Genomic DNA, 144,179 nt, shown 5'->3' with positions numbered 1-144,179 from the left:
TATTTGTAACTTACTCTTAATGATAAACAAAATAAGAAAGTAAAACATAAAACATAATAAGTAGGTATTTAAGAAGGCGTTTTTGTTGTTCAATCTTTGTATTGGCAATCCTTATTCGAAAATGATTTTAAAGCAATACTAAACTAATTAACTACCTAGGTCATTCTACTTTTTTATGACCTTTAATCTATTGCCAGAAAAAAGTAAGCAAGTAAGTAAACACTATACTGTACAAGAAAAATAAATATTGATTATATCAGATAGAAAATAATTGGGTAGTACAAAGGCGAGCTTATCCCTAAGAGGGATCTCTTCTAGTAACCTATACCTAAAAGAGTAATTAAAAACTTTATCTAAAGTAATTATATACTATAAAAGTATGATAAATATTAAGTTCGTGTAAGTATAAATATTGTATTCCCAAATTTATATTAATTATTCACTCATGTAAAAAGATGGTAACGCAGTGGTAAATGAATTATTTTGAAACATAACCGGAAGACAATTAAGGGCTAATGTGATTAAGAATATTTACAGTAGTTATTTATTGAACAAAGCTATCGGGATTATTAGCCGAATTAAGCTTCTTTCTCCATCACAAAATAGAAAGAAAGTAATGGTCAAGTATTCTAAAATATGCATCTTACGAAAAAGTGTTAAAAACTTATGTGCAATGACAAGTAGAATGGCCCACCTAACACTATCAAAAACTCATATCAGCATTTTTTGTGTTCCATTTAAAGGAAAACTAGTGGCGAATATTAAATCCACCCGCGAGCACGGAGCTTTGACACTGTTCATAATGAATTTCGTGCTAACGGACAAGTTTTTAATTTAAATGTATGACGTAGCGCGGTCATAGGAACACTAGAAGGCTCACACTATGGGTTAAAGCATGACACGTTAAACCGTGCCGGGTCCGGTACGGTGCTTCCGGCGCTTCGTTTTCTATGGAATATCACGTGATCACCGATCATCTGTTATAGAAAAGTAAGGGCTGGAAGCACCGGATCGGATCCGGTGAGGTCTAAAGACTCACGCTAGACCGGGTCGGAGCTTCCGGCGCTTCGTTTCCTATGGAAAGCACCACGTGATCACCGATCAGCCGTCATAGAAAATGACGTGTAGGACACCTCGGCCCGGGCACGGCCCGGTATAGCGTGAGTCATCCTTAACGCGAGTTATCCTTAAGTCATCACCAGCGTATATTCGTAATACTGCTAGGCATAGTTCCCCTCTCTCAAATGTGTTTGTGGTATAGCCAAAGGTTGCCAAATATAGGTATACAGATTTCCTTGTATTTACGATGTATTTTTCACCGGAGAGAGAAATGCATCATCATAAAAAAATGCTTTCAGTTACATGTACGGCGCCCCTTTATTTGTTCTATTAAATTACAAAACTGAAGTAGCTCACGGAAAACCCTACACTCGTAATTTCATATAAGGGTTTCGAGCCATACTGAACGAAGGTCACTATTACCATAATATCATGGTGAGTTGGTGAGCTCAGTAACTAAGCCTGCGCTCAGGCAGCGCAAAGATCGATCGGCGTTTGTCTAAGTACCTTAGAAAATCCTATCTTTAAAAAACTTCTAACGCCATTCTTATTAATGGGATTGGCAACTGTATAAGGTTTGTATAGATAGCGCCAGCATACATTTTATCTGTCTGGAGTTCTGTTCTATGAGATGTGGCTTAAAAGGCTAGCATCCAAGCCATAAAATTCACAAAAATAACAAATATTTGCCACTATTCTTAGGACTGACAGGTAAAACCTATGCTGGCGTCGTCTGTTATATACTTCGACCGGTCAACTTCTTTGCCGAGATAACAGATGACGAAAAGGGCCTAAAGGGACGAAAAGGGCTGGATCCGGGTACGTCCTTAAACTACTTCCAAAACAGAGGTATGGGCATTGTAAATGTCATCTCGCTTAGTGTGGTAGGGCACAGCTCAGAGGATGTCATTCCAGATCTAGAGCAGAGCCCAACTGGGGAAGTACTTCCACCTTACAGAGAACCGCAGCTAAATAACACTAGACCCTACTCGTAGTGTTGTGTTCCTGCCGGTGAGTAAGGTTGCCAGAGCTCAACGAGGGTGCGGAGTGTTAGTCGGCAACGCGCATGCAACTCCTCTGGCTGACTGCTTACCATCAAGCGGGCCGTATGCTTGTTTGCCACTGACGTAGTATAAAAAATATATACATGTATTCACTTCATAGAGAAGTCAGAAGTCCTACAAAAACTATGCCTATGTATGTCGCTTCCACTGTTCGTTATCTATGCGTCCGCTTGTACGTGAGATTCGGTTTGAATTTTAGATATATCACAACGACGAGCAAAAACGAAGTCGTTCACTCGAATTTCCAGGCACAACGCTCTTCGCGCCAATGAAATGGAAGATCAAAGAAATTCACATCAAAACAGAATAATATACATGCGTAGTCTTAATATTTTGTGTAATATTGGTGTTAATAATTGAATTTCATTCTCGTGTAGTAACTTAGGTGAAGCACCGCAGAAAATATACTCATTGATGTTTTAATTTTTTATCGGCATATTGAATTTATTTAGGTCAATTGGAAAGTATGTTCAATATATAACTATCACTCAAATCACTTACTTTATAAATTTGTCAGCTACGTTTATTTCGATTTCATATAAGTAATATTTGCCAGGTCACAAAAACAGATTCATCAGATCATATATACGATAGCCATATCAGCTTCTGCCACTTTTACGAGTGAATCACGCCTGATGATTGATATATGTATCTCGCCCCTCGCCTCGCCCAGGCTGTGAGCTGCGTACCTCCCGTATTCTTAAACGTTCAGTTCCTGCTCACCATACTGATTTCATAACTCCTTTGCTGTACAGGCAAGTCGTCTCTGGAATTCGCTCCCTCTCAACATAAGACAAGCCCCGAGCAAATCAGCTTTCAAGAGATTGCTATATAAGCATCTGTTGAAACAAGAGTTTGAGTAGTATCCATCCATATATATTAACATGTATGTGAGAAATATGTAGTAGGTTATTAATTACATATATTATAGTATTTTTATTTCTGTATTGTATATGTAATTGATTATATTTTTCAGTTATCTGTAATAGATTTAAAATTAAATCCTCTGAGTTTTCTTCTTGCAATATTTTAACATTTCTGTTTAGCCCGTTAGTTGACTGGTAGAGAATGCCTTTAGGCATTAAGTCCGCCATTTGTATTTTTGATTAATATTTTGTGCAATAAAGTTTAAATAAATAACTATGTGATACCCCAAAGATGATCTGGTCTTTGGGGTATTGCACACATATCAGTCGTGCTAGCCGCTCCATAAGTTGGGATAAGGTAGTCGGTGTTAAATAAGTTTAAAAAAGTAATTACCCTATGTGCCTAATCCGAAACCAAGCCGAATCCTAAATTTTCTCTGAATCCATTGCACTGTATCTCCTTGATCAATCGTTACAGCAGTGGACTTACGTCCCAAGAAAACGCTGTAACACTTCACTATTTCACCTCCCAACATTACCGTAATCAACTCGTCTATACAACAACTAACTTAACCAACCCTTCCCAAACAGAAAACCACTGAAAAATCGACTCTAAACTGACATGTATACGGTTTAAAGAATTTCAAAATCGGTGATAAAGTAAGTTGGCACGATCGACCAACGCGAAGGCTTGCCATTCGTGGGTGTGTAAAAACTCCCATAAAAGTCAACGAGCGCCTAAACTCACAGGAAAGTTGCCGGCAGGAGCAGTAAACCTAAATTGCGAAAACTGTTCGGGTGTAATCATAATATGAAACGGTTTCCATCGATTGGACGTGGATTTAGATATGCAAAGGCGTGATTAATAGCCAGAATCTAATGTAATACAAATGACGGTACCTAAACAATAATTTTATAAGTAGGGGAGAGTGGGTCACAGTGGGTCAAGGGTGGATCTTGTACAATAACTTTACTAATATTACTTGTACAGGTAAGCGCTCACGGCGTTATCCCTTTTACGCCCCGTTTGCCTAACATCTCACCTTCAGAACTAAAATTATCAGTGATGAGCATCGGCTACCAAGTAGCTGTAAAACTATTTTTTACATGATTTTCAAATGAATGGTTTTCTTTATGGCTTGTGATTACAAATTCTTTCATTATTGTAAATATGGTTTCAATGTATGAAAAATCGATTTATTGCCTTATTTTAACCATAAACCATACAATAACATTTTTGACTGATTTTTTTTACAACTATCATCAACGGAGAAAAGTGGATCACAATTTCATGTGATCCACTCTTCTAACAATGGATCAACGAAAAATAGGGCATGAAAATGAAAAGTTACACCAATCTTTTGTGGTAAATTGTAATAATAGGTATGTTTAAACGAGTCTTTGGTTAATTAATTTGTTTATCTTTAATTTCGCCTTTTTGAGCCATTTTCACGGTCATGACCACAGACAACTGAAGTCCCGTCAAAATATAGATACAAAGATAGAGGTCAACTTATTTAAACTACCCAAGCAACGTAAAAATGTCCTGAGCTCTCACTAGTTCATGTGAGACGTAGAAGGATATTATTAGCTTGTGTTTACCCAAATGAACGAGTCCAAGTCCATGAAGTTATTCAAGCGATTAAAATTAATAATGACGCATCCTTTCTGCCACTTCCGTAGTCAGTGCTGGCTGCTGGGACACAACTGTTTCACCTAATCATAATACTACTGACTTAATAATAAGAGTCCAGTCACCGTCTGCTAAAAACCAAATTGAATAATTGGCGTTCGGTTTTTGCAGAGTGAAATCAATGGACTAATTTATCATTACCATCATCATCCTACCAGCCCTTTATCGTCCACTGCTGAGCATAGGCCTCTCTTCTAGTACGCCACTTATGTATGTATGTATGTATGTCACTTTATTGCACATAAACAGGTTAACACCCACTTGTCCCGGTCCTGAGCTACTCTTATCCAGAAGTGACCCGCAATCTTCCGAATGTCGTGCACCCAACGAGCCAACGGAAGGCGGGCGTCGTTCATCCGAAAGCGGCCACCATTCCGTTAATACTAGAAACAATTACCTTTGCAGTACATATATGGTGCTAGTTTACCGCACTAGTGCGAAAATTTGCATATTACGTTACTGTGTCGAACATTTAAAGGGCCGTATGTACTGTAAAACGTTGTACGATACATGTGCGAATAGGTAATTCGCAACTCGTGTCGATTTAAAACACTCCCTTCGGTCGTGTTTTAATTTATCGCCACTCGTTTCGGATTTCCTATTTTTCGCACTTGTATCGTAATGTACTATTAATACAACTTCCATTATTTTTAATTAGAATAGAGTTGCATTTGTTTTGTTTCGTTCGATATTAGAACGAAATAAAATTATAATTCTTTTGAGAATAAACTTCAAAGCTACGAATATAATGTTACTTAAATTTAACGCCATCTGTTACCTAAGTCTTGAACGAACTGCCGCAAACGTGGGTACAACAATGCGCGATTGTAGACACCTACACGCCTGCTGGATTTAAGGGAAGTAGTCAGCATAAAGTTAAGCCCCCATTTAATAGATGGCGTTGACTAGAAACTTAGGTACAACCTCTGAATTAGTTAAAACTGTATAGAAATTATTAAATTTGGTGCATTTTTCCAGAAACTTCCTTGCACAGCTAAATGGTGCAATAAATTGTCACCTGCGGTATTTCCAAACTAATGCAACCTTCAGGAAAAGAGCGTACTCCCATCTTGAAAGCCGGCAACGTACTTACAACTCCTCTGGTGTGGATCCCTCCTATATCATAAAAAACAATAATAGTTATTTTTTCACTTTATGGATTTGATCGTGATAATTTGTGTTTTTAATATGGACTTTATCCAGTTTTTGTTAAAGTAGAAAATCATATGCAAAAATCATCTGTCGATCACAAAGTAAAAAATATAAGTAATTGAATCTTTTTTTTACTATGCAAAATTTATTTCATTAGCACAGTTTTGACAGATTTTATAATTCGGTAATACCAATACCTTCGTCTATTTACCGTCCGTCCACGACTATGTATATATTTTCAATACTGCATTATACGTGAACATAGTTCAGATAAAAGGATCCACCCTGAATGTGTGAATGATTTTGTTTTTGATAGAAAAGTAGAATTTTATTGACAGTTTTTGGTGGGTTGGATCCTTTTCCCTAAATTAAGTCCATTTACCCCATCTAGAAATATGATATTCTGATATGTGTTTATTACTTCTCTCCTTAGCCCTATGGTAGAATGCCTTTAGGCAGTATGTACGCCATTTGTATTTTTTTTGTATTTTGTGCAATCATCATCATCATCATCTCCTAGCCGCCTTCGGCCACAGCGACTGCGTTCTACCTCTGAGAACGTCGCTGGTGTGCTCTCAACGACTGACATAGCCAATTTTTGCAGCAAATGTGCGGCCACACTCACTGCAAGTCAGCACCCCTCCAATACAATTGTAAGTTATGGCCACAAGTGGTCTGGCCTTTAGCTCGTCGCGCTTAGCGTCCAGTTCTGTAAATAATATGTAAATATAAATAAATAAATAATATGTGGGAAACAAGGCTATTTAATCGCATTCAAAATACACCATTGAATAACTCATGCATTTCATTAAATTTATTATTTAACATCATATTTTGTACATTAGAACTTATTGTTTAAAGAATAAATATTTATTAACTAAAACATTTTATCCTCCGAATATTCTCTACTTTGTAGTTATACTCTTAAGGGGGATGTACCATTAAAAGTAATAAAGTTCACTTACCTTATCAAAAATATACATACCGACAGAGAGACAATTCTCTTGCCTGGATATTTAAGTCGTTTTCAAGCAAAAGGTAACCACGTGGTCGTTTGTCATGTAGACGCTCTGACAGGTTAATCGTATAGAGTAAGATACAAGCAAATTTCGTCCTTACTGTAAGCGACAAAGTGGCACCTTTTTCTTGAAAATGTCACATTTATCTTCAAATTTTTATTGGACTTATTTCTTAATAGTTTCTTAATCTATTCTTCCCATGCTATTTGTTGCTTCACGTCAATTTCTTTGCAACAAGAGAGCAAACATAAACCTAAAAAACAATAAAAGGCCATCACCTTCCAAGTAAACGCAGCTGGGGGCCTAGCCTCTGACACTCGTTAACAGAAAACGAAACGAAACGCTATTGTATCTCTGTCACTCTTCCTTATTAGTGCAATAAAGACAGATAGGGTTTCGTTTCGTTTTTCTGCGAACGATTGTCATCTTTGCTAAGCCCCTTGATCATTCGCAAACCTTATAGCAACGAAATAAGGTCTACCTACGGTCAGCTAATGGTGTTGCTGTTAATACCGTCAAATGCTGTTCTTAGCATTATTGGTATACGAGTAACAAGCGACCACTTGAAAAGGTCAGATTAAGCCCGAGAGAGATTATACAAACATTTTGGACAGAGGGCCGCACTAGACCTGGAAAAAAACCGTTCGGATTTTGTGGTAATTACTACAGGTTACCCAGGCTATGGACTCACCCACTTACTTCCTACGGGACAATTTGGAGAATTAACGGTCACACGTACGTACATAGCCACCTTCCGATCAAAAGGGTCTAGCCGCAATCCTATAGTGAAACTGCCCCTGGCTGAAATGTATACCTTTCTTAGAAGCGTTAATTGGTCTTATTATAAGATATCATTTTACAATATTTCAAGCCTGGAATCCCCTTGGTTTGGATAAAAAAACAAAAATATATAAAATCTTTTTTAATTTTTCTAAGCTAAACTAATGGTTAGATTTCTTTGAAATTCGGATTATACATGGCACTAATAGCAATACATTTTCAAAAAAAAAATCAAGGTTCTAACTTATTTACAAAGGCCTAAAAAACGCTTCTAAGAAAGGTATACATTTCAGCCAGGGGCAGTTTCACTATAGGATTGCGGCTAGACCCTTTTATTACCACTTATAGACTAATAACACTAGACCGTCAATCCCGTTGACAAGCGCGTAACCAAAAACGCTGCTTATTTTTGTAGCCGCCATCTAGAATCATAGCGAATTTATCAGTACTTTTTTAATAATATAATATTATAATTTCCAGCCAATATTAAACCGGAACTCTATTTCCAACTGCTTCCGCTTTTAATATTAATTCTAAATTGTTGAGCAATACACTTCGTCTAATGCAACACTCGTGACATTTAGTGTCAAGTAGCGGTACTGCCCGCGTATCCAACGTGCATATCGTTCACGCTCCGTGGCGAACGAAACGCAACTGTCACAGTCGCACTAATATGAAAGAGTGATAGAGAGAGACGACTACGCTACGCTACGGAGCGTTAACGATTGTAACGTTGGCTACGCGGCCTGATCTTCCACTTGACGCTGATCTAGTGTTATTAGTCGATGATGCTACACATGGAACTTGGCATAAAGTTTTTGGTACTATTTTTCGTTGCTAGATATAGATCGTGTCATTCATGAAGACGCGAGCCTTGAGTCGTAATGTCATGTTATTAAAGGTTAGATTTGACAAATCTATATTGTACAAACTATATTGTAGTACTTACAAATAGTAAGTAAGTAAGTACTAAACAAAATTTCTACTCGCTCTAATTTATTTGTGTTATAATATCTAGCAACGAATATGTTACGTAAATCTTCATACCACGTTTCATGACATTAAAGCATGTCGCTTAAAAATCAGAGCATAACTTAAATTGTATGGGAGCGGGTTTTTGGCGACGTGTTAGTGTGACTTTTAAACAAAAATAAACTTAATAAAATCTTCTAAATAGTGCAAGTGTGGCAGCCGACGTAATAACTATGGAGGGATGCATGTCGCTGCCTCCGCTGCAAGTATCTTCTGTGGCGTTGAAATTGACGAACTGGGTGTCTTGCAGGTTGTAATTTATTATTGCCTTGCTGATCTTATCGGCGTCCTGGTCTTTGAGGTGCGGGCTTCTGCTGAGCTTCCAGAGTTCATCTGCAATTGGAATGCTAGATTAAGCCTAAATGTAAAAATAAGAGTGCCAAAAATTTCATTTTTAGTAAGTATGTTAACGGCACCAATCATGGAACATTTAAGAGTAAATTTGGAGTGTTTTTGATATTTCACCGACACCTGTAAAATTTCCACCGCTTTACGCTTTAAAAGTTGAATGTCCAATTCACCCTTTATGTTTTCTATGTATTTAATGAAAGCTACTGCAATTGGTTTTAATATTATTAACCAATTAAAATTGTGGTTTTTTGCTCCAGTCATGGAATGTATGGCGCCATTCATTTTCAAAATAACACATATCAATGAAAAATTTAACTTAAGCAGCTTTTTGGCTCTTGTTTATGATAAAATGTTGCCAGCGATTAAAAACTGATGGTAAATACTTGTTTTACAGGATTTGTCTATACCATTCCATTACTGGTGCCTGTTCCATTATAGGGGTGTTTACTATACAAGCTTTTATCACTGGTCGTACGTAATTTTCTTTCCAGAGACAATTAATAATCATAGAGACAATTCTAAAAACCCCAATCACGACTATGTTGCGTTGTTTAATCACAGAGTTCCTATGGCCACATCCTGTCTCCATCAACAAATCAGCTCAATGGTACCATAATCGGGAACCGGAAAGTGGGTCAAATTTAACATGCAAGATTTGGTTACAAACGCAAAAACAATAGGACAGGTGAAACTCAATAAAAGCTTGTAAAAATAGGAAGAATAAATATGATTCACAAAATCTTACAATATATGTATAGCCCAAAAATATATAAATATATTTTTTGGAAAATTAAACTAAAACAAATCATCTATCCCCTAAATATTATTTTTTAGCTTTGATAAACAAACACAAACGTTTGTTAAAATTATAGACAAAATGCTGCAGCAAAGAAAAATTGAAAAATTATAGGATAGGTACTTACTCTAACTACAAATTGTCCAAACATTAATGCCACAGTTTAAAGGGTAAAACGTCGATGGCATTAGACTAAAGAATCATGATCATGACCGTTCATTGACCTCTAAGCTGCAAGAAACTAATGAAATATACTAATTAAAAAATAATTGAGTAGCAGCATCACGCGGCTTTCCGTCCGAGAGCACGGCCCCCATCCATGCGGAAAATTGGTTTTTACTGCCGCATTATACCCGTCCAAACAGATAAACGTGAACATTTCATTACGACGATCTAGAATAACTCTAATTGTAGATTTACTTGATGTGTAGCGGTAATTCCAGATTCTTTGCGCTGTAATGCTCTGTACCTACCTTATAGGGTTGCAATACATACCACCCTAAGTAGGTACTTCTTTTTGACATTAGTGGTATACAGGTACAGATAATGTGCAGTGCAGTCTCCTCTGACTCCTGGCAGAACCAGCATGTCGCATCTTGTTTATTACAATTTGAAATATGTTTGTTTAACTTCTATTCACCGCGTCTAGTCAATATTCTAGTCACCGCTCCTTAGCAGTTTTACCGTTGAAACCTTTGATTAGAGCTTTCGGGTGTTCTTGTCCCTTGACGAACTTCCACCAATCGATTGCCCTCGTTCTTTCTAAGTTGCTGAGCAGAGAATGTGCATCCCGTTTTATGGTTCAACAGAACGGTTCTGGGCTGACCAGGGGTGTGTCTGCGCCCTTTCTAGCAAGTTTCTCCGCTTCTTCGTTTCCGTTAATGTCGCAGTGCCCTGGTACCCATATAAGTATGACTTTGTTGGAGCTAGCCAGTGCGTTTAGGTTTGTTTTACAGTTTTGTACTATCTGTGCTACCTATGTCCTAGGTATTATTAGATAGGTATAATAGTCACGTAAATATAAATTACTTCGATTTTTTTTCCTGCTACAAATATCAAGTATCAATCAATCTATCGAGGTCTTATCTCTGGGAAAACGTGCATTTTTGAGTTTTTCTATGTTTTCTGACCAAAGCCCATCAGTCTCCCGATATTTTAGGATAAAAAACACTAAACCATACGTTCCATCGACTAGCCCATGTGTCCAGCTTCCTTATTGGACCATAAAAGTAATGGATAAATTGTAAAAGTATTACAAAATATGTATAGACAAGGACACTTACATGTGCTGCTGTTGCTGCCATCATTACTGTCCAAACACGAAAACACCACCGCATAGTGATCATAGTTTACATCGAGGAAGTAGTACAGCTGGCTTTGCTTATCTGCAACAAGCATTAACTAGGTAAGTGACGTACTCGATGCTATTACCAACTATTACTACTTGATTATATTATTAATAGGCTATTAAGTGAGTCATGTTCATTTGTTTAAACACTGAGATTTCAGAACCAATAATGGTTCCCGCAGAGAGAAATATTGTGACATCATCAGAACAAGACATTGAAAATCACTCAAAATATTGGAATTGATAACTTTACATATTGATAATTAAGTATTATCTAGATTCTTAAAGACCTTTTTCTCGACTCTTGAGTATGACAATAGAAGTTAGGAGACTGGTTCTGTAGTTCCTTAAAACATGCATGGTTCTGATTAGGCAACGCATACCTAAAGTAAATCAAATCATTCATATTGTGAGCAATAAAGAATATTTGTATTGTATTGTAAATATAACTCAACATCTTTGTCATTATCATCACTTTGGATTGAAGATTTAGGTCAATCACTGGCCTTATTAGTAATATAAACGATTACGAGAAATTAATTGAAACATTTTAAAGATAAAAATCAATAAATAAGACATTACCAGAGTGTTCTGTTCCTGCCGGTGAGTAAGGTTGCCAGAGCTCAACGAGGGGGGGGTGGGGGGGTTTAAGGGTCGGCAACGCGCATGTAACTCCTCTGGAGTTGCAGGCGTACATAGGCTACGGAAACTGCTTACCATCAGGCGGGCCGTATGCTTGTTTGCCACCGACGTAGTATTAAAAAAAAAATTACCTGTATAAGTTATCTGCAGCACATCACCAGTACTGCTATTGGGGTCCATCATCAAAGCTACCGAGCCATTGTAGAAGCTGATAGTGTCGTTGTTGATCCAGCTGATGGAGACATCTGTGGTGTTGTCAGTTTTGTGGTTAAACACTACCATCGCGCAGTCTCCTTCCAGAGGTAAGTCGGTTGCCGCGCCTGCTAGGTACCATTTTCCGTCTAGCTAAAAGACAAAGTCACATTTAAGGTGCAGTAAGTAAGTGTTCTTCTCTCACTCTCAGTGAGTTAAGAGTGAGCGAGATGGAAGTGCGTCCTCGGGAACGCTGAAATAAACTGTGTTTTTTACGTTGAAATAAATAAAAAAGTAATTGATACGTAGAAACAATTATATTGCCGGTTTTTAGAAGCAATTTTCATATTTTTTAGCTTTTGTACATAATTTGTTGCCTACAAATTTCTAAAGTGCATTTTAGACCTAAGCATGTTATGTCTGTGATTTTTTGTCTATCGCGCGAAAGTTAAACGGTTCGATTCTAAGAATGAGATACGATAACGATAAGTTCTGGTTTAGATAAGTTCTCATTTAGATATCGTCGTTTATATGTCGTATAATTGACAGAAGTAGCTCGATTCGGGGACGTAAAAAATATCGGAGATAGATCTTATTGGGATCACAGCGGAATCGAAATCGGGCCGAAAAATCAGGATGATGATGATGATGACGATACAGGCCCTCGCGAAAAGCCTTAAGATTGCGAATTAAATTTATTCAAAAATATGATTAAGCAATTTATTGTATTTTAACCATTGTATGCTATGAAAAATTGGAAAGAAATCAAACGAAGGGCAATAGTCGTGGTTCATATACGTCAAATTTAATCAAAATATTTTTAATAATTTAAATGGCTCCGTTTCATTGGTCGCTAACTCGGTCGATACAAATACGGGGACTCCCCGTATGCGGTATGACGACTAGCGGTATGAGTCGCTCGATATACAGCCCGGGATATAGTGCCTGCATTCGGGAAGTCGGCGGGGAGTCACCCGCATGCTGTATATTGACCGAGTTATTGGCCAATGAAACTGGGCCATAATATCCAGAAAGGAATTAGAGAAAGACGATTTCGGGGCGGTTGTGGGTTTTTCTAAAGAAATCTCATTCCCTGGTCATACCTATTCCCAAATTCTCAGGGGATGCCGCTTTATTAGCATCTCATTTTTAGTGACTGTGTAATCCATGTCAAGTTCCATCTACAACTATAACTGCTCAGCGGGATCTCCTGGGAATTTGCAAATAGGTATAGCCAGTGGAATGAGATTGCTGTAGAATGACCCTCGTCCACTTACGTCTTTAGCTTATTATATTTTAAGGCGGAAACTGCAGCAATACGCACGAATTAAGGGCAATAATACCAGATGCCGCAACGTAGCAGTATGACAATCAAACCCCACAGCAGTTCAATTGCAGTTCATTGAAAAAAAAAGGTTGGCAAAAATACGTACCCTAAATTCGCCTTTAGTACATAACTTCGCCTTAACTCGCATTCAATCATAACTCCACTATAAATTGCATTATGGCATTCGTGGGCGTATTCAATTTAGGATTTGGAGTAAGTTTTAATATAATTTTAAATGATTAGGCGAAGTTGGAGGCGGGTGGCGAACAAAGATAAATTATTTTAGTTTTTCTTTACCTTTAAATTATTTTACGCAGCGTGTTTTATTGTGAATTGAATTGATATCTATTTCTTGGTAAAATTATTATATTGATGGTTTTCTAACCCTGATTTTCAGTTAATTGCAACATTGATAACAGGAATTTGATGACATCTCACATGTATGTACAGGCCAATTCGAACGTACACTGACGTCCAAATGATGTCATTTAAATATCGTGCATTTCGCTCGTACTTAGCCGTACATATTCAGACATTATTCAGATATCATTCTTATGCTAGTGTATACGTTCGAATTGGCCTCCTAATTTCTTGCATTACAACCGGCGGAGAAGAGTGCCGGAATATTGTTGCATTATGCATACTTGCATAGCGCCTTTTCCACGGGCTATCCCGTACGGACGCATTTCATTTCCTGTGTTGAGACTTTTTTTCGGCCTTTAAAGCAGGCGATTATTTTCCTGTTCATATTTCTGACCATTAGTCACACTCACAGAAAAGGAAACTCTTGGACCTGCAAATCTTCAGAAAATTCGCGTTTGTATGAGACAACAGTAGACAATTTCATGGAATACTCCTTTAAAAGCTAGTCCAGACGGGAATAATTTTCTGCCAATCCGATTAAATTGTCTGATCAAACCAGGTAGTGCGGACGCAAACGCCAATTTAGCTTCCCGCTTTTGACCGCCACTTATGACCGATATTACCCAGGTTAATAAATATAAGTAATAAATAGAGGTTCGGACGCAACAATAACCATTTGGGACGCTAGTATTCGCGTTTGGGGGCATTTGTTTTACTTAGAGCGCTCAAATTTTCTTTTTTGCGAGCATGACTTAGAATTCCCAAAAGAAGGGGAATTCTAAGTCATGCTCGCAAGAGAAACAAAATAACATTCTGAATGACAAATGACCATGTAGCTTGGTCGTATATTTTTATAGTTCGTTTAAATAAATGGTGTTTGAGTTTGGGCATGTCTTGTCACAGCAACATTGCCGAAAACAATGATGCTGATGTATAATCGGGGACATTTGCGGTAAACCAGTTCAGAATTTTTTTGCCTCGATCCTTACGAGCGAGCCAAACTTCGCCTCCCACACAGATAACCAATTACGATGCATTTAGAATTCTTTATCTTAATCATGAAACGGGGAAAAGCAGGTAATGAGACAAACAATATGTAGTAAGGACAGTTTATTAGTTGTTGTTGTTTAGGCTAAACTTCGCCTCCCCATAAATATAACCAATTAGGAAGCGTTTAGGATACCTTATCTTAGTTTCCAAATGCCGGCCGTCCCAAAGACAATGGACGACAATAAACTTTGACTGAGCTCAGCTATTTTTTGACACCCACTTTTTTCAAGTGCCATACTATTGGTCACCACTTTTGTGTTATCGCCTCACCGCCTGCAAGATGTTTAATAGATTTTCGACTTTTCACTCTTAAGGTGGTTCACCGCGAATGTCCCCGATTGTACTTAATAAAAAAAGTTTTAATATAATAAAATATGTAATTTCTGTATCTGTATATTTAGGAAAAGATTAAATAATTCGATGTTAACTTTGTACTTAAAATTAGTAATCTATAGATTATTATTCATATCAAACTTCTGTTAATAATGAACCTTTCATAAGATAATTGTTAATTAAATTATTATCTAAAGATATCGGGAAAGTCCTGTCTATATTATGACGGCGTTACAACCTAACTATGAACCATTTACAACTTGTACATGTACAATAAAATAAATAAGTTAAAAATTGTTTTATTTTTTACATAGTTCGGAAATTCATGATTTCACAATTGGGGCATTGTAAAATCTTCTACTATTGTAGGAATATATGTACCTAAAGTAAACTGCAGAGATAACTGACCCTCCCTGCAAATAAATTTCTATGTAGAGGAGTCAGTTATCTCTGCAGCTTACTGTACATAGGTAGGTCTACACGAACTTTAACCTTTTAACCGCTTAGATTTATTCATCGAGAGTGCTCGTCGTGTCAACGCTGCGCCGCTGGTGCGAAGTTGCACGAAGTATTGTCTTATTTATCAGGCAGCGGTGAAATGAGTTGTATGTTGTATATCTTATATATCAGACTAAGGCGGTTAAAAGGTTAAAAATCCAACTTGATAAATTAATTTCAAATTTATTTATTTGAGTGTTGTTCGTACTCATTGGTGTATCCGTGATACACTGCGTGTGCGTATCTGCGTATGCATATAAAGTTAAGATTTTAAAACTTGATTACGAGAAGGAGCCTTCATTTATAAAATCTGCACAAGTTAAAACAATTTAATTTCTTATAACCAGTACCCCTAGTGTAAATAGATTCGATTTCGAAACGTGACGTACGCGTTTGCGTTTAGTCTCATTGTGTATTGGATTTAGAAAAAGCGCGCCAAGCGGAACGTTTTGGAAACTCAAAATCCTATACAAAATGAGACTTAACGCAAACGCGTTCGTCACGTTATGATGTCGATCAAATTTACACTAGGGGTACTGATCGCTTTAAATGGCGATCTAAAACACTTACTTCTTTCAAATCCAACTCTCTAGTGCTCACAGCGGGACAGGTCACATTCTGCACAGCAGCGTTTACGTTAAACACACAAAGTACTAAAAGTAAACTGATAGTGAGCATCTTGGAACCCTGTCACAGTACGACGCCCACGAATGTTGGATGCTGGTCGGGTACTGAACGCGGGTATAAAAAGCAACGTCCTTTATACTGATTGATTTTTTGTGGGTGATCGTAAGGTTAATTGATGAACGGATAGTAAATGGTTTAATTGAGTATATATTAGAGCTTTCGGAATGCTTGATGACGCAGAGTATTGTAATCAGACATCGGATTTTGCGGGGCAAATTTTAATGACAGGTAGCGAGTTCTTATATTAATAAACTTAAGAGAAAAGGGGACAGCCGTTACGTACGTACGTTACGTTAGTAGGGAGCTACTAACGTAGTCCCCATTTTTCTCTCTGGATAATGGAAAATATTTAAACATAATGTATTGACGACCGGTCTGGCCTAGTGGGTAGTGACCCTGCCTATGAAGCCGATGGTCCCGGGTTCAAATCCTGGTAAGGGCATTTATTCGTGTGATGAGCATGGATATTTGTTCCTGAGTCATGGGTGTTTTCTATGTATTTAAGTATTTATAAATATTTATATATTATATATATCGTTGTCTAAGTACCCTCAACACAAGCCTTATTGAGCTTACTGTGGGACTTAGTCAATTTGTGTAATAATGTCCTATAATAAAAAATGTGATGAATACTAGCTATGCCCCTACGTTTGACTTTTTTCGATTTTTTGATTATTGTAAAAACTAGGACCGAAAAATAGATTTAATACAAATTTTAAATGGTCCTAACACTTGTTATTGTTTTGTGTTAAAATATTATCAATAATGTTAATATCCAGAGAGGAAAATGAGGACTACGTTTGTATGAAAATGCGATTTCGCGCGGGTCCTCCACTTTCGTCTTAATTATAGATGCTTTTACAATTATAGATGTTTTGTTTGTAAAAATAGATTTTTGAAATGAATAAAAATGCAAAAAAATCATAACTACATTCTTTTTCTTTATTTGAAAAGGATTTTTTAGCCTTAGTATTCAAAATGCAGCAGTTATATCGTATCATATGTTTTGTTTACACAATCTCATACTATATCGTCGTCTCCAAAATAATACTCACAAAAATATATGCACCTACAAACAAAACTTGTAGCGATCACTACTCTATGGGAAAAGAATCCATAATTGAATTTAACGATAAAGAAACTCCCTACTTGTCAAAAAAATTTAACCCCCGTAATCCGAAGTCTGATTATAATTCAGTACACGGCGGGAATAAGTTGATTACTAGAGATATAAAATTGATTAAATATGAACTAAAAAAAATAGAATTACATAAGGTAAAGTAAGGTAAGGAAAAGTAAGATTCAAATTTCTTAAATTTTTTTCTCTCGAGTTATCAATTTCTTCCCGCCGTATACGAAATGATTACTGAAAAGATTATCTTCTTCTAAAGTAGAAAATGTAGGCGTCTACGATCCTTATGCTTAGAAAGTAAGTTCTAGATGTATACATTTATTTCCACGTCCTAAAATATGTAGGTATCTCCAAGTACTGAAAAGGATGCTAATTTTTACAATACTACTTTCAGTAGTTACAATTATTTTGTATTTAAATCTTCTTCTTCTTCTTCTTCTTCACTGGCTCAGTGACCCAAACAGGATCTTGGCCTCTGACACAAGAGAGCGCCACTCTGCCCTATCCTGCGCCACTTCACGCCAGTTGGGTATTCCGAGGGCGAACAGGTCTTTTAGGACTTCGTCGCTCCAGCGGTATCTGGGTTTTCCACGTTTTTGTATTTAAATAATTAAAATATTTAATTTACTATCGTAACATCGTACTATCGTAATGTAACATCGATATATTTATTCGTTGTATAAACTTAAACTTGAATAATAAACCATTTTTATCTCTTTAAACACAGTTGAATGTATTTTTACTACACCATAATTAGCGTATACTATTCTTCAAATGCCCAAATACTGTACTTTACTTTTGCTGCCCAATGTACTTTAGGATATAGGTACAGTCACGTGTGAAAATATCGATTCGAAAAATGTGCCAAAAAAATGTATACACTACCTTAGTATATGGGCAAATGGTCGTGTATACATATTTTTGGCACTTTTCGTATCGGTATTTTCAGACATGACCGTACACTCCGTTTCGATAGAATTTCAACCTTCGTTAAAAACAAACAAAGTAGCATTTCATTTGTCTCGTAATATTAAATATTATCGAATAAATTAAATTCAACCCAATTAAAAATATATCTAAAAACAAAGTTTTTAGGGTTCCGTACCCAAAGGGTCAAACGGGACCCTATTACTAAGACTTCGCTGTCCATCCGTCCGTCTGTCTGTCACCAGGCTGTATCTCATGAACCGTGATACTAGCTATGTAGCGTGATACAGTTGAAATTTTCACAGATGATGTATTTCTGTTGCCGCTATAACAGCAAATACTAAAAACAGAATAAAATAAATATTTAAGAGGGCTCCCATACAACAAACATATTTTTTTGCCGTTTTTATAAATAATGGTACGGAACCCTTCGTGCGCGAGTCCGACTCGCACTTGCCTGGTTTTTATAGCTATAATTTTGTATGGTGGGCGGCAAGAGGAATCTAAGTTTTAAGAAAAAGCAAGGGGCTTATAGATAATCTAATCAGGAACCGGTATTATATTGGCAGTGGTAATAACGAAAGCGCTTAATTTTGACTTTTTAAGAATAGGTCTCAATTTTAGGCATATTAAACATTATTATACTTTTAAACATACCGTCAGGTGACAATCAAACTCACTAATTAAATAACCAACTAAGCCCAACCGTAAAAAAGTTTAGTAAGCAAACATATAAGAAAATACTGAAATATTTATATTTGTATGATATTAGTAGTGAGTAGTACTAGTATATTGATGGTATGGCATAACTGTAGTAACCTACCGATGTAGTTAAGTAATATATAAGTTATTACTTATAAGTATGTAGGTTATAAGTGGGTAGAATACAACATTTCAAAAACTGTCTTTAGTTTATAATTATAGTATATAGTAGTATAATTATGTATACACTATTTACGTTTTTTTTTTATATTATGATAAATATTTATAAAAAAAATGCATAAAAATAATAAAACGAAAATCAACCTTGTTTTGTTACTAGTACGGTTCACCTTAGCTATGAATTTGTGGTAGTAATTACTGAGTTTTGGTTGTCTGTCACCTGACGATAGGTACTATATTTTTTGTTAGTTTGTCAAGTATTTGACTATATTTACCATCTTAACGGAAGAACTTAAAAAAAACGGAACAACTTTTTCTCTCATCACGCGCCGGATATTCTATTGTTAATGCCAACAATGAACGAAGTTAAAGGCCATCCTTTCTTGTTTATTTACAAACAAGAAAAAAAACATCAAGTGTCCATTGGATGTTTTTTTTTTGTTGGGAAACAATCTTATTTACGTAAAACTCTATAGTTAACTTAATGTCACAAATATAGTAAGAAGAACCATGCTGTAGGGCTACTTTTAGACCTAAGCAAAGCTTATGATAAAGTATCCCAAGAAATATTGTTAAATAAGTTCTATGGGTCGGGAATAAGAGGTGTAGTAAATGATTGGTTTCGGTCGTATCTAAACAATAGAGCTCAGTATGTCCAAGTTGAATACAAGAATCCAACCACAAAAATAATAGAACGAATACGGTCGTGAAAGATCGAATTGAAGGGGTCAATACCACAAGGAAGTATTTTAGGGTGCATTTTATTCTTGGTGTACATAAATATTTCGTACATTATTTCCGAAAAACTCATTGGTACGAGCCAGGATTTGAACCCGCGACATAATAATTAATAATACAAAAATCGAAGACACTGATACTTTTACACTATTAGGAATAGAATTAGATTCGCACTTGAACTGGAAGAAACATATTCAAAATGTAAAAACCAAAATGTCGCGATTTCTAACATACCGTCAGGTGACAATCAAACTCATAAGTATACGGACTTCATAACATACGTAAAGCAACTAATTTCAAAACTGCACTTTCAGCCTATTTTGCTTATGCACACGCCTGGCTTCGATATGGAATAATCATGTGGGGAGATAGTACTGACGATCATGCAGCCTTCGTGATGCAAAAAAAAAACCAGTTAGCTTCAGGTCGGAGCCAAACGACAAAACCTTTGAAATTAAATTAAAATCACTACCTACCACCAATTTTTATACTCAGTAGAAGAATTTACGTCAGATAATATTATATAATTATTCTAATTTACCTACTAATCTTTAATTAACTATCTCAACTTCACTTTTAGTATTGATCAATTTAAATTATTCTTATTTTTAATGATACTTTATGTAATTTGTAATTAGTACCTAAGCCATATATTGTAACACCTCTACAGAGAGGTAGCATGCACGACACAAACCTAAGCTATTCCATCTGCAGTTATACCTATGGACATTAGTTGTACACAATAAATAAATATGAATATGAATATAAAACTTGGCCATATTTAGAGCCGTTTCTTAGGTAGGGAGTTAACACGTTCGCGTCTTTCCTGTAGACATTTCAAGCAGTTAAGATAATCAAAAGCTAATATTTATAGGTACTGTTATACATACTCTGCAATAGCATGCTAATAAGCGTGCTTTTTGAGCATTCTTAATATGAGCATGCTTATGAACTCTTTACATTTGCTATTTGGTCATAAGTAACACGTCCTAAAGCATTTGCTCAATAGTAGCATGCTTTCATGCAAGTAACTAGCATGTGTAACAGTACCTTATCTTGCACCCGTACACGCATGATAATTTTTTTCAGTACTTAAGACCCAAAAAGGAAAAACCTGCTTATGCACACTCGGGTACTTAACGGGGTCGTTAACTTTTATTGTTTTGTCTACAGAAGTGACTTTTCTCTGAAATGTTTGACCCACTGTGATGTTAGTAGAACGTACACTGATATCAGAGTGACGTCTAACTTATGTCATTCAAATATCGTGCATTTCACTCGTAGAAGCACGATAGGGAGCGTGCATGAACTGTAGGAGGCAGCACAGGAGCTGTCATATTTTTGGCGCGAAGCGTAAATGTGATGTTTATTGTTCCGATGTAGCCCACAAGATGGCAGAACCTACTATGCACAAGAAAATACTTGACGTGTAAATGTGCCTGTTAATGGTTCCGATTCAGACCACAAGATGGCAGACCCTCCAACGCGCACGGTCCCTAATAACTAAATAATATGATTCAAATATCATTCTAATGCCGAGTACGAATGAATTTTGATAATCTACATATTAACCCCCTTATTCATAAACGTCTACTAAAGTTGACAAGCCGCTAATAATCGTTTGTCCCTTTCCGACGTATTGGTATGGTGGAAAGGGACAAACGATTATTAGCGGCTTGTCAACTTTAGTAGACGTTTATGAATAAGGGGGTTAATGTCTAAATATTCTTGGACCGAATAGAAAGAATTCTGCACTAGCGATTGCTGTAGTTTTCCTTAGTTACCTGACCGTTAATGATTTTATTGCTAGGTAATGTAACAATTAGTATAAGTCTTGCATGTTAAAGCTGGATATATACCTACTCGTATGAGTAAATGACCTGCAGTTTCTGTAATCGAACATCAACGTGACATTTTAATCTTAACCTTATCAAAGTACAGATAAACATAGATAATCTGACTTCCACTCTCGATACCAGAGATGAAATACAGCAGCACCCGTTCCTAGTTTTAGTAGTGTAATAATAAAATGGATAAAATTACTTGTAGTGTATTAGCTTTCATTTATTTAATGCAGTGTTTGTGTGTGGCGCAAATACTGAAGTTTGGAACATGTCCTGATGTGAAGACCATGAAGTATTTTGAATTAGAAAAGGTATGTTGTAGCGTTTTATTGATTTCTCTATTAAGGATAGTGCAATACAATGAATATTATAGGGCATTCTTATACACAAATTGACTAAGCCCTGCAGTAAGCTCAAGAAGGCTGGTGTAGTGGGTACTCAAACAATGATACTGATATAATATAAAAAGCTTATTTTTTTATACTACGCAAGCAAGCATACAGCTCGCCTGATGGTATGCAGTCTCCGTAGCCTATGTACGCCTGCGACTCCAGAGGAGTTACATGCGCGTTGCCGACCAACTCTGGCAAACTTACTCCCCGGCAGGAACACAACATTTTGAGAGGGTCTAGTGTTATTTGGCTGCGGTTTTTCTGTAACATGGAGGTACTTCCCCAGTTGGGGCAAAGCGAGATGGCATTCATAATGCCCATATGGTGACGGTAAGAGGACCGAGACGCAACTGCGGCGGGGTTAAAAAAATATATAGATCACGCCCTTGACTCGGTAGCAAATATCACAAATAAATGCCCTTACCGGGAATCGAACCCACGACCATCAGCTTCATATACAAGGTCACTACCGACTAGGTCAGACCGACCGGTCCATTCACTCACAATGAAGCAAAATCCTATATATATACTTCTTCGTGAGAGACGTGTTAAACCCAAAGCAAATTCGATTGAAGCGTTAGACCTGAACAGGGGTTCAGGTACATTTTACGTACATATATATTGGTAACACTCCGATATAATATGAAAATACTCATCTCCATACGTAAAGCCTCAACAGGGCTATTCTGGCCATTCTAAAGTATGTTAGTTAGCAGTAACAGGACTCTACCGATGTAAAGTACCAGGTACAAGCTTTTATCGCTGACTGTACTTTTCATTCCACAGTTAACTAATTCTCATCGAGACAGTTCTAAAAACCCAAAATACAATTAGGTTGCCTTGTTTTATCACAGAGTTCCTATGGCTACCTCCTGTCTCCATCATGCTCAGCTCCATCAGCTCTATGTCATAATAATATTGCATTGTCATCCGATTTATACATGCATGCAAATATCAGCTCAACGGGGAAGTGGATCAAATTTAACTTGCAAGATTTGATTACAGACCGACAGACAGACAACGGGACAGGTGAAACCAAATAAAAGCTTGTACTTAATAATCTCATAATAACATACATTATTATTTTTTGTTATATTAAAAAAATATTTAGTAGCAACAATAAAATGAACTGAAAGACAGGAAAAATATACTACATAGATCTGATTACTGATTTTGAAGGGTTTATAATCGGTATTACGAGGTAAAAATGAAAACCTATGCTCAATTCGTTTAGTATGGAGTCAAGAGGCCTTTAAAAAAATTATAATACTTTTTCTCTTCGTTATCAATGTATGAAGGTCGTGCATTGTTGAAGAAAGTCCATAACTCTTTCCAGTTCCTTGGTGTTTGGTACGAAATAGAGCGGTTCCCGACCTGGTATGAGGACCACGGCGCATGCGCGTATAAGCGTATAAACGCGTGCGGGCGGCACATTGAAATCGAGCACGTGTATGTAAAGGACGGCATCGAGTACGTACTTCATGTGAACACGACATATTCTGCTGGGGACGAGGCGGTGTTCATCATACAGGAGAGTAACATTGGTACGTTTCGTTTTATAAAGCGTATTAACGCCTGCGGGCGGCACATATAGATCGAGCAATTGTACGTGAAGGACAGCATACAGGTAACAACAGGCGATCTTATCGCTTAAGAACGATTTCTTACAGACAACCTTTGGACAGCGGAGACAATAAAATTAGAATAGGTACTCACAGAAGTACGCCACAGGTGACCAGAAGGCTGGCCAGTATTTTGCTCAACGCATTAGCATTGCCATTCAACGTGGCAATGCGGCCAGCCTTCTGGGCACTCTGCCCATCGGCAGTGACTTGGAGGGCATGTTTTATATATAGGACCTTTATTTTAAGTTTATTTATAGTTTTTATTATTATTTTTAAGTTTATGTATAAGTTATTGTTATCAAAGAATTAGTTTACAACCTATTAATAAAACTGACTCGCAGAAGTAAAGACTTCAACAATTTATTATTACCAAATTGCGACCGAATCACACTAGAGCATATGCTGCAACCCGCTGATTGCGATGGGCCATGTCACACGTTTCACTACAATACAAATACCGGCGTGCGCACGCGCGTGTCTACGCAGTAAGAGCCGAGTATCTGTTATTCCTACAATACTGGTCACCGATCACCTCATCTATGCATACATGGTACCTACCCGTAATTGTTTTAAAATTAACATACCAACTAAGTACTTATACGTAGTTACGTAGGTACTAACCCGATTTTTAAAAATTGCTAATTCAAAAGTTATTTAGAAATACACTATAAACAGCAATAACAGTTATGTTTAAAAATCCTGTAACTAATAGTAATAACTATTAAATAAAAATGAAAAAACCCTATGCTATACCTTTATGCCAACAAAATCTATTTTATGCCAAAAATGCCTTACATCATTATGATAAAGAGCTGATAATCTTTAAACTGATGAATCAATTTCCTTGAAGGGCTACAATGCAATACAACACCTTTCTTTTTTCGCCGTGGGGTCAAAAAGTTTTACAAATCGATTTCAGATCCAATGGGCATACCAATATCAGTACTAACGACGGACTACACCAACTACGCCGTTATTTACGGTTGTAGGAACAGTGAAGAAATGGACCTGATGTATAGTAAGTATATTGTGTAATGAGACTAATAAGTTTGTGGCAAAAAAAAACAGTTTTGGTACAAGCTTTTATCGTTGAGTGTACTTTTTTTCCACGGCAACTAATACTAATCGAGACAATTCTATAAAACCCCAAACACAATTATGTTACGTTGTTTTATCACAGAATTCCTATTGCCACCTCCTGTCTCCATCATTAGATCAGCTCGTTAGTAACATAATATTGCATTGTCACCCGACTTACATATGTCTGCAAACTTTCACCGTCATCGAAGACCGGGAAGTGGGTCAAATTTAACTTGCAAAATTTGATCCGTAAGTACAGTTGCAAGTTAAATAGAAGCTTGTAATATTGACTTTGATAACCGCGATAGTTACTCATGAAATAAAACTATTATAAGGGATTATATCGCGTCATAGTAATTTTTAGTACAGTAGTGCTACTTAGTTGTAATGTATAACTTTATGGGCCTATTGTGGCACTATGAGTATCAGCATGTATAACCAGACATTAATTTAAACAAAATTGACCATTTTTTTATGTTATGGTTTTGCACATAGCAATTTTGACAGAGGTGATTTTTTGTTCTACTTGTTGACTGTATTGTTGAATGAAGATTTCGTATACATACCAAACTATAATTGCATACTTTTCATGTGTGGGCTCCCAACTTAACTATAATATTCATTTCGATACGCTGTAGTCAATTAAACAAAAAATACCAACTGACGGGCGAGCGGGGGACTTCACGCGTTTATGTTTTTTGTACTACATTTTTGTTTTCTGAGGTACTTACCAATTTTCATTAATTATTTAGGTTTTATAGTAAAAAAGTATCAATTTAGATGACTCATAGAAAAAGTATAATATACAATCGTGATAAAATAGAGAGCTTTTCGTCGACTACCGTGTTTAGGCAACGAAACTTGCTGAGCTTGCTTGCTTGATACTTACTATTCCTAAGGACTCATTTGACCACGAACGCTGTAAAGGGTTCTTAACGTCGAGATGTATTTAAGTCAAGTATTTAAAATTCATTATTCGCGCAATTTTTTTTTCTTAAATGTAATTCCTAATATATACAGCTAATATTCATCTAAGTCTGCACGCCAAGTCTTACGTCAAGTATGGCGCGGATCTTAATAAGTTTTACTTACTATATTTATCAGTCTGAACAGCTAATTCAAATCTTATTCCTATCAGTTTCAGCATGGATCGCCTCCCGCTCGTCCACTCTCGACCCGAAGACGCTGGACAAAGCGCGTCGCGAGCTGAGCTCCATTCCCTTTGCCAGTGCAGCGTACTTGGAAAAAGTGGAGCAGGAGAAATGCAGCTTCCACTGGACTGCACATATCGAAGCAGTTATTGCACATGTCGATGAAGAATCTTAGGCAGCTATTTATGAATGCGTTTGATTTTCATATATTTTTATTTGGTCTACAAAAATATATATGCCGCTCAAGTGTCGCTATGGATTTCGGCGGTCAATCGTAAAATTAGGCAGATTGTGGAGTTCCTAGGAATATCGTGAAACGTGAAAATCTTTGTCTCGTTCCCTGTGTCGACGCTACCCCGCTTCTCCTATTTCTGGACAGTTTACTTATTATTGGTTTAATGTCATCATCAAAACAAATATCATTAAAACATTACACAGGAACATTACGATCTGCCTGATCTTACGATACTATAACCTGTCGACATGGATACTATAAATGCCCTTAAGTATAGGTACCAGCAGCAATGTTGCTCACGCACACATGTCATGTAGAAGAGTTTATTCCAGGTTTTATCTTTAATTTCGTGCAGTTAAATCACTTTCATTCATTAATTCGCTATATACATTGACAATTAGTACCTATATGTATATGTAGCTGTGTGTGTAATCAATAAATATTCACCTTACCTCTCCCTGCTGATACCATAATAAAGGTAGATAGGTATTACTAATTCAGTAAGTAGATTATTTTTAATGATGTGTATGAAATTCATACTAATCTAAGAATCATAGAGTCGGGGAATCCTTATAGCAATGCTTTCTTAAAAGTCAGCACAATTTTACATAGAGTTCAACGTATAGCTTGTAGTGTCTCAGCGAACCTATACGTAGGTATGATGCATGTGCTTCTTGTTCTTCCTCGCGTTGTCATGGCATTTTTGCCACAGCCCATGGGAGCCTGGGGTATGCTTGACAACTAATCCCCAGAATTGGCGTAGGCACTAGTTTTAGTTAGACTTTCCAACCCAGAGAGTAAACTAGGCCTCATTGGGATCAGTCTGGTGTCCTCACGATGTTTTCCTTCACCGAAAAGCGACTGGTAAATATCAATGATATTTCGTACATAAGTTCCTAAAAACTCATTGGTACGAGCTGGGGTTTGAACCCGCGACCTCTGGATTTAAAGTCGCACGCTCTTACCGCTAGGCTACCAGCGCTTACCGCACGATGCATGTGCTTATCGCACTGTAATGGGACCTCAACTAAACGTGTGATGGATGTGTTTATCGCAATAATGACAAGATAAAACATACGTGATGTACTAACACTTGGTATGATAGTAACAGGTGAACGCTTTATCTTGTAGTAATAATGTGATTACTTTAGTAGAGTATCCGGAAAACAGCAGGCGTATTATGATGGCTTTATCCACGGGTTATAACAACCTTTTTAACACCGCGGGATCGAAAGTGACGGACACCGTTTTATCAAGCTGTTACGTAGGCAAGAACGAGCATCATAGCCGTAGTTACAGCAGTGGCAGCATGGTTCCATTTTTATCACTTGTCACTATGCCCGTCACTTTCACGCTTACATACTTGTTAGAACGTGACAGTCATGGTGACAAATGATAAAGAGCCGACCGTCTTAGCCCTACAGGAACTAATATTTAACCATAAAATATTATGATTTTGTATTTATTGAGATTAGTTAGATAATTGCGATTAGAATATAAGTATTTATTCGGTAAGTTTGTTTTTTAAAACAACGGGAAGTTAACAATGCATAGGTGTTTTACTTCACAGTGATATTACAAACCAAATAAAGAAAAATGTATTACATGTATTTCCTTAAAGCTGCAATCGTTGTTTATGTTTTGTTGTAATATTTTAGTTGTAGAATATACATCATAACTCAAATCATGTATTTTGTAAATAATAATTCTCTTTAACTGTACATATACAATAATATAACATATACAATTAACATATATACTCAGAAATTTTTAATTAAACCAAACCTATATCATATAATTTTTATAAATGTATAATTTATCACAATATTTCGATAAAAAATGATGTACCTACTTCATCGCTTTATTTTTCCCCCACGTATACACACGCACAACTACTATGAGTAATATTTACCAAAATTGGAATATAGCATTTATTTTTATTTCTTACTTGATTAAACTTATGGGGTACGTTATGTAGGCTTACGTACACATATGGACATTTTAATAAGGTATTATTTAAATCGGCACTGGATATCTAAAGGTCATTGGTTCAGTAGCCGTATCCTCAAAATATTTAGGTTGGCATTTAGACCAATCTTCCTTCACCAGCTTGGCAGGGTCTACTCCGATCTGCTGCAGTGGCTTGGTAGCGAGGGCCAGTGACACCTCGTTGAGTAGGTGGGATCTAGATAGAACCCACACGTAAACTGAAACACAATAACAATAATAATTAGCAATCGAATACAATAAAGGAAGAACATTATGCGACGTAAATATTAAAACGATAGCCCTTCATAAGAAAAAATAAAATTGTTTGACATTTTTTCCGCCATTTACTTACTTGATAAAAATCATTAGATTTCATGCCCCACACGCCACGAATTTATTTCAAGTCATGGTTTTGGTCAGGTTTGTATACGTGCAATTTTTGAGGTATTTTCATTATTTATTTTTCTTTACTTCATTGACGTGGCGGCGAAAAGGTTAAGAATATGGATGGTAGAGGTAAGGAATAGAATCTCCATGTACCAAAAAATGTCCTTCAAAAATCCGTAAATGATAATTTAATTTAAAAAAAACAAATAGTTGGCGGTAGTACTTACCTATTATTTGTAACTATTATTTATAGCTGACAACTGGACACTTTTGCAACAGGTCTGCCTATATAGATTGTATTCCTTACCTCCACCTTCCATAGTTAAAAGACATATAACAACATGTATACATTGCTACCCTGACCTTAAGGTAACTCGAGTTGAAGAAAGCTAGGTATATGCACTTTCTGATACCAAAATATAGTGAGTACTTTTTGCGATTGGTAATAATTGTATTTCAATAATTGATGAAATAAACGTCAAAAGTATGTAGATTAGGCTTAACCCTTCGTATGTGTAAGCACTGATCAGTGCGAACGAATTTAAATTTATATTGTTTTAAGCAATAAATTTACATTCATGCACACTGTGTTAGAATGTGTCTTCGTAAACTAAAAGAATCTTGTTTTATAGGTAACTGCATAAACGTGCGTGGAATAAGCTAAATATTTGAATAATAAAAACAGATTTTGTTCACGTGCGTGATGCCGTAACATTCTTTTCGACTTTGCAGCTGAATAGTCTGAATTGTATCAGTGCTTATTCTCTATAAATATATGTCTTTATAATTATAATCTCCTCATAGCTTCCCTTTACGCCCAGATATATCACACTGATCAATACAAGTACAGTACCTAAGTACTATAGTAGTAGTATTAGTAGTAGTAGTATTTCTAAAAATACGAAGGGTTAACACTACCCACTAGGCCAAACCGGCCGTCATATAAAAAAATAATATATATATATATTTATTTATTTCCATTTTACGTTGCAGCCACAGGATATTCCTTTTACAGTAAAGGTCTAAAATCTTAATGTTAAAGCCTAAGATTAACGATGGTCTCCACACTAGGCAAAGCCTGTATCGTGGTTACCAGTTTAAAGATACTTTAATATACCAATTTTGACACCAAACATTTTTTTTAATGCATGTTTTTTTTAGATATATTTAATAATACTCACTGAAATGTTTGTCGATTAAAGGGCTATACTCGCAAGTGTATACGGTAGCGTAGTAATTGTAGTTAGTCGCCAGAACTCTGAATGGATATCTTCTTTTTTTTACTGAAACGAAATCAAAATGTTGAAATGAAGAAGGTCGAAAGATAGACTAAAAAGAGTTACGTACATCATTCCCAATGTTTATTAAGGGTACTCAGCAAGCTCTTCTCCATGCAAACGTAGTTACACTCTCATTTTAAAACAACTAGCTAGATTGCTGTGAAACATTGTACTTACAGCAGGATAATAAGATCTAGTTCTTTAATTAGTTTATGTAGCTTCCGATACCATAGTTTAAAGAATACAGCGAATTTAAGTTATTAATACAAAACTTGTTTTGCTCTATTTTCTTTTACCAATTACTAGATATACCTCATGTATGTGCAAAGTTTCATTACAATCCAACTCGCAGTTTCAAAATGAGAACGAAAATCCGTTTGTATGGGAAGGTGAAATTCGGCCGAGCGCGCCGGGGACTCTTAAAACCGATGTCTAACAGCGAAACGCCACGACTCCAATTCCAACTTAGATTATAACAAACAGGATGATCCTAATGTAGGAGCCAGAGCAACCTGAATTGTAAATTTCTTAGCAAAGGTAAATATTGTCAGCTATATTTTGTTAGGGTTGTTTTCTCTGCTTAACATCCCTGTAAACCTATATGTATACCTACATCTATAACATATTATTGAATTAGTGTTCTTGGTAACGATAAAATTTTCGTGTATGCAGTTTAATTAATTAACTTAATTGCAGATTATTGTACTAAGCCTTATCGGCTATCGGCTAACTAATTCACAATGATATATTTTCAATTTATTTGGTTACTTATTTGATTGTAAAGATAAGGAACGTCACGTCTCAGACTAACTTATCTGACACGAAAAAAAAATTTGACACCCTATATCATCACTTTCTATTTTCATAAGCTGTATAGCGTCTACTATTACATAATTAAGGTACTTGCGCCTAAGATTTCCGTTTTTAAGCTTACCTTCTTTCAAAATTTCATGTTTTGTAAGTGTGAATGGATTCAAATTTTGCGTCCATGTTCGGTACTATATATAATAGACAAGAAACTGCGAGCTCATATTTAAAATAAGAAAGAAAAATATATAAATAAAGATTGTCCATACCTAGTGAAGGTACATGCAGCTAAAAAAGTGCACACCTACTTTTGCAGCACGCTGCACTTTAGACTAAAGCAACATTCAGGATTTTCCTAACAGCTTACTACGTTTTGTCCAGATTTCGTTCATGGTCTTTCCACACACACTCACCACCGCCACGAATATAAAAAGACTGGAGAGAGCCTAAAGAGGTGAACCAACGATCTGGTGGAAAGACTTCACTCCTATAATATGATGGATTCTACAAGTACTATTTTATAATATGTATTTGGTGAAGGTGTTTGGCCATCTAATCATTGTTGGTACAGAACTTATCAGGGATCGCGATTAGGCCGGATGAAATCAGCTTACTTCTTGAGGTTTCATGCCTCAAAAGGAAAAAACTGAACCCTTATAGGATCACTCGTGCGTCTGTCTGTCCGTCGGTCACAGCCTATTTGTTAAAATTTGGTACACATATGTAAGTCTGTAATGCAAATAAATTAATACATACTCTCGGACATATAACGTAAATAAATTAATTTTAAACATAGGGGCCACTTTTGTGTAAGCATTTACACATTTACGGGCCACGTAAATGAGAAATTAAATATAAATATTTTCAAACGATGTTTGTGAGTAGGACTTAAGAATTTTTAAATATTTTTTTCGGTTTACACTCACGTATTTTTGGTCACTGGTCTGGTCACTCGCGCGACAAGTTCTACAACTACAGTGATAGCGCAAGATCTCCACCAACCGGTTCTAACAGCGCGTGCGCAGCGTGCGACGCAGCGCGCAGCAGTACGCGAAACATGGCCGTTGTGAACGCTGCTCGCACTGTTAGTGCTTGAGAAAGGAGACCTAGGCTCTCTGATACATGCCACGCGAGTGACTAAAAATAAGTGAGTGTAAACCATATAATTAGTTTATTACTTTATGTTAGTATGTCCCAAAACAGTTTTAATTCTATTAATGTTAAAAATTGGATGATGCTCGCAAGCCTTGGAACAGTCTGACTCGCACTCAGCTGGTTTTTAAACATGATAAAACTATGAGGTTATTAATATAAATGCAATTAAATATGCACATAATTTTGATTACGAGTACTTACGTCTTCTAGGTGCATTTTCAAACTGAAACTCAATATCCAAGTACGCAGGTTTCTCAATTTCGGACGGTATGACCATCCTTCCGATGCTGTATCGATGGAACAGGCCTCGGTCTACCCTGGACTGGTTCAGGTATATTCCAGTGGGCTTGGTGATGAGATTGAGTACTGAGCAGTTGTTGTGGCGGTGACCATCGCTGGAGTAAGAGTAGGTTTGGTACCAGTCGTTGTAAAACTGAAAACATCTTTTTTTGATCAATACTTGAAAAAATACATGAAATAATTAAAAGGGCGAGCCACTGATACGGTACTAATGTCTGTTTCACAGACATTGGTATTTTTTACGAAATTGCCCTACATGATTATTACTGCCAGCAGGTAGACCTTTCGCTTTCACACGCCAGCTTATTAGCTATGCGAGGACGCGTAGCGAACTAGCGACGGTTTGTCGCGGGCCCTTTTCAAATAAGTCAGCGAAATGCGGTGAGGTGGTAGCGAAATTTTACTGTTATTCGCTCGCTTCTTGACAAACACATCTCTAGAATTACAATTTATATTAATTAGCAATAGCAATGTTGACATAAATTACATAAAATATAAATACATGAATAAAATATCATCACTCACTTCAGCCAGTCGGAAATCTTCTTTCAAATTCACTATTTCAGGACATTTTCCAGATAATGTGAAATACCCAAACACATTACAAAGTAATGAGACAAATATTACAATTCTCAACATATTAAAGTGTTAACCGGACAATTTCTTGTATAAAAGTAAACAAGACTGGATGAGCGTCTCTATAACACCGTACCCGAAGTCATAGGTTATCTGTGGTGTGGTATAATAATTAAGCGGCGTAAATATTTATATTAGACGGTTACTGGAAATGAGATTGCATTTATATCTTATTATTCGTAAAATTTTCCTTAAGGATTTTTTAACGTTCTAAGGAGTAACAGAAAATTTACCTACTGTCATTCAATGACAATAATTTAAGTGATTATTGTGTGCCGGAAGTGTGGATATCAATACGTTTCTAATTTAATTAAAATGTTTCAAATCTTCATACTCGTAATATGTAATTAGTCGTCTAGTGTCACTTTCTCTCTTTTATATGAGAAGTCCAATTTTATAATCATAGAAAACAGTTTCTCTTAATTTGCGTATCGGTATCAATTTTACTATAGTAATTCATAATACAAAGCTCCCTTACGGCATTAAGTTCGCCTATTGTACAGCGTGTTTTCTTATGTGTAATAAAGATTAAATAAAAATATATATATATGTATGTTGTATGTATGTCAGTGTGGGTCAAATATTGGAAGCAAAATTTGACCCACTTCCCGATTTCCGATTGACCTGAAAATTTGCATATATATAAGTAAGTCAGGTGACAATGCAATATTATGGCACTATCAAGCTGATCTGATGATGAAGACAGGAGGTGACCATAGGAACTCTGTGATGAAACAATGCAATCTAATTGTGTTTGGAGTGTTCAGAATTGTTCGATTAGTTGCCTGTGCTAAGAAAAGCACAGTCAGCGATAAAAGCTTGTACCAAAGATGGTTTTTTTCCTAACACTTATAAAAAAACGCCTCTACAATATACAACACCAAATCAATATAAAACTATCATGTTGTTGTTTACGACACAGCGAAGTTCTAGAAAACTATTATATTATCTATTGACAAATTTGACTCATCCATTTGACCTTTACCTAAAGCCATGTTCATAATGCAGTTAAAATGTTAATAAGTGCCCAATAACTTGGGTTTACGAACTTGCAAAATTAAATGACTCAGGTAGTAACTACATAAAAAGTATGTTTGACCATACGCTGAGGGATGAATATTTTGTGTCATATTGAACGACTTTAATTTATTGTCCAGTATGACCTACATATCCACCCAATTTCACCCTGCAAATGGTCGTTTTGAGAGCCTTTACACCTCCAAATCTTGTTAGTATTAGTACTTTACTTTGACATTGGGGACCTTTTACATCTCTAAATTTAATGTTTATATGTTTATGTCCATGGTTAATATGGAGACTATACGAGTACATCTCTGTTATATTTTAGTAATTATTTATTTTAAGATTACTTTTATGTAATTTGCACTAAATAATAACCAACACGTGCAAAAGACCTTGAAAACTGACCCATGTGGCCCACTATAAATACCCAGAGGAAACATTATAGGAAACTCCATACGGTTGTTCAATTTAACAAGCAATTTCAATATAAAACAACTTTACTCAGGGGTCATTTCATTGGATAATTATCGCGTGGGATGCGACGCGCAAGCATTCGATATCATACCTTCGCTCCGAGTACTTGTTTAAAAACACACAAAAATAATGATGTTGTTTTTACTGTATTGCTTACTTGGAGTTTTCGGGGCTTGGGCGGATAACATACTGGGAGAATGTCCAACGATCAAAATTCAAGAAAATTTGGATTACACTAAGGTAAATTAGATCATGATTATATCTACCCTCAAAACTTTGTCTAATTTTAATCTTTAAATCATAATAAGCTCGTCAATAATTGAAATTTAGGTTTCAGTACAACAAAAGTGTACAATTAAACGTGTTGTACCTATGCAGAGATTTAGTTAGGAATGATCCTGCTTGAAGATCATGATTAATGGTTCCCATATTTATTTCATCCTCTGGTGTAAAAAGGCGAATATAGGTAAATATTTGGAAATTTTTAAATAGTACTTTAGAGTTGTTCATTATATTAGATTGTCTTATAAAATTGACTATACCGGGATATCCATCTGTAGCATCGTGGCATCTAGAGAGATTAGCCGATTTTCATCTCTAGATAATTCTTATTACACTTATAATTTAGTTTTTCATATCTTTATGTATCGTTGCCTTTTTACTGGGTATGCACTGTTAAAATGTACTTAATAATAATTTTAACCCTTTTTTAAATGCTTCAAGTGTTATTTGCAGGACTGATAGTCAGATAAAAAAGTATTTAACGATGTGACATTAAAAACAATAGGAGATTTTTAACCAAGGGATGAAATGGTGCCTTTCAACCGAGTTCAACACTCTACTTTTATTTTGAATACGAGGAAAGTAAAAAGTGTACATGTGCATTTAAAAAAACACGGCAAAGTATAAACTTCAGTAGTATTTATTGACGGTACATTCAATTAACAATTTTGGTAAAAATATCGTTATTTATGGAATGAATCCATTTAAAAGCAAATTCTTAATTGCTTATTGTAACAAAAAAGAAAAAAACATACTTAGAAAGTACATTGTTCTATAGCAGAAAAGTATCATTTTCTGCACACTTTTTAGAACAACAACGACCCACTTTCAGAGAAATGATAATTTATAGTTCACTAAATAATTTATAAAATTGTAAAATATTTTCACCTCGCTCAAAAGATTCTTCGTCATCAGGATATATCTAATGAATAATCATGTCCTCAGAATTCTGATAAAATCTATACAGATAACGCAAATTAAAACAGGATTTTATGCAATTATTCAGAGATTATTAATTGAGGTAGGTAGGTAGGCATACTTTCTGATTAATTGATGATAAACTGTTTAATTAAGTATTCATATTTTTGGCTAATTTATATCTTTTTTAATCATCCGTTCTGATCAGTTGATGATTAACTTTTATTGTTTGTGACTAATTGTAATTAGTATGTTTTATTATCATTTATTTGTGATAGCAATCAAATTTTCTACATACAATACCGGATGTTTCTTGTAACACGAGCAAATAATTAAACCATATAGGGGTAATTCCACGAGACTGTAACGTCAGTTACCAATTCTTTCGTGTGTTCTTATGTTAATTAAGAAAATTCAAGTATCCAGATATCTACCTGTAGGGCTACGCCAGACATACAGAGACTTAAATTTGCTTAATCAATGTAAGAACATACGAAAGAATTGGTAACTGACGTTACAGTCTCGTAGAATTACCCTATATTGTACTCTTAAAACGATATAACTTTGGATTACTTAAAATGTTTTAAAAATTAAAAAATCTTTAGATTTTATTTCTTCATACAAATATAATATTATTTTCAATGTACGCTGACATCAGTGTGTTTGACGTTGCTTGTCACGCTTTAAACATAACAAAATTCGCAATACATTGCGTCTTAGTTATTTTTAAAAGTTGCTGAACAAATGTTGGTGAGTTTGAGGAGTACAGCCTACAGTTTAATTTATTGCTCCTGTTACAGGAAACACCCGGTATACCAAATAAATTATGATGAAAATTATTTATTGACAGCCCTAGACAGATTTCAGAAAATATATTTAATTAATTTATTAACAATGTTTTTGGCAAAAGATAAAAGTAATAGCCTGTCGCCAAGAATCTTTGAGACTTGGATCCTTCGATGCATTTTGCGACTTTATCTAATTGGTGAGCTATGACGGAGGCACACATTTGCTTTATATGGACGCACTTTTGAAAAACTTTCCTCTCGCTCATAATAAAAACCTTACTTTGTTTTGTTTTCAATAATAATTAATTAGTCTATCAGACCAATTCGAACGTACGCTGACATCAGAATGACGTTTGAATCATGTCATGTTACATATTTAGTTATCGTTTATCGTGCGTCTCGCCCGCTCCAATACATGTACAGACAAGTACGAACGAAATGCACGATAACTAAATAATATGATTCAAATATCATTCTGATGTCATTGTACGTTCGAATTGGCCAACAATTTTATTATTTAAAACGCAAACTATTGATAAGTGTCCACCATCAGTTTTCAGGCAGCTGGTACAACGTGGCCAGCTACGCCAGTGATGGTCGATCGATCTACGACTGCGCCACGCTGGACTTCCAGGAGGACAACCTGGGTTACACCCTGAAGGAGACCTACGTGGTTGCTGAACTTGGGAACAGGACTCAGAAGTCTTATCTGGCTAGAGTTGATCCCACCTTCGATGCTGGAAACAGGGCCCAGTTCATTGTCAGTTACGAGAATGCTGGTAAATACCCGAAGTAATACATTTTTAGAGTTCCGTACCAAAAAGGTACAAAAGGAACCGTTATGGTGCGACTCTATCCGTTCGTCGATAACCGTCGAAATATGTCAAGAACCACTTAAGCTATCGATTTGAAATTTGGAATAGTTATGGACAACGTTAAGCCAGACACATTGAAAGTTTTTTTTTATTATTATTATGGAAAATGCCCAATATGAAGAGGGGACAACATTTGAAAGTCTAGTGACTAGGCCAACTGGGGTATCATTTGAAAGAGCTCAAATTGTACATTCCAAAACATTTTTTTTTTCATAGAGAAAAAAAAATATTTATGAAGGAAAATGTGAGAAAAAACTGTCGTCAGTTTGACAACGCTTTTGTTTATAGTCATAAGTATTTTTTTATAATAATATAAAAAATATCATGAAATAAAAATAACCCTGTCGCTAAAGAGGTATTTGTCTGTGCTTATACCTATATCGTAGCTACCAAACGGATGAACCTATTTCAATACGGTTTTCTTGACAAAAGTATGTTTAAATGGTTGTTGGCAAAATGATTCGTGGAAATTAGTCGGTTTATTTTTAGGGTTCCGTATCCAAAGGGTAAACTAAGACTCCGCTGTCCATCCGTCTGTCCGTCTGTCACCAGACTGTATCTCATGAACCGTGATAATCAGACAGTTGACATTTTCACAGATGATGTATTTTCCTGTTATCGCTATAACAACAAATACTAAACAGTACGGAACCCTCGGTGGGCGTGGCCGACTCGCACTTGTGTGTTTTTTTTATTTTTAGTGAGTTAGTTCTAACCACAACCGACTGTAATTATCTTTAAGTTAATTACAACAAATTATAACATAATATACTTATTTCAGACAAAGTGCTACAGTTCCCGTTCTTCATACTATCCACTGACTACGACAACTATGCTATCGCATACACCTGCAAGACCTTCAAGAGGAAGCCGAGAACCCATTACGGTACCTATAGCCCTTCTTCGCTTAGGTACAGTCACGGACTTTAAATGCTGAGCCATCTAGGGTTTAGCCTCTGGAGTTGCAGGCGTCCATAGGCTACGATGACTTCGTAACATCAGGTGGGCCGTATGCTTGTTTGCCACCGACGTGGTATAAAAAAAACATTTACATTGGAAATTTCATACCATTAGTATAGATAACTAAATTTGTTTGAACCCTAAATAGCTCAAGAATCCCGTCTGTGACTGTACCTATTGTAATAACATGATTAATCGAATTGGATTTAAAACATAAAACCAGATCGTAAACTAAACGACACAGCAGTCAGGCTATCGTACGAGTATGTCCTTTTTTTAGGGTTCCGTACCCAACAAGTAAAACGGGACCTTATTACTAAGACTCCGCTGTCCGTCCGTCTGTCTGTATGTCTGCCCGTCTGTCACCATCTCATCTCATGAACCGTAATAGAACCGTATAACTCTGACGCAAAAAGAGGGGTATTTGTCTGTGCTTATATATCGTAGGTTCCAAACCCATAAACCTATTTGAATAAGGTTTTCTTATCGAAAGTATATTTAAATGGTTGTTGGAAAAATTATTCGTGGAAATTAGTCGGTTTATATTTAGCATTCCGTACCCAAAGGGTAAAACCCTATTACTAAGACTCCGCTGTCCATTCGTCTGCCCGTCATTAGGCTGTATCTCATAAACAGTGATAGTTAGACAGTTGAAATTTTCACTTGCCAGTCGCACTCGCACTTGGTCAGTTTTTTTTAATACTTTTGCTATATACAAAAAACACACAAACATATATCTAAAACGCACTTTATAAATTTGTAACTATTTATGCACAAAACCTAATATATGAAAGTTGAACGTTGTACGATAAATACACGTGCGAATAGGTAATTAGTCGTGTTTTAATTTATCACCACTCGTTGCGTATTTCCTATTTTCTGCACTTGTATCTTAAATAGCTATTATAACATTTGATGTATATTGGCAATAGCTATGTCCCTACGTTTGAATTTTTTATATTTTTTTATTGTTGTAAAAATTAGGAGCGAAAAACAGTTTTCATACTTTTTAAATACTCCTAACTTTTATAATAATTAAAAAATCGAATAAAATCAAAGGTAAGGCAGGGCCGTGATCGATATACAACAAATTGTGTCAAAATATTTCCATAATGTTAATATCCAGAGAGGAAAATGAGGACTACATTTGTATGAAAAGGCGATTTCGCAACGGGTCCTCCACTTTCGTCCTGAGATATTGTCTGCCTATAATTGCTTTAGAAATACCAATAATGTAAATTACAAGAAATTCATTATTTTATTTAATCCAAAAATGTTTGTGTAAATAATTATATTATGTTTCTCTTTACAGTTTTCTCCTGGGTTCTATCAAGAAACAAGCAAAAGTTAGAAGGAGAATCACTGAAAAAAGTAGAAGATGCCTTGTCAAAATACACGGAGTTGGCCGAGCATAGACAGTCATTTGTTTTTAAAGAATTCTCAGAGGCAGAATGTCAGTTCTCGCAAAAATTCGAGACTGATTTCTTTACTAGTAATTTTTGGTAATCTTATAAATCTTATAATAAAAAAGTGGTTTGCTTTAAATATCGATGTTTTAAATTATATTTCAAACTATAAAATATCAACTTTCATAATCGGACTAATGTGACTAGTCGAAGGAAGACTTGTGAATTGAAGTGACTTTTCTGATACTTTAGTTTTTATACACTTATTACAAAAACCTGTGATTATATATTTTTTTATAAACTAACCGGTACTTTTTATTATTTTATTCTAAGACAACACGTTTTATTTTGTTTAACACGTGTCATAATATAGTTCGTGTCATTCACGACGACGCGTGCCTTTACTCGTATTTTCATGTTGTTAAAGGTTAGATTTGACAAATCTGCGCGTCATCGTGGATGACACGAACTACAACACCGCTACATAATTTCAATGATCTATCGATAAATGATAAAAATATCCATCGATCGACTAATAAATAAATTAATTCGTCTCTTTTAGCCCTATGATTTATTTATTAATTTAATCTTTATTGCACTAAAGAAAAAAAAATCTTACAATCCAAAAGGCGGACTTCATGCCACGAAGCATTCTCTACCAGTCAACCTTAAGACTATCAAAGAGATTGTGAGCGGTGCTACAATTACAACAGCAAAAGCAAATCAAACAAAAATACATATAATAACATATACATACAAATATAATATACACATATACTATAAGTATATAAAATAAAAAAGACGAAAAGACAAGAGAAGACTAGTAGAGAAAGCTAATAGGCATTAAGTCCGACATTTGTATTTATTTTGTATTTTGTGCCATAAAGTTTAAATAAATAAATACAATCAGGTATTATAGGATGGAAAAAACAAATAAAACATGAGAAAGAAAGCATCTCTTTATTACACAATTATTCAACTAACTTCTGAACTTTGACAGACTTACATAAATTATCACATATTAAATGTAAAGTAGTTAAAGTAGCAGTAACAGACAGCATCAAATTACTTCAAACTTTGAACTTGTTAGTTATTTTCAAAAGCTCCTCTTAGATAAAGATGCATATAAATTACCAGAAACAAGAGAAAAATGCATCATTTTACGAGACTTTTCCAATTACTTCCATTAAAAAATCCTTAACCTAAATACTACAAAAAGAAAGAGACAATAATATTTAACGATGTGTCTCACGAATAAAAGACAATAGGCTGTGTCATTTATATCGTAATAAAGAATAACATTAAGACCTTACACAAAATAATACTGGCCGTTGGTAGATTTTATCACCGTGCCATAAGGTTTAGATCTGGCAGCGAAAAGTTGTAGCAAATAAAAAGACGAAGGAGACTAAATGTAATGCATACGATTAATTCCTATGTATTGTGATGTATCAAAAGTAGCGACATTCGGTCAGTTAACTGGTGCATTCAGGGTTCTCAATGGTGCTTCACAGGTTCAGTGATTAGGCTAGTGCTGGTGAACTTGCAGGCAGCCTCAGAGAAGTCGGTCTGCACGAACTTGGTGGCGTCCAGTTCCTTAGCGTTGGCCTTTAGGTAGTTGTCCACGGCGGTCTTGGCATCACCCTCTAGTTTTTTGCTTCGAGAAAGGACCCAGGCGAAATCTGAGAAAATGAAACGTAAAGTTTAGATAGGAACAGAAACTGTTTCTGTGTTGTCTCCGAAATATAAAATAAAATAAACAATAATATCATTATCAACTACCAACCATTACGAGAATTATTCGATTTAATAAAAGGTAAGGTTTAGGTAGTCAAAACATTGAATTCCAAGCTATATAAGTGCTCGTTGACAAACAATAAGACAATATTAGTTTTCTAAGGTAATATGTTTTTTTTAGTGCAAACAAACAAAACATTTTACAAACGACATTTACATGATAGAGTAAAATGTGGGGAGGTTATTATCATCATAAAATCCGGGCTATAACCGCGAAAATCGAAGTTCGTCAATTGCGGGCATTTTCTCTATCAGTCTAATTACGTCTTAGTAAGAGTAAAAGAGAAAGATCCCCGCATTATGCGATTTTCGGTTTTCGCGGTACGCCCCCGGTGTTGATATGATAACTACAGTGAAATAGCGAAACTAATCTATGATTGGGGGATTTCCCGAAAAATCTAGAAAGCTTACGTTAAAGACTAACCCCCTTATTCATAAACGTCTACTAAAGTTGACAAGCCGCTAATAATCGTTTGTCCCTTTCCAACGTATTGGTATGATGGAAAGGGACAAACGATTATAAGCAGCTTATCAACTTAAGTTGACGTTTATGAATAAGGGGGTTAATCGTCTCTACCCATATTTTTTATCAATCTTAAGTAATCTGAGCAGTTTTTGTTATCACTTGAGTCACGTCGTGACTCATGTGACATATAAACGTTTTAGACATTTCCAAAAATGCACAGAACCAACCTGAATAATTTTTTGGCAAAATTTCGTTTTTGGTACAAGCTTTTATGGCTGACTGTACTTTTCTTTCCACAGGCAACTAATACTCATCGAGCCAATTCTAAAAACCCCAAACACAATTAGGTTGCGTTGTTTTATCACAGATTTCCTATGTCCACCTCTTGTCTCCATCATCAGATCAGCTCAATGGTACCATAATATTGCATTGTCACCCGACTTACACATTTATGCAAATTTTCAGCTTCATCAGTGGGTCAGATTTAACTTGCAAGATTTATCCCATACATACTAACAGGGCAAGTTAAATAAAAGCTTTGAAAAAAGGACCGTCTCATTCCAGCACAAAATGAAAATGAAATGCAGCGCATGCAAGAAACAGAAAGAGCTTGAAGCATTTTACATTCCAAGTACGTTTTTTTTTATTTTTGTACGATAAGCAATTAAAATTGGTTGTAAATGGATTTCATGGATAATTTAAATTTAATTCCATTCTATAAATAACGATACCTTCACCTAAATTGTTGATGAAATACACATAAATAAAATAAAAGTACCCTTAACTACTATGTAAGTTTATACTTCATGCGTTTTTTAAATATACATGCAGTGTTTAACTCCAGTGAAAGATTTACAAACTACCTCGACAGAAATGAGTGAATTTCATCCCTTGCTTAACAATCTATTATTATTTAGACATTTATTATTGATGAGATAAATAAATACATTTTGAAATATTTTTATTCTCACGCAGTAACTGAGCTCGAAATTTCAGTTAAATAATATTGACAAGTGCGATTTAAAAGTATGTATTTAGCATTACTTGATGCCTCGATTGTACTGTGTGGTTCTTTAAAAAAACAGTTTACCAAATCCAATCAAATTTTACGATATCTTTATTGATTTTATCAAACATAGCTTATTTAGTTAATTAAATTTCGAGGAAGCAATATTAATTTCGATAACGACTTACATACTTAAGACAGATATCCGGATATATCTTCCACGCGTTGTCATGAGTAGATAAGTTAATAGTTAAAAGTTTTTATACGATATATTATTATGTCCATTTCGCGCAATATTATATTATTATTTTACAATACTTCACTTAAGGATTTTTTTAGACGTTTGCATATTTATTATTGTAGACCATCAATATATAGTTTATTTAACATTTAAGTCCTTTAAAGGAAACAAAATGTTATTTTTAGATAGTTTTCGTATATTATTTATAATATACCGTTATTATGGCGAACTAAATTTTGTGATGTACCTTTGTTAGACAACATCTCTATATTCTCCATCACAAAACAGAAAATGAAAATAATGTCAAAAATATATGTACAAAAAAAGTCGAACGGGTAATCTACTATGGAACCCAATACATTCCACGACAGCGACACGACTACAGCTTTTAGTACGCGTAGACTTTACTATAAATTTGAATTCGTTCTCTCATTATTACAGGCAAAGTACGTCAACCTCCTTGCTCACCTTGGTGGTTCTTGGTTTTCTCATCGTATTTGCAGCTGTGGGCTATGGCGTAGTGTGTGTAGTCCGTCGCCAGGATATTCAATTGGGAGTCCTTAGTCACATCTGAAACCAAACAGATTCTTGATGAAGCAAACATATTTTTAGAAGGTATTTGGAAATTGAGTTTTTTTGAGCACTAATTGTAGGGAACCTGTCACCCCGGGCTACGTGCGCGTCACGCATACGGCTACGGCGCACATGCTACACACGCAACGCAGGCACACGCTGCAGCTCCGTAGCGTAGCCACCATTTTCGTGCTATCCACTCGATAACTATTAACTTCCGAAAAGTTCATCGTTGGTGCACTAATTAGTTCCTATAATATTTTTATGCCACATTTTGGTAATCTATCTGTTTGTGTGTCTGAATTCATCATGCAAGCTGGGAGAGTTGTAAAAAACTCAAGAAAGCTACGCGTAACACTTACAGCGCCTACGCAGTGCGCGTGTGACGCGTGTCCGTACCTACTCGGTTCACCGTCTTATGGCGAACGCCTTTCAATACAACTGCACGCATCGAAGTGACGTTGCTGCTCTACTCTGTGCACGCGTGCACGTAGCACGCAGCCGCTTTGTCTCGTCAGAGCTGCAGTGCGTGCGAAATACGTAACGAACACATCACACGCACGCAGCCACGCACACGCGCACGTCACTAAAGCGGTGTGACATTTATTATGGAAATTCGTAGTTTACAAAGCAGCGGAACGCACACGCAACCGGGTGTGGCCTGGCCTTTATTGGACTTTAGTTTTCAGGAAAAATACTAGCTTGGAAAGAGATCTTTCTTTACATTTCTAATTTACATCCTTCATAGCTTAGATTTCCCTTTATGAATTACTTAGACTTTTCAAGAAGAGTAAGTTCTTTGACAATAGATTGTATGAAGTTATACTAATGTGCCTTTTACGTATCAGTTTAACCACGTACACTACCTCCCACACAAACTGTTCTTGTTTAATCAGGATAACATGATAATCTTCGCGATAAACGAACAAATCTGTTGAAATTATGTAGCTACTAGTTTCAACTTTATAGTGATAGCAATAAAGACTAGTGTAGCCGTGTAGGATTATAGATAGGTTATCTAACGCCAGCTCATGCGGTCGCACCCTCGTAGTGCAAAGTGCCTATGTTGTAGACTTGCAAACTTCAATTATCGTTATAAACCTAGCTAATAATTGACTCACATATATAGATGCCGGATTTGTTCTGCTAAAGACTAACAAGACTAACAATACTAACATTCAAGTTTTAATTATTGGATCTCATTCCGTTATGATATTGATCCCTTAATCTCAAAAGTGACATTTTTTCAACCAAAAACGTCACTTGTGACAATGAGAGATTAGTATTATATCGGAATGAGATACAATAACTAAAACTCGAATTGACCTGTTAAAAATGAATTCAGTGGATAGAAAATAGACTATTTACGCGCGCCATATAAATAGTCCACAAACGTACTAATTACGGAGAAAAAATTGTTATTAGTACCATAGTGCACAAACATATAGTCGTTATTACAACCATATTTTCCGCGTATCGATAAACCAACTAAGCGTGTCGATTTTTAAAACCCACGTCTCTAGAGCAATTACACCGCATGAAACTGTGGCGAGACTAAGCGGAGTGAGCGGAGTTTGGTGTATGGCAAATATTTATACCTATAACCTAACCTAACATTTTAAACCCCAGACAAATCGCCGATAAACGTTGTTTGGCGAAATATTATGTAAATGTATATTGTACCAACTTTTTTTGGATAAATAAACTTAAAAAAAAAAATTGAAACTGGAATCACCAACCAACATTTTGACAGACAACACTTTCCATTGAAAAAAAACACCTAAATCCCACCGACGGCGCTACCCAGGAGCCACGATGAACTACAGACATACACACATAAAATAAGTACCAATTACGTTATACTTGTATCACCCTTTTTTGAATCAATGTACATGCGTTTTCTGGACCAATAAAACAGCGCATACTCACAGACTCTGTGACACAGTCACTACAAGTAGTCATAGACTTAGTTCAACAGTTCTAAAATGCACCTAAAAACTTTTCATATCTGCACTATTATTCGTCATCATTTGTCACGTTAGTATGTACAATCAAGTAATCAACAAAAATAAAAAAAAACCGTTACGATTCATTACAGGATATTGATAAAGAAAAGATAATTTATTATTAAGGAGATTATATTTATGTACATCGGCAGTCATTGATAGATATATTGGTTTATTCCGTATCCAGGTAAGATATAGGAAAACAATCAATCAATGTAATGAGGGCTACCGTTTTTGTACTCACCTGTTGGCGCCACTGATGAGTAAGGTCGGTACAGCTGTCAAAGTCATTGTTATTATGGGCGCGACAGTTTCTAATTAAAAAATTATTACATACCATAACACTATGCCGTAAAAAACTAGAGTCAGGCCAAGCTAAGTTGGCAGCGATTTTGATCCTGTGCAATTAACATTTCATAGAAATTTGACGTTTAAAATAACACCTGCACTGTCTAGGCTGTCAACAATGCTGCCAACTTATCTTGGTCCGACTCTAACCTCTTAGTAAGTTTCTCATTCGGCCCGCTTAGTTTTCACCTCTTTTTCTTAACTCCGCTTTTGAAGTAGGTACTGATCTGGCACTTATTTCCGTAACTCATATTTTTAATAAATAATCCGAGATAGTACAAAAAGTTTACACAATAATTATAATTGTAATAAACGCGCTTAACCCACCCAGAAATATTGACAATAGGGTTGTTTCAAATTGTATGAAGCGCTTGTAATACGTTCTATATTAACCAAACGGTGCCCTAAAATTCAACATTTACCCTAAAAACCGCTTTAAATATGTTAAATTAACAAAATATATTTCGACACATGCTTTCACGTCCAAAGCGCTCTTTGAAAACTGTGTGACGTCACAGTTTACAGTTTGACACATAACTATGTATGTACAGTGAGCTGCGAAATTGCATGGAGAAATTATGAATGAATTTAATGATAAAGTCGCCATGCACTTTTGCGACTGATGGTACATGCACACGTAACACCAAGGCCCCCCGTTGTCTGTTCTCGGTACAAAATTTGATACTCAAGCCGTAGCCATTTAGGTGGTGGGCAAGCGTGCGTGTGGGTTTTTAACCAATTAATAAAATATGTTTTCTGCAATAATTGAGTTATTTTATTATATCATAAGTATTCATTATATGTATCCATTAGCATCTCTATGATGTTGATTTTTAGTGAAGATATCGAAGCTTCAATTTATTGCCCACCACCAAAATGGCTACGGCTTGAGTATTAATTTTTGTATTGAGAACAGACAACGGGGAGACTACCGAGAAAACCGAAAATCGCATATTGCGGGGATCTTTCTCTTTTACTCTTACTAAGACGTGATTAGATTAACAGAGAAAAATGGCCGCAATTGACGAACTTCGATTTTTGCGGTTATACCCCAGTATCAAACCGAGAGTTGTGACGCCATTAGAATCTTCAATGTCGTTTCGACTTGGGTCACGTGACGTGTGTTAAAAGATATTTTAAATTCAATATTTACAAAAATATGCTCATTAGAGGTCCACACTAAAGGTAGTTTAACATGTTCTTATAATCCATAAGAATTTATTGGGATACAATTCTGCCCTAAGATTTGTAGATGGAAACAACCCTACCCTTGTTATGGGACATTTAGTTTTTGTGACCCATAAAACAACTACTACTCTTGCTAATACGCGATAGTAACAGCCTTTTACTTCTACGTGTTTAAATTACTGAAACGTTTGAGATGAAATTTGTATAGAGATATTTTGAGGACATAGGATAGCTTTCATCCCGAAAATCATTACTTAAAGGGGTGAAAAGATAAGAGCAATTTACTAAGTAAGTACACTAAGTAGGCATGCTACGCACACGAAGTTGCAGGCACTTCTTTAGTATATAAACTCGTGTCACTTACCTCCAAACTTAAGCGAGACGACCAGCTTGCCAGCCTTATTAGCATCAGCAGCTAGCTTGGCCGCGCCTTCAATATACGTCTGAACTCCGTCCACAACATGGATGTTCTTCACCTTCATCACTTCTCCGTCGAGCTTGTACTCAGCTGAGGCGCATTTGCCATTTTTTTCCGCTGAATTCGGGTACTTGGAGATCTCGTACCATGTGCCTTGATACTGAAAGGAAATCGCAGATTCCTTATTGGGTGCTTAAAAGACAAAAAAATAAATTCAAAAGGCGGGATTCCACCAGTGTGCGGCACAATTATATTTGTACACTCACCATCAGGTATATCGGAGCGGCCGAGGTTTTCGAAAATATCTTAAATACTCTAACGCCTTGACAATAGAGGCGTGTTCAGATATTTGTGAGCACCTTACCCGCTCCGATATATCTGATGGCGGCTGTACTTAATATGCTTGTGCCGCATACTGGTGGAATCCCGCCGTAAGAAAGATTTGGGTATATTTAGTCAAAATTAAATTTATTTTAATTACAGAAAATAATAATAGGTAGGTACGTGTTTTATCAAAAAAAAAATTGAAATTTAGATCTCGTTGAACGCAGCCAAACTTTTTTATAATTGAGATCCGGCTGATTGCATATTCTATCTACTCTGTGCAATTTTTAAAAGTTTTGCACAAAAGTCAACATTCGGTTTTGTATTGTGTATAAATTCGAGAATGCTTAGTAAAATAAATAAAAATATCGGGCCTGTTTATACAAAACTTGATTCGTCTCGTTTTGTAACTTCGGCCCTTGAATTGTGTACCTATTTGATGGTTTTATCAATCTTATTAAGTTATTAATAAACATAGAACTAACCTACACTAATTAAGTATGCATTAGCCGATAGATAAAATGTCGTTGATATGAAAATACCTGTTACAGTATTATATAAATAATAAGATCAGTTGTCTACATTTATGTACAATAAAATAGTAGGTAAGTTCATGAATGGATTTTTTATCCGCAGTTCCTTCACGCTCGGTCAGTTTGGTTGATGACTCATTCGATTTATCTCATTCATTCAATTGATAAATTCTACTCCTCGGTAAAGTGATTGAGGCCGGAACCGCGATTGTTAAGGTTTGTTAGGAAAATTAGCGCTTTAAATGCACGGAAAATTACTGCAATTTGATTTAATTGGATTGGGATAACTTTAGATTTTTTTGTTGTGGCTACTTGTTGAATGGGTTGATTAATTAATAGGTATTAGTACAATCAGCGTCAAATATATATCACTATATAAAGTGGCTTAATATAACACCACATCCTTAAGTCTACAACGTATTTTTAATGAATTTCGTTAACTCCGGGGAACCGGGGGCTCATGGGTAAACTAGTAGGTTTAAGAATAGTAAATGGCATGGTTAATTTTTTTTAATAGTGATTTTGATTATATTTTTTATAAAAAGTAGTTAAATGTTGCATATAGTGTTGTTGTAATACGAGCATTACATTTAATTTAACCAAACAATTGGAAATTGTGATATACAGGGTGTTTATTTAGTCACCTGCAATAACTTACGGGGTGAATTAATTGTATACAAAAAAAAATTCGCGATTTCGGGGTTGGTCCCATAGTAAAAGTTGTTGCTGCCATAGTAAAATTATTGCAGGTGACTAAATAAACAATATCATGTCGTACATCGATCGTCCGAGATAGTAATTAACGTTTAGTAGCAAATGTATAAACTCGTACTAAATACGAATCAATATGTAAACAGGCCCTAGAGCAAGTATACGAGTACACGCCGGTTAGGGCCTTATCAGATAAAAATAATTTATTATCTCCGAAATGGACTCAATTTAGTGCTAGCGGTACGCTCAAAAACACTGCAAATTGTGTTAAAAGCATGAAAATCGGCACAATTGAGCTTCAACCTATTTGAGTCAATTTGACCCGTAGAACAATAAAAAAAGAGAGTTAATCTTTATTGTAGGTACCTATGAAAAAAATAATTCAGAAACATATCGTGTGTGGTATTTAATGAAAGGGCTTTTTAAGCGGATTCTAAAAATATATCACATCAATATAGTTACTTTTTTTAATTTTAATAAAAGTAATTTTCAATACATACCAAGTTTGGGCTTTTCCATATACGATACCTCTCAATATATATATATTTAAATATAGGTACCTCAAATTATATATAATATTCTCATTTCTAATCCTTAGAAAGCAATTTTGAATATATTTACAGTAGGTTTTATTTTTCACTGTAACAAAGTGAACAACAAATAAAATATGTTTGATCAGAACTAGCTTGACATTTCTATTTCTTGCTTATCCATTAAATCTACATTTTCCACGAAAAATAATATTGCTGACTATCTCCGTACGAGATTGTATATATTATCATATCACATCACAAGATATATTTACTTCATCTTGTTGTCATAAAAATATTATGTAGGTAAGTTTAAAAAATATTTCTATTTGAAAAATATATAAATGGTCTCTCTCTGGTTCTCTACGCAAATTCTTTATTATTATTTTTTGGTACGGAGGAGTGGCAGTATGATTTCGAACTCAGTAGGGCTAAGATGGTCGGCTATTTATCATCTGTCACGTTCTAACAAGTATGTGAGCGCGAAACTGACGCACACAGTGACAAGTGATAAAAATGGAACCATGCTACCACCGCAGGAAAGGATATATATACACCGGGTTTTTTATTTCGGTTAATTTCAAAAGTGCATTTCTGAGCTTAAATTAAGTAACTTTGTCAAAGACCGGTATTTTAATTAACTCCATTTCGGAGATAATCAATAATTTCTTTATATCTGATAAGGCCCTTACGAGCGTGTACACTTGTCTTAGGGCCTGTTTACATGTTGAGCAGTGTTTAGTACGAGTTTATTTATACACATGCTACTAAACGTAAGTACTATCTTGGACGTTCGATGTTTGAAATGATATTGATATGTCACAGTTTTAAATTGTTCGCTTGAGTTAAATTTATTAAAAAAATCGATAAAAAATATATATTATGGTAATTAACTATATGCTATTTAGTTTCCTTAAACATACTTACCCATACCCCGAAGTTAACGGAATCCAATAAAAACAAGGTGTACAGTTTATTTTGGCTCGATAGTTCAATAGAAGACCTTTTCTAGCCTGAACAGGCAGAACAAGTTAATCACCGCTATTAGACGTCCAATGGGTTTTGTATGAATATGATATCTAAAGACGTTATATTTAAGTAAAATACAAAGATCAAGAAAAAAATACTTACAGCTGTTAAATTGAAGTTTTCTACCGGCTTCAACACAGGGCAATTGTTTTCGTGGATGACATTAGCTGAAGCAGCAACTGCCGCTACGAGCAACACGACTAATCTCAGCATTTTTAAGTTAGGTTAATACAAGCTCAAAATTAAGTCGCTGCCAACTGTACCAGTCGAGATCAAGCAATGTACTAGCCAGTTTGGGATGCTGCTGCATCCTTATATACGCTCGGCTAGCGTAAGGTCATGGGCATGATTCAATTTTTCGATCGCAAGATTATTTAATTGACAAAACGGTGCAGAGGTCGAAACGGACGCGAGGCTCGAGAAGCGTCTGTAAGTTTCTATGGTAACTGACACGCGAGAACTCTAGAAGTACAATCAGCACTTAGCCGTCACAAGAAAAGCTCAGAACGTAAGGTTTTCTTTAGGGTAAGTAATAGGATGAAACTAGAGTTGGATTTTAGAATATTAATAATTAATTTAAGAATTATGTTACCCTAGAGTTGACTACCGAACCCATATAAAATTATTGTATTGAACCCGTATAAAATATTTTGAATACGTCGTTACCACAATGAAATAAAAATATAAGTACCTAAATCTTTGCGTTACTTACCGAGAAGTCCATAATAAAACATATATTCATAAATAATTGTATTAGGTTGTTACGTATCCATGCATAAGACAACCTGTTTTCTGCTGCATAAAACTGTAATCAATTTTTATTTCTAAATCTATATCTGTTATTGAGTATTTGTACTATGTGTACCACATTTTACTCCAGCACAGATCTTATCTCGCTTAATCAAGCGCGTCACTCCTGAGAGTCTACCGCGAACACCGAAATCTACAAATTGCGGGCATCTATCTCTTTTACTCCAATTAAAGCATAATTAGATTGACAGAGAAACATGCCCACAATTTACGAACTTCGGTATTCGCGATAGGCCTACTGAGCATACTCAAGACGCTCACTGTTTGGCGTTAGAAGACGCTTTTCTTAACATGAATTTGATGTTATGTTGAAAATGATATCAATGGTAAGATATCTAATGTTTTTTTCTTAGAATGAAGCCTTTTATCAAACATAATTAATTATCAACTATTTATAAAGATAAAATATATTCAAAAAATTATATAAAACTACCGGTCTGGCCTAGTGGGTAGTGACAGTGACCTTGCCTATGAAGCCGATGGTCCTGGGTTCGAATCCCGGTGAGGGCATTTAATCGTGTGATGAGCACGGATAGTTGTTCCTGAGTCATGGGTGTTTTCTATGTATTTAAGTATTTATAATATATTTATCGTTGTCTGAGTACCCACAACACAAGCCTTCTTGAGCTTACTGTGTGGCTTAGTCAATTTGTGTAAGAATGTCCAATATTTATTTATTTATTTATTTACTTAAAATCTACACGAAAATGATAAAATATATCGCCGCTCAGTGATACTCGTATTAGTAATAGGGCTGTTATTATATTTTCAAGACACAAAAAACGGTGGGATTAAAGTAATAAAAAGGTAATAGAGCACTATGGCCTCGAAAGGGCGGATGATGTGGAACAAATCAGTCGACAATAAATGGAGCATGAACAATTACGAGGGTAGAACTAATCGAGATGAATGAATTATAGTTTTGGCATATCATAACTCTAAAAATCCAAACACTGTATGCCTATCGCTTGTCTCAGGCAGTTCGTAAAGAATGATGATTTTCTGTAGCAGGTAGTTGAATTTAGAGACCAAAACTAGCTACATATTACTTGTAAATTTTTACTTAATACAAATTATCACATAATGATTTAAAAAGATGACACAATTTGTACCTAAAACGAACACCTTACAATCAAACCAAATGAAAGTAACTTACACTAAGCCTAAAATAACCCACCTTTGCATCGTACCTGGCTCAAAGGTCCCGATAATGCCTGCAACATTCCCTATATATATTCCTAATGCTACCGGCACTAAGTCGTACGCCGATGCCATGCCAGTGTAGAGTATTTAATGTACTTCTACTTGGCAGCAGTCTCCACTGCCGAACCAGCACAAGTCTGCCCCAAATGAGATGCAGCTACAAGGCGCAGCGCCCTTGTAGCTGCACCAATGTAAGAGCGTCTGGCTCTATGCGGCTGAGACCAGGCCGCCCCAAAACACAGGGCACGTTTGCAGAAACCATGCTTCACCGCACAAACCCATTTATAGAGTGGTACCTTGAAAAACGACCAGCGCATCTACGGCAACTAAGGTCATGATGCCCGTTCTCCACAACCGATGTCCCGCAGCCTCTGCGGTGAGGCTCACACACTTTGTCTCCCAATTTGAATGCCATTGCTGTTCCCAATGAGTCTTTATCCAGCATGGTATCCAGCTGAGTTGAGGCCAATGCCACGCTCCTTATTTTGGCTCAGATCTACTCCCAAGGCACCGGAGACCAAGCTAAGCTGCTACGCTGAGACAGAGCTGTATACTTCTACCTATAAATTAGCTTTAGGCAAGCATCTAACAATTCTTCGCAGACCCTAACTTCTTACCACCCGCCTAGTTAAACGGTAGTTAGACCGATAGTGTGTTAAAAAAGAAGAAAGTGATGGAAAGATTCACCGGCGTCGAGCAGGCTTCAACACTCCAATTGATTAGAAGTAAGAACGATTGGACACGATCCTCCACACTACAGCCTGACTAAACTAGACCATTAGACCCTTACAGGCAAATTATAGTTTTAGTTATTAGATCTGTTTCCAATAGGTATGATACTGACAGATCAATAATTAGTATCAAATTGGAAATAGATCTATTAACTAAAACTAAAATTGCCCTGTTATAATATCTCATAATTTTGGAGGCCCTTGCGGAGATAATTCGACCTAACGGGATCTTTTGTGCAATCACTCCCTAGAGTACCAGCCAGAAGTTTCCACATCTACCCGCCAGTCATTTCCACATCTACCCCCGAGATCGCAAATCTTGCAACTCACGCTTTTTGGCTGTAGCTAGTCAAAAGCCCTGTTCCCTGAGAGACAGGGTGCCATTTGAAGCACTCAGGTAGAGTCGCTACACTCTGATAAATCACTGAATCGGAAGTTCGAAAGCTAAACCATTTATTATTATTATTGGGGTGTTGTGGGTCTTTGATTGTCACGTCGACCAAGCAGTGGTATATTATAAAGGCCCTTTAAAGTTCATAATTAATGCACGAGGAAGCCAGGAAGTTCCAGATTCTTTGGGCCGTAATGTTCATAAGGTTGCAATATATGCCGCCCTAAGTAGGTACTTCTTTTTGACATTCACTAATGTGGTAAGTGGCGTACTAGAAGAGAGGCCTATGCTCAGCAGTGGGCGATAAAAGGCTGATATGATGATGATGATGATGACTAATGTTCCACAGGAACAGAGAATGTGCATTGCAGTTTCCTCTGACTCCTTGCAAAACCTGCATGTCGCATCTTGTTTCTTTCCAATTTGAAACATGTATTTGTTCAACTTAGTGTCCAGTCAATATTCTAGTCACCGCGCAAGTTTTGTGTTTATGAGCCCTAAAAGCTCCTTAGCAGTTTTGCTGTTGAACCATTGGATTAGAGCTTTCGAGTGTTTTTGTTCTTTGACAAATATCCACCCATCGATTGCTCTCGTTTTTTCTAAGTTGCTCAGCAGAGAATATGCATTCCATTTTGTGATTCCACACAACGGTTCAGGGCCGACCAGGGGTGTGGCTGTGCCCTTTCTAGCAAGTCCATTTCGTCCATTTCTTCGTTTCCGTTAATATCAGAGTGCCCTAGTAGCCATCGACTTTGTTGGAATTAGTCCGTGCATTTAGGTTTGTTTTACAGTTCTGGACTAGTTTTGATTGAGACTCAAAGGATTCTAGTGCCAGCAGAGCAAACTGGCTGTCTGAGTTGATGTAGATGTGTTGGTCTTAGGTTTCTATCCAGGTTAATCTCCGCACATTTGTTGATGGCGAAGACTTATGCATGAAATATTGAGGCCTGTCTGCCCATGCATGCTAGCTCTGAGCTTAGGTCTCTCAACATAGATCCCACATTCTACATCATTGCTTTTCTTGGAACCATCCGTATACCACATATGGATTTCCTCTTCGACGTTCATTTTGGTCGTTGGTCCATTTATCTCTAGGAGGTATTTCTACTGTGTACAAAGCTTGACCATACACACGGACTTTTTTTAAAGTCCGTTAATTTCATGGGTGCATTCCTGAGCTTAATTTGAGTAACTTTCTCAAAGAAACTGGTATCCTAATTAACTCCATTTTGGAGATAATCAATTATTTATATCATTGATTTGTCATAGTTTTCAATTGTTTGGAAATGTGCTGGTTACAATTACAACAACGCTATTAATTCATTTTTACATAATAATATTTAAATTAAATTAAATATAACTATACCATTCAGTTTCCTTTAAATGTACTAGCCATAACCCGAAGTTAACGGAGTCTAAAAACAACCCCGTGTATAATAAAAAATGCAAGATTAAAAATAAACAAGCTTATAATTAGCTTCTTTCTAAGATTTATGGCATCGTTTTTAGACGTTTCTGCTTACTACGAGAAATGAATTTCGTATTAATAGACATAAAACCTTAAACGTGTGACAAATAAATAACGTTTGCAATAAATATTTAAATCAATTGATTGATTGATCAGGTAAGCAAAGCACCCAGCAGGGCAAATACATCGGCTGATAAGTAGTGGAAAGCTTAGAGGACGCGGGTGATTTAGCAAATTACGCCCATTTCAATTGAATAATTGTGTTGTCGACCACTAGCGGAGATCGTTCTCGATATTCTGTATAGCTATAGCGATACAGCCACGCTCGAGATGCTTACAGGGGCCCATTTCTCGAACGGCATTAGTGTAATATTATTAGTATGTTGCCATGGTAACCCATACGACTTGAAAGTACACTGATATTCAATCGATATCTGAATGATGTCTTTTAGGTATCATGCATCTTGCTCGCACCAATACATGTACGGACAACTACGAGCGAAATGCACGATAACTTAATACCATAATTCAGATATCATTCTGATATCAGTGAACGTTCGAAGTAAGGCAAAATATTCTTACAGATAGGATTTGTATTTCGCACTGATTTTACTGAAGTGAAGAATTATTAGCCAACAACAATGTACAGTGACTTCAAAAATGGGAAGAGAGAGAGAGAGAAAATGAGCTAAGTGACATTTAATATTCAACCATGGTGAATTGATTATAATTGGTATAATACTCGACGGTATAAGGTGTAGGTGCAAATACAAAACAGTTATACATCCTAAAAAAATATAATCCATCCTAATGGGCTAATATAATTATATTTTAAAATAAAATTATTTTCTTAGAATATGGTTTATATAATTATATTTATCCAAGCCGCTTTATAGAGCTGTCTTCAGAAACACATAAGCTACAGTTTCGAATACGGCATTATACGATACTGCAGGGGATTCACAAGACGTTACAGTTTATATAAGCATAAAATCCAATTACTGTAAACAATAATCTCACCTATCAGCCGATTAGCGAATAATTATAACCTAAGATAAAAGAATCGATAAGCTATTGTATAAAAATGATAAACAGGGAGATACACAACCATTGTAGTGTTAGGTTTCGTGCAGTGCGTGGTGATCATAAGATGAACAGAATGATTCTGTTAGTGGTTGGGTTGCTGGGGCTCGCGAGTGTGGGAAGTGCGCAAATAGTGCAACTAGGACAATGTAGTTCAATAAGTTCGATGCAAAACTTCGTTTTAGACTCGGTAAGTGGTCGATTCACCGGTCATGATGTTTCCAACGTCGCTCCGGCACAATGATCTGCTTCCTTTGCTATTCTAAGCTCTAAACTGAATTAGGCGACGTAGGCTGTTACGAAGCTGAAATTCCCAATATTTTAAATACTTGTAACAATAAAATACTAAGGAGATAGTCTTTCATGAAATCTAACTAACTTTATTGTAGAAATGTTATCTTATGAAGCTGAATGCCAGCGTCCATCAACAGTGAATTAGATAAAATCTTTTAAGAATAAATAAACAAAACAACGGAAAAACATTTAGGTTATTACATTTCATTATAATTCTTCTATAATTTCATTATAATTCTTTACTCTCATAGTCCATGAGTTTTGATTCAAATGGTAAATTCAAAAGCAAATTGAAATAGAATATCAGTTAAGTGCAATTTTTAGTATGCACCAACAGTAATTAACAGAGTGAAAAAATAATACACTGAAACACCATACTTTACCACGTTGCCAACACTCGCTATAGAATACGAGCTAGCTCCGGAAAATGATCAACGAATATAAGAGCAACGAAACTTGTCCAGTTAGTTAGATGTAGATACTATACTTTTTACTAGATCCGGGCGTCTCGCGGCTTTTGAAGACGTTTTCAATCGACGCCCACAGGCTGAAATAAAGTGAAGTGAAAGGCAAAAACAAGTGGTTACGAATATTTCAAATCTTAACTTAACTCAATGGAAAATACTGATAAATTTTCATTGTGATGACACTTTTAGATCACGTACGATAACATTTTAAAACGTCAATGCCACGCTGGGGCCCAATTCTGATAACTGAATATATTGTCATCAAAAGGACTATAATATCGCCTCTTGGTGATTGTTAACAAAGCCACTGCCATCAAGAAAACATACGAAATTTCAAAATTTAACAGTAATGCAGAGATATTGCCACATAACACAAATGTACCGATATAGTAGCGAATTATATGTATATAAATACGATTTGTGTCAAGTCTTCAATTCTCATAATCCAAATTCCTAAGAAAATACTAAAATGTACTATTTCTAAGAAATTATATTTAACACCATGTACAGTACAGTGATGCATCAAGATACATGGTGTTAAATATAATTTCTTAGAAATAGTACAGTGGAATATGAGAATTTTAGACTTGAGTCACAACCTAATCAAGCGAAGCTAAATAAATATAATAAACAAAATAGCCTCACGCATTTTACATCATATTTTCAAACAATCATATTTAATCATATATTTTTCCAAATTAAGTTATTTTTTTGCAATTGAGCCTGAGTCACGGAGTTTTACCAGAATTCCGTAATTATCTGCACTGATAAGTTACCATTATCGCACAAATGAAACTGTGCTTCAATATCATCAAACACAGTTTATCTTGAGTAGTTTTTTTATGAAAATGTAATCTACGATATAGACCGTGGGCATAGCCGGTTAAAGATAAAGATAAATCCTGACGTACAACAACAGATTGTTAGTTTATAGGAAGGTGAAATTGATGACCCTGACATAAGTAGGTTGAGTGGTGATTTGGTGAATCAAGCCAGGTATATAGGTAGTCAGGGGCTAGTAAATGAAGAATACTGACAACAACAACAACAACGCCATGACACAATGCCGCGAGAATCATAATTGTTGTATAAATAATTATTTATTTCAAAATAATAAATTACAGTATAAGTTATTCTACGTTAATCTATATGAATTTATATTTTGATCGTCAATACTTTGGCATGCAATGCAAACATGCAATTATATAATGTCAACAATAATAATCAAAAAACAATATAAATTATGAAAACGAATAATTGATAAGTCAAAAAGGTACTTCGAAATTACCGTTAAAGTAAAAAGTAAATAAATAATGAAATATCCCAAATTTAAAATCTAATAGGTATCTCATAATTATCGTCATATTAAAACTAAGAGCTAATTTAAGAGCTTTAATTATATTCTTATTTAATGGCGCTACCTAGTTTACAGTTTTACATTTTTAAGTTCTCTAAGGGCACTCGAAATTTGACGGCGCCCTTAGATAAAATCAAAGTCAGTCGAATATAACTTTACTAACCAAACGTTGACCATCTGCTAGTTATTAAAACAACACTAAAATGTTTGTTTTAAAGCGCTAACTACTGAGAAAAGTGATGGTTTCAAGATTATTCCATACTATTGGTCCAAAACTAACAGGCGTATTCAAATTATTAAATATTTTAAAATTTCTAAAATTTCTTCAACCAAAAACATCACTTTTGAAACTGACAGATCCGATCCATTTATAATCCAGATCGAATTCATATCTTAGAATTAAAATTAAAATCAGGCGTATATAACTCGAATATAATTATTATGTAACTAACTGAGTTACTATTATATATGAAAGCGCAGTTCTATATTTTCATAAAGGAAAGAGAAAACACAGACAAAACCGAAAATGACATATCAAACTTAATAAAGTGCGGTAAAGCCACCCATGTCCACAAATTCAATACATAATTAAGTATCAAACCACTGTCCTTTTTCGCATTTTCTGAGTTACTTATTTGTATACCTAGAGATTTTTCTAGCACGAACGTCATGTTGTTAGTGCTTGACAAAATAAAAACATTAACAATCCTATTATCGCTAAGTAACCCTTCAACCTTAATCATTTTCCATATTCCCGCTTATTTATTTATTTATTCGTATGGCATACGGTATACTCCCATTACATCAGTTGAAGTTGAAAAATCTTTTAGTCGAGAAAAGTGGATTTTTTTCTAAGGCTCAAAGCAGTTTCATGTCCGAAAATATGTAAAAAAATTGATAGATTACTTCGAGAATCGTGTAAAAATCTGTATGGTGGTTTTATTGTGCGATGGCCATTTGGAGGGCAATCTTGGTATATTTGTGTGTCATGGATTTTCTTTTAAATATAGAGTATGTAGGTAAATTATAAACTCTCCCATAGAAAATATCAAAGTCAGAGAAGATGAAGTTTTTCGCGATTTCGGGCTTGGCCCATAGTAAAAGTTGCTCAGTATCAGTATGACCTATATATTCACCCCGTAAATTATTGCAGGTGATTAAATAAACACCCTGTATAGTGTAGGGGTTTTTATTTTTTTTATTTTAATAGTTATAGACATCTTTGATTAAATTTTACTCACAATTTTTGATAAGTAATCTGTGTCAAACAGCTGCTGTTTTTAGACATTTCATATTTATGGCTTGAGCCCGTGTTTGACCCCGTAATAATTTCTAGTTTACCGGACCATGGTACGAAATCGGCAAGTCATCGACCTCAAATGCCGACTGCTCCACGCTGTCATTCACCACCAGCACCGACGGTGCCATCTCTTTCTCCAACCCATCGGTGGTGAACAACTTCCTGCAGACCTCTACTGGCACGGCGACCCTTATTAATGACACGGCCCAGTTTACCATAACGTTGACCGATTCTGCCACCCGTAAGTTTAAATCATTATGAATTCAATCTTTCGTTCGGCAGAAAATGGCCATTCTGATATTAGAAGTAATTAGAGTCAGACCAAGCTAAGTTGGCAGTGATTTTGATAGCCCAGGCGGTGCAAGTTATTTTAAACGTCATTTTTTTATGAAATTATGACGTTACTTAACATTTGCACAGCTTTCTATTTGATATTAGAATGGACATCATTTATGCTATTGATTACTTTGGGCTTTATCTCCTTCGTTTTATTTGTTATAAGATACCATATGTCATGTAGTTTTTATTAGAAAAATTAAATACACTTACATTTTTAATTTCAGCATTTGACTTCTGGATACTCGGATCTGACTACGAAAACTACACCATTGCCTTAAACTGCGTTGACGTAAGCACAACTCAAAGAGAATGTAAGTTATTATAATAGGTATGCACATTTTAAACTATTGACTTTATTTTAGTTCAAATATTAAAGTTTTTCGACAAAATAATTGACAAACCAAAAAATATTTAAGACCATACACAATGTTCCAAAGTACCTATAGTTTTTGCTTTAATGTTAACATTAACCAGCATATATTATTTTCGTTTTCGATATTCCTTACCTGCTACTAAAGTTCGTTATTCGTCTACAGCTATGTTTGCACACCAAGCTATGTCATATATGGCGTGGATACTTGTATGCGAACTCTACATAAAACTGTGCGACATAAATCATAAGTACTTTAAACTATAGTTAATGTCCATATTTATGAGTATTATAATTTATAAAAAAAGTAGGTATTAAGGATGTTTATTTAATCACCTGCAATAATTTAGGGGGTGAATACATAGATCATATTAAGCAACTTTTAGTATAGGCCAACCTCTAAATCGCGAAAAAAAATTGACTGTTTCATACATTTTGGCTGTCTGACCTTGACATTTTCTATGGAAGAGTTTTTAACTTTTTTTTTCGGGATTGGTCCTATAGTAAAAGTAGCTCAATATGACCTACGTATTCAGCCCGTAACTTATTGCAGGTGACTAAATAAACCCGGTAAACTTATTTTAAGACTAAAAAAACTGTTGAAAATTTTCAGTAAACATTTGGCAACTGGGCAGAGCGGTCAACTCGTATGACACCGCAGAAACTTTGACCGCCGCCAACACCTTGCTGGATGCCATCAGTCTCAGCGTGAGCGACCTGACACCTATCGACCATTCCACGACAGCCTGCACTCAGCTGCCCGTGATAGGAGCAGGCCAGCCTGTGATACTCGACGGCTTGTGTGCCACTGCTTCTATACCAGTCGTACAAAATTTTGACGTAACCCGCGTAAGTTTGCTATACAAGACTATTCGATACGAGGAATTCGCCAGCTCTTCGGTCACAAGTTAAACGTCAACCAGAAGCTACGCGATTTTGCAAAAAAGATTGGGCGCGCTTGGACCCCATGGACCTAGAGTTTCCACACGTTTGTGTACTCACATGGTTGACCGATAGATAATGACGGAATATATGGCTAAATTAATAAGATAATGAAATACTAAATACTCTCAGTAAATATCCTACAATATTACATTATCGCGATTAGGGTAAATACGATGATTATACTGAGCTGGCCCATGATAATGTAATGATTAACATAGTTCTCCAATGAATCATACTGATGACATAACTCCATCAATTTTAAGCGTGTTATATATTAAACTAAAATTCCCAGTTCACAGGCACATGGCACGAGATCTCAAGTTACTATTCCGCCAACGCAGTTGGAACATGCGCAAGGGCAGATTACACGCTAGTGGGAACGACAGTCGACGTAGTGAACAGCCAAGTACTCAACCAGCGACTGGAAACAATTACTGGAACTGCAACACTCATCGGCACCGATCAATCTGGAAGGCTAAACGTCAGTTTGAACGTAGGAGGAGGTATGTAAATAACCGTTGACTTGAATTCTCGCTAGGACTTATTAATTGAATTGGACCTACTTTTTTATAAATAAAGAAAAATAAATAAATAAATATTATAGGACATTATTACACAAATTGACAGTCCCACAGTAAGCTCAATAAGGCTTGTGTTGCGGGTACTTAGACAATAATATATATATATGATGTATAAATATTTATAAATACGAGTACTTAAATACATAGAAAACACCCATCATGACTCAGGAACAAATATCCATGCTCATCACACGAATAAATGCCCTTACCAGGATTTGAACCCGGGACCATCAGCTTCGTAGGCAGGGTCACTACCCACTAGGCGAAACCGCAATTAAAATAATCAAATTAAATTACAACAATTAAAATGGAGTACTTGACATATGTTGAATATTATAACAACATTTTGCTAGATGGATAGCAAATGAGCCATCCATTATAAAAAAAGTGTAATTTAAAAAGACATACAAAGACATAATTGTGATTATAAAAAAAACAAGACTCCAATATCTTGTTTTTTTTATTACATAATCAGAACAGTTTATTTTCAAGTAGATATATGAAGTTAAGAAGAAATGACAAATACAACCTATATTTTTTGAAAACGTACTATTCACTGAAATTGATATATACTCGTAATACGGCTGCCCTTAAAAAGAGCCAGATTACGAAGTAATAAGAGTAAATTTGGTTGTTTACATTGTTCGCAATTTGTATTGAATTCCACTTTAATACATTGCACTCTTGCTTTAACTTCCAAATTCATAGACAAACAAAACATTAAAAAGTATTACATGCATGCTTAATTGGACAAGTAAGTTTTGACTTTGGTTGTTATGTTTCGCAGATATTCTAGTGTTTAATGTAGACAACTGTACAGATAAAGAATTTGATTTTATGGCCGCTTCATATAATCTATATAATACAATAATCAATAGACACACACACAAGAATTTTTCCCGGCAAAAACGAGTCCTTGACAAATTGGAATTTAGATAAACTTATTATCAATCGACGTATCCTAACGTCATAGAAAATCGCAAATGTATTAAAGAAGATAAGCAACGTGCCATATTAGCGGTAGCTATCATTTTTAATAATGATATTGTTTATAAAGTTAATATCGCTAACAGTTATATTGGTGTTTAATTCTGTCAATCCCTTGTTTTCGCTGCAAGGTACCAAAGTATAATATTCAATATAAAAGCCATTAGGGATGTCACATTACAGTCACTGTGACAATATACGAAGTGGCACAGGAATTAATTTCCTTCACTATACATACAGTCGCCATCAGATACATCGGAGCGGACGAGGTGTTCACAAATATCTGAACACGCACTCTAACGCCTTGACAATAAAGGCGTGTTTAGATTTTTGTGACCTAAATAGTTACTTATTAAATTAACACATCGGTACATTCAAACTATTATTTATAATTTCCAGTGCAAGTTTATCAAGAACTGCTAATCCTGGAAACCGACTACACCAACTACACTGTATCGTACTCTTGTATTGATATATCAACAACCCAGAGACAAGGTAAGAATACAGTTTTTAGAAATAAGTTATCAGTTAGCGTCTGTAAATGCAAAATGTTTATGCCAATTGCTACGTCAAGTATGAAACTCCTGTGAGATAATCATTGTCACTGCCAAAACTTAGCGCAATCGGAATCTATTCCGCAAAGTTTTGAAATATGTTTTTCATTTTTCATGCTTTCAAGGAGGGTTGTTGTTCCAAAAAAGTGCAGAAAATGATATATTTATATTATATTATATTTTAGAGCATTTTATTTTTCAAGTACGAATTTTTGATTTTGTTACGTGCTTATTGAAATTTGGTTTTAAATGGATTTGTTATAGAATTTCCAATCTGATATTGAACCCATTCCATAAGTAATGATACTTTTACCTAAATGGTAAATTTTATTCTATTATTGAATAAACAAACAAGTTACAATCTAGAATTTAATACAAGACCCATCGTAGGCAAAATCTTGAGGAGGTTTGTGTGCCGATGGGGAGTCCAAAAAACGATATAATTCTTTCTGGATTCTTAGTATAAGTAGCTTGTGGCGTTTATTTATTTATTTATTTAAAACTTTATTGCACAAAAGACAAACTTAATGTACAAAAGGCGAACTTAATGCCATGAGGCATTCTCTACCAGTCAACCTTAGGGCAAAGCAGAAAAGATTGTAGGCGGCGCGTTTAAAACTAAAAGAAATTGTTATTGAAAGAATTAGAGTCCTAATACACATAAATTAATTATAAACTACTTAAATACATAAAGACACATACATACATTACATAAATAAATAAATATATATATACATATATATACATAATATACATAACCGATTCGTGAGACTGATACTTAATTGATCTTTAAACTGCCAGCAAATAAATCACGCACAGATTTTTTGAAAGCAAACTTGTTGGGAGCTTTTCTAATGTTAGGGGGAAGACCGTTCCAGAGACGTGCTGCCTGAATGGCGTAAGAGTTAGACATGAAGCTTGTTCTATGAGTGGGGATAGAAAGAGAGAGATTGCCAGTAGAGCGAAATTGACGGTCACGAGAAGCACCATAAAAGTGAAAGAAGTACTTAAGGTATTCAGGGGAGTGTGGATCATTGAGAATGGAATAGAGAGTGCAGAGCATACGAATATTACGCCGTTGACGAATAGGGAGCCAGCCCAACTGGGAACGAAACGAGGACACATGATCATATTTCCGGAGACAGAAGATAAAGCGGATACAATTATTAAGAAGACGGTCCAACTTGTCAAGTAGCTCTTCATTTAAGTCAGGATAGCACACATCACCATAGTCGATAATGGGTAGGATTAAGGTGTTAACTAATAAAGTTTTAGTTTTGACTGGCAAAAAGTGTCTGAGTTTGTTAAGAGCGTGAAGGGTGCCCGTAACCTTCCGACTGATTTCGGCAACCTGCGGTCTCTAGCTCAAAGTACAATCCAAGTGCACACCTAAATCCTTTACAGACGGGCTAAAAGGTATAGGAGTGCCATTGAAACACACCGGCCTAATTGTATCCAGATCCAACTTGGCCAGCTGGCTTGGCGTTCGATTGTAATAACTTTTTTTAAGTACTTTACACTAACATCTTCTGGAAAATCGTTTAAAATTGAAAGTACCCTCAAAAAATAGTTTAAAAAATATACCTAGTCGTGTTAAAAAAAACATGTATTATAGTAAATATGTACAAGAAGAGAGAAGGTTATAGGTAAAACCTTGAGGAGGTTTGTGTGCCGATGGGGAGGTCAAAAAACAATATGTTTATATGTAATAAAAAATCATGGTAGGATTCTAATTATTTATTAGATTTTAATAAGTGCATTAAAATAATATTTAATGTAAAATGGTAAACCAACTTTCTTATTTCTTACAGTTAACGCTTGGATCTTAAGCCGAGATCAAGAACTATCTGCCGCATCACAAATTGAAGTCAACAGAGTGATCGCCTCTCTCGTAGATTTGAACACCGCGTATTTCCAAGACACCGACCAGAGTGCGGATGGCTGTTTCTATTTCCCCGTTCACCAAGCAGGACAGCGAGTGGTTTTTCCTGGCACATGTGATGACACCATCGCTGCCGTTCCCAGCTTTAACCTGGCATCGGTAAGAAAAGCTTGTATTTTTTAAAACTCCGTTAACTTTGGGTATCGCTATAGGTGTGAAAGCGCCGGTGGCCTAGCGGTAAGAGCGTGCGACTTGCAATCCGGAGGTCGCGGGTTCAAACCCCGGCTCGAACCAATGAGTTTTTCGGAACTTATGTTCGAAATATCATTTGATATTTACCAGTCGCTTTTCGGTGAAGGAAAACATCGTGAGGAAACCGGACTAATCCCAACAAGGCCTAGTTTACCCTCTGGGTTGGACGGTCAGATGGCAGTCGCTTTCGTAAAAACTAGTGCCTGCGCCAAATCTTGGGATTAGTTGTCAAGCGGACCCCAGGCTCCCATGAGCCGTGGCAAAATGCCGGGACAACGCGAGGAAGAGGAAGAAGAAGAACTTCGGGTATCGCTATATACATTTAAGGAAACTATGTTATAAAGCATAGTTAATTTTTCTTTCGTAAAAAGTCATTAATAGCGTTGTTGTAACACGGACATTATACCTTATTTAAATGCACCAAACAATTGATAACTATGACATATCAATAACATTTCGAATATCGATCGTCTGAGATAGTACTTGCGATTAGTAGCAAATGTATAAACTCATACTAAACACTAATCAATATGTAAACAGGCCCTAAAGTATGTGTACACGCTCGTAGGGGCCTTATCAGATAAAAATAAATCATTATCTCCAAAATGCTGATAATTAGAACACCGATTTCTTTGAGAAAGTTACTTAATTTAACCTCGGGAATGCACCCTTGAAAGTAACGGACTTAAAAATGAAAAAGCGGCCAAGTGCGAGTCGGACTCGCCCATGAAGGGTTCCGTACCATTTATGACGTATTAAAAAAAACTACTTACTCGATCTCATTCAAACCAAATTTCGGTGGAAGTTTGCATGGTAATGTACATCATATAAATTTTATAGTTTCATCATTCTCTTATTTTAGAAGTTACAGGGGGGGGGGGCACATTTTACCACTTTGGAAGTGTCTCTCGCGCCAGCTACTCAGTTTAGAAAAAAAATTATATTAGAAACTTCAATATAATTTTCGAAGACCTATCCATAGATACCCCACACGTATGGGTTTAATGAGAAAAAAATTGTTTAAATTTTATGACGTATTAAAAAAAACTACTTACTAGATCTCATTCAAACCAATTTTCGGTGGAAGTTTGCATGGTAATGTACATCATATATTTTTTTTAGGTTTATCATTCTCTTATTTTAGAAGTTACAGGGGGTGGGGACACATTTTACCACTTTGGAAGTGTCTCTCGCACAAACTATTCAGTTTAGAAAAAAAATGATATTAGAAACCACAGACGTTTGGGTTTTATGAAGAAAACAATTTACAGTTTCAGTTCTAAGTATGGGGAACCCCTAAACTTTTATTGTTTTTTTTTTTCTATTTTTGTGTGAATATCTTAATGCGGTTCACATAATATATCTACTTACTTACCAAGTTTCAACAGTATAGTTTTTTATAGTTTCGGAAAAAAAGTGTCTGTGACACGGACGGGCAGACAGACAGACATGACGAATCCATAAGGGTTCCGTTTTTTGCCATTTGGCTACAGAACCCTAAAAACACCTTGTATTAATAGCAAAAATCACCCAACGAATTGTTCCAGATAAACATTAAAATAATATTTTTAAGACTCTTCTATTGCTACATTACGACCCATAAAACAAAAATTATACAATTTATCTAAACCTATGTGTTTCCAAACAAGGCGGTTTTATTATTACTACGGCACATATCATATCACCTATTTTTATCACATTCGAACAATTCATTATTTATTTCTCCATTTAATTTATACCTAAACTTAAAATTACATACACGAACGTATTCTACTTTTTTTCGATGTCATTGAAAATATTAATAATGTAAAAAAAAGAGAAATTAATTAATGCTAAAAGGTTCTGAAGTTTATTACCCAAATAGTGTTTATAAATCCATATATATACCTTTATGTTTTATATATTTATTATAGTTTGATACATGGTCACTACTTGTGGTATTTATAATAAAACCTCAAATCCCTCAAATAAACAGAATGCTAATTTTAATGGCAACACAAATTTCTGTCTTCAGTTCACCGGCTCATGGCATGAAGTAGAAGCCTATCCAAAAGAACAACAGACCGGAACCTGCGTCAACCACGAATTTAGCACGGGCATTGGCAACAGCCTGAATTTGGTGTCTAACCAGGTTGTTAATCGAACATTAACGTCATCTAGCGGCAGTGTTATTCTGGTCTCTAATGATGGAAGTGGTAGACTCGTGCTCACCATGACTGCTGGCGGACAAAGTAAGGACCACTGAGATGGTGGATGGTGGTGGCTTGGCATAAGAATTTTAAAATAAATGTTGGGTTTCAAATTGCTTTGATTGGCCCAATAGTAATACATATATAAAGATTTTCTTTTCACTATTTTAGTTAAACCCAAAACTTATTTTTCATCATAATTTTACAGCCATCGAATTCCCTTACTGGATCCTGGCTACGGATTACGAGAACTACGCTTTGGCCTACAGTTGTGTTCAGCTGGATACTGATATTGCGAGTAGAGCAGGTATGTTTAAAAAGTTCTGCACCTAAGTTACGATTGATATCACAGAGTGCCACAAGAAAATGAACAAACGATACTCAATATTCAACGTTTTGAGTGCACTTTGGAGCTCAATTCAGATTTGATCTGAACATAATATTTTCAAATCAAGAAATTTAAATACAAATCAGGCGCCTAATGTATCAATATGTATCTACGTTTTTTTGAACGGTCTGGGAAAAAAGTTGTATCATTCAGGAACAGATCTCGGATTCTAAATCGCATAATTTATTGACAGGTAAAGAGTTCCTATATTAATGAATTACCTATCGATACTTTTCGCTAATACTTGTCATCGATATTATTTGTAATTCTAATTCGATCGATCGGGGTCGAGAATAAAAATTATAAAGTTTACACAAAACATTATATCTACATAGGTATATGATCGCTATGTTAGAAAAAAAAAGATAATGGGAGAAGTTGCATAAATCCAAGTACGTACATAAAAAGCATAAATCCCCTTTTTAAATAAAGAATAAAGGAACTTAGTTTTTATTTTATTTTTGCAAACATGCTTAATTATAATATCAAATTATTGTACCTTATTTTATGAATCTGATTCTGATTCAAAACTTTGCGCGATCATTAGTATATGAGAGAAGCATCGATAGTTAAGTTTACTTACTCTTACCCAGGTCTAAGAACTCTTGTTAGCTATCCAGAAAATTATCAGTTCCAATGAAACTCCCGGGAGCTACCCATATTTTGTTATGATAGCGAGTGACTTTTTCTTATGCCAATAATAATTACTCCTACAGTGTACAGTTGGAAACTGAGCAGAAACCAAACCCTGTCACAGGCCTCGGCCGATCTTATCAACACCGCTATGGAGCAAGTTCAAGTACTGGATCAACAGTACTTTGAAACTGTTGACCAATCTGATGATGGGTGCTTCGCTTACCCCGATATCCCTGCTGGCAATCCTATCATCCTAGAAGGACCGTGTGGAACTGTTACGCCAGTGGCAAATTTCCAAGCTACACAAGTAAGTAAAATTGTTTCAAATGTTTTTTTCAAACCCAGATTTTTTTATGGAGGTCGTGGGTTCAATTCAAACCCTGTGTCGTACCAATGAGTTTTTCGGAACTATTTTACGAAATATCATTCGATATTTACCAATCGCTTTTCGGTGAACGAGAACATTGTGAGGAAGCCGAACTAATCCCAATAAGGCTTAGTTTTACCCTCTGGGTTGGAAGGTCAGATAGCTGTCACTTTCGTAAAAACTAGTGCTATCGCCAATTCTTGGAATTAGTTACCAAGCAGACCCCAGGTTCCCATGAGTCGTGGCAAAATGCCGAGACAACGCGAGGAAGATCAGATGAACCGTCATTTTTTATTTATTGGGAATACGGGACAGCTACAGTGTCATTGAGTATTGCGTCTTGGGACTTTTTTTTTAAATCTATAAGATATCATATTTTTCTTTGCACTATATGAATTTCTATATGTAACTTCTTTAATATATCTGCCATTTGCGCATATCTGTATTTATATTATAAATTGCTATATTTTTGCTGTTTCCTTTTTTCCCTTTCCCTCCTATTTAAAAGAATTGATATCACTTTTTATTGATAAAACTGCCTACTTCTACCACTTTTTTGTGAAAGTATTTGTATTGTATTCTTTATAAGGTGGAATTTATTTTATTTTAGTTCACGGGAACATGGCACGAGATTGCCCGGTTTGCTTCTGCTCGCCAGAGCGGCGACTGCGCCGCAAACGAGTTCCAGTCCACTACTCAGAATAACTTCACGTTGACCCAGACCATAATCTACAACGAGCGACTGACTACAGTATCAGGCACTGCCACTGTGGCTGATGACGGCAGTGGAACCTTGACTGCTACTCTTAGTGACGGAGCTGACCGTAAGTATTCTGTATTCCAAATATTCGAAAGACGTACGCGGAACTGATGCCAGCCTGTCTAAGGGCCTTTAGACACTTGGACAATTTAGTGAAATGTAAAGGTACACCGTGTGGATGCTGCCCGGGCCTATGTCATGAGATGGACCCCGATGCAGCACCACCCTCCAGGGTGTAAGGGTTACTACGAGTTGATGGAATCTAAAATAAGTCGTCACATAAAAATAAGTTGCAATTAGCAAATTTGCAAGATTTCCGTAGACCCTTGCTAGTACCTACCTAAGACCTAGTATTTCCTAAGAAAACACATTTTGTTCAATCATACAATTGTATATACTTGTCCTTGTCATCCCGGCCCATTAATGAGTTATACAGAGAACTCGCTAATTAACCATTTTATTTCTTTATTTTTAGTTTCATATACAACGACCATACACATCTTGGATACCGACTACATTGAATTCGCTTTGCTGTATAGCTGCGAAAACGTTCAAGGCACTAACAATAGACAAAGTATGTACATGACTTAATTTCGTTTGTATTTATTGTTAAATACGTAGGTATCAAGATACATCTAACTTATTTCTTTTAACAGTATACAGTTGGAAACTCAGCAGATCGCAATTAGGATTCTCGCAGGCTGCCAATGACAGAATAGCTCAAGTGGTCACCGACACCTTAGACCTTTTCGATACATATTACCAGACTACTGGTCAAACAAGTGCGGACTGCTTCTATTACCCGGTCTTTGAAGGGACTCCCGAGGCTATTGTTTTACCTGGCGCCTGCCCCACTGTCAGCGGTGTGGCCAATTTCAACCCTACTAATGTAAGTATTTTATAAATAAATTTTATTCGTATATCATTATTTGACTTGGAAAAAAAACTCGCGGATATACTAACACCATAAAAGTTGTATGTACTTTAAATAATTGTATAATTAATCATAACTTCTATAATATTAACTCCTTTAACGCCTTGAAAATGTAATTGTGTTCTCGCTGAAGCAAGCGTCTAGGTGCAGGTGAAGCAAGCAACTGACTCTGCTCACATACTCAATCCCTAAATCTTATATTTTAAATTAATATTACAAAATAAATAAATGTAAATCAAAAACGAGGAATTTAAAATAAATTGTATTTTCCATATATTGAAAACCATAAATCCAGACATACTGATTTTTGCAAGTGCAATAACTCATATTAAAATATAATTTAAATGTGTATTTTTATAAAATACTAATACGATGTGTCATAAAATTGAATCAGATTTCAAAATTCAGTATACGACACTTGACCTTTTAATACCTAATAGATCATTATTTTTAGTACCTCGGCCATTGGTATGATGTCGGTAGATATCCCGTCGCATCTCAGTTCGGCACCTGCCCGCGCGCACAGTACACTCTTGTCGATGGCGTCGTCACCATTCGGAACACTATGGTTGTCAACGAAACGCTGAGGGTACAGGATGGTATCGCTCGCCTTTCGTCTGGGGGCACTGGACTCCTCACTGTTACAGTTGTGTTGGAAAACGGAGGTTGGTATTATTCTTTGCATACTTTCGTCGTTCTTAAAGATAGTAGTTTTGATTATACATAGTAATATCAGAATGCAGAGACATTAACTTATCATTGGATTCCTAGTCCTGTTCATAATATAAGTCTTAAATATTGTAGATACGATGACATTACGGTGTTGTGCTGAGATGTAGTAATTTAATATTTCATTAACACATTCTTTTAAAATTATGGCTTCAGTTCAGTGGGACTATTTTGCCAGTATCAAGGTATTAGGAGCTTTAAATACGACTAAAGTTGTATGGTTAGTACGAGACAATGTGCGGTAGTTTTATTAGCTCTTGTAAAACGATAGCTGGACTTTGCAAGTAGCAAGTGGACTACCGGCTGTTGACTCCAAAATGGTGGTTAAACGCGTTTCAAGTTTAATTTTCCATTCACTGCACACTACTGAGATACATTAGTGAGATACATTTAAAATAATTTCGTATCTTTTTTGAACACTGGCAAATGTTTTGATATTAACATTTCCGTTTTCAGAGGAATTTGTGCAGCAGCACTTTATCCTTGCCACTGACTACTCTAACTACTCCCTAGTTTACGCCTGTCGTAACCTAGGCGATGGTACTAGAAGAGGTAAGTCCATATCCTTTAATACACATAACGTCAATATTATTCTTGAACTAGACTGCTCTAACTACGTATAAAACTCCTGTGAGTACAATATATCATTTTAAACGGATTACTCACGTATAATAATGTCGATTATGTTGCGATCCAATTTTCGGGGATATTCTTCTCGGACCGCGTTTTCAAATCGCGCGTGTGTCGCTCTGCGGTTAATATCAATAATATTAAAATTCTAATTTTGTTAATCTTAGATATAAGCGATGGTGGCGTAAAGCAAACGTATGTGCCTAAATGATAAAAATAAGTTCAATATTTCCTAAATATAATACTTTTCGAAAAAAAAATTTTTTGCTTCTTTTCGCTATCCTGCAAATCAGTGTAAGTGACGTATGGTACAAACCCGACGCTTAGTAGCAATTGTGTCTGTACGTTTTGCTTTTTTTATATTCTTGTTTTTATAAGAAACTAGTATACTTTAAAAAGAGCTAAAACGGCCTAATAAATGCGCCGTAAACAGACACCTTACAAAATCAATCAGACACAGATAATTTTATTCTCATTCCGTTCCCAAAATTTCGTTATGATTGGTTAAGTTTTAGAGGAGAGAAATGTCGAGAACGAAACCCCGATTTCCGACTTTTTTTACGCAGGATGTCTCGCCTAAGCTACTGTTGTCCTTATTATACTAATTTTAGGAGCCGCCCTCCTCAGTGCGATGGAGATATTTAACTAAAGTTCTCATATCTTAAAAGGGGTTCAGCTGGTATTTCCTCTTAAGAGCTGCTCCTAAGATTAAATTCTCGACTAAAATTAAACTGGCGGTGTGGATGCACCTTTAAATTGATGAATGCAGCCCTCTAGATATATTTTTAAAAACCTGTATTTTTATAGTTTACAGTTGGAAACTCAGCAGAAGCCCTGCCCTGACTGATGAAGCAAATAATGCCATCAACACCATCATCAGCAACACCCAGGGTCTGCTCGGAGATTATTACCAAACCCAAACCCACACAGACCAGGACTGCTTCTATGTGCCAGAACCAGTACCTGGAGAATCTGTGTTGTTCCCTGGAGCCTGCGGAGAAGTTTCTGGCATGCAGGGATTCGAAGCTTCTCGGGTAAATATAATATTTAATAAAGCAGGGCTTGTACAAAGTTGGCTGAGGCAAGACTTGAAGTTGGTTTTAATTAGACGCAACAGCCATTCAGCACATCTGTTTGAGCAATACGGTCGTCTTATCATTAAAATTAAAACAAATAATTATCCTATCTTTATTGTGTAAAACTCTAGTCGTCAACTAAATAAAAACTCCTCTTTTATGCCACAGTCATAGAGTTTAATTCCAGATTGAAATGGTAGGGCTCCTTCTCCGTAGGTCTTTGAAATCCTGTCACTGGACGACTTGTTGCTGATATCATAGATACTCTTTTCCAACAGTACCTAGGCTGGTGGCATGAGATTGAACGCTACCCCACCGATGGCTCCCCGGGCCAGTGCACCAGTGCCACCTTTGGGCAAGCAAGCGACGACTCCTACTACGTCATCGAAGCCAGCGTTAACAATAACGTGGCCAATGAGACCATAAGCCTCGCCGTCATTACACAGAATGGACTCATCACGATCACTAGAAATGGAGCCACTACTCGTAAGAATACCCAAATTTATCGAATAATCGAATACAATGTAGTGTTTATTACGTTTTTTTTTTTAAAAATACCCAAAAAATTTAAATAATGCACCATATTTGGGTAGCGTAATAGTAATAGTTATTTTTTTACACGTTTAACTCTACTCAGTTATTGTTTAACCGCTCGTGCTAATATTGATACCCTAGCAAGCGAAAGATTCGAAAATTGACCCACGAGCGTAGCGAGTGGTTCGAAAAGTGGAATCTTGAGCGTTGTGAGGGTTTCAAGGTGCGAACGTAAAAAAAACTGCCTCCGAGTGAAAAACAACATTTTTCATATCAACGCGAGGAAAATACTAATACCTATAAATACTTATGTGTTTGTCTCATTGTGCTATGAACTAGAAGCCTGATGTAAATGATATATATTTTTTAATCTAAAATATTAAGCTAAATCAAAATAAATTAACTTAAAATAAATTAAATCAAAATTAAGAAGAAGAATGATAAATATGTAATAACATATTTTCCGTGTCGAGGTTCCTTTTTTATAAGATGAATGCCCAATAGGCAGCGGTGTTATTTATCATTCAAACTCATAACTTAAAAGTGAATTCTACCAGCCAACATAAGTAAACAACTCAAAATTTGAATGAGATTACTTGGCCACACATTTGGATAAAATTCAACTTTCATATCAGAATTGAACAATCAAGAGAACTAGCTGGTGTGGTGAAAAATATTTTTAATATAGCATTGTACAAACTAATAAATTAATTACTTCACATCAAATTTGTCGCTTAGAGGCTAAATTTAGTTTTTTTTTAGAATGGATTGTCCTCGGTACGGACTACAACACGTATTCGCTTCTCTATTCTTGCGAGGATGTGACCACTTCATCGGGTGCATACCGGCGAGGTAAGTATTTTTTTAAACATACTACGTGAATTTTGTTGTACTTGACGACATGGAGCATTGAAATATTCCTATTATGAAAGAAGCTCGTAGAAACAATGTAGAACACTAAGCGATCGAAAACTGTTTAGAGTCCGTCCAAGCTACCGCACCGACTTTAGATAGAACAATGCTTAGAAATGTCATGATAAACGTCATATTTTCATATAAATTCGACTGCCGGATTTCCGAAAAACATTTTACCCCTCTGTATTAGTAAGTATCGACTTAACGGCCCGATTCGAAGAATGAAATATCCAACATATTCGACCCAACGATATAACGATAAGTTCTGGTTTAGATAAGTTCTCATTTAGATATCATTTGTATGTCGTATAATTGACAGAAGCAGCTCGATTCGGGCAACCAATGTCACTTTGACGTTAGAAATATCGTAAATATCTCACAGCGGAATCGAAATAAACGCTAATTTTGACATTTCGTAGTTATCGATCTTTTAAATATCTTTCCAAGATCTTAAACGTGTCTTAATCATTCTTCGAATCGGGCCGTAAGGCTTATTTCTTAGGTATTTATCAAGTCGTGTCATGTTTTCTTTCAGTATGGAGCGCTAAACACAGCAAAGCTCGCGAATTAACTGACGCAGCCAGCGCTGCAATTCAGCCCCTTATTGACGCCAACCCAGTCCTGCACGATCAGTTCTATGAGGCCGTCAACCAATCCGACGCAGCCTGCTTCCACTATAGCGATGACGCTAGTACGCAAGTCATCTTATCTGGCCAATGCGATACCAGTATCCCTGTGCAAGGAAACTTCGATATAACGCAAGTAAGAACCGTATATATATATAGTTTAGATAATATTTTATTAGGAACTTACTAGTGGTACAAATACACAAAATGTTTTACAAATAATGTTTAATTTTCCATGGAGTCCATGGAAAGTCCATCAGTAAGTAAGTAAGTAAATATTCTTTATTGTACCACACAGCAAACGAATTTACAATGTAAATTAAGGTAGCACTTGATTATAAATCTTTACAACAACATGCCTAGATGGTGATTGAAGTTAAGCTATTAAAAAAGACAGAACATTTCGATAGTTCCTAAAACCATGAAACGTTTACTGTATGTTTTAAGTGCATTTTCTGGACCAGGATAAAGTGCCGTGTCGGTAGTTAGAAGGTTATCCATTAATTACTGGACACCCAGTATAAGTTAGTGTTCCCAAATAGCGATTTTTAAACAATCGTTTTCACAGTTCGCAGGCACATGGTATCACATTGAGCGATACCCTTACACAGCCAATAATGACGGCACATGCATCGGAACGAAATTAAACGTTGACGGAAGCAGCGTCTCAGTGCAGCACTGGGAAGTTCACGACGAAACTCTTTATGTTAGAGAAGGCACCGCTACTGTCAGTGGAGCTACGGTCACAATCCAATTACCTGTTGAAGGCAGTGAAGGTAAGAGTTACTTATTGTACAAAAATCAGTTTTGCTAGATAAGGTTTGCATATCCATTAATAAAGCTATCAGAGATATTTTACTACGAGTACTGTACCAGGTGCGTAAACATCTTAGTGTTGATCTCAGGATAAAATTATGTGACACCCTGGTATTATCCAGGCTCAACTATGTCGACACTGTGATTAACGGTTGCCTACTTGCTCGTTCTAAAGCGCTTCTTCAACGCATCCAAAATGCCTGCGCCCGTTTCTGCTTCCCGATTCCCTCACGGACTCTTGTGACTCCCTATCTTAATAGTAGTAGGATGTTGAAAATGGATGCACGTCATTCGTTGCATTTTGCGTCTCTGCTTTTCGGTGTGATCCATTATCAACAACCTCTATACCTCTTTACCAAATTAAAGTGTTCCACCCGCCCGACTAGAGAAGCCATTCGGCTAATCTGTCCGAGACACGGCAGTTCAGCAGCATTTCGTGGCAGCTTTCGCTACTCTGCCACGAAGTGCTGAAATAACATACCTCCTCCTATACGTAACGCCACGACACTTTTCACATTCAAACTCCAATTTAGAAAATATCTTTTTTAGTCTGCAAATGCCGTGTCCGTCGCTTACCATGGATTACCCAAATCGCCAGGCTTAAAGTTTTTACGCATTTACCCAAATATTATACCTACTCTTGTCATCTCCTTTTATCTTCAGATATCAATGTAATTTGTCCTAATTTTAATAATATTTCTCAACTTCTTAAATGGTATATATACTTATTTGTTCTTCATAATATATAAATATAATGTGTATAAATATATATCCTTACCATCGTAACATATAAGCTAATAAGTATGAAACTGCCTACAACCGTTTTTCTATTTTTATAGTAAGTGTTTTGTTATTTTCAACTGTTTTCGTCTATATCTGTTTCTCAAGCAATGCAATATTGCACATGCTTGTCACTACCGTTAGGTAATTAGTTAAAGCTATCCTCCGGCCCGGGGCTCCACGAAAGACCAGCGCTGTGGTATTTATTCCCAAAGCATATGCTGAGTGGTGTCCCTTTGTAGCCATCCGTATAGCAGCGTCAATATATATTTATTTTTGTGTTACTCCTTTTGTTTTGCTGTATGCTATCTATATTTTTTTTAATTTTAAGTATTAAGTGAGTAAGTTCTTTTTTGTAACAGAAGTGGCGCTATATGTAGAAGGTTGTTACAATAAATTGATTTCTATTTCTATTTTTATTAGAATTGTTTAGCAGTTAAACTGCATTTTGAGTGGCATTACTTGTTTGATTTGACTTAGCTTACTTCGCTTCACTTCCGTTATTCGTCTAATTCAGTAGGTACGTGTTATAAATATTATAATTTTAAAATATTCATTTACATTATTATTTTTGTTCCAGAATCTGTGCCTGTGGAAGTCCATATTCTAACCACGGACTATGAAGGATATGCATTGGCATATACTTGCACTAATATCAATTCCTTCCAGAGACTAGGTACGGAACTTTAATTTGGCAAATATGTTTATCGATGAAAACAGGCAAATTTATAATTACCTGCCAAAACCTTGAAGTTGTCTCCATTTGTCTATATTAAAAAACCACTTAAATGAGACATGTCATCGCATTGATTATTTATGACGCACGCCAACAGGCCCCTATGTATCATTGTAATCAATTTAACGAATGTATCTATTGCATAGAGTTATGGCCCGTCTTATTTGTTTCCTTTGTTTAGTTATGATAAGCACTAAGTAATGTACTGTATTAACTTCACCAACAATGTATTGCAATTAATGCTTTGACAGTTTTCTGAATGTATTTATCGGTTACAGTCGGTGCGTTCAAGCTGAGTCGCTCTCGCACACTAAACAACGATGCCCAATACGCCATCGAAACCTACATGGCCACGAGGGAGGAGCTCCATCAACCCTACTTCATCAGCATCTCACAACATGATGACTGCGATGAACCCAGCTCCGCCCTTCTCGTCAAGAGCAGTATTATTATCATGCTAGTCTCTGTATTCCTACATTTAGTCATGTAGACTAGCTAAATCTTTTAAGTCTTAATTTATTTATAATTCAGATTTAAGTGTTTTAAGTCAAATAGTTTAGATCTCATTTATCATTATTTTCCATTTTATTTGATTTTAAGTTTAATTATGCATTAATTATTTCAGAAAATGTTGTTTGTAATAATATATACACATTTGTTTTTTATTTATTTGTAATAACAACATGGTTTTACTTCTGAATAAAGGTTGTTTTGGTTTCTAATGCTGACTTTTTATTTTAATTAAAGTGAAAAATTGTTGCAATTGGTTCACGTGATAAAGACTTAGCCCTGAGAAGCCAATATACTCACATTAGCTTGTGCACATTAGACACATAAAAATACCTCAAAGTCGTTTTAAAAGGAGTCTTATTAAGTACCTATTTGCTTTAATCAGAATGTAAGTCTATTAATTAATAAGGTAAAATATTTCAATACATAAACTACTAGCATTTACGGCGCATGGTAATACATGTGACTATTATCACAATATCTCAAATATTTACAATTAATTTTATTTATCTGCAGATTATGATAAAAACTGATACAGTTGTATATTAAAATTAATGTCTCAATGTGCCGAACAAGTTCAAACCATAATTCTGTAAATTTGATGATAAGCAACACAGACATAGAAACCGTCAACATTCGAGGTCTCAGGATGCAAAATTTATCCCTGTTTGCTATGCACAACTTGGGGAAGATTCCAAACCGCAGCAGAGAAAATTTTCTTGATTAGAATACCTTCATTTTTTAATCGAGAAAAATGGATCAGGAGGCGTATTCAGATTGTAAAAAAATTACATTTCTTCAACCAGAAATGACATTGAAAGAATATATGCATACAAATCCAGATCAAATTCATAACCTGTGATTACAATCTGAATACGTCTTCAAGGCAATAAAAGAGTAAATACTTATAGATACGTACCCAAGAGGTTTGAAGAGAAGCAAAAACAGAAATCAAACAAGATGGGAGGATGACATCAAATGAACTGTACCTAGGTCCAAACTGGAGGAAAATAGCATGAGTCAGAGAACTTTGGTAATATACCAAGAGGCACTCCGAAATTAGAGACATTTTATAGCATGTCATTTATTTTTGTACTAAGTTGGTGGCAAACAAGCATACGGCTCGCCTGATGGTAAGCAGTCAACACTCCGCACCCCGTTGAGCTCGGGTAACCTTACTCACCGGCAGGAACACAACACTGTGGGTAGAATCTCTGGGTAGGGTCTAGTGAGTGATTTTTTAAAACTGTAAATCATTTTAGAAATAAAGGTTCCATTATAAGACAGCTTATTCATTGCATTCCTCATCATCTTAGCATGCTGTTGTGCCCGTGTCGGTACTTGATAGCAAATAAATAGCCCCGCTCAGGCTGGGACAGTCGAATTTATTATGGTAGAGGTTATATAGGACTATCGCGTCCAGAAGGAGGCGTCGGTTTTGTAAGTTATGTTATTTGTACTTACCGAGAAGCTGGTAGTGGTGGGTGGTGCATGGCACGCAAGAATTTCTTTTGAACAGTCTCTATTTAGCTTTTATAGTTATCGTAGAAAGGAATCCATATCGACACGGCATATTCTATTTGTGACCTAACCAGCGCCTTATATAAAAAGAGGTAAGCTTTACCTCTATTTATATTAGTCGCTTATCTAAATGTAGTTTCGAGTCTAAATTGATACCAAAATCTTTACTTATGGATACACTTCTACTCATATCCGTTGACTGCAAGTTTTTGTGCGCGGTTTGTAACGTAGGGCCTAAGCCATCTTCACAAGTTTCCGTGTATGCCGTGAAAGTATATTTTTTCTAATACAATTTGGTAATCTACTTCATCGAAAGCTTTGCAAAACTCCGTATAAATACTAGCAACACGTTTATTTACATCCAAACTTCTGAATAGGTATGAGGTATATAGAATTAGATTTGTTGATGTTGATCTTTTCTTAACAAAGCCATGGTGCCACGATAGGATAATGTTGTGTAAACTGGGATAAAGCGCAGCATGAACGAATTTCTCGAAAAGTTTTGATAGTACAGAAAGAAGGAAGATAGACCGGTAATTTTTACATCTTTCTTGGACAGGGACAACTCTTACAATTTTCCAGATGTCAGGAAAGCTATCTTCTTTACGGCAAGTATTATATATGCTATACAGAGGATGTAAAATATTGTCAGCAATATTTTTTAGGAATATTGTGGGGATATTATCAGATCCAGAACTTTTCTATGCATCAACTGTTTTCAATGCACTTTTGACAAGATGTATCGGTATATGAATATCATTAAGATGAACATTAGACGGGCTACTTGTTAATCCATGAGGATCTTAGTCAGAGGAAACATTAGACGGTGCAAAAACAGATCAAAAGAAGTCAGTCACACACCTCGAAGGGGTCACTGGTGGTTACGTCATTATAAGAAACGCTGCTGGAGATATTTGTGGCTCCACGCTTACTAGCAACAACTTTCCAAAAATATTTAATTTTGGTTTGAATGCTTGTTTCCACTTATTTTAAGTAAGCATCATAACACACAGTGGGCTGCTTTTTAAATCGTTCCCTGTAAAGTGAAAAGATTTTAGTTTTCAAGCGGAAGCTGGGGCAAAAAGCCAGGAAAAAAAGACTCTTCGCGCTGTTGCAGGTAGGTAGGTATATATAATCCCTTATTATTTGATTTAAAAAAAAGATTTTTCTTTTATATCATGTCTGTTTATTCCTCTGCTATATTTTAATGAAATTGTTACTTAGCCGTTACTTGCTACTTAGTATTAAAGTTAAAATTAAAAAGAAATGTATTTTTAGGGGCGTAGGGAGCACTCCATACAGTCATGTAACTGAAATGAAATTTTAAATATTTTTTATCACATCAGTTGACAGGACTATAAAAAACAACTTTAATGCTTCATTTTTTTTATAAGTACCTAAATATTTTTGAAAATAATCGCTTTGAAAATCCAAACAATTTGTGTGACAGAAATCCGCTTGCTTATACGATAGCCTATTTTTAAATACCCATAAATAATTAACGGCAGCAGCTAGATTATTTATCATTAAGTACTTTAACAATATCATTAATAACTTCCTGCCGAGGTACTTGGACTAAAAATCTTATATCTAATATTTTCACTATCTAAAAATCTACAGATAAAATAGGTACACGAGCAATTTGTTTATTATTAGAAACTATAAATTTTTCGTGTTTTCCATAAATCTTATCTTAGTTATGCTGTTCATATTTTGGCTTTATTTTTAATAATTGTAATTTCGCCAGAAGTAACGGATACGCAACTTTAAGTGTTGCAACATCTCACATATCTATAATTCCATATATTCTCTTACTCTTACATTACAGCGATGGCAGCATGGTTCCATTTTTATCACGTCACTATGTCCGTCACTTTCGCACTTATGACAGGCATGGTGACAAATTATACAGAGCCGACCATCTTAGCCCTACAGCCGGCGATTAAGGGAACTACAGTAAGAAATTCATGTCAAGAATCATGGCCCGAGGCGATGCACACAGCCCAAGACAAAACGAGATGGTGGCGCACTGTAAGCGCCCTCTGCCGCACCTAGGGGGCATAGGACTTTAAGTCAAGGCATAGTGAGAAATTGGGTATTTCAAAAAAATAATACCGCGCGTTTGGAGCATTTCTAATGGTTTCCCAATATACTCGTATCAGGATGATGAAGTCTCTTTTTATTCTGGTTTTATATTGTAACTAAACTTCCAGAAAATTTAGTTGTTGTACGTTGTAAATGTACTCTACAGATAAATGTTACAAATAAGATGTAATGGAAATAAAGTAACGATCTTGATTTGACAGCCTCCAGCTCTTAATAAAGGATGTAAACTAGCATATGACAATTTGTTGTTAAGGGGCGGACTAATTACCAGCTCGCCGGACGATATCGCCCTGTCAGTTATTAGCGATTGTCAGCTTTTGCAAATAATTGACAGGCCAATATCATCCGACGAACTGGTAATCAGTGGGCCCCTTTAGAAATAATTATCTTTACTAGGAAAGCACTTTGCAGATACCTATTCAATTGCATACTTATCTATGTTCACTAATACCTAAACATAGTCGATATCTACTGCCACCATTGACGTACTGACATCGAGCTAATTATTATATCCACAAATCACGGCACACAAGATTAACGTTAAATACCAAATATCGATAGATAAAGTTTTTATAAATATGATAAGCTAAGATAATAACGCCATTTGAGTGGTGGGTTCATTAGTGAGCAGGAACAATAATGATCTCATGATGTTGACATTAATAATAGGTTTTAGTATTTTAGGGCTGTTAGGAACTAGTGCTCAAATTATCCAGGATGGACAGTGTAACCCGGATATTACTTTGCAGGCAGGCTTCAATATTGATAATGTAAGTTTTAAGTTATTAGGTACCTTTTTAAGAGGACAGAGGACGATCGAATCTCCATACAAACGTAGTCATTTTCCTCTCTGAATATTGACATTATGGAAAATATTTTTACAGCATATTATATATTTAAGTCTATGCCTGACCGTTTATTTTTTTTGTTATTTTTAATTTTTGTACAAGTTAGGAGCGTAAAACAGGAGCGACAAACAAACAAACAAAAATAAAATCATAAAATTTTTTAAATGCTTCTAACTCTTATAATATTGAAAAAATCTAAAAAAAATCAAACTGTCGGGCTTAGCTATTATTAAAACAAATCAAATTGTGTAAAAATATTTTCAATAATGTCCAGAGAGGAAAATGGGGACTACGTTTGTATGGAAAGGCGGTTTCGGGGAGGTCGTCCCCTTTCGTCTTAACTCTGTGAGTTCGCTCCTTCAGATATGTTCAAGTTATTGACTCTTAATTATCCTATAGGTGCCGACAGTTTCACAAAGTTTTGAAATAATTATACCTTGGTTAATATTTTCATGATGATTATCTGAAATTCGAACTGTGATCACTTCAGTGTCTTTCTGTCTATCATAGGCAGGTTTGTCAGAGTGATTGACATAATAACAAAACTGTGTAAATGGTGTCTCGAAAGAGCGAGGTTTTCTGTCACAGGTATAATTTACTAACCAGGGGACCCCATACACGGTGTCGTCAAGAGAGACACCGAAGAGAGTAAAAAAAGAATTTCATTTTCACTCGGAAAACGTATAGAAATAACGCAGCATAACGTAGTTAAGATTTTTTTTATAGCTATCTAATAGTTTATACATATTCATCTTTAATGGATACTGTTAATTTCGTAATCATACAGGAAAAATAAACATGCTATAGAAAATAAATAAATAAATATTATAGGACATAATTAGGTACCCAAATTACCTAATTCCCACAGTAAGCTCAATAATGCTTGTGTTGTGGGCACTTATACAACAACTACAACGATATATATCTATAATATATACACATACGACTACCTACGACTTCCTACGACTTCCTAGTTCCATTGAGTACTTCTACTTTTTTAATTTCCTTTACTTTTCTGGTTCGAATTCATATTTATTTATATTATATATTGAATATTTATTTATTTTTATTTATATATATATGTATGCATTATTTTATGGTTATTTTTCTATCTATGTATATTTGTATCAATGTGTATTCAAAACGTGCATTTCATTAATTTCAGTGATTGTACACTTTTGTTTGTGTTTGTCATTCATTCACCGTATACTTCTGTTTTACTCATTTCCTCAAAGGTTAACTGGAAGAGATCCCATACAGGGATAAGTTCGCCTTTGTTGTATTTAATTTACTCTGTAACTGTGTTTTTCGTGTTTTTATTTCTATGTACAATAAAGTATATACATACATACATACATACATTTATAAATACTTAAATATATAGGAAACATCCATGACTCAGGAACAAAAATCTGTGCTCATCACACAAATAAACGCCGTTACTGGGATTCGAACCCAATAGGCCAGACAGGTCGTTAAAAGTATTGAATAAGTGTTTATTTTATTTATTCAAACTTGATTAGATAAAATATGGACTACGGGTGGACTTCAGTCCCAAAACAGGAGCACGTACAAATGGTGCAAAAAGAAAAGTGCATCTATTATATTGTTTCAGATCTAACTAAAAAAACTAAAAAATAAAATTTCTTTGTAATATTAAGTACACATAAATTAAGTAATTCTGTAAGATTTATGAGTGAGTTTAAAATTCAGTGGCCTTGAACTGGTAAATTCTGGAAATTGAAACAAATAAAAGATAATCAAAAAATTTGGTCAATTATTGCCGTCACTAGATATTATGATTAGATAAACACCGTTCTTCTGGCAAATTATAGAAATTTCTCTGATATTTTTACGTATGCAAAAGGAATGTAATAAGTGGGTCACAATTATATATTTTCGTTGTCTTGTTTTCTGTTACCAAAAAATGTAACGGAGTGTAGCTTTTTGTATGAGATGAAATTGATTTTTTAATTATTCTCATGTAAATTATAATCTACAGCTAGAAATACATGCAATAGCATGCGATGTTTTTTTTATTTATTTGATAGAAGACTCATATACAAGTGTGACAGAGTGGTCAGAAACGAGACAACGAAAATAATGTTGACCCAAGTACTAATCAAAAACAGTATTATAACAGGGGTTTTTACGGGCCATTATAAGGTCAAAGAAGTTCTGGCCAGGATAGGACACTCCGACAACACCGATTGTCGAATGTGTGGTGAAGAGGAAGAGACAGTAACACACGTAATGTGTGAATGTCACGCCCTCGCCAGACAAAGAATGAAGAACTTCGGAGCAAGTTCCCTGGAACCAAAGGAATTCAAAAGGCTACCCATAAGCTCCATCATCCGGCACATGGAGATGGTCAAAAAAGCTCTTGATTAGCTGACGGATCTTTCCTTAGGGGGCAACTACACAAAAGATTCCTATGGGTCGAAGTGTATCCGCAAGGGCCCCCGAAAATTAGAAGATAAGATAAGAAGAATCAAAAACAGTACCTCTATAATCAACGTATAAAATAGGCAGTCTGTAAAATTTGTCGCTGTGTCGTGAAGGGAAGTTATGAACATTTAAAACTTATTATTCCAGTTCCTTGGCTCCTGGTACGAAGTATCAAGAACAGACAATCCCCAGCAAGACGGAGACTGTTCTCGGCTTAGCCTGACCAGTGCGGACGGCGTGATTGCCATCAGTTATGAGTCCGTAAACCGGAACTTTTATGAGGAGATCAATGGCACCGTCAGCCAGGAAGAGGGGACCGCTAAACTATCTCTTAACTTAAATGGATTATCTGAGCGTAAGTAAAATAGGGAAACAAGGCTTTTAGGCACTGTGACAGATTTCACTAAATTGGGTAAAATAAATGTTGATAAGACGTTACGTCTCTTATAAAAGCCTTGGTGGATTCAAAGGTAACTAATTTGATGGATAGTTATATTTCACTTCAATATTTTCTTTAATTACTGCTTAAATAACTCTCATCTTAAAAATTGGTTCCATATCCCAAAAAACTCACCTTGGCAGTCCAAGGTGAGTTTTTTCTTTCACAAACAACTTTTAAGCATATATATCCACAAGAACGTCTTAAATAAATCAGTTTAGAATTCATAATTCATTATGCAACCGTTTATCAATTGCTTTTTTTTTATCATTGATATTTTACTTTATTCCAGCTGTTGATTTTTGGGTTCTGATGACGGATCATTCCACTTACGCTCTCACTTACCAATGTGTCAACATTAATACAAATCAAAGAGCTGGTAAGTACAAAAATGAATTATATTTTTTGACTATATCTTATGTCACACTATAAATGTAAATTCGTTATCGGGTTAATAGATATGGTGAATAATTATTACAACGGATTACATCGTTTAACAAATAGTTTTTCTACTTCTCGACCTTAATTAAGATTTCGTATACCAAATTATAATTGCGTACTTTTCATGTATGGGCTCCCACTCAACTATAAGATTCCTTTCGATACGCTGTAGTCAACTATTAAAAAGAATTACCAATCACATGCCGCCGCGCTCCCATATAAAAAAAACCTACACGGGCGCGGGACGCAAGGTGGGAGTCGCGCGTTTATGTCTAAATTTTTGTTGTGAGAGAGAGAGTTGATTTAGGTTTTATCGTAAAAAAGTATTATTTTAGATAACTCGTAGAAAAAGTATTGTATACAATAGTGATATAATCAAGCTTTTAAATCTCGTACCTTACTTTTGTCTATCACTGAAAAAAACTGTAATTCCTTACAGTATACATCTGGCAACTGGGCAGAAGCCAAACTTTCACCGAATTGTTCCTCGCTCTGATGAACACTAGCCTGAACAATCTCCTCGGCATCACCTTAGCTGAACTAAGATCCACGGATTTCAGCGAGGAAGCCTGCTATGAGCTACCCGTGATTGAGGAGAATCAACCCATTCTGCTCCCTGGGCAATGTGATTCGACCATACCCGTTGTAGACTCTTTAGATGTCGAAAGAGTGAGTATTTAAGGACACATAAGGAATGTACAAAATGTAGGATGTAGAAATGCTATGTATGGAATAGCACATCGGGCACATACGCACTCTTTTCTTAAAATTCGGATTAAAGATCTTTATATCCATTCTATTAAGGAAAATTTAAATCTCGAGTTAAGGTGTCCTAATAGTAGCAAATCAAGAATTAAATAGGTATGTGCCAAAAAAAATATGTTTTGAAGACATTACATTATAGACTTTGAAAAAGAACAGATAATCTTAACCTACCAAAAAAATTTTATTTACCTATATTTTTTTAATGCCACCGTTTATAGTTCACCGGATTGTGGCACGAAATATCAAGCTACTACTCTGAAAGCGCCCTTGGAACCTGTGCCAGAGCTGAATACACCCTGGAAGGTGGCGTGGTCAACGTTGTGAACAGTCAGGTGGTCAACCAGGGACTGGAAACTATCACGGGAACAGCGACAGTTATAGATGCCAATGGTGGCGGAAAATTGTCGGTCACTTTGGAGGTAGCCCCTGATGGTGAGTATGTGATGGACATTGGACACTCTATTTAAATTACTAATTATTTATTACTCTGCGCATAGCCGTCGGTCTCCGTCTCGGAATCCCTATCTGCGCTGACCACAGCTGTGTTTCTTGTGGGGCCTCAGTGGATCGGCTTGGTCATCACGGCCTTTCCTGCTCCTCGGGCGCCGGCCGCCTGTCTCGTTACTCCGCTCTCAACGACATCCTTAGAAGTGCTCTCGTCAGCGCCGGCGTCCCCGCAGCTCTGGAGCCCCAGATCGTGCGGGACGATGGCAAGCGCCCGGACGGGATGTCGTTGATCCCTTGGAGGATGGGCCGTGCGCTGGTGTGGGACGCTACCTGTGCCGACACGTTGGCGGCGTCCTACATTTCAGCGACCAGCAGACATGCCGGGGCAGCGGCAGACGCCCGAGAACGACACAAGGACAACAAATATAGCTGTCTCGGCGCCAACTACGAGTTCGTAGCCTTTGGAGTCGAGACACTCGGGCCGTGGGGCAAAGGTGCGCGTGGGCTCCACAAGGAGCTCGGGAAGCGATTAAGGGAGGCAACAGGAGACCCTCGCGCAGGCAGCTTTCTCGCGCAAATACTCGCTATTATTGCGATACAGCGCGGGAATGCTGCCTGCGTGATGGACACTCTGCCAAGAGGCCAAGGGTTGGAGGGTAGATTTTAGTTATTTTATTTTTTTAGTTAGGTTTAGTTATATTAGTTTATTTTATAAATAGTTATAATTCTTGTAACTTAAATTTAGTTTGTATATACATTATTTTATAATAAATGTTTGCTGTGATTTATGCTATTTCCGACATTAGTGTGAATAGCTAAGCTCGCGAAATGATCAAAGAGTCATTCTCAAATAATAATATATAATGTCTCACAACTGCTGAAAAAATGTAGGTGTATCCCACTTGTAAGAGTGCAGTGTATAAATTAACTTTTGATCCTATTCAATTTGTGATGTCTATAGAAAACGACGCGTACGAGTTAAACATACAATTAAATGTACAGTAAAAATCTATATTTTTACTGTACATTTAATTTACTGTACAGCGAGCTGCGAAGTCGCATGGCGGAATTATGACTGAATTCATTGATAAAGTCGCCGTGTACTTTTACGGATGATTGTACATATTTTTAACCGGCAAATGTTATCTAATCAATTAGGCACGTACTTTAATGATATATTTGTTTTCGTGTTTTATTTCAGTATTTGTAGATCAGGAACTTTGGGTATTAGCCACAGACTACTCCGACTATGCAATACTGTACAGTTGCATCGATCAACCAGATAACCAGAAACGAGGTAACTTTTATTTTTTTTATCACGAGTTGGATTTTTTTAATGTAGTAATTATTTAATTAAAATTATTGACTAAGCTGTATCTTCATTTATATAGTTTCGTCTGCAAAAAATGCAGGCACCTACTTATCACTTTTACTCCCAACGCAAGCTACTCGCTACGAGCGTAGCCGATAGCATGAGAAAAACCGTTAATACCGAAAAGCGACTACGAACAGAGAACCCGCCTCGCGGGTCGCTGGCAATTAATGCGTTAAACATGTTGTAACTAAAATAGTGGGGATCCGTTTAAGGGCATATTCCGTATCGTGTTCGGATTAGTAAAAAATAATCACGCAATATTTTTTTGTATGGGGCAGGTCGTTCAAGCCGACTAACCCTCCATAAAAAATCCAAAAATTTCTTGCGTCAATAAAAAAATCTTCTATTCTTTTCTAATCAGCCACTATTTTTGTTATACCTTGTAGTTGCGTGTTTAGAAAATTATAATAATTTCACAATTTTCATTATAATTTGAAATAGTCATAATTCCACTAAGCATTTTTGTACACATTATTTTAAGTGTACAGTTGGATAACGAGCCGAACGAGAGTGCAAACAGATGCCGCCCGGGCAGCCGTCACAGAAGTGGTGGACTCGATTATGGACCTTAACAGCGTGTATTACGACCTAACCGATCAGACAGACGACGGATGTTTTTACTACCCTGAACATGTGGTCGACCAGCCCGTGGTCTTCAGAGGCTCTTGCGATATGAGCATACCTGCTATGGCTAATTTTGATGCTGAAAGAGTAAGTTGTGTTTCTAGATACATGCAAATTGAGTAACGGCGTTTTACATACCCGACACTTCTTATTTACCTACATGGCAGAGATAAATATCACAATAATATCCATCATTTAATTGTTACGAGTATAGTGATCTTTGTGCGCTACGGCAATATATCGGGTTAAAGAATATTTTTATTTTCTCAAAAAGAAATTTACATTTCACTTATATGAGAAACATTTTTCTATCAAATTTGATGAATAGGTACATAGAATTCATAATTATTATTTATACATTTCGTAGATAAAGTATTTAAGTTTTACAAATGTTTGGTTCAACAAACATGCATTAATATAATACGATAAACGTAAACAATACTATTACAGATTTATTTCTAAGAACTAAAGCATGCAGTATCACTAAAATTACATGGTTTGTAATTAAAGTAATTATCATAATTAAAAAATATATGTTCGAGAGATCCAGAAATTACACATTAAAAATGAAAAATGAGGTAGACGTAGAATTTCAACGGGCAAGTTGCACAAACAAGGTGTACATAGTGAAACAGTAAAACAGTAGGTCAGTTATAACTCAGTAGGCTTTGGTCATTTAGGATATAGTGTTTTAATTTATTTTTAAATATTATAAAAGTGCGTGCATTTTTTATAGTATCAGGTAATTTATTATATAATTGTACTCCTGCAAAAGTTAATATTCGTTTTCCCTGAGCGCTTTTTATTTGTGGCAAAACAATGTGATCCTTTCTTCGGCTATTGCGTTTGGATATCTGGTGTTTTTTAATAAATGTGATTTGACTATGAATCATACCGCTTAGAATTTTTTTTATTAGTATACATGTACTGTAGGTATATAGTTGTTTAATATTCATAAGTTTTGTTTCCATGTAAATTTGTTTACTGGGTGTTAGATAGTCATAATGAAAAAGCATTTTGATGATTTTATTTTGCGCTATTTGAAGTGGTTTCAGATTCGTTTTACATGCATTACGCATATATGTAATAATTAACAAGTGACAACCAATAGAGTAAGGTATATTCGGGTAGTTCAGACAATGTCGGTTATTTCCGAAAATCAACCATAATTCCATCTTATTAGCGTTCATTTCTGATATCATCCTTTTTTTAACTCTTCAGAATTACTCATTATGTAACCAGCCATTTTTGCCTACGAGTACACGTCAATTTTTTTTTTATCTTATTAATTAGTAAACATGAGTAGTTCGCGAAATGAAATAATCAAATGAAGTACTTCACTTGATCATTTCATTTTCATTTTTTTCTTTCATTCAATAATTCAGTTCTGATTCATGTAGTTTTTCACTTGTAAATGAAAATATAACTAAACTGAATTGCTTAGTTTGCCCATTCGCTTAGAGAGTGAGAAGAACACCACGTTAAAACATGGTTAAAACCTTCGATACATAAATTCATTTATTTTAGTGATTCATATTGAATAAAAGTTTATCGAATTCTTCATTCAACTCAATATATCCGCGAATGAGAGAGATAATACCAGTACCTACTGTTGATATAGATCGATCTGTTAAGCTACTGTGAAGTACTTCACAGCGTACGAAATATGCATACCAATCTTTTCTTATCTTAGGCATCGGAACATATGATTTAATTCGGTTAATAATACCTAAACATCATACATTCTGCCAATACCACAGGTATTTCAATGTTCTTTTTTCAGTACATGGGATTATGGCACGAAATCGAATCATATCCTTCCGTCTTCCAAACTGGCAGTTGCAATAATGCGAGGTACACACTAGACGAGGAGCTCGGAATCGTCGATGTATTCAATACTCAAGTTATTGACCAAGTACTGGACACCATTCGCGGAAACGCCACCATAGCAGAAGATGCAGATGGTACTGGAAAGCTGGTTGTTACTTTTCCGATTGCTGGAACACCGTGTAAGTAAATAAACATAGCATATTCCTGGACCTTTAGCAATACTTCAAAGTTTATAAAGTAAATAAAAATGGAATTGAGTATTTTCGAAGAAACAATTAGGCCGTATTTTTGTACGAAACTTTCAAGGTTTTTTTCCATTTGTTTTTGTTTGACTGTCTTACCAATATGTTGCATAGCAAGCTAATTCGAGTTTTAGTTATTCGATCTGTTTCCAATATGATACCTATATGTCAGTGTCAAAGGTGAAATTTTTGGTTGCAGAAATGTCGCTTTTGACACTATAATGGAATGAGATCGAATAACTAAAACTCGGATTGGCCTGTAGGTATTTTGTAAGTCTTGTGCATTTTTGGCTTTGGCTTGTTGTTGATATTTTATTAACAAAACTTCCGTAAGACATAGATATATTAAATATATTTAAAATGGGTCACTCACTTATTGTAAGTCGATGATTGCTCAACATGTTTCACTACATAACGAGGAGCTTCTTCAACAACGTGGGGTGTTTCCTTGTACATTTAAATAGTAAAGCGTTGTGTGCGATTTCCAAGTCATTTCATTATATAGGTATGTATTAAATTAAGATTTCTAATATTGACACCGTTTTAAGATAGCCAAGTCGATGGAAATCAAGTTATGTGGACTCCTACGGTACTGACTAAAATAAGCGACTTGGTGTGCATTACATTTCAAAACTTTTTTTTTTGTATTAGATGAACTGCGTTGCTAGACTTACATCTATATACATGTAATGTGTCTGATGGGATATTACATTTCTCAATAAGTTAATGTGCCAGCCTTCAAAAAAAGTGTCTACAGACATTTTACATGACAGTTATTCCGTATATAAATGAACGTAAGGGCCAATTTTCAACGCCAGAGATATATAACGATATACATACTTCGATACATAGAAAATATTTATAACTCAGGTACAAATATTCGTGATGAATCTTTTGAAATATTTTGGACCTTGAAAATACATTTTATCGAATCGGCCTCTAAAAAGTGTGTTGATCTACAAGTGATTATCAGTCCGATATGAACGCGGAATAAAGATATGTTATCTGTTAATATAAAACTATTAGTTTTGCTTAATCTAAAGATGTTATATGTTATGATGTTATGTTATGATTACAGTACTACAAGGTACTTTGTAATAGCATATTAAAGTTGACAAAATTTAATTTAATTTTCAAATGAAATCAATGATTCAGATTATACTTTATACATTTGCAATACAGTAAAAATATTGTCATAAAGCTCACTTAACTCATCACAATAATGATCAGTTGATCACGTTCAATAGAATTTACCGAACTTCGTTTTTTTTAATGTAATGACAATGGAGTACTATCTGCCAAAAAATGAACTAACAGGATCGATGCATCATATCAAACTTGCTTCATACGTGCAAAAAGATTGAACAATGATAATGAAATCGATGAAACAGAATATACCTCGAATGTGTCTTGCAAATCATGATAACTAAAACATAAGCATTATAACATGTAACGAGCACTCACTTATTCGTTGGACAACTAAGAAAAGGAATTTGCATATTTTTGTGACCAAATAATTTTAGTTTAAAAATGTGTGACCTTTTATCGACCGGTTTGGCCTAGTGGGTAGTGACCCTGCTTACGAAGCTGATGGTCCCGGGTTCCAATCCTGGTTAGGGCATTTATTCGTGTGATGAGCATGGATATTTTTTCCTGGGTCATGGGTGTTTTCTATGTATTTAAGTATTTATAAATATTCATATATTATTATATATATCGTTGTCTAAGTACCCTCAACACAAGCAATTTGTGTAAAAAATTTCTAATAAAAAATTGAATCATGAATCACTGATTTATTTTCAGTGACTACTTCAACCGACTACTGGGTGTTGGATACCGACTATGACAACTACGCTTTAGTTTATACTTGCTACAACATTGACCCCAATACCAGAGGAGGTAACTGCTGTTTTACCTAATTTCATGCGGACATTATTTTTGTTTGCCTCAAAGCTTGAATCACTTTATTCTCCTACTTCTGTCCAATCTGAAATCTGTAGTCACTAGCAGAGCTCCGAATTTTCTTGGTATTTTTGAGCTGTCATAGTGGATTCTACCTTATCATATATTTATACGTATATAGTGTATATACATACGGAAATGGCAAAAGGAGTAATTATTGACATATGACCATATGACAAAAAAACATTTAATATGGATCTAAGGATTCAACCCCAGATCCTACATGAGCAGGTACATGACACGATACGTTACTAATAATCTATTTAAAACTATATCTAACGAATTGATACTTAGGTATATTGGAAATGGATAAGAGAGAACTCATAAAGGCAATTCAAAAGTGCCACGAAAATTCAGGACACTCGAACAAATTGTAAATTGCTAGTTGTGAGTTTACTTAAGAGTTGTGTCAAAGTCATATCGTAACAAGATCAAAACCATAACAAATTGATAAATCTGAATCTATCTCATTGTGTGTCATTAAAAGTGAATACACGGCTTTGGCTCCCTGGGTATACATGCAAGGACATATCTGCTGATGCCCGGCCATAATCCTCTCTCATATCCCATAATATTCGGGAATAATTTGGTCACAAATTAAGTGTCCTCATTTACAAAATAATCAATTCTTGGATCACCTATTTTTAGTTTGGAGTTGGAAGCTCAGCCGATCCAAAGAGCTATCAGCCGAGGCTAATGCAACAATCAATGCAGTTATTGCTTCAATACCTGTTTTGGACGATCGTTATTACCAAACGAGAGATCAAAGCGCCGATGGATGCTTCTACTATCCCGTACCCGAGCTTGGAGTTCCTGTGGTTTTCCCAGGACAATGCGATGACGGAATCGCTGCTGTTCCTAACTTTAATTTGGATGCTGTACGTATGATGTTAATAAAGCTGCCACATGACAAAGTTCGTAAACAGAACAAACATACGAAAGGTTTATTCTTGTCTAAGTATTATAAGGATTATATCCATTAGTTTTCGGTCAGGCCTTGCATTTTAATCTAAATCTTTCCAAATCCTATAAACAATATTTGATTTTGCCAGTCCTTTTAAATAACATTATCATTTAACATATAAAAGTTTGCTATAAACCTAAAGAACAAATTTGCACATTATTTTATTAAAAATAATCCAAAGAAGTACCTATGGCGGTGCCTTTGTTTTAGATATATTTTAATGTACCTATAAATATATCGACACATTAGACTACTATGCAGCACTACGATTTTAGTTTAGCACATTCGGATTAAGTAAAAAACCATTCTAACTTTGACTATAAGATTTTTTTAACCATACACAACAGACATTGTGATAGTTATGACCACATCCTCTAATTTAGTAATCTTAACATATAAAATCGTAGAAAGTATTGGAGGGAGTCTTCCAATACTTTCTACGACGTCCCTTCATGCAGCAATTCAGATATCAGGGATTCTCACTCATGACCCTCATTATCCTCTTTGATATCAATTTAACGAGGCAGGCGTTTCAATATCGAGGTTATAATTTACTAACATTATGCGTTCAGTTTCAAGGAGTTTGGCATGAAATTGAAAGCTATCCGAAGATCGAACAAACAGGAGAGTGTATCAGCCATGATTTTACACAAGGCACGGGTAATACTTTGAATCTTCAGTCTTCACAAATTATTGACCAGTTCCTATCAGTTTCTTCAGGGAATGTAACTTTTACTTCTACTGATGGAAGTGCCAGATTGGTAATAACTATCGTCTCAGATGGACAAGGTAAGAAAGTGAAATAAATGCTTTTTTTATGATTTGTAACATATATTATTGACAAGTTGCCAATATTTAATTGTTTCAATTTTAACTTTTCAGTTATCGAAATTCCTTACTGGATTATAAACACTGATTATACTGGCCATGCATTGGTTTACAGCTGTGTAAACCTCGATAGCGATTATAGAGGAAGTAAGTGTCAATTTCATTTTTTTTTGTACATGGGTTTCTGAATTTTGGCCATTAATCGCATCTATTTCTTGGGTTGTTTATGTGGTTAATTTTTTTCTGGAAAGGTTTGTCGTTCTACTCAATATAAGTTTTACTTGTCTTAAGCTTTTATCATACAGCTTTTAATAAATAGAAGATTTGAATATGCCTTTACGGGTCTAGCAAGAAAATTACGCTCTAAAGTCCATTTATTTTATGGTATCCACAGAAAGACGTATAACCTTAACTCACCCTAAACAAGTTTTTGACTCATGTGTGTGTTAACCAATAATTATTTGTATAAATGTTTTACAACTGGATTTTGGATAAATGTTCTCAAAATTGGAGTCCACATCCCTAGGCTACGGTGATCGCATACCATCAGACAGACTGTAAATTTAATTTTTGGTCCAAGTTTTTATCGCTGACTGTACTTTTCTTTCCACAGGCAACTAATATTCATCGAGAACAATTCTTAAAACCCTAAACACAATTAGGTTGCGTAGTTTTATCACAGAGTTCCCATGTCCACCTCCTGACTGCATCACCAGATCAGCTCTATGTCATCATAATATTGCACTGTTACCCGACATACAAATGTATACAAATTTTCAGCTCAATAGTAAATAAAAAAAAAAATTGTCCTTATGTTTCAACCATAGTGAAATAAACGCCATTTTTGCATATTATATAATAACTTAAAAATAGAAAACGAAGCTCGCCGTCTTCATAATACTGACTTCTCAAGCTCAGCAAGGCCATGCACAGCGAGAAAAAAGATTTTGATAATCTATTTCATACATTTTGATAAGTAAATACTCTCTCTTTCCATCTTTTAAACAAAAAATATTTATATTTCAGTATGGAGCTGGAAGCTCAGCAGAACAAAGCAGCTCTCTTCATCGGCTAGTACAATCATCGATGAAGCTATTTCTAACATTGACGTGCTCGGCAACGAGTATTACGAGCGCGTGGACCAAACAGATCCAGCCTGCTTCTACTTGCCTGATCTGGAGCCGGGGGAGCCTGTTGTGATCGTTGGACAGTGCCAGGCTGATATTCCTGTTGTACAGAACTTTAACGCTGAATTGGTAATGTTCTAGGATCGACATTTTTACGTTCACAAGAAGGACCTATACATTTTGATATATCCTAAAAATAAAGTAAAAAAATATACTTACTGTATCTTATAAAACAGTGAGATAGAACTGTAGAATCCAGAAGGTCTAGTGTATCATGACAGCAAAATATTCGTTAACTATTCGATGACGTTAGGTGAGAAAACTACTCGGAAACTAAAAACCTATACTTTTTAGTTAACATGCGAGTGTGACATGCAACCTCAAACTCGTCCTTTACGAAAGATAGCTCATTTTGACAGTAATTTACCTTTTTCGTATGTTGGTAGAACTGGGTGTTATAGGTGGCCAAATTACGAAGTACAGCCCATGTGGGATCTTCGAGCGTAATAAGATCACCACTTAATTGGTTCGCGTTATATTTCGGTTGAATAAATGCAGTGGTCGGCAACCTTTAAGCAGCCAATGCACATTGTTTATAATTTGCAACTTTATCACTATATCTGATAATTTATTATTATGCAAAGAGCACTCGACAATGTCAACGACGACTGACAACGACAACAATTGTCAACAAATACCTATTTTAAAGGATACAAAAAAAGTTCCCGACAGCGGCAGTACTCTCAAGTTCAAATGCCGCACGGGCTTGCGCTTGCCTTACTTACTTGATAGTAATACTTTTCGATAGTGAAAATCTACAATCAAGCTGTTTAAAAATATGCACCCTTTCTTCGTGGTTCGCGATACTTATATAGTAAATCTGAATAGACCATAGATTAAGTACAGATACAATTATAATATGTTAACGGCACCAATCATGGAACATTTAAGAGAAAATTTGGAGTGTTTTTGTAATTTCACCGACACCTGTAAAGTTTCTACCGCTTTACGCTTTAAAAGTTGAATGTCCAATTCGTCCTTTATGTTTTCTATGTATTTAATGAAAAGCTACTGCAATTGGTTTCAATATTATTAACCAATAAAAACTGTGGTTTTTTGTGGCACCATTAATTTTCAAAATAACAAGTATCAATGAAAAATTAAACTTAAGCAGCTCTTTGGCTCTTGTTTATGGTAAAATGTTGCCAGCGATTAAAAACTGATGGTAAATACTTGTTTTACAGGATTTGTCTATACCATTCCATTACTAGTGCCTGTTCCATTATAGGGGTGTTTACTATATGTAGTACTACGAACAAAATCGATGTTTGTAAGCGCAAGGCCACGAATCATGTTGTCCCTGTCATGTCATGTTATGTCATGATCATTTGCGTACCGAACGCGCCGACTTGAGAGACGTAGACCTGATATAAATTTTATATACAAAATAACCAGGAAGGTTCGCTGGCCGCCTGTTGCCGACCCCTGAACAGGAATATTATGTATCCGTTTTCAAACGCGCTGACTGCGGGCGAGTGTAAATTCAAATATGACATTCATAAACGTTTCGAAACCTAAACTCAATAGTTAAATTAGTCACTCGAGAGTTGTCGAGTGAAATGTTGCGTTTGGAGTTTCGCCCTCAGGTGGCAATTCCATTTTTTACATTTTCTAACATTTATGAAATATTTACTATTAAATTGTCTCTAGTTTTGTTCTGAAATTTGGCTTAAAGTGTTTTAAAGTACAATAAAATCAAGAATCTGACGCTATTCGTTAGGACTGACAAAACCTATGCTGGCGCCATCTGTAAAATACTTCGACCGGTCAACCCCATTTAACGTGCAGTAAGAAAAAGTTCAGACGTACGAGGCCACGGCATGTCGCATTTGCTGCTGTATCTCGGTTTTAACCAATTTTTGAGGAGAGCAAGAAAACGTAATTTGTAGGTATTTCGTCTAAAATATAACATATAGGGGCGATAATATTCAGTTTAAACAGAGCTTACTTTTTGATATTTTTAGATATTAAACTTTGTACAGGCAAAAATAGTTTTCTGTGCAGATTACTGCCCGAAAATCTCAGAAGCATTCTACACAAATTCAAGTATCTCTTGTTTAGCTTTGAAATAGCAAGCACTTTATATTCTTAAATACTTCACATATTTGGTTCTTCACTCAATAACTTTTCCAATTTTCATGCCACTCTGAAGAAAATGGTATCAAATGAAAACTAACCGTAAAACATATTTTTATTTTTCTTATTAGACACTGTTTGACAAAAATCATTTAAAAAAAAAATAGGTATAGTATCCTTTATATTCAAAATTCCTTGTCTTTTAAAAAACTGCCATCCTCTGACCTTCTGACACATGTGAATTGGTACCTATTTCATTGAATTAATTACATTCTAGAAATTATTGTGACATGATGACACATTCCTTCAGCAAACCCGTTTTAAGTCCTCGTGGATGGGTGGTGCAGGATCATGCTTACGAACTTTACTGTTCTTATAGTCCCATTTGACAGACGTGTTCGATAGGAATGAGGCTGGTACGTGGTGAGAGCTCGTGAGTCCATAAAAATCTCACACAGGTCGACCTAGTCCCAAATTCAGAAAAACTTGTGCTTGGGGTATTAGGCGACGATACACAGACTTGTATAGATAAATTTATACTTAGGTGCATAGATAACATCCATAACTCGGGAACAAATATTCGTGATGAACACACAAATAATTGCCCATACCGGGAATTCAACCTGGGACCTCTAGCTTTGTAAGCAGGGTCAATACCGTCTAGGCTAGGAGACAGTTGAATTAGACTTTAATTGACCGGTTTTATATTATTTTATGGAGCTCCCGATAATATTAAAACAATATAAAAGGTAATCATGGTTTATATCCCGGTCAATTTAAGTCTAGTGAAACTAACCGTGACCGTTAAATTACTTATATCGGAATTTTCGTAGTTCCCAATAAAATAATGTTATTATTAACACACCTAAATTCACTTTACATGTAACAAAGTAACAATATAATTAGATCTCTCCATTCCGTATTACCTACTTTTATATAGCCGTATCGATCTAAAACTTTGCTTAGGTATATATTGTTTACCTTTACCATCGATGAAAATACAATAGAAATAGAGGTAATATACCTAATAAACGTAATCGGTGGATCTATTCGGTTGCTATTTTTTTTTTCACAATCCATAACTCCCGAGGGAACAATATAGGCTTTTGTCCTTCAGTACGCCAGCCTGAAATAAAACCTTTTTCGAGCAAGTGTGATGAAAATGAAAATTATACATAATGTATGTGATGTGTACCTATGTGAAACACCATGGATTACCGTGTTGCAAATTGCCTCCTCCAGCATGGAACTTTTCATCAAAGTAATTGTTTACCTACTTGTATTGATCTACCCAAAACGCTTAAGTACAAGTGGATCAGGAGGACGAAGATTTACTTCCCAGCATTCAGCGGAGAGAAGTAGGCTACGGACCGAAGAACGGTGGATAGGCTTGACTTATTCGGTCAATTTTTATCCCTAGGTAGGTACCTAATAAGACATTGTTTGTAGATTTACATAATTATTATTATGTTAATTATTAAAAAGTTGAAATAAAATATACGCCTTTTTTAATTGATCGTTCGCTACATTACAATATTTTTTCAGGTCTTGGTAAGTAGGTATCCAATATAAACAATACAGTTGGTATTTTGTTTTGTAATATAAATATAGTTTATCTATGTGTACAAAAATTATGTGCACTCAAAAACAACTCAGCAAGATGTATCCTGTAGAATACTTTACTTGCCTCTGTGCCGCCGCTTCTTGAAGCTCATTATGATATGTTACGCTCTTCATGCTTGCTTTGCACTGGCCACGTAAAGTGGTAAGTAGATATGCAAGGAGCGATCTAAGATGATGGGATTACATCTTAGCCGAGATGACAATAGTTTGCTACGATAACGAAACTCTTTCCGTTCTCTTTCTCTTCTTAGTTAGATAGAGATACATAGCTACGTCAGCACAAACGATTGTCATCTTGGGTAGGCTCCCAGTTCAGTTTTTGATTGCGTGCTGAAACTGTTGAAAAAATATCGGACTTCAGGTAGGCATCGGGTAATATTAGTAGGTACTCAGCTATATGACCATTATTAAGGGTTTTGCTGTACATACTGGCATGGCATCCACGTTAATGTAAAGTTTATTGCTTGTTCGATACTCTAAAACTTCTCTTTTACTCATTGGCCTCGTACCTATAGCTTGAACAAATAAAGAAGCGGTCTTTATACGCCGGAAGATCCCACATGGACTGTACTTCGTAATTTGATGATTACCACCCAGGTCTGCCAACATGCGAAAAGAATTTAACTATGAAAGTAGTGAGCTAACTTTCAGAATTGTCAAGTGTCACGTTGCGCAATACACTCGCATATTAACGTAAAACGTATCGTCAGTAGTTTGCTCGATTAACTTTTTACATGACAAGTGTCAAACTGAATGTCATCCGAGTCTGGTTACTTTGGAATAATCGTATCTCACCCAATTGTGTCATTTTTTTCTTCATAATCAACGTTCTTAAAGAGGTTTTATCTTCATCGTCTTTGGTGATGTTTTGATTCGATGTTCATTTGAATATCACCCTTAATACTTTATCAGTTAGGTCAATATTAATTTGTGTTGTATTTCTACCATTTTTAATGCGAGGGCTTGTAAACATTTTAACATGTTAATGATACTACTGCTTACTGCTGATGATGGCTCCACAACGAGTAGTAGATAGGAAAAATCAATGATATCATTATAAAGTAGAAAATAAAAACAGTCATTCTATTATGCAGATTGATTAGTTAAATACTTGAACGAATAAATAAATGTCACTTATAAATATAATTTAATGAATGCTCGATATTGTCTGGACCGTATAAGTCTTATATCTAGCGCAGATGAAATCAACAATCAGCTACTACTTATGTAAAAGTTTGAGCTCACTCAATACCATATTTAACAAATTTACATGCCTATATTTTTTTCATCATTTCGCTTCGATATAATGTGCAAAACACGTTTATTAGTTTTTTTAAATAGACCGTAATAAAATTAACGTTAAATAAAAATATTTTATTATTTATGTCCAATCTTTTCAGAAATTTATAAGTAGGTATATTTAAACATGACATTACTAAGTTTTATCATTTGTGACGGGTTTATTGATTGAACATGAACTAAAAAACTTAGTTCTCTCTCCTTATCGTTAAGAAGGTGGCAGAAAAAATCATAGACCTCTACGAAGATGGGAAGACGACTTCAAAGCTCTTGCTGGTGCCACTTGGCGGAGGAAAGCCCATGATCGGGAACTTTGGAGAAACTTGGGGGAGGCCTATGCTGGAAAGCAAGACAATCTCGACTCCGATGTCTGAAACTGAGCATTGATATATAATAATAGTTTTTAAACTAAGGATAAGTGAAACTAGGAAATAAGATGTTTATTATATTTTGTAAACTAGTTAATAAGATTGTTAAATAAAGGCTTATTGAATTGAATTGAAATGAATCGTTAAGAAGAGATTATCGTCAGTGTACTCGTACTAATATTAGTTTAGTACCTATTTTACCTAAAATTTTATACCTCAATCCGAGGACAATGCCACTTAAATATGTTCATAAATCTTAGTGGGAATTGTCTCAGGATGTATTTAGGTGGCACTTATAATTTAAAAACCAATAAGTATCCTCTTTTTTGTAACATCTGCCTGTCTGCTTTTTTTCCAAAAATAAGAGGAAACGAGCTTTTATGGTTCGCCGGAACGATATACCTAATATTTGTTACTCTCGACTTTCGGAGACTCTCGGTTAAACTCGTTTGCATGTATGTTAAAAAGATAGCAATATTTGCCGTTGTATCTTGTAGATATATTCAATTTAACCGGTTAATTTCTTTCCACAAACACAAAATAAAACTAATTTGCCATAAACTGGTACCTCATTAGAATAGTTCTTTAACCGGTAACCGCAAGCGAAAACGAAAACCTTTTCGTTCCCGAGTAATTGTACAAAAACGGTTTAAAAAATAAAACGGTTTGCGATCCCTTATAAATACGATACGAAACGTAAACGTGAGCGACAATTTGAGTAAACGTACTTATAATTTACACTCGGTCTTTGAGTTTTCAAAACGTCCCGCTTGGCGCGCTCTTCAAAATCCCATACAAAATGAGACTTAACGTAAACGCGAAAGTTACGTTACGCTATCGAATGGAAGTTACACTAAAGGTACAGTTAATAGTTTAATTTTACGATCTATAATAGCATCGAAGCGATAAAAAAGTAGTTAAAATGATATGGTTCATATCATCCACGATGAGGCGCAGATTTGTCAAATATAACCTTTAATAACATGACATTACGAGTCAAGGCACGCGTCTTCGTGAATGACACACTATATTTATGAAATAATTTATTTTGATTTTTTTAACACAAATTTGATAATATTTATTTATAAACGAAATATGTTTTTTTTTTAAGTTCGCTGGTCGCTGGCGTCTAATCGAAAGCTACCCGATCGAATCATCGATCGGAACATGTGACGATACGACATACACAGTTGATGGAGAATATCTGCGTGTAGTCCACACTCAGGTAATCAACGAACGACTGAACACCAGCCAAGGGTACGCAAATCTAGTGGCAATTGGCAATGAAGGGAAATTCCTAGTTACTTATCCTGATGGTAAGTGAGCAACAAGATATTTAAGAAACACATGTGATCCATTTATAATAATCTATAAGAAACATTAGTAACGAACCTCAAGTATACCACCGCTGGGCAAACACCTCCCTCTTTTTCTGCCACACATCTCGGTGTTGAGCAGTTTCGCACCAGTTTTTATAAAGACTTGTGTTCACAGTTCACCATCGTCGTCGAGACTTACCACCTATTTAATAATTATCAAATGTTAAATGTATACATATTTTTAGCTGATCCGGTTGAATATTGGGTACTTGATACGGACTACAAGTCATTTGCCATTGTGTACGCCTGTGAAAATATAGACAGCGAATGGAGACGAGGTAAGAACCAATTCATTTGTTGTTTATAAGAAACAACCATTTACGGTTCCTATTACTTAAGTTGTCTGGAAATTCTGGATCTAATAAGACAAGTATGCACGTCAACACAATACGTTATGTACTTATGTGAAGAATGTATAGTGTAAAATTCCAGTATGGAGTTGGAAGATGAGCCGCACCACAGAACTGACGGACGCAGCTGAGACGAGCATCAACCAGATAATAGATAGCGTCGACGTCCTGAACAACCGCTACTTCCAAGAGGTCGATAATACTGCCGCCGGCTGTTTCTACTACCCCTACGCCGATGGCAACCCCGTCGTGTTCAGGGGGCAGTGCAACGAGAGCATCCCTGTTGTGACTGATTTCAATGTTGATAGGGTAAGTCATAAGGCACAGCACGTATAGGTGGTAATGTGGTGTGTATGCAATTAAAATTATTTGGAATTATACATTACCTCGATATCAAGCAATATTTTATCAATGTTGTAGGAGTTAAAATACTGTATAAAGTATACGAAAGGATTAAAATTACTTCCGTAATCAAAATTACCAATCTTCTTGCATACTAATAATGTCTTCTTAGTTTTAATATAGTAAATTGAAATTTGATAAAACTACCAATCGAGATACATGGTTATCTCAATATTGATAATTTACGTGCGATCTTCAAATACCTAATGTTTACATTAGTGATCGTTTACTATCATTGTTGCTTATCTATTATCTTTTAGTACATGGGTCTTTGGTACGATATCGAAAGTTATCCTCAAGAGTTCCAAGATGGAACCTGCGCCACTGCCACCTACACGCTTAACGGCGTCGTGGAGGTATACAACACTCAAGTCGTCAATGAAACTTTGGACTATATCTATGGAAGCGCTGTGCCCGACAACGACGATGGGTTAGCAAAGCTGCTTGTGACTTTCCCTGTTGCTGGAACTGATGGTGAGTATGAGATTAATGATAAATTTGTATCTTTTTTTTCATGTCGTATTTTTCCAAGTTAAATACATGGTATGCATACGGCAACTTTTCCTACCTATACAATTTCAGAAAATATTAACGTAGGTAATGCAGTGCAGTGTCAGTGCATTTTTCTCCCAAAATATATAGGTATATCAAAAACAATATGAATAAATTAAAGTTTTTTGTAATAAAATCAATCAATATTAAGTAAGACTATAATTAATATTTACAAACTTCAGGACATAATTAAATGTATTTCAACCGAGTTTCGGGAAGAGTTCACTGTTATGCGGATGTTTATCAATTACACTTTTGCAGTTACTATCACCTCTCCGTACTGGGTGCTGGATACGGACTATGATAATTATGCAATAGTCTACGCGTGCGTCAACCTCAGTGATGACTCTCGCAGAGGTGAGAACTAATAGAATTTCAAATTTATAAGCAAAAAAAAAGTTAACGACTTTAACACAATATTATAAACTATTAAGCATTACCTAAGAGCTCTGAATCGCCAATAATGGTTTGTGTACAATATAAAAGATGTATTCCGTGTATTCATAAATCAAATTGGCCATATTTGTTTCTCTCAGTATCAAGCTGGAAGCTCAGCAGACAGAAGACCATATCAGAGGCATCAGAAACTGCAATCAGCACCGTATTAGACAGCGTCCAAGTTCTCAGCCAGGAATATTTCGTGACAAGAGACCACACTGATGATGGGTGCTTTTACTACCCTGAACCGGAAGCAGGCAAGCCTGTGGTGTTTCCGGGACAGTGCGATGAAAGTATCCAAGCGGAGCCGGATTTTAATTTGGATCGAGTGAGTATGAGCTTTGAGATTGTTTTGAAAAGCTCACAGTATCCGGGGAAAAAATCTGACAGAGATAAGTAATGACAATTTATAATAGTAAGCATCAGCTTGACAACGATAACTAACTTCATTAGACATCAGACTACATTATCATAATCGATCCAAAGCCAAAAAGTCAGTTTGTTTATTCCGTGGCTATATACGTATGTACCATCAGGTTCAAATTTTCATGGACAATTTGTGATTGATTTCATTCAGAACTGCGTAGATTCGAACTATCGATGTCCTTGGTCTAAGTATTTAGGCACTCTGTCGAGGTGTTTGATGTCTGATCGTACTATTTTACAGTTCTCAGGACTATGGCACGAAACAGCCGCTTACCCCAAAGTGGAATCGGAGGGTCATTGCATCAACTACGACTTCACGACTGCGACTGCAGATTCTTTCAGTTTGTACACGACTCAAGTCATTGGCCTGGACCTGGATGAGACTAACGCGACTGTAGTAAGGACATCTACTGACAGCAGCGCTAGATTCACTATTACTCTCATCTCTGATGGCAACAGTAAGTAATTATTTCTGTACTCTGTTGTGTACTTTTGTTATATCTTGACGAATCCAAGTAAATTGGTGTCATTCTTTAGAGATTTTTTCATGTAATTAAGGATTAAATTCTATACATGGAATTGTTTCAGACATTGAGATTCCTTATTGGATTTTGGCAACCGACTACGAAAACTATGCTCTAGCGTACAGCTGCAAAAACATCGATGCTAACTATAGAGAAGGTATTACCACCACTTATTTAATACAAAATATGTTTATTGTATCGTATAACAATTCTGAAGTCATAACCCCAAGTAGATTTATTAGCTTTAAAGAGTCGTTTTAAATTGAAATCCCGTGTCTGCATTTAGAAATAAAATATACAATTATTATAATTTTCAGTATACAGTTGGAAATTAAGCCGCACTAAGGAAATATCAGCAGCATCGGAAAACGCCATTAGCGCGGCCATGTCGGGCATTCAAGTTTTAGACGAGCGCTACTTCGAATCGACCAGCCAAAGCGATGAATCCTGTTTCTACCTGCCCGTGCTGGCCCCAGAAGACCCCGTCGTCTTCGTTGGACAGTGCGATCCTAATATTCAAGTCATTCAGAATTTCGATCCGACGAAGGTAATTCGTTTTTAATTAAAGGTTTCAAATATACAGAACTTTATGTATTTATGTTAAAGGAATTTGGTAAAAAAAAATTGCTTAAGCAAAAATATAAATAATTTTAAAGCGCTTACTTGATTATTGATACCATTCATGATGCCATGTAGCTTCTCTTTAAAAACTTGCTGAAACTCACCTTATGCTGCTACTGCAGCACATTACACCGACACACACCAAATCACAGCACATTTCCATGGTTCCCAAAGGAATGACTTCGATTTTCGATCAATTTTACTGTATTGAATGTCATCTGACATTAATCAAAACTCCTCTTTTAACTCAATCTTTTAAGAATTATAGTTTTTTTATGTTATTTTTTTACAGTACGAAGCTCGCTGGCGCCTTATCGAGAGCTACGCTTCAGAATTCCAGACTGGCACTTGTAACGACGCCACGTACACCATACAGAACGATGGCTCCGTCTTAGTTTACAACACGCAAGTCATCAACGAGACTCTGGACACTATCACCGGTTCTGCAGTCCTAGCCACTGCTGACGGTTCTGGGAAGCTACTAGTTACCTTCCCTGGAGGTGAATATACATTTGATCGATATATATGAGTATACCTAATTGCGGAATGCGACGCAGACTCAAAACCCTGACGAAGAAAGCCCCACGTATTGATACATGTCGCCCTTAGCCAAGGGAACCTAGTGCCAGTACTCGCCTATATTGACTGTTTCTAATACATCAGCTTAACCACCACCTGATTGTACCCTTATTTAAGCAAATAAATATTTTGAATTGAACAGTTGTATTTTAACTATGTTTGGGCTCAGCGAGGATTCTGAGCGGAAAAGTTTAGTCAGAGTAAAAAGACACGCTCGTCCTCCTGAAATCACATAAAAAAAAAAAAAACAAATTATGCTATTTTTCAGCGCCTGAACCCGTGGAGTACTGGATTTTGGACACCGACTATGAGTCATACTCGTTGGTCTACAGTTGCGTCAACCTGAACAGCGATCAAAGACGAGGTAATATGGTATTGAAAATATAAATCAGGTATTCTAACGCTCAGCTTAAGAAGATTTAGTTAAATACCTATACCTATCGCGTCGAATGATGGTCCCTATGAGAGCAAGTTCCATTCCGTGGGTATTTTTAGTACTAAAATGTTACATTAAAAAAAATTATGTAATTAACTTTCAAAAAAATTCTGTAAAAACTTTACGTGACAGCTGTACTCGATATAACAATGAACTACCATAGGGACTATCACTCGAAGCGATAGGTATAGAGTAGAGGTAGAGTTTCCTGCGAGTCTGAAATCGAGCTACAAAAGAGCATAACTTGTAATTGAACCAGTGGGTACAATTGAATAGACCGGGTCTCTATTGTTGCCCATAAAGTTTTAAGTCATAATGTATTGTTTGTCCGCATTTTCTTTAGCCATAATTTGGTTTTTCTCAGAAACGCGTAACTTTTCAGGATTGTCAAAATAAAACCTAACCTAACCTATCTATAGGATAACCTAAGGAAATTCCTGAAAAGTTAACGATTTCAGAGTTATGACTTATGACTAATGATAATATGACTATCATTACATTATGACTTTCGATAATTATGCGAAAGAAAGGGATCCGCAACCAGTGGCTAAGTGTAAGCAAGACCGAAAGCCAAGCTTGGCTCAGTGTTTCAGTAAGACCTATAACTTTCCTGCAGCGCATTTAGGCGTGGCCAAAGGCCGAGTTACAGACAAAAACCAATGGCCAAGTGTTTTAAAACGTAAGACCTAAGGCCGACTTTCACGAAGGACCGAAGGACTTCCACGTCGAGGCCAAAGCTCGAGCTACGAAAAAGCTGCCCAGTGCGAGTCGGACTCGCCCATGAAGGGTTCCGTACCATTTATGACGTATTAAAAAAAACTACTTACTATATCTCGTTCAAACCAATTTTCGGTGGAAGTTTGCATGGTAATGTATATCTATATCATATATATATATATATATATATATATATATATATATATATATATATATATATCATATATTTTTTTTGATTTTTCATTCTGTTATTTTAGAAGTTACAGGGGGAACACACATTTTACCACTTTGGAAGTGTCTCTCGCGCAAACTATTCAGTTTAGAAAAAAATTATTTTAGAAACCTAAATATCGTTTTTGAAGACCTATCCATAGATACCCCACACGTATGGATTTGATGAAAAAAAAAAAATTTTTTTAATTTTATGACGTTTTAAAAAAAACTACTTACTAGATCTCGTTCAAACCAATTTTCGGTGAAAGTTTGCATGGTAATGTACATCGTATATTTTTTTTAGGTTTATCATTCTCTTATTTTAGAAGTTACAGGGGGGGGACACACTTTACTTTGGAAGTGTCTCTCGCGCAAACTATTCAGTTTAGAAAAAAATTATATTAGAAACCTCAATAAATCATTTATGAAGACCTATGCATAGATACCCCACACGTATGAGTTTTATGAAAAAAGATTTTTTGAGTTTCAGTTCTAAGTATGGGGAACCCCCATAATTTATTGTTTTTTTTTCTATTTTTGTGTGAAAATCTTAATGTGGTTCACAGAATACATCTACTTACCAAGTTTGAACAGTATAGCTCTTATAGTTTCGGAAAAAAGTGGCTGTGACATAATCGGACCGACAGACGGACATGACGAATCTATAAGGGTTCCGTTTTTTGCCATTTGGCTAAGTAACCCTAAAAATCAGAGCTTGAAATCGGACAAACGGCTGAAGGCCCAACCGTCCGATCGAGGAGCGTTTAAGGCCAAGCTGCAGGAGAATATAGCATGGACATTAATCAATATGATCTGGATTCTCTTGCTACTCAACCTCTAGCATCGTATGGAAGCGCGGCTTGTTTGGATGTTGGAAGCCTTCAACCGTATGCACTTTTTTTAAATTTCATATTTGAGTCATATGATCACTGGCTTTAGGCCTGATTACGAGCGCGCTCTTCGGCCACCCACCTTGCCGGCCTTGAAGTTCATTCTTGCGATCCGCCAAACACATCATCTTTTGTTTGTCCGAGCTCTGCTGTCTTGCATATCGCCCTTCAGCCTTTCGGTTTATTACTAAACAATTAACCATAGTCATTTCCGAATTCAACCCTTCTGTAGCTCTGCCTAGAGCCTCGCACTATGGTGGTGGGTTCTCGAAGGCTGAAATCTCCCTCTCGCTGTCCGATTTTGGCATGCCAGTTTTATATCAGGTATATCAAATTCAGGTATACCAAAAATATAATAAGCGATCATGCCATGACACTTTTTTACAACTGTTTTTTTGCGAAAATTAAACCCTCTTAGATCTTTTTACAGACGTTAAAGAGTCCGTCTTAGATAACTTCTGCATCGACTTTGACTCTACTCATGTTTCACGTAAAAAAACTACTCAGCCTATAGCGCGAGAGCCCCCGCAAGCGCGAGGCCCCTTCAAGCGCGAGGCCCCGTGCGGTTGTCCCGTTTGCCACCCGATTTCGATTTTTTTTTTTAAGGAAAATCTATAAACCTTGTTTTTTATTGTGTCAATAATACACAAAAAAATCATGGAGAATGGAAAATATTTAGAAGTGGAAAAACATTTTGACTTTTTGTATGAACGAATACGTGCTATTTATTATACGAGTACATCCCTCTTAATACATATTTATAATAATTTTAGTATGGAGTTGGAAGATGAGCCGCACCACAGAACTGACGGACGCAGCTGTGACGAGCATCAACCAGATAATAGATAGCGTCGACGTCCTGAACAACCGCTACTTCCAAGAGGTCGATAATACTGCCGCCGGCTGTTTCTACTACCCCTACCCCGATGGCAACCCCGTCGTGTTCAGGGGGCAGTGCAACGAGAGCATCCCTGTTGTGACTGATTTCAATGTTGATAGGGTAAGTCATACGGCACCGCACATTAACCTATTCATGCTACCTAATAATAATACCTAAATATGGTGTGCATGCAATCAAAATTATTTACCTCGATATCAAGCAATATTTTATTTATGTTTTAGGAGTTAAAATACTATAAGCAGTATCCGAAAGGATTAAAATAACTTTCGAGATTGTAATTACAAATCTTCTTGCACGCTATTTATGTATAAAATAAAGCTGGTGAAACTAGCAATCTAGAGACATTACCCTCAGATTTGATAATTCAAATGCAATATTCAAATACTTACCCGGTCAATATTAGTAATCGCTTACTATTGTTTGCTTATTTTTTTAGTATATGGGTCTTTGGTACGATATCGAGAGCTATCCTCAAGAGTTCCAAGATGGAACCTGCGCCACTGCCACCTACACGCTTAACGGCGTCGTGGAGGTATACAATACTCAAGTCGTCAATGAAACTTTGGACTATATCTCTGGAAGCGCTGTGCCCGACAACGACGATGGGTTAGCAAAGTTGCTTGTAACTTTCCCCATCGCTGGAACTGACTGTAAGTGATGAATTATTTTTTAGAAGTTTCTATATAATTACTTCAGTATTTATTTGTTTATTATTATTTATATGCGCCTAAAGTGTCTGACTGCCGCGTAAACGCCTCCCTCCTCCCTTTTCACGTATCCCGTGATCATCTTGACCAGTCTTCCCACCAATTCTTATCAAAGGCGTCAATATTATCTCACCAACCTCGTCTATGCTCGATGCTATACCGACTTCGATTTTACGGGACCTAATTGGTTGTTGTTATAACCCACAAATCATCCAGCAAACGGCGCATCCACTTCAGCTTGGAGACTGTTTCACACGGTATATAAATATATATGGCAACTTTATAGACAGCTTGAAATAAAATTGATATGTGCTCATTATTGAGTTTCGTGGGTTACGATTATTTTTAAGAATACCACTGTAATTTAGTTAATAAATAAATAATAATAAATGTGCTACAGTGCAGTGTCAGTCTTTCGATGCGAGAAAGCAACACACTTACACGTTTTATTTATGAAGCAACACAAAATCAAAAACTTTATTCTCCAGTTTAGGCATATCAGAAATGCACTTATGAAAGTTAAACTACCACCGGTTCTAACACACACCAGTCACGCCACAGCCCCGAGAACATAGCTGCGCAAGAAACTCGGTGGGACTCATCTGCACCAATAATTATATATCAAATCTTATAAATAGGCAATCCTTAGTTATTTCAGTAAATATATCATTAAATAAGAGGTTATATTTACAAAACTAAAAGATCAAACACAAAAATATATTTCAACTGTGTTTCTCAATTATCAATAAACAATAATGCAGGCATGGATTTTTTATTCTGGGGTTATTATTTATTTCTGTCTTACAGTTTCTATTACCTCTCCATACTGGGTGCTGGACACGGACTATGATAATTACGCAGTAGTCTACGCTTGCGTCAACCTCAGTGACGACTCTCGCAGAGGTAAGAACTAAAAGTATTACAAGTAAAACATATGTATAATAAATTAATAATAATAACAACTTTAGCATAAAATAATATTCAAAAATTGTTTGTGTAAATTTCGATAAATACGATAAGTATGTCGATAAATAAAGTTGGCTATATTGCATTTGTTTCTCTCAGTCGCAAGCTGGAAGCTCAGCAGACAGAAGACCATATCAGAGGCATCAGAAACTGCAATCAGCGCGGTAATAAACAGCGTCCAAGTCCTCAGCCAGGAATATTTCGTGAGAAGAGACCACACTGACGATGGGTGCTTCTACTACCCTGAACCGGAGGCAGGCAAGCCTGTGGTGTTCCCGGGACAGTGCGATGAGAGTATTCAAGCGGAGCCGGATTTTAATTTGGATCGAGTGAGTATGAGACTTGAATTTGTTTTCAATAAAGTAATTAATAATAAGTAATTAGTAATCTTGTGAGCATTAGCTTGACAACGACGAACTTGTTAGATAATCGGCAATCTTATGCCATCAAAAACAGAATACGTTATAATCTGAAAGTCTCGCAGCCGTACAAGTCTAACTATAGGTACTCCCTCTGTATAATTTGAGAGATTTTTGACGTCTTGTCGTGTTTTTTTAATTAGTTCTCAGGATTATGGCACGAAACAGCTGCCTACCCCAAAGTAGAATCGGAGGGTCATTGCATCAACTACGACTTCACGACTGCGACTGCAGATTCTTTCAGATTGTACACAACTCAAGTCATTGGTCTAGATCTGGACGAGACTAACGCGACTGTAGTAAGGACGTCTACTGACAACAGCGCTCAATTCACTATTACTCTTACCTCTGATGGAGACAGTAAGTAATTATTTTTATACCCTTTTTGTTATATCATAAGTTCATAACGCCTGTTTAATTAAAATTCAAAATTCTGGTTATAAATTCAAATATGTTGGTATCAAACGACAGAAAAAATATATCATACCAATTTCTCACACACGTACGTCACTATCAATTAATACATTTTGTGTTTCCAAAAACCTTATACCTTGATTTATTTTGATGTATTTAACCCTTTTCCAGGCCGCACCAATCTACAAGGTTTTCCCAAAAATCCAAATATATTCCAATTAATCCAGCTTTGATGATTATTTGAAGACAAGTAACATTTCCTGAAGGTGTAATCTAATTTGAACCTTAAATCGGAATGCTAAAATTGATATTCTAATAGCGCGTATGTGGTCGATACATCGTGCTATGCCTATTGCGTTTCGGGAATGATCAGTATTTTCAACTATAAGATGGAATAAACTAAATTGATCGACACAGTCACAGGAGTAGACAATAATCAAACGACACCATAAACGACAACGGACGCCATAATAATCATCAACATAAAAATGGCACCTTGTTCTAAAAATATCGAAAAAAAAGTTCATTTACATAATAATTTAGCTTCAGGTTACTATACGTCTGGGAGGACATCATCAAGGATTAAATTGACGCTTCGCTCTGAATTAAAAACTTAGTTAAAATAAGTTAAGATAATTTTATAATATACTTAATAAATAAGTAAACAACATATATGTATACATCGCATTGTTTTCAGATATTGAGATTCCTTATTGGATTTTGGCAACTGACTACGACAATTATGCTCTAGCGTATAGCTGCAAGAACATCGATTCTAACTATAGAGAAGGTATAACCACCACTTATTTATTTAATACACAACATTTATTTATTTAAACTTTATTGCACAGTAAAAACTATACAGTTACAAAAGGCGGACTTAATGCCACAGTATTCTTTACCAGTATAATATTAATAAATTTCTCGTGAATCAATTTCAGAACTGTCATAAGACCAAGTAGAGTCCCTAACGTTAGACATTTCTTTGAGTTTTAAGTTGAAGAAATAAGTAAGTAAGTAAGTAAGTAAATATTCTTTATTGCACCAACAATTAAAATAATAAATAAGATAATAATAAGATATATATAATTATTATAATTTTCAGTATATAGTTGGAAATTAAGCCGCACTAAGGAAATATCGGAAGCATCAGAAAACGCCATCAGCGCGGCCATGTCGGGCATTCAAGTTTTAGACGAGCGCTACTTCGAATCGACCAGCCAAAGCGATGAATCCTGTTTTTACCTGCCCGTGCTGGCCCCAGAAGACCCCGTCGTCTTCGTTGGACAATGCGACCCTAATATTCGAGTCGTTCATAATTTCGATCCGACGAAAGTAAGTACCTTTTAAATTCAATTGTCAATATGAAAAACTTAGTTTTTATATGAAAGTAATTTGACATTTTCCCTGGATAATAATTGCTTATGCAAAAAATAAAAATAATATGCTCTTACTTGATTATTGATAAATAACATCCATGAAGATGTGCATCTTCAGCCTAAAAGCTTGAGTCAGTCAACCTATGCCACTGCAACACACTGCGCCACACTGGCACTGTACCGACATTACCTACACACCACAACACAACACATTGCACTAACTTTATAGGTACCTAAATGCCCTAGCGTTTCTAGAATTCACGCTAACTAACTCACTGTACTAATATCAATAATTACAGAAATCCATACTTAGGTAACCGTACATAATCATTGTAGGTATTAATGTACATATATATAAGAAAACCACAAGCTATATATTCTACGCCTCCTTGCGCAACGAATAACTCGATTTTACTTGACAGGTGACATCAATCAAATGTCCTCTTCAAAGAGAATGGAGAATATTTCGTTCCAAACCTAAGAATTATGGTTGTTTCATAAGTACAATTTATTTTTACAGTATGAAGGTCGCTGGCGCCTCATCGAGAGCTATGCTTCTGAATTCCAAGATGGTACCTGCAATGACGCCACGTACACCATCCAGAACGATGGCTCCGTCTTAGTTTACAACACGCAAGTCATCGACGAGACCTTGGACACAATCACCGGTTCAGCGGTGCTTGCTACCGCTGACGGCTCTGGAAAACTACTTGTCACCTTCCCTGGAGGTAAATATTAATTTATTGGTACCTACCTATAAATGTGTGCAGTGTGCCGCATGCGGACGTGACAACACACTCAAAAACCCTGATGAATAATGCTCCGCATATTCGAAATACGTCGCGCTAAATGCCATATAAGATATAACCATTGTACTTTAACCGATAAGTAGGTAAATAGCATAAATGAATAGTAGATTATTAACCAAGTGATGAAAGACACTAATTTCAGTCCAGGTGGTTTGGCCAGGTTCGAACGCAGTGAGAGCGCCAATAGACCGAAACTGAAATGGCGCCTTTCACCCGAGTTAAAGACTCTATTTTAGATACATTTTTATATAAATGTGGCAGCAGAGCCTAGTAAATATTCAAGGCAGATAATATCCTTCCCATTTTACGTTAAAAAGTTAGACCTACAACTACACAGCAGTAGGTAGGTACCAGTTTTCACACGAAAAAAACTAAAACGTAAGTATATTATTTAAATTATTTTCAAAATTGACGATTCTCACGGCGTTGTATAGAGTTGTCAGTCTTCTTTATTTACTAGTCTCTGGTGGTACTGGTACTAATATCTTTCCCTAAATACTTCACGAGAGACAAAATCTAGGACGAATGAAAGGACACGTTCGCTCGTATATCAAACGATGTTTTCTTATTACTTTTGAGAGAAAATCACAATATTATATACGTGACTATAATTTGTCATTAAATTGACCTACGCCACGTACGCCACCTACGAGCATGGTTTTTTCGTTAGAACTTACAATCAACATTTACATGTCTATCTAACGGATAGCGAAAAGCAGGTTGATTACAATTGCTGGAGGTAGATTGCAATTTTTATAAAAAGAGTAACACACATATTTTAGCAATTCCAGTAATTTTAAAATTATTTTTTCATAAATGTATGGAAATCGGTGGGATGGAAATTGCATCTGACTTTCTAAATTTTTACTTTTTCGTTCTGCACCTTGAAGGATTTAACAACTGGAAAGAAGTCTGCCGATTTTTGCGGGGGAGGGGCACGTCAAATGTATGGCTAATTGTACGTGACGTACAAATAGCCAACTCAGATAAACGTCGGTCCATGCAATACATATGACCATTGGCCGAGGTTTTTGACAGAGTTGTAAGGTCTTAAAGGCGACTTCAGTTGCTAAATCCTCCAAGCTGCACCTTCCAACAGCCAACGGCATTAAGTACTCATACAGCCAACGTAATGTCAAATAACTTAAAGAAAAGTGTTTTATTGTGGCCTTATAGGTTTCTTCCGTTGTTCACCCACGCAAGTTTAAGGTTAAACTAATATTTTTGGTGAATTCGTTTTGGTCCCCACCTTATGAGCTCGATGTGGATATAATGGGGACTACCAATTAATTCGCCGCTAGGGGCGCCACCGCCACTATAATAATAGTTATTAGTAAGTAATTCTAATTAGTAATTAACTTCAGAGTAGGTGAAAATATATCTTTCTTCTTCCAGGACTTGCTTTTTAAACATTATATTAACTAATACTGTTACATTTTCAGCGCCGGAACCCGTGGAATACTGGATTTTGGATACAGACTATGAGTCATACGCGTTGGTTTATAGTTGCGTCAACCTGAACAGCGATCAAAGAAGAGGTAATATAGGAAAGGGTCCTAGTTTTTACAGCAAATAATGTTTAATAATAATGAAACGTACACAACTAATAGAACTAAAATCTGTCACTACCTAAGCAAATAAAGAATAGTCACTGACCTTTATGTCCATAGATCTTTTGTAGATCTTGCGGTAACTCGAAACTCTTGCGGTGACGGTAAAATTAAAACTTGGATGAGGTTTACGCACCATAAACAGAAACATATATATTATACATATGTAATATTTACCAGCATAACAAAAACCAAACCAAAACAAAACCCAAACAAAAATGATTGTAATCTTTATGCATAAAGATAACAAGAACTGCAGACAGATAACTGCAGTTAGCACTTAAATTGCCGAGAGAGATTGTACCAGTAAAAGCAAAAGACAAGCGAAAATACATTTTGTATGTACAAAAATATATACATATTTTGTATATTTCGTAAATATATTTTGTTTATTTATTTGTGTTACATTTTTTATCACTGGCCAGTGCGCGCGATTGGTACGAGTACACCATGCAGGTTTGCTCAGTTAGATGTTACAACTTAAAGTATTGTCATACGTATTTTAACTATTTATCCTGCATACTTATAAAGATAAGTAAGCATACTTACTCAAAATAACGCCGTAAATTATGTTATACCAATAATAGCGCATTGTTTTATAACTTGAAATATGTTGCAGTATGGAGTTGGAAACTCAGCCGAACCACCAGCCTGACCGACGCCGCAGCAGCTGCCATCGAGCAAATCGTCGACTCGATGAACGTTCTCGACGACCGCTTCTACTCGACGATGGACCACACGGCCGCCGGTTGCTTCTACTTCCCGGTGCCCGACGGCAACCCGGTGACGTTCCGTGGCGTGTGTGATGACAGCATCAGCGTTGTTGAAAACTTCGACATAGAGAAGGTATTTTACTTTTATTTAAATTTGTTCGGGTCAAATCTTGCAAACTAAATTAGACCCACTTTCCAATATTCATTTGAGCTGAAACTCCATTATATACTTACCTATGTAAGTTGGGTGACAATTCAATTTGTTACACAACGAAGGTCATTAAAATATCTGACACGATTTTATTTGTAGAGACATAAGAGCGTGTCACATATTTTTGCGGACGTCGGGTAACATATTATTGCAGGTAACTGTACCATATAGCTGATCTGATGATGGACACAGGAGGAATTAAGCCATAGGGACTCTGTAATAAAAGTTTGTTGGAATTGTCTCGATATGTATTACTTACCAAAAGTACAGTCAGTGATAAAAGCTGGTGTCAATATGTTTTTTTTTTGACAAAAAATATATACAATATGTACATCAAAAACTACCTTTCCTTTGCTTTTTTGCTAGAATCGAGATATTGATTTTTCGTCTTTGTAAGATTATACTGGAAATTCCAAAGAAACACAACTACTTTCGAGGATAAAAAAATATATGAAATTATTGCACATTTTAAAGGAGTTGCTGGCTAAATAACGTTTTTCAAAAATATTTTAATTTAACCTAAACCATCTTCCTTTATAAGCTCAATTATTCCACAGTACATGGGCCTCTGGTATGACATCGAGAGCTACCCTCAGGCGTTCCAAGACGGCACGTGTGCCACAGCCACCTACACTCTCACAGACGATGGCGTACTTGTGTACAACACACAAGTCGTCGAGCAGCTTCTGGACAATGTGAACGCTACCGCTGTGCCCGCAGCGGACGACGGACTCGCGAAGTTCATCGTCACATTCCCTTTACCTGGTTCTGACTGTAAGTACCACTGTACATTGATCACTGGTCTGCCAGTTGCCAGTCTCAAATGTTGTGCTATCACCGCGGATGGATACACGGTTGACAACGTATCGGTGAAGAACACTCAAATCATTACTTTTCGAAATTACACACCCGCGCCTTACGACAGACTTGATAATCAAAAATTCAAAATTCAAAAAAATATTCTGCAATTAGGTCTCAAGGGCTCTTTTACAAGTCAATACAACATTTATAAATACAACAGCCAATACCTGGGTAAACATTACATTATAATAATCTTAAAATAAATAATTACTACAATAAAATAGAGATGTATAGTCTCTATGGTTAAAAATACATTAAATCTGGATATATAAAAGGTCCCCAATATCAGAGTACTAATACTAATAAGATTTAGAGGTGCAAAGTCTCTCCAAGTGTCAAAATAAAATGTATACTAAATAAATAAATCGCGTCTGGACTGTTAAGCTAGCAGTCTCATAAACTAACGCTACAGAATACATAACTAGTTTGTACCAATTCTCTTGACTTGATACATACTAGTTAATATTCTTATATTATTCAATATTACAGAGACGTATAGTCTCCACGGTTATTAACATTAAGTTTGGAGATGTATAAGGTTCCCACGGTCTGAGAAAGGTAATAATACAAAATAATAATTACATTAATAAGATTTAGAGGTGTAAAGGTTCTCCAAGTGTCAAAGAATAAAAAATAAAAAAAAATACGCCATCGTCACTTATCCCATTGCTGATGCTGGTTGTTATTAAATAACGTATACTCATTGCTATTGATTGATTCTCCTTTCATGTGTGTTCAGAAAAAAATCCCAGTGTTGTTTATTTATTTATTAAAAGTTTATTGCACAAATAAAGAAAAAATTACAAATGGCGAACTGTCCCGAAAATCCCGGTCCTATTATTCCATACGTAACGTAACTATACTAACGGTATTTACTGGATTTTGTCTATTTAAAAAAATGATGTAAAAAAACTACTTTAGTAACCAATTTCAAAATGTTCGTTTCAGTGACAGTGGACGTACCATATTGGGTGTTGGATACTGACTACGACAGCTACGCTCTCGTCTACTCTTGCAGTCAAATAAATGATGAATATAGAAGTGGTAAGTTGATGTCATTGTTTTACAAAGTAACCTTTAAAATACATAAGGTTGTCAAATAGAATTGTGGACTTTTGTTTGAAAGAAAGAAGGCTTCAAAAAGACGACGAGGTTGGATTTGTTATGTAAGTCCAACGATTACTCAGAGACTGTTAGACCGATTTTTAAAATTATTATTTTGTTAGAAAGGATATGCTTTCCAATTGGTACCATTCTTGTCAAGTCAGGATCTGATTACGGTATCCCGTAGAAAGGTATCCCGTATACTCGTACCTATAGCGATATCAGTGTTTTTTAAAGTAACACGTGCTTTTGCTCTCTAATAATACAATTTTGCGAAATATTGCAGGTCGCTGATGAAGGCCAAAAAATGATGGCATTTTAATCTGTGTAGTGTAGTGATCGGTGATTTTTTTTAAAGATGATTGAAATAAAATATGTTTCTTAAAATAATGCTAAAAGCAAAATCTGTTTACAGTATCCAGTTGGAAACTCAGCCGCTCACAAGAACTAACAGCAGCTGCCCAGACTGCCATTAACGCTGTAATAGACAGGGTGCAAGTGCTAGGCGACCAGTACTACAACCCGCGAGGGCACACTGAAGAAGACTGCTTCTATTACCCTGATAACTTCGGAGGACCGGTATTGCTAAACGGACAGTGCGAGGCACCAAATGTAGTACAAGACTTTAATCTCAATTCGGTGAGGATCTCTCATTTTAGATCTCTTTAATTAACGCTATTTCTGTCTCAGTCAGCTGGCTTTCCTGCTCCGGTACACCAACTATTGTATAGAAAAACAGTGCTTTAATACATTCTGTATTATATCTGTACATTTAGCTCCTGGAGAATCCGACATCATCATCTTTTGTCTTCGGGATTAACCTTCTCATGAATCGGTTAGGAAGCCCATAAGATTAGAATAAGTATACAAAAGTTAGAGCGGCGACAACAAATTCTCGAATAGAGATCTTTTTTTTCAGTTCGCCGGTTCATGGCACGAAACAGCTCGCTTCCCATCTAACGAGCAAACCGGTGAATGCGCCGCCAGCGAGTTTGTGATCAACCAGAACTCCCTCGTATTGACTCAAACCATCGTGTATAATGAAAGGTTGACCACGGTGTCCGGACCGGCGGTGGTAGCTAGCGATGGAAGTGGTATTATTACTGCTACATTACAGAATGTTGAAGGAGGTAAGTTGCCGTGAGATGACAAAATGCTTTTTTTGCATTACATTACTTGTAGCCAATATCATGGAGTTTGTATCTCTATAGAACAATATAACCCAGTAAGTATAATAAATACAACGTGTTTTCCAATGTATATATATATAATGTGTTCTGTTACAATTTCAGTCTCCGTTGAAGTGACGCTTTACGTCTTGGACACCGACTACATGGAATATGCTTTGCTATTTAGTTGTGTGAATATAGACGACACCAGCAAACAAAGTAAGTTTAATTCTATAAACTGATATTAAAAATGTTAAGTAACTTATGAACTGAATATCTTAGAGAGTGTTTGAGCCGTAACCGTACTCTAACATACTTGGGTCCTTCAGATAGAAAACCAAAACTTCTATTTACTCTTTTATTAATACCTACTAGACAACACTTTCTGTAGGTATTTAAAACACAAGTATGAAATCTGTAGAATAAAGTTAAGGGAAAATATACTGAAATTAGGCATTGCACAGGTAGAGGAGGCTAAGATCCACAATATAAAGAGAAAAATAATAATAACAATATATAATAACAATAAATAATAATAATATATATACAATTTTGTTAACAGTATACAGTTGGAAAATGAGTCGCTCCAGATCAGGTCTCTCTCAAGCAGCCAACGACAGAATAGACGAAGTGGTCAAGAACAACGTGGACCTCCACGAGAATTACTACGAAAATACTGATCAGAGCAATGATGGATGTTTCCACTATCCAGTCTTTAACGAAGCTCCTCCAGCTATCGTGTTACCAGGTCCTTGTGATGATAGGATTCAAGCTAAAGCCGACTTTGAAGTGAATGGTGTAAGTACCTGACCAAATTAACTGAATGAAAGCTGAATTGTTTATGAGAGTTTTTTTTATTCATCGCCTAGAATTTTTTTGCTACTCCATTTCAACTAGGTTTAAATGTACAGTCTAAGTATGAATTTGACGATTAATAAAGAATTTCGTGCAAATAAGGCACCGTTTCATGGCTCTTGATAATGTTTTAACATCCGTTTTTAAGTGTATGTGTCTTCTTATGCCACTCGGAGGCAAATAGGCAGTTAATTTATGGCAGCAAATAGGCAGTAAGTTTATGTACCATGGTTTCGCAATAAAGGTTTCTTCTATTCTATTCTATTCTAATTAACTTTCATTACTTTCACAACAGTACCTCGGAAGATGGTTCGAAGTATCCAAATACCCGCAAAGGGATCAAGTTGGTGAATGCTCTCGAGCGCACTACAGTCCTGGGCAAGGTGATGCTCCCGTAGATGTGAGGAACACCATCGTCTACAACCAGACCCTGGAGACCAGGGAGGGAACGGCAGTGCTACACAGCACTGATGGAAGCGGCCTTTTGTGGGTCACGTTCGTTCTTGATGACGGAGGTACGTTGAAACAAATTTGTACCATTTAAGCAATTTTATGTCATACCTTAACCTCTAGAAAGTAGATGATCTAATCTAAAGCTAATGATTCATCATTTCTCGATTTTTCTCAAGCCAAATCGGAAACAATAATGACATGAAACACATTACTGCATTTACTTACCACAATGTATATTAGCCTAATAAGACACTTGTATAAATCTGTCTTTCCAATTTTCAGTGGTCGTGGAAACTAATTACTATGTTCTTGAAACTGACTACACAAGCTTCGCCCTCGTCTACAGTTGCAGGGACTTAGACAATGGCGACAGTGAAGGTAATTTGAACTACAATTTGATTATTCATTCTTAAGACTGAAATAATTCATCTATAAATTTTTCTGAACAACAGTATACAGTTGGAAGCTCAGCAGAGAGCCAACGCTCAGCGACGCAGCCAACAGCATTATTGATGAGGTGATCAGAAACACGAGAGGTCTCTTAGAAGAATACTACGTACCGACCAGCCAAAGTGATGAGGACTGCTTCTACGTGCCCGAACTGAATGAAAACGCTGCGTTGCACTTTAGAGGACAGTGCGAAAGTGTCTCCGGTGTAGAAGGATTTGATGTGTCTCGGGTAAGAGATTCTTTTTCATTCAAGTTTTCTTTAACAACAGAACGATAGCTTCTTCTTTTAATCTACTTAATCTTTCATCAAGTCATGTGTATTCTAGTGTCTCTAAACTCAATTCACAGTACGCGGGCTGGTGGCACGAGATTGAGCGGTTCCCTACAGATGGCAACCCTGGCGATTGTACCAGCTCTCAATACACCAGCGTTGGCAATACCATTCAAGTGGTCGATACCAGCGTGTTCAACCTCACGGGACAGATCACCACGGGCACCGTCGTAGCTAGTAGCAACGGCGTCCTGACCAGGACCCTGAGCAATGGACAAGTCGAAGGTAATTTGAAGGAATAGATTTATGGGGCAAGTGATTACAGCTCGTAGTAAACATGCACCGAAATCAATATCCAAGTGTCTAATACCAGAGTATTCATCCTCGTTGCTTAGCCAACGTGCCAATCGTTTACGCTCCGTAGCGTAGTGTAGTCATCTCTCTCTATCACTCTTCCACATCAGTACGACAGTGACAGTTGCGTTTCGCTCGCTACGGAGGGTAAACGATTGGCATGCTGACTAAGCGCCCAGATCAACACACCACACACACACAACAACGGATCGTGTGAAAACATTATCTTTTAGTCACATTTTAAATAAGAGAAAGAGACTACTATTTTATCATCTTCATTTCAGAATTGGTTGTTTTGGCAACGGATTACGAGACTTATTCGCTGTTGTACTCCTGTTCCAATAATGAAAATGGAGAATACAGACGAGGTATGTTTTTAATTTTCTGCTTATGTTTAGGTTGGCAAATTTGTTACTATACTACATTAAATTTTCCAAAGAACGGGTTGTTTTCGCGACATATTAAGACTAAACATTCTTACAGTATGGAGCGCCAAACACAGCAAGCAGCGAGAACTGACAGAAGCAGCTAAAAACGCGATGGAGCCTATAATTGAAGCTAACCAAGTGCTTTACCCGCAATTTTACCTAACCGTTGATCAGTCCGATGACGCTTGCTTCCATTATCCCGAACCGACGGGCGAAAAGGTCATACTTCGCGGGCAGTGTGATGACAACATACCTACTGTCCAGGACTTTGACGTGCCTGCGGTAAGACGTTTCTATATTTTCTGGTGGATCTGGCTGTTGAGCCTGTTGACTTAATTACCGGAGCTCCTGAAGATGATCGAAATCCTACTCTTTCAAATGTTGCACAGTCAACATCAATAGTAGCGTAGGTATAAAATAACGCGCCAAAAGTATCTGCCGCTCTCCAATACTTTTCAAAATATATATAAGACAAATCTCCACAATTCTAGTTCAAAGGTATTTTCTACAGTTGTATCTCTTTTCGTGTGTTATACACACATATATTTTATAGGTATATTTCAGAATGACAGATACTTTTGACGCGTAATCTAATCAGCTACTTTTGATGCTGAATGTAGGTAGTAGATACTTTCCTAAAATCAACGTTTGAATCATCTGTTTTTTTTCTAATCCATATTTATTGCTTTCCATATATCCCACTTTGTTGCTTGCCATAAGGACGAGATTTGCTTGTATCTTTATACGAATAACCTGACAAGGCGTCCTTATGGCAAGCGACAAAGTGGGACGTTTTGATGGCCGCGGTTATATTTTTTTCACGATCACGTGCTTTATTCTAACCTTCCAAACTCGTTTACTTGCGCTTAAAATACTTATTTTCCTGTAGTACACCGGCGACTGGTACCTCATCGAACAATACCCTAACCCTCACGTCTCTGATGACGGCACGTGCGTTGGCGCTCGCTACACGTACGACTTTGAGACAGAGGAGATCTCGATTCTCCACTGGGAGGTCGTGGAAGGAAACCTTACCTCGACCAATGGTACCGCGAGGACTGATGGCGCGAAGATGATTATAACTATGGCGGTCGCGGGCAGCAATGGTAAGATTATCAATTTATCACAAATTTTAATAGTGCATGCAATAAGCTAACGTAGTCAGTTTACCGTTTACTTACTGGCAGTATATTTGCTTGGTTCTGAAGATCTACCTAAATATTAAAAAAAATTAAAAATGTTCAGCTACCTTATAAAAATATTTTTTCTTTCAGACACTACAACAACACAGTTGAAAATCTTGCAGACGGACTACGCCTCTTACTCCTTGGCGTATACTTGCACTAACGTCAACCAGTTCCAACGCGAAGGTGCGTTCAAATTCGCAGTTAAAGGAAATGCAAATTAGTACGCTCACACGCACACAGGATTACCCGTTAAGTCGAGCGTTGTGAGCGTCGATCAATTAAAGCACGCCAGCGCCGTCGTGTGAATAAATACACGGACATCCATTTAAGTCGTGTCATTCAAACGCTTTTTTAACGCGCGTTGTAAAAGCGCTCGTGCGAATGAGGCCTCACTATTGAAAAATCGTATCTACCTCAAGTGTGACATTTTATTTTCTTCATAATCAAAGTGCTGTCATAACGGTTTAAGAGGTTTTATCTTTCTTAGTTAAATGTTGCAGGGTGTCCATGTTTTAAATAATTTAATTTGTGTTAGCGAATGTTTTCTTTTACTTATATGATGGCGAACGATCCATTAGGATCCTAATATTTACCGATTGTGAAAGCTTAGTCCTGCTCACGTATCATGAATCATCTTGTATCATTGCCAGCTTCATAATGACGCAAAACTAGAAAAAGAAACTCACTTTGTAGCGGCGAAAATTTTAGCGATTTTTTTTTACAGTGACTGCCTTCAAGTTCAGCAGAAGCCGCTCCTTACCAGCAAGCGCTGTGACTGCCATCACCTCATATATGGCGACACGACAAGAGCTTGACCAACAGTACTTCACCTCGGTGGAACAAAATGAAGACTGCCTGGATCCGAGCTCCGCGGTTTTGGTCCGCGGCAGTTTTGTAGTTTTAATAGTTTGTGCAATTTTGCAAATTTTAATGTAATTTATAAGTAGAAGAGAGGAATCATAACAGTCCAATCACATCGAAAGTGGTGTACTTACGTAATTTTTGTAAACGGATTATCTGAAGCATGGACGTGTAACCGCAACCACAACCAGCTTTTTTTAATTGATAAGCAATTAATGAAATTCAGAAAATGTGGTTTAGTTACGTTCGATTCACGAAAGCTGGCGCTGGCTCTGACTGACACCAGGAGGCCTACCGCGAAAACCGTAATTCGCAAATTGGGATCTGTCTCTTTTACTCTCGCTAAGACGTAATTAGAGTGACAGAGAAAATGCCCGCAATTGACGAACTTCGGTTTTCGCGGTAGGCCCCCTGTACACAGTCAGAGCAACCATTTTATGGGTTAATGTGATACACACAGTTATTATCGTTCACTCATTCATTCACTTCGTGCAAGCTTTTGTGAATCGTCCTGTAGTCGGTACCAAGATATACAAATAGCGACGACCAAGGTGGACAAATCATAATATAAAGATAAAATGGTAGAGCCGGCAGATGACCGAACGAGATGCTCTTATAGAACTTTCAGTACAAGTAGCAGAGAAAGCGTTATTATTGTTTGTCCTTGATACAGTTTCTTTCTTTATTCACCACCGTAGATCTTAGTATGGTTTATGCTGGGCGACAAATAACTCGACCCAATTAGGTAGGTTGTTTTTGGTATGTTGTCAGGAATATAAAACGTGTTTTTATTTTATCGCATTACATATATTTATGTTCTGTTCCGCCCGTGCACGCGTATAGCACATCTACAAGATCCTACCATCTATGGGCCAAATACATCGGTGCATATCCTTATTTTTACGTTAACACACCTTTTACGATACATGTGACCACTTTGGCAGTCACTATCTATTTTGGTGCTGACTGTACAAGGCTAAGAAAAGTGGCGCCATCTACAATAATGGTGAGACGCGCGACTTTGTATGGTGATTTGGTGAATTATAGTATTTATTATTTACTCATCGGTAAATACCCATTGTGCAAACGCAGTTTGTAAAATCAAATGTAGGTACCTCATTAATAAGTTTGTAAGAATTATTACACCAAAAAGTTAAATTTATTTCCGTGTTTTACTTACCTTATCTAAATGTTCCAATAGGTATGCTTAGGCATTCTTAAGTAGATACATCGGTATATATATACCAGGTGGCCAAAAAATATGTGCATTCCCGTTGCCTGGGAGGTTTTGGGCTTATACTGAGCAAATTTTACTATGGGACCAACCCCGAAATCGCGAAACAATTTTCTGGCTGTTTCATACATTTTACCTGGGCCATTTTCTATGGGAGGGTATGGGATATTATAATATAGGTATCGATAGTAGGTATCCCAGGAGAGTTAAATTTAATCGTTACACACATAATGTGGAAGTTCAATAGAAAAGGCAAATAATGTAAACATATATTATGTTATCACAGATTTTGTTAGCATTTGACGCATAACCTAAAAGTTATTCATTGAAATAATAATAAATGATAGTTATTAATAATGAACATATATTTTAACTAGTAATTGATATAAATAAAAGATTACTCATATAAACTGTTGATAAAATCATGGTGATCCGCTAAAAGTGCGAGATTACGAAGAAATAAAGGTAAATTGCTTTGTTTACATTGTCGTTTCTATTGAATTCCACTTTAGGGACCTGCTATCTGCAAAAAAAGAGGAATGAAATAACCCTTGGAGTGGTAGACCGTCGGCTCCCGACCGATTACGTCATTTAAATTTGAAATATATAGGGACCGTGCGCGTTGGAGGGTCTGCCATCTTGTGGCCTGAATCGGAACCATAAACATGTACATTTACACGTCACGTGTTTTCTTGTGCATAGTAGTTTTGGTGCTGTAGGAGGCAGCACAGGAGCCGTTAGATTTTTGGCGCGAGGCGTAAATGTGATGTTTATTGTTCCGATGTATCCCACAAGACGGCAGAACCTACTATGCACAAGAAAACACGTGACATGTTTATGTTTTCGATTCAGGCCACAAGATGGCAGACCCCACCAACGCGTATGGTCCCTATAAAATAAAAATTCTAACGACCTAAAAACGACGCATGCCACTTGAAGATCTCCTTCTTCTCTTTTAAAATATTGCTTCCATCAAATCTATGATGATTTTGCCAATGTCAAGTTACGTTGTAAGGTTTAAGTGTGCTTATAGAGCATGATGTTGTTCGGTAGTTGCTTTTAGTAGAGATAGCTGGACGAATGGAATGAACGAAACTTTCATTGTGTGAGTGACACCTGTATCGGTATACAGTCAGAGCTACTATTTCAAAATTCAAAAAATTATTCTGCATTTTGGCCTCAAGGGGTCTTTTACAATACAACATTTGTGCCGTTTCCAAGCAAAAATTCCCACTTTACACTTTATAAGGACGGTTTGACAGGTTATTTTCATTCATTCATTCATGCCATTCGTGCCAGCTCTTGTGAATCGACCTATAGTGGATAACCAACATAAATTATCTATGAGATTACCTTCCAACAAATCCAACAAAAATAAAAACGACATCTAACAGGATAACAAAATAAAATCCCATATGTACAAATTTAACAATTTATTGATTAAAATCAACACCAAACCCTATCTACATCGTCTGATATGCTCGGCAACTCAATTTATGACAAAAATAATGAACGTCCATCCGCCTCTACGTCGCCATAATAAAATAATATATGTTAATTAGGATAAACATAATTTAACTACCTCAGAAATTCCTATGTACTGCAAGTCTTTGTTTTGGTGATTGCAAACAATATTTGAGCTAATAAAATTGGCTATATATTGCTTATCCCCGTCGCTATTTGTTCATTTAAAGTGGGCAAAATTAATTAGAAAAAAAATACCACCTTTAACCTTTTGAACGCCAAGAACACCTAAAGTCGTCATGGCGGACGCTGTCAAAGTAACCTTCACTTTCGTGTAAGGTTTACATTAGCTCCCTCGCGCCCGGGACATTGGCATTTGAGTGATGTTTGTGTTTATGACATACAAGCATTCAAAGGATTAATACCACAAGTACAAGTAAACTACTAAGGTAAAGGACATTATTGTTAGAATACACGAATTTTATTGACAATCAACTCCGATTTTCGTGGTACCGGGGAAAATAAAAAAGGGCTTTTGTTACGTACATATAAAACTAGATAAATACATTTTTAGTTTCCTCTTCTGTCAAAGAGTATTAAAACCCGTATAATGTATACATAAGATTATCATTTATCGTCAATCACCGAAACAAATATTTCTAATAAAATTCATAAGGTACCTACGACAACAAAAAATAACATTACAGAGCAGTCACAGTAGCGCAGTCCAATACTTTCTCGCAAAATCGACCGACAGATGAACCAGTATTGGTTCATAATACTCTAGAAGCTACAATATTAATAAACCGGCAACATTGATGCAAATGACACGCCCTTAACCAATGTCGAGAGGCCTTTCGGCAAGTGTTGTCAGTTTACTACTTGTAGTACTTGTAAAATTGTAACTTATAGATTTACAAAAAATGAACTTTAGCCGTTGCTCGCATCGTGATCTTTTTTTAACACTTTGCCAGCTTCCACGAAAGCGAAAGTTTTTATTTGACAAACTATGTCGACGTTGCGCTACTGTTGTAATCATAAGGTCAAAAAGTAATCCACAGTGCAAATACTCATTCCGGGGGGCCCAGCATAGATGGCAATCGTACTCGATGTAGGATCACATGTCTGAAAATATCGATATGAAAAAAGTATTAGGTAGCCCATATATTAAGGTAGTGTATACTTATTTTTGGCACTTTTTTCGTATCGATATTTTCAGACGTGACTGTACATCGACAAGAGACAAACGAAAAAAAAATGTGTCTGGATGACAGATGCTATGAAAAGTCACGTACTTAACTATTTATTTATACACATTACGATTGTAATCTTGGTTGGATCTAAGCCCCCCTGCACCGAAAGGGCTTTATCGTTCTTCGAACGAAACAAACTATCTACTTGTCAAATTGTCCTCTAACATTAGCGTTCATCGACGAAACATCCGACTATAACAAGCGCATATTCCATAAGTGCGAGAAGGACGGAGGTTCAAGTCGATAAACAATGTTAGGAATCTGAAAAAAATAATAATTAGGGAAATGCAGTGGATTCACAAGCTTCCTTAATTTAAACTTCTTGTCACTATACTTAAGTAATAGCTTAACTTATTGGTCTTTTAACCATTATTGCATTGGGTTACACTATTTTGTTCGTTATGAGTGAATGTATGAAGAAATGCATTGGTTGGCGTAACACTTCAAAATGCTAAATATCACGAATTCAGTAAGTCCAAAAATGTCTTTGAAAATGTAAAAAAGTCATTCAAACAGTATAAATATGAAAATAGTAAAATAAATGCTGTATTTACGTCTTTCTTAAGAACAAATATAAAATGACTGCAACACACTCCGATGTGACATTTGCGTAAATATATGTTACCTTTGCCGCGATAAGAAAAGATGAATAACACGAATATGTCGGCAAATAGAACGCAAAATGCTACGGCGTTATATTTATATTTTGATGCAAATGCACAGGTTGGGCAAATACAACAGCGGCAAGTAGGATTCTGTATATAGATAGTTAATATGATACCTAGATACTGTTTATATTGCTCCAAGCAAAATAAACTAAACATGACCTTCGTTGAATTCACAACAGGAAAAAAATTAGTTGTCATAATACTTGTTATGCTGGTAACATTAGGGTAGTATTACAATTGTAACATGTAATTGAAGAATATATGTACGTGTTAGGTAAATTCGCCTATTGTTGTCACCCGCCCAATTATTGGCACTTTTAACATTTTCAAAGGATTATAGTAGTGACTTTCTTACAAAAACTTACTGCCAATAACTGGTATTTGGGTCCCAATCAATGGGTGTTTTACTCTATAATGCTGTTAAACAAACTATTATTACTGTTACAATAAAAAGCACAGGTTCTTTATTTTATTTTTTCGTCAAAGGACATAAAGAAATCTAGAACACGTTGAGTCTTTAAAATAAAAATATAATTCATATTATATTTACAAATTAAGAACATTAGTAAAATAATAAGATGGCCAATGAGAACATTATCTCATATCAAATAAACATTAATAAAATACGCCTTACAAGTTATTAAAAATAATGCAATACACACTATTGCTTTGAAATCGATTTAATGCATTGGGGAAAATGTATATCTGAAAATGTATGTGCCAATGAATAATAATATATTTCCTGTGATATTATGAATGTAACAATATTTTGTCGATTGAGTTTATGCTATTGGTACAGCCCAAATTACTAATATTAAAGAATCACGATGATACAACCATGAAATACAGATATCCGTTTTCCTCAGTAAGTTTGTGCCATCAATGAAAACTGTTTTACACCCAATTCCGTTTTTTTATTTAGAATTTCTTTGTAGATATAGGGTAAGACCTACCACCACCTTTGACGGCACCTCGGCAGTCTCGACACGTTCTATTTTAAGGGATAATTTTAATTGCATTAATTTTTCCAGCTTATTAGTATTAAAATTATTGGCGTTAAAAAGGTTAAAAACATAATTAATTAATTGTTTTATAAATAATGAAACTAGCACCACTCCGATTTATTCCCACGATTCCATTGAAGGCACAACATGCGCTCAATAATGTCTAATTTAGAAAAATATCTTCACAAGGCTCGTACATAAGTACCTATGTTTATGCACCTCGCCAAAAATTTTGTGTTATCTCATGTGAATTGACAATTTGTGTTGTTAGTATAACTTTTGTTAAAACCGTTAACGCCGTCCAACATAAAAAATAAATATGGAGACAAAACTACTTTGAATTTCGTTTTCATAATTTGCAATTTGGAAAATTAACTTAATAAGAACGATTTTACTACATTAAAAAACTTTAATGTAACATGTAACATATCCCACTAGATGGCGTTAACCAATTCAGTTGAGCGTTATTTTAAGCCCAGTTCTATTAAAGCATATTTATTGTATCCATGAGTGCTTTACATCGAGACAGAAGTTTGTGGCACTAATAACACTTCCACTGCTTAGAAAAGCTGTTTCTAGCAGTCGAAAGTATTAAGCAACGAGTTCTCAAGACTCAAACTCGCGCTAAGCTCAAACTGGACGCACTCGACGCGCAGCGCGGCGAGCGGGTCGCCACTGTCGTCCAAAACAGGTTCCGAGTGGCACGATCAAAATGTATAGGGAGCGTGCATGAACTGTAGGAGGCAGCACAGGAGCCGTCAGATTTTTGGCGCGAGGCGTAAATGTGATGTTTATTGTTCAGATGTAGCCCACAAGATGGCAGAACCTACTATGCACAAGAAAACACGTGACGTGTAAATGTACATGTTTATGGTTTCGATTCAGGCTACAAGATTGCAGACCCTCCAACGCGCACGGTCCCTATAGGCTTGAATGAACCTGTTTTGGAGGACAGCGTCGCCCCGCTCGTCGCGCCGCGTGCGTCCAGTCGCGGCCTAATAGGCGGTCTACAGCATTTTCAAGTAAAGTATTAGTGGCATTATTCATAAACGTGCTACAAGTCTCAATTAGCTATTAATCGCTTCTCTTAATCTATCACTTTGACTATGTATTTTTTAAGAAAAAATTGAGGCTTGTAATTTATTACGAATAAAGGGGGTAGGTGTATTTCTCCGTAACCGATCTGAGGGCCTACCGCGAACGTGTTGCCTCCCTGTCACACTTACGTACGAATTTACAAGTCCAACAGAGAGGCAACACGTCGAACGTCGTAAGCGGTAGGTCCTCTGTTACCATCACAGTGAATTCGTGACAGTTAAAATCCGAGTTACCTTAACCCGAACGTGTTCTATTTAACTGAGTTACATTTAAATTGCCGGTACATGAATCTTTACTATCCCATTTCACTGGATAGTTGCGTCTTTCTCGTCTCATTTCTGGTCATTAGAAGACCGTACAAGAAATATATCGTAATCTTTGTCTGAAATGAACCCTAATAAACTAGAGCAAAAATTTTAAAAAATCATCGCCACGTGGACTTTTCAGAGCACCGGTTTAAACACTAACCAACTAAGCTTGCTCAACATTTTCACCGCGTCACCACGTATGTTTACACGCCACGAAGCGAGTAACTTGGGCTCTCGCTCAAGAATGTCCTCTAATTATCCTTTAATTCAATAATTAAAATTTCGTTAGCAGATGGCAGTGCTCAGAAAACACTTAAGAAGAAAGATGTTACTGTTTGAATATCGTAAGTCAGCGTTGGCGGTGTGTGGAGGCTAACCAGCGTGTTCCATCATTGGCAGAGCATACTCAGGAACGAGTTGGCGTACGCCATTGGTTTGACGTCGGGGTGAGGCTGGAAAAAAAGCCTGATTAGAAGCACAGTTACAATATGTGCAATTAAGTTTTAGGCAAAAATGACATTTTTGGTATAAGCTTTTATCGCTGACTGTACTTTTCTTTCCACATGCAACTAATACTCACCGAAAAAATTCCAACAACCCTAAACACAACTAGTTTGCGTTGTTTTATAACGTTCCCATGGCCACCTCCTGTCTCCATCATCAGATCAGCTCCATGCCATCATAATATTGCATTCAGCAAAATCGGAAGTGGGTCAAAAACTTCCGAGATTTCACCCACACTAATTATACTCCGGTACAGCCCCTTTGTCAGTAGAAAAAGGCGGCAAAGGGTTGATCTCCCACTGACAAATTGGGTGTTTTTGAGTATAACATACCTACATGTAAAAGCTAGTAAAATACAAGCAAGGATTACTTAGGGACACTTTTAACTGAACAAACACCTTACTGTCATTGTGATAAAGGGACCCAAATCATGTTTAATTCATATCATATATCCCATTCCTGGGTAAACATGTATTTTCATATAAATCGGTGAAATTAAAGTAAATATTATTTACTCACCACTGCCTCGTAGGTGGTGAAGTTTGGCTTAAGGTCTTTGCCGTTCATTGTGATGAAAGCACCCAGGTTACCCATTGTATCACTGAAAAGAAATTGATGATATAAATTCCATTTTTGATACAAGCTTTTATCGCCAACTAATCGTTTTTCAACGCTCATTGAGAAGATTCTAACAAACCCAACGAGATTGCGTTGTTTTATCATCTTGTTTCTTGGCTACTACCTCTGAATGTAATCTGGAGACTGATCTCGATCATCAGATAAACTCGATGTCAGCCATATTCCATTACCATCGGTGTTTTAAAAGTAAATTAAATTTGTACAACACACATTATGTACTTAATAATGAACCTCCAGGTCTATGATTCTTAAGTATGTTAAGTACTCTACATTGTACTTCAAATCCATTTGTATATATGACTGTTTGTGTTCTAAATAAATAAATAAAAAAATAAAAAAAAATTGAGTTATATCGCTATTGTGTGACAAATTGGTTGCAACAGTATTCCTCGCCACTTTTAGCAGTCTTAATTCATCATCTTCCTGGCCTGCCTGGGGTCCGCATGGGCAACTAATCCCAATAATTGGCGTAGGCACTAGTTTTCACGAAAGCGACTGCCATCCGACCGTCCAACCCAGAGGTTAAACTTGGCTTTATTGGGATTAGTTTGGTTTCCACACTATGTTTTCCTTCACCGAAAACCGACTGTTAAATATCAAATGATATTTCGTACATAACTTTCGAAAAGTCGGGGTTTGAACCCGGTCCTCCGGATTTCAAAAATAAAGCATACCAGTAGTTAGGCGCGGAGAAGACAGTGATGCACTTCCCGTCATGCGCGAGTTCGTAGCCATCGTTCTTGACCTCGTGGCTGCGGATGATGTACTGCAGCCCGTTCCGCTGCAGGAAGCCGGCCGTCACGTCGGGCCCGAACTGGCAGCCCACGCCGCGCTTGGACGGCGCGCGGCCCAGCATCGGCTGCGGGTCCGACCACAGCAGCTCGCACATTATGCCTGGGATTATAACACATTATTGAACTATTGAAGCGAGCTCGGAGTCGTTTGGGAGATCGACTTAGAAACAAGTTGAAGTGGCGCCAGACTTAAGTGACGTACTTTGCTAACCGATAAGTTAAGGAAAAGCCATATAAACGATGGCTGGATGATATAAAAGAAACTGCAGAAAGACTGGCTAAACAAAGCGGAAGACGGGCAAAAATGGAGAGAGTTGGAGGAGACCTACACTCGAAGAGGGGTCCAAATTAAATAAATAAACAGTAAATAACATACATAAGCTTAACTACGAACTATAAGAAACTTACTAACCAATACGCAAAAACTTCTGATGTAAAAATGGAAAATTTGGAAATAAAGGCTTTTTTATTTTATTTATTTCTTTATTGCTAACCGATACCCGCCTAGGCTTAGGGCCTGTTTCACCATGTGCAAGTAAAGTATTGGATAGCTAATTAACGAATAATTTAACTGTCAGATAAAACTTGCACTGCAAAACTTACGCTTATTTGAAGATAGTGAAATGCCAACAATGACTTTATTCATCAGATAAGTAACAGGTAGCTTATTCAGGACTTTACTTGGACTTTGTGAAACAGGCCCTTAGGCTCTTAAATGGCGAACCGGATGAATTGGCAAGAGAAAACCTCAAGGTCTACCCCAACAAGGGACACCAATTATCTGGTCAATATCACGGAGAACTATTGGATGATGGCAGCAATCGGTTTAAGAGTCAGATCAAGCTAGCTCCACATGGCATTTGCAATGACAAAGTGTGGCAATGTCATTTTTTTGTAATATGGCGTTTATAATGACACTGTCTCACTTTGTTCTATTCATGTTTTTTTTAATGCCTGCTCCACGATGGTTCGCGAGGTCTACATTAATAATATATTCACCATCTTCCGGCGGCTGCTTATTCCTGTCCACCCTCCTGATATCATCCAACGTAATATCGTCCTTCGAGAACAACCCTCCGTGCATCACCAGAACCCTGCTATTGATGCAATGCGCTAACGGCAGCCAGTTGTACACCTCGGTGAAGAGGTCCGCCATCTGGGAGGTGTACTTGGAGGTCACTTCGCCTCGGAACCCGTACATGCGGTTCATGTCCAAGGTCTCGTGGTTTCCTGGAAAAACAAGGCTTACTTTAATATAGTGGAACGATTGTTGAAAGCAGCTGCATTCAGATATAAAGAAAATTATGAAGAAGGGTGTAAACACAGATAAGAACTTTTTTTAAGCCCCTAACACAACTACAAAACTTTTAAAAACCATCTTCTCAACTTCCTAATCAGATAAGTCTTTCTTTTAAAGAAAAAAAAAATATCGGCTAGGGCTAAAGGGCCTTGGGCTAAGGGATAGGGGTTCAAGGTACTAAAAATATCAGAATGCTCATAATAAAATGTTTCTTTCAGTAACAATTTTAGTTTAGGAAGATATCCTTTCTGACTAAAAGCAAAAGCATAAATATGTACATATAAGATGTACCTATTATAATTCTAAAAACAAAGAAAGCTCAGGTATGATTCTTAGGCCCTGTTTCACAATGTGCAAGTATCGGATAGCTAATTAACAAATAAATTAACTGCCAGATAAAACTTCCTGCAAAACTTAGCACTTTATCTAGTTTATCTTTAAGTTAAGCTTATTTGGATATTGTAAAACGCCAACGTTGACTTTATTCGTCAGATAAGTGGCAAGTAGCCTATTCAGGACTTTACTTGGACATTGTGTGGACCCGGCTAATATGTGATTGCGGCCGGCAAAACGTCCGACTTTATCGCTTGCTATAAGGAAGGTTGCTAGTATCTTTATATGAATAGCCTGACAAGGCGTCTTTAAGGCAAGCGACAAAGTGGGATGTTTTAACGGCCGTGGTCAAATATAGTGGAAAAGTGAATAATATTCTTACCTCTAGACATGTAAAAGTGGTCAGGGAATAGCAGCTTGAAGCTGAACAGGGTGAAGATACACTCCACACTGAAAGACCCCCGATCCACAAAGTCTCCATTGAACAGATAGGGATTCGTTTCAGATGGAAGCCCGTTTAGTGCGAAAATGTTCATTAGATCATAGTACTGTCCGTGTATGTCTCCACAGACTGTGAATTTCTTGTCGTCTCCTACTTTGATGTCTACGAGGGATGGTTGTTTTTGTAGATAGCTCTTGACGTCAATTAGAATCTGAAATAAACCATAAACCAATTTTATGACTTTTTAAGTTGTATATTTTTTCGATTAAAAGGGAAGAATAGCTTTGTATTTCCTAGCGAAATAACGGTACCTACTTTATCTATGAAATTCCATTTCGAGTGAAAACGTTTTCCACTAAGTAAATCTTAACAAATAACTTTGATTTTTATGTTGATCACTTCAACATAATAGTCATAATATATACTTGGTTTATAGGTTACGCTATTACATACTACTATTAGAGGAGGAGATAAATGGAGCAAAATTGTAACACTATGGCATCCTAGAGGACATAAAAGAAACAGAGGTAGGCAATTTAAAAGATGGTCCGATGAAATAGAAGACATGGCTGGAAGGACTAAAATATGGACCAGATTAGTGCAAAATAAGGAAGAATGGAGAAGATTGGGGGAGGCCTTTGCCCAAAGGCACACAGAATCGGTTATCGTAGATTAAGGAAAAACTATAGATACAGTATAAAAAATGTATTTCTGATATGAGGCTATAAATAATAATAATAATAATAAATAATATAGGTTACGCTTTAAAAAAAGTGGTATTGTAATTATGAAAAAAGTAAAGCCTATAAACCTAATTTTACATTGTGTCAGTAATATATAAAAATATCATGAAGAATGGAAAATATTTAGAAGTGGAAAATCGTTTTTCTCTTGTATGGAGGATCATGTGGGTATACTTCCCACCTAAATACCATAAACTAACTGGACGAAATTTATGATTAGTGGGGTCCACACAGAGCGAGGGAATTTCCTCACGCACATAACGGCCAGTGTAGACTGTGTGGACCCGGCTATAAATACATGTAGATTCTGATACTGCAACTGTACGAGAAGAAGGAATACTGTAGTCATTAATTTCAGTACATTTCCTACAATTATGTTGTGTTATATTAAAATGAACTTAATGCTGCAATATATCTAAAAGGAAAAAAAATTGAGTATATTGTATGTTATATATAAAAACAATAAAAACTAATTAACAATTGCTGGCTTGGCTTGGTAAAAAAAAAAGAAATTACCTTATAAGCATATTTCTTGTGAAGTTTTTTCTGCTGCTTATAATGTTCCATTAGTTCAGTGACAAATTTAAGTGTCACCTTGCCATTTTCCAGAGCTGGGCCTTCATATTCATCCTCAATGGCTGGAAAATTGACAGAATAAATATAATGTAATACAAGTAAATAATTAGGAAATTGATATCTATTATAATAAACTTTATTTTATTGAGTCTATAGGCATTCATGTTCATGACGTTCTTGAAATATAAGTGGGTACTATTATTATTGCTATACAAAAAACATTTATTTCCAAATAGTCTAAAGTGAATAGAGCCAACTCTGCATGGACTTTGCAATGGCAAAGTATGAGAATATCATCATAAATATTATCAAATTTATTTGAAAATATGACTATTATAACAGCCAAACTTTGTCCATTGGCTTAGCCATCTGGCAAACCCTGCAGCGGGAATGCTAAATTCAAATTTAATTAATTGACAGAAATGTAAAATTACAACATCTCACAACAACAACAGTGGCATGTATGCCAGCATTGCCAGCGAAAAGGTTAAATGGACTATTATCATTACTCCGAAACAATCATAAAATTTAAACTAAAGTTGACTTACTCATGGCGTCCAGGTTGATGGAGTCAGCAATGTTAACTTCCTTCTTGTCTACGGAGATGGCCTTTTCAAATGCAATCTTTTTCACAATTTTGTTACATTCGTTAAATTTCATTTTCGCATCCTGATCATTTGGCCTAACTTTGGTTACCTGGAAATACAATTGTCATGTTTTAATAAGGAAAGGTTCAAGCCAGGATTTAACCTTATGAAAATTATAATGTGTTCTGAAATAATACCGGCTATGTTTAAACATATTATACATATCATGCACTAAATAAGCTCAGAGTACTCATACTTATATTCTGTTTTTTTTATTCCGTAGACTAAAATGGCATTTCATGTGGTACTCAGAAATGTCATGTCTTACATATGAAACATCATTTTAGTCTACGGAATAAAAAAACAGACCTTAGATTAAAAGGATTTATAATATGTTTTAAACAAACTTAGCAAATACTTATTTGTAATAAGATAAAAGCTTGACAAGTATTCACTTTAAAGAGAGTTTTAAACTTATTATTAATGTTTTGCCATACATCCCACAACTTATTACTTATTAAGTAAGGAAACTTTAATATGGAGTGAGCACTCTACGCTTAAAACTTATTTCACTATCCTGTACAAGTGACTAAGGTTACAATGTATTGGTTGATAGGATATTTTGGTCAGTTCGAGCCTATTCTAGAAAACATAATCTAAAGTGGGACAAGCAATTATTTATACTTATGATTATAATCTTTGATAATGGTCTGTGATATGAAGAATAGATATTTCAGCAACAACCCAAGTAGCATTTAAGTGTCGGTAAAGTCAATATACCAGCCAATTTAGAACTTAGGGTGGTTTAAGGGACTTATAAGAGTGTCAGAGAAAACTAACCTGAGCTCAAGCTGTATAAAATCATTATAAAGGAATCTGCGTACGCATGGGGTGTTATATCAGAAAATAAAAAATCTACTATAAAACTTTAAGTGTTGTGTGACACTTCGACCTAATTCTATCGTTAAAGCTGTATACAGGCTGTATTGTAGTATCAATTGGCACTTGTTGCTGTAAAAAAGTATCTGTAAACTCCGTTATAAAACTTTAAGTGTTGTGTGACGCTACAAGCTTATTCTATCATTTAAGCTGTATAGAGGCTGTAGTGTAGGATCACCTGACACTTGTTGCTGTATAAAAGTATTTGTCAACTCCGATTTAAAACTAATTCTTATGGCGTAATTTTACACTATTATAAGTATAATGGTGTTATAACTTCTGTCTGTAAGGTTATTATAGAACTAAAAGAATAAATGACAGCTGTAGTACAGTTTTTGTCTGTATTTCTGACCAAAGTCGCTTAAAGAAATTTTTTGGCGTAATTTTGCACTCATATAATTATAGTAGTTTTATGATTTCTGACAAGGAGTGTATTATAAAACTAAATGAATAAATGGCAGTCATATTACAGCTTTAGTTTTTTTATTTATAATACGGATCTCTAACGGGAATTATAACTTATGTACAGAAAGCCGAAATACAGTCAAATGTATAAAAATATTCTATTACAAAGCTGATTTAAATCCAAAAGCTGTAGAAGTGACTCCATTAATTACATAGTACAGCTACTAAGATTATGATGCTCTCCAACTATCCTATAGGCTGTTTAAATACTGTCGCCATTTTACTATGAATAAAAACATATTTGAAAATATAATTAAAGATAAACTTGCAAATATTTAACAAAAACTTGTCATATTATGATAACCAGCTAAAATAAATTGACTTTAACCTTAGAATTAACATTAAAAGAAAAAAACCTTAACCTTAAAAACAAAAACTAAACTTATGTACCACTTTTAGATATTTTTGTTATGTTTTTCTTGATTATTAAGCAGGGGCGTGAATATTTTGCCAGAAAAGATACACATGTTCACAATAAATAATAATCGGCACTTACCAATAGTATATAACTGCTCTCAAGATCCTGTATCTTAACTGCACTTTATTACTTTCCACTTATATTTGTCATTTGTCGCCATTACAAATATAACGAATGAACAGAAGACATTTTTAGACTTGAATATTTTTTATTCTATTGTAATTCTTCTTAAAAACCTATTTAAAACTGATATTCTTAAATCATATTTATAAGAGATAATCTGTAGTGCTAAGGTTTCCGTTTACACCGAATTACAGCTATTATACAGCTTATCTATTGCTTGTACAGCTACTGTACAGCTACTGTACAGCTCTAATAACGCGAAAAGCTGTATAATTGGGGCCCTTTTTTAACTTATAAGGGCTGTATAAGCGCTTATACAGCTGTAGTACAGCCTAAATGTACAGCTTATAGTATTCAAATAAACTGATATACAGCTCTTATACAGCTAGCAATGCTACTTGGGAAGGTATGAAGTATTTTATAGGTTTAATGTATTAAGAACTTGAATGTTATCATGTATGTATGACAACAAATCGTAAAGTAAATCTTTATTGCAAACCTTGGTATGCATGTAAGTATAATTAATATGAAAAGTATTACATAGTCTAGGACATTCATTAGAAGCACAGACTTATTTTATCATTGCATCAATGCAAAATATTAACCTGTTTCTTTGTTGTGGAGGCAAACATGATGACACTTTGTCTTATGGTTAAATTATCATTATAATGTACTACAAAGGAAGCTGTTATTAAATATTTATTTAAAGAATTTGATGGTACTGTTGATAATATTATTTCAATGTTATTACTTAGTGATGGAAGTTAATTTGTAATGAATTTGCCAGCACTTATTTGTTAATGTATAGTTCACGTTAACTGAGGGCTATACTCACAAATTCAAAATCCTTAAGTGCTAGTTTGTACTTCCCAAGAGACATATGTGCCGCGGCCCTCCTGTAGTAGGCCTTCGTGTAGGACCTATCCAACTCAATCGCCCGCGACGCATCCGTGAGGGCATACCCGAAATTCTCCAACCGCAAGTTAGATATGCTTCTATTCGCATAGTACACGGCATTATTAGGGTTTTTGTCTATCGCCTTTGAGTACAATTCAATTGCGGTATTGTAATTCTGCTCTGAAATTTAAGGTTATGACAATCAATTTTTATTCTATTCTTGTCACGATCAATATTGGAATGTCATAAATTCGGAAGAAGAAATATGTAACATGGTTTTTTGATCAGTTATTTGTGTATTACTTACTTTTAAAGTATTCATTTGCTTCGTTTTTCCATCTATCCGCCGCCTCGATATCCTCCTTGGACATGGGCCCCGTAGGTTCCTCGCTACTTGCCATTGTTTCACGTTTATTGAATAAAATTAAAGCTTCAGTGACTTAGCGCTTAATCATAAGAAAAAAAAATGCGATTTTCTCACATACATTTACATGCTTTCCGCACTTCAAGAAAAAGCGAATATACTTGAATGAATGATTTTTTTATTTGTGAATGAATGAAAGAGGGTTACATGATCTAGGGACGTAAAAGATGTAAGTTTGTCGAGACCTCATACGCACACGTTACTCATGAGATTAAAAGATGGAGTTTTATTGCTTCATTATGTTTTCATCATTATCATGTTATTTGTCATTGAATTTGTGTTATTACATGAGTGTTGCTTAAATACAAATATCATCTAAAATTGATTATTTCGGCTTCTTACTTCAATACGTTGAATCAATAAATATTTATCGATGTTTGTAACAATTTCTATACACATCCTTAGTTTTTACAATGTTGCCATTACAACAAGAGGCTGTCCATAGACATACAATAGGCTGTCAGATTTATAGCTGCGTTCTACGGAAATATAGGTGGCGCTGCAATTGGGAGCGTGCACGACTGTCACGCAACCTAGTGTCCGCAAGTCTAGGGGAAAACGTCAATTCACTACATCTTATAAAACTACTGAACGGATTTTCATACGACTTTCATCTATCAATAGAGTGATTCTTAAGGAAGGCTTAAGTATATAACTTGTTAAGGTTTTGTGTAAATTGTTTCAAATATAACGATGTTGTCGGAAAAAATCACGCTGGCTAGGAGCTTTAATCGAAAACGCTGCCTAATCCGTTTGAGCTATAACAACACAATGTATGGTGGGGTTGTTTCTCATTCATAGGTCTACAAAAAAGTCCGCGATGTTAAATGTCTATCTTTTAAGGATAACTTACTATATCCATTCTTAACTTCTAGAAAAAGATCACGCAATATGTGGCATTTGCAAAGCTATTTACATGGATACATTATTAACAATTATCAAAACAAATACGTTAGTTATATTAAGCATTTCATACAGATTACAATGATCCCTTACACCATACATTTTAAATGAATATTTCAGGAGTAATCGTAAATCAAAGTTTCATTTCGAGCCATATAATTGTACGAAATGTTAAAGACGCTATCCGCAGTTAGTTCAAATTTTTACCACCTTATGCGCTGGGATCGCTTTACTTACCCCCACCATGCACTTCGCACGGTCCCAATACCTAGAATACTTGGACAAAAAAAAATCATAAACAGGGCACTTCAGTCCGTCAATAGCGCCTAGGTTCTTAGCTACTCTAGCGCTACTCTGGAAAGATTTGGAACTATTATTTATAGCTGACAGCTGGACACTTTTGCAACAGTTCTACCATAAGAGATGTCACTCCTCTTAATTCCACACTCCATACTGCGTTCATTATTAAAAAAATGGCGCTGATAATGTACATCCAAGGCCCCCGGTTGTCTGTTCTCAGTACAAAATATGATACTCAAACTGTAGCCAAACGTAGTGATTATATGTATGCTCTTTGCTGTAGCCGATTAGGTGGTGGGCAATTTTAATTATGTTATATATAGATAATCTCTACACAGATTAATTGAAGCTTCGATATTTTCACTAGAAATTAAAATCTTAAGGGCCCGCCACACTCGTGCGCGAATCGAGGCGCGAAGCCGTGAACGCGAGTGTGGAGGGCCCTCGCGTCGATTTCGCAGATTGTTCACGCCTTCGCGTCTTATTCCCCGTTTTTTGTCGGTACTTGGCCCGCGTCAAAAGAGACGCGAAGCGCGAACTTGCAAGACTCCACATTCGCGCCGCCATTCGCTCACTAGTCGGTTAATCTGAACTGTCATAACCTTCTATGGCGGCTACTATAACAATATATTGGGTGCGAACTTGATCAACCAAAAATCAATTTGACAGTTCCCCGTTTGAATCAGGGGGCCTGCCGCGAAAACCGAATTTCGCAAATTGCGGGGATCTTTCTCTTTTAATCTCATTAAGACGTAATTAGAGTGAAAGAGAAAAATGCCCGCAATTGACGAACTTCGATTTTCGCGGTAGGCCCCCAGTGCCTTGCCGCAAACTAAATCCGATCAGCTGATGCTTCGGCGCCATCTTGCCGCGAACCAAACTGCGAAATTGCCGTGAATTTGTGCGAGTGTGGAGTCTACGTCAACGTCGCGGTATGTTCGCTCCGCGATTTACGCGCATAGTCTGGAGGGGGCTATAGAAATGCTAATGGATAATTAATACCTCATGATATAACAGAATAACTCAGTTATTGCAGAAAATATTTTTTAGTTGGTTTTGGCCGGTGTCCCATGGATTTCCGCTGTTGATTATTGTAATACCGGACTCACAAAATCATACTGGGTAATAAGAATATATAAAGTTGTGTTTGTGCTTCAAGTATAATTAAAATTGTAAAAAATGCTAATGCAAATGATAGTTATTCGATATGGCTACAACTTTTGGTTACGCATTGTTAATCGTACATAAAAATGTGGCTGTGTTTGTGTGGCCACAGTGACAGCTGGCTTAGACTCCATCTTTGGGAATATTATATCTGTCTACATTATATATGTACATACAGTTTGATCACTTGTACATATTAATTAAACAAT

At 36.0% G+C, this 144,179-nt stretch overlaps 8 protein-coding genes across 8 annotated transcripts; 4 read left to right on the top strand and 4 right to left on the bottom strand.

Annotated features, from left to right (window-relative positions):
• Positions 1 to 8,604: 8,604 nt before the first annotated feature.
• LOC133528561 (lazarillo protein-like) lies at positions 8,605 to 16,523 on the bottom strand. Its single transcript, XM_061865987.1, has 4 exons — positions 16,136 to 16,523; positions 11,934 to 12,147; positions 11,096 to 11,197; positions 8,605 to 8,998 (listed from the first exon to the last, which is right to left on the bottom strand). The coding sequence occupies exons 1-4, from the start codon at positions 16,241 to 16,243 to the stop codon at positions 8,790 to 8,792; spliced, it is 633 nt and encodes a 210-aa protein (XP_061721971.1). The 5' UTR covers positions 16,244 to 16,523; the 3' UTR covers positions 8,605 to 8,789.
• A 4,397-nt stretch (positions 16,524 to 20,920) lies between these two features.
• On the top strand, positions 20,921 to 26,396 carry LOC133528678 (lopap-like). The gene is made up of 4 exons (XM_061866142.1): positions 20,921 to 22,086; positions 23,504 to 23,711; positions 24,712 to 24,810; positions 26,011 to 26,396. Exons 1-4 carry the CDS (start codon positions 21,961 to 21,963, stop codon positions 26,196 to 26,198), a joined length of 621 nt encoding a protein of 206 aa, XP_061722126.1. The 5' UTR covers positions 20,921 to 21,960; the 3' UTR covers positions 26,199 to 26,396.
• A 1,402-nt stretch (positions 26,397 to 27,798) lies between these two features.
• Positions 27,799 to 32,863, bottom strand: LOC133528262 (insecticyanin-A-like). The gene is made up of 4 exons (XM_061865567.1): positions 32,702 to 32,863; positions 32,078 to 32,309; positions 29,816 to 29,917; positions 27,799 to 28,465 (listed from the first exon to the last, which is right to left on the bottom strand). Exons 1-4 carry the CDS (start codon positions 32,813 to 32,815, stop codon positions 28,275 to 28,277), a joined length of 639 nt encoding a protein of 212 aa, XP_061721551.1. The 5' UTR covers positions 32,816 to 32,863; the 3' UTR covers positions 27,799 to 28,274.
• A 1,514-nt stretch (positions 32,864 to 34,377) lies between these two features.
• LOC133528060 (insecticyanin-B-like) lies at positions 34,378 to 39,646 on the top strand. The gene is made up of 4 exons (XM_061865269.1): positions 34,378 to 34,549; positions 36,851 to 37,076; positions 37,954 to 38,058; positions 39,445 to 39,646. The coding sequence occupies exons 1-4, from the start codon at positions 34,439 to 34,441 to the stop codon at positions 39,636 to 39,638; spliced, it is 636 nt and encodes a 211-aa protein (XP_061721253.1). The 5' UTR covers positions 34,378 to 34,438; the 3' UTR covers positions 39,639 to 39,646.
• Positions 39,647 to 40,484: 838 nt separating this feature from the next.
• On the bottom strand, positions 40,485 to 51,000 carry LOC133528061 (bilin-binding protein-like). Its single transcript, XM_061865270.1, has 4 exons — positions 50,811 to 51,000; positions 47,528 to 47,741; positions 43,517 to 43,618; positions 40,485 to 41,220 (listed from the first exon to the last, which is right to left on the bottom strand). Exons 1-4 carry the CDS (start codon positions 50,919 to 50,921, stop codon positions 41,036 to 41,038), a joined length of 612 nt encoding a protein of 203 aa, XP_061721254.1. The 5' UTR covers positions 50,922 to 51,000; the 3' UTR covers positions 40,485 to 41,035.
• A 5,414-nt stretch (positions 51,001 to 56,414) lies between these two features.
• LOC133528578 (uncharacterized) lies at positions 56,415 to 78,560 on the top strand. Its single transcript, XM_061866013.1, has 22 exons — positions 56,415 to 56,584; positions 59,849 to 60,053; positions 60,376 to 60,462; positions 61,135 to 61,370; positions 61,759 to 61,969; positions 63,434 to 63,529; positions 65,400 to 65,629; positions 67,737 to 67,953; positions 68,120 to 68,218; positions 69,016 to 69,242; positions 69,913 to 70,126; positions 70,538 to 70,636; positions 70,719 to 70,951; positions 71,451 to 71,661; positions 72,182 to 72,277; positions 73,163 to 73,389; positions 73,710 to 73,917; positions 74,728 to 74,817; positions 75,416 to 75,642; positions 76,075 to 76,282; positions 77,683 to 77,778; positions 78,117 to 78,560. The coding sequence occupies exons 1-22, from the start codon at positions 56,462 to 56,464 to the stop codon at positions 78,326 to 78,328; spliced, it is 3,852 nt and encodes a 1,283-aa protein (XP_061721997.1). The 5' UTR covers positions 56,415 to 56,461; the 3' UTR covers positions 78,329 to 78,560.
• Positions 78,561 to 80,506: 1,946 nt separating this feature from the next.
• Positions 80,507 to 125,649, top strand: LOC133528577 (uncharacterized). The gene is made up of 49 exons (XM_061866012.1): positions 80,507 to 82,745; positions 85,419 to 85,626; positions 86,003 to 86,089; positions 86,591 to 86,820; positions 87,135 to 87,348; positions 88,565 to 88,660; positions 89,220 to 89,449; positions 91,146 to 91,371; positions 93,238 to 93,333; positions 94,045 to 94,274; positions 94,933 to 95,149; positions 95,243 to 95,335; positions 96,215 to 96,444; positions 102,853 to 103,057; positions 103,306 to 103,398; positions 103,553 to 103,779; positions 104,133 to 104,346; positions 104,686 to 104,781; positions 104,961 to 105,190; positions 105,530 to 105,746; positions 105,877 to 105,969; positions 106,130 to 106,359; positions 106,726 to 106,933; positions 107,281 to 107,376; positions 110,042 to 110,268; positions 110,606 to 110,819; positions 111,684 to 111,779; positions 111,942 to 112,171; positions 112,405 to 112,621; positions 113,373 to 113,465; positions 113,781 to 114,010; positions 114,575 to 114,782; positions 116,306 to 116,401; positions 117,093 to 117,319; positions 117,955 to 118,171; positions 119,207 to 119,302; positions 119,778 to 120,001; positions 120,282 to 120,492; positions 120,655 to 120,750; positions 121,094 to 121,329; positions 121,682 to 121,901; positions 122,122 to 122,217; positions 122,292 to 122,518; positions 122,638 to 122,845; positions 123,199 to 123,282; positions 123,398 to 123,624; positions 124,232 to 124,448; positions 124,617 to 124,712; positions 125,254 to 125,649. The coding sequence occupies exons 1-49, from the start codon at positions 82,623 to 82,625 to the stop codon at positions 125,463 to 125,465; spliced, it is 8,694 nt and encodes a 2,897-aa protein (XP_061721996.1). The 5' UTR covers positions 80,507 to 82,622; the 3' UTR covers positions 125,466 to 125,649.
• Positions 125,650 to 128,042: 2,393 nt separating this feature from the next.
• On the bottom strand, positions 128,043 to 141,707 carry LOC133528677 (serine/threonine-protein phosphatase 5). The gene is made up of 9 exons (XM_061866141.1): positions 141,487 to 141,707; positions 141,118 to 141,359; positions 138,299 to 138,446; positions 137,691 to 137,812; positions 136,372 to 136,642; positions 135,356 to 135,586; positions 134,237 to 134,456; positions 133,443 to 133,524; positions 128,043 to 132,871 (listed from the first exon to the last, which is right to left on the bottom strand). The coding sequence occupies exons 1-9, from the start codon at positions 141,578 to 141,580 to the stop codon at positions 132,809 to 132,811; spliced, it is 1,473 nt and encodes a 490-aa protein (XP_061722125.1). The 5' UTR covers positions 141,581 to 141,707; the 3' UTR covers positions 128,043 to 132,808.
• Positions 141,708 to 144,179: the final 2,472 nt, after the last annotated feature.

This window comes from Cydia pomonella, chromosome 19 (genome assembly GCF_033807575.1).
Source record: "Cydia pomonella isolate Wapato2018A chromosome 19, ilCydPomo1, whole genome shotgun sequence".
NCBI lineage: Eukaryota > Metazoa > Arthropoda > Insecta > Lepidoptera > Tortricidae > Cydia > Cydia pomonella.
Note: the sequence above shows the minus strand (reverse complement) of the source record. Positions and strands in the feature narration are given on the sequence as shown.

Bases quoted from the DNA above. Each gene is read 5' to 3' on its own strand.
- LOC133528561 (XM_061865987.1), bottom strand. From the start codon at position 16,243: ATGCTCACTATCAGTTTACTTTTAGTACTTTGTGTGTTTAACGTAAAC. The intron at 12,148-16,135 runs GTAAGTGTTTTA...TTTGTCTTTTAG, and splicing joins GAGAGTTGGATTTGAAAGAA to CTAGACGGAAAATGGTACCT. The intron at 11,198-11,933 runs GTAATTTTTTTT...TGCTTGTTGCAG, and splicing joins GCTGCAGATAACTTATACAG to ATAAGCAAAGCCAGCTGTAC.
- LOC133528678 (XM_061866142.1), top strand. From the start codon at position 21,961: ATGGATAAAATTACTTGTAGTGTATTAGCTTTCATTTATTTAATGCAG. The intron at 22,087-23,503 runs GTATGTTGTAGC...AACTCTTTCCAG, and splicing joins AGTATTTTGAATTAGAAAAG to TTCCTTGGTGTTTGGTACGA. The intron at 23,712-24,711 runs GTACGTTTCGTT...AATCGATTTCAG, and splicing joins CATACAGGAGAGTAACATTG to ATCCAATGGGCATACCAATA.
- LOC133528262 (XM_061865567.1), bottom strand. From the start codon at position 32,815: ATGTTGAGAATTGTAATATTTGTCTCATTACTTTGTAATGTGTTTGGG. The intron at 29,918-32,077 runs GTAAGTACTCGT...ATTTCGTTTCAG, and splicing joins TGAAAATGCACCTAGAAGAC to TAAAAAAAAGAAGATATCCA. The intron at 28,466-29,815 runs GTGAGTATTATT...ATTGTGTTTCAG, and splicing joins TTTAATCGACAAACATTTCA to TTTACGTGTGGGTTCTATCT.
- LOC133528060 (XM_061865269.1), top strand. From the start codon at position 34,439: ATGATGTTGTTTTTACTGTATTGCTTACTTGGAGTTTTCGGGGCTTGG. The intron at 37,077-37,953 runs GTAAATACCCGA...TACTTATTTCAG, and splicing joins TGTCAGTTACGAGAATGCTG to ACAAAGTGCTACAGTTCCCG. The intron at 38,059-39,444 runs GTACCTATAGCC...TTCTCTTTACAG, and splicing joins GAAGCCGAGAACCCATTACG to TTTTCTCCTGGGTTCTATCA.
- LOC133528061 (XM_061865270.1), bottom strand. From the start codon at position 50,921: ATGCTGAGATTAGTCGTGTTGCTCGTAGCGGCAGTTGCTGCTTCAGCT. The intron at 43,619-47,527 runs GTAAGTGACACG...GTTTGGTTTCAG, and splicing joins CGTCTCGCTTAAGTTTGGAG to ATGTGACTAAGGACTCCCAA. The intron at 41,221-43,516 runs GTGAGCAAGGAG...TCATTTTCTCAG, and splicing joins GAAAACCAAGAACCACCAAG to ATTTCGCCTGGGTCCTTTCT.
- LOC133528578 (XM_061866013.1), top strand. From the start codon at position 56,462: ATGAACAGAATGATTCTGTTAGTGGTTGGGTTGCTGGGGCTCGCGAGT. The intron at 73,918-74,727 runs GTAAGAATACCC...GTTTTTTTTTAG, and splicing joins TAGAAATGGAGCCACTACTC to AATGGATTGTCCTCGGTACG. The intron at 75,643-76,074 runs GTAAGAACCGTA...TCGTTTTCACAG, and splicing joins GAAACTTCGATATAACGCAA to TTCGCAGGCACATGGTATCA.
- LOC133528577 (XM_061866012.1), top strand. From the start codon at position 82,623: ATGATGTTGACATTAATAATAGGTTTTAGTATTTTAGGGCTGTTAGGA. The intron at 105,191-105,529 runs GTGAGTATGAGC...ACTATTTTACAG, and splicing joins CGGATTTTAATTTGGATCGA to TTCTCAGGACTATGGCACGA. The intron at 105,970-106,129 runs GTATTACCACCA...TATAATTTTCAG, and splicing joins CGATGCTAACTATAGAGAAG to TATACAGTTGGAAATTAAGC.
- LOC133528677 (XM_061866141.1), bottom strand. From the start codon at position 141,580: ATGGCAAGTAGCGAGGAACCTACGGGGCCCATGTCCAAGGAGGATATC. The intron at 135,587-136,371 runs GTAAGAATATTA...TTGTTTTTCCAG, and splicing joins CCACTTTTACATGTCTAGAG to GAAACCACGAGACCTTGGAC. The intron at 132,872-133,442 runs GTGAGTAAATAA...CTTTTTTTCCAG, and splicing joins TCACCACCTACGAGGCAGTG to CCTCACCCCGACGTCAAACC.